The sequence below is a fragment of the Glycine soja genome, chromosome 8 (assembly GCF_004193775.1).
Source record: "Glycine soja cultivar W05 chromosome 8, ASM419377v2, whole genome shotgun sequence".
Lineage (NCBI taxonomy): Eukaryota > Viridiplantae > Streptophyta > Magnoliopsida > Fabales > Fabaceae > Glycine > Glycine soja.
The window spans coordinates 10106368-10244656 of record NC_041009.1 but is presented as its reverse complement, the minus strand read 5'-3'; the positions used below and the strand labels follow the sequence as shown (position 1 = coordinate 10244656).

Sequence of the window (138289 nt, the reverse complement as noted above, 5' to 3'; positions counted from 1 at the left end):
CAGGTGAGATCATGGAGGCTGCTACGTTCTCTCATGCAACTACTAATCCCCACATGCAACTGCGCCACCATTATAGAAGACGACCAAGATCTAACAACAACAACAAACGAGACCCTCCGAAACACAAGAAGCAAATATTATAATTATTATACACCATCGTCATCATCACTGATGAGCTCCACCACCAATATCACAGGCACGATCTTCGGATACCGCAGAGGAAAGGTGAGCTTCTGCATTCAGGCAAACGCCAACTCCAACAACCCAATTCTCCTCCTGGAGTTGGCAGTTCCAACAGCCATCTTGGCCAAGGAAATGAGAGGAGCAACCCTCAGAATCGCCCTAGAGAGCGGTCGTGGTGATGGTGACGACGACGGCAAAGCAGACACACTTTTGTCGACGCCTTTGTGGACCATGTACTGCAATGGGAGGAAAGTGCGGTATGCCGTTAAGCGGAGGCCCTCCAACACTGATTTCGAGGCGCTGAGGTTGATGGGTTCGGTAGTTGTCGGAACCGGGGTTATGAAGTGCAAGGAGTTGGTGAGTTGGAAGAAATTAGAAGAAGATGATCAACTAATGTACCTTAGAGCGAGCTTTAAGAGGGTTCGTGGCTCAGACAACTGTGAATCTTTCCACTTGATTGATCCAGAGGGAGACATCGATCAGGAGCTTAGTGTTTTCTTTTTTAGGTCCAGCTGACCTTTTGAGCTGTATGGTCAACCAGACCAGAGCTAGAATACAACATCCCTCCTAGTTGTGTAGGACATGGTGCCCAGATTCCGATGGTAACGCCATGCCTTTCCCTGAAATTATTAAACTACTAATTGGTTTTACTTTTGTTGATTCCTTTTTGCAGAATCAAAATGAATGACGGCTGTGTTTTGTCTCAAATCTGAACAATATGTCTATTTTACCATTTTGATTAGCCATATAATTATTACCCTTCTGGATATATATTGAAATAATTAATTTATTATTTTAAACAGTAATTGTTTTATTTATATTTAGTGATCAGTCAAAATTTAAAATATTAATGAAGCATAGACTTAACGAAAAATAGAAATAAAAAATGATCGAAGTAAAACTTTTAAAAACATAAATATGAACAAAATAAATCTTTTAAAATTTAATGTATAAAAATATAAAGAATCAAAATAAAAAATTTAAAATTTAACGTACACATAATATATCAAAATGAAAAAAATAATAAAATAAATAGATAAAAAATGAGATTAACTTGCTTTTGTATGCACAAAGAATCTGATCAAGAACTTGGTTCTTCGTGGAATCCATCTATCCCATCAAGATTCCATGATTTAATAAAATAATATTTTACTTTCTTAATTTTTTTTTTATTTTGTTTACTGTTAAAGTATAGATATTACATTGAACATTTAACTAATCTCTAGGTTGAGCTGAATGTGATTACTATAGGTGGAAAAGGAAAACTTGCCTTCTAAATTACTAATATAATGAATTCTTAGAGATTTAAATTTGAAATCCTTAATTAATTAAGACAACTCTGGCTAAGTACTTGTTGGTAATTTGACTTGGTTAGGGGAAACAACAAAGTTTCACATGCTTGTATCTCTATATTTTAATAATTTATATTTTTATTAAGAAAAATCTTTCGCCAATTGAGTTTAAAATTTTATGATTTTTAATTCATATTTAATATTTCATTTAATATATGTATAATGTAGAATATTTGGTAAAAAAAACTGTAAATATTGTGTCGACCTTTACATGCCCGGCAAATGTCTACTGATAATTAATCAACTTTAATTTAAAAGTTTATGCTGTAAAGTTATATAAAACTGGGACATCGTTTTAGGCTTTTAGCCCAATCGTCAGTGACAATAACATGTATGTAATCCATATAATCAAGGATCTTTTACACGTAATTGACATCTCATCATATTCTCCTCGTTACTTATATTTCGCAAAAGCAATCCTAGAGAAATTCTATCCATGTTTACAGCTTTAGCACTTCATAACAGGATCCAAAAGGCATGCATGGAGTAACCATGAGTTACTGATTTTGAAACGAGCAGAATCCATGAGTTTGAGACAAGTGGATTAATTATATAATACTACTAGTATTTCGTTTGCGACCATTAATTTTAGAAGGCCAACATCTATTTTGAATGGAGATATATATTGAGAGTAAGGACGTTTAAGAGTGGAACATTTACTAGAAGCCTATGTCGGGCAATTTCCTTCTTCAAAATGTGTATCTAATTGCATGAGTTGTTTCTGATTCATTATGTCGTTTGATTTGAAATTACTCAATTAGACACACTAGTCACACCACCAGGATCATAATTTCGAAACCATTGTCTCAACTTCGTAATATTCATAACTCAAGTAATGGCTTGTCACTTTATACTTTGATATTTTTATATTTACATACATTCGAAAATACCTTCAACTTCTTGTTCTCAATGCAAATCTTTCTTTTAGATGTATCGCCCTCAATCAAGCGCTTGCTTAATTTCATAAATTTTAGGTATGTTACCCCAACAATCTGTTCTGGACAATATAAAAAAATCCCTATGCGAGTGCAGGAAGCAAAAAAGATGGTGCAGAAAGAATTCTGATTCTGGCTTTTCTGTCTTTCAAATCACCCCCCCCGGCCCTTCACATTAGTGACATTACTAGATTAGTGCATGGGCTTCAATAGCTTGTATATACAGTGGATACACGGCAATTGCTTCTTGCACCTCCATTTGTTTCCTGTACCTTTTTAACCTTCTGGAAAGTCTAATTTGGAATGTAATTTTACATTCCAGATTAGCCTTTCCAAAATTTAATTCAAAATTCAAATATTTACATTCTAGAATGGATAATCTGGAATGTAAATTACATTTCAGAATGGGGTGCTGGAAGCAAAGCTAGAGGTGCAGGAAGCAATTGCCTAGATACACAAATTATATAAGAATCCAGGTGCCCTGCCCATTGTAACATGTATCCAAAGAAGGAGAAAAACGTTGATAAAAACCTTAGTCATTGTATGCTCTTGTACACCCATACTTGCTATCAATTACATTTCCACTTTCCACAACCGTATATGCTTGTTTTGGGGAGGGTCAAGGGCGGTGATAAGCATATGTTTTTTTTTTTTCCCTCTATCTTATGTCAATAAAATAAAATAAATCAAATGTTTGTGATGATGGTAATACGAAAAAAATACTAATAACACATTGTTTTTAATACATAGTCTGTTATATATGTCAAAAATCACAAACAAATGTCATCCTTAGAAGTATCTGGTTCTGATAAATTAATGTATCACAATTGGCAAGACTTTTGATAAGTCCCGCATCATGTCCCCTTAACTCAATCTCATATGTGCAAGTCCATGTTTCTTACTTTGTTGTCTAGAAGTCCTTAAAACAAATTGACATATAAAACATAAAAAAAGTATTAAACTAAGTAATATGGGATATGAGCCTTTTGAAATACTCCAAAAATCCCAACATAACACACTCTCTTGTTTTTAGTCTTTTATTTTTTTAAGGAATTAGTCTACAATTATTAGAGAATACAAAATCATGATTAATGAGATGCGATACCTACGAATTTTCGTGATTTTTAACTTCAATTGAATAAAATTACTAAAATTGAAAATCAAATTGATTCAATGATAAAATAAAATAATACCAATAAATTGAATTAAATTACTTCACTATTTCAACGTAATCCCATTGAATAGACGAACCTTTTAATTGGCACTCTCATGGACAATCAATCGTTATTCTTCTAATCCGTTTAAAAGTCTACGATTATTAGATTAGTTTTAGAAGAAAGTCAAGAAACTACTGGTCAACTGTTTCTCTTTCCTCGTTACATTTTTTTTAATTACTGTCCAATATAATATACATACCAAAGCAATACAATTACGTACTGTGACCTGTCAAAGCTTCATAATAAATGTTGTTAAAAAAATAATATTAGACTCGTCGCAAGTTTTTTTTTCCCACAGAAACTCATGACAAGTTATGAAACAATAGAAAATAAAATAAAAAGCAAATATAGCCGTTATGGACCTGTAAACTTTGGAAGAAGCTGGGAAGCAAGTTATTTAATTTGGGATGTTAATTTAGAAAGTACTATTATTGTAGAGTAATTATCAATTTAGTTTCAGAGATGTTAATGTTCATTAAATCGTTTCCTAAAAATTATAAAACGAGAAGATAACATCTAAAATTGTAAATACTAACTAATTTAATTCCTAAAATTATAACAATTTGTCAAATACTTACAAAATTAACCTTCACAATTATAATTCTTTAAAAGATCATTTACATTTTTAATAATTGTAAATATTAATTAATTGTTTTTAAATTTTTAATTTGATTGTTATTAACTAGTGTCATCCATAAAAAAAAAATTGGTTGAATTGACATGTAAAGTGTGTAGATGAACGTAACTAAACACGTATACTTAGTTAACCCATTACAAACATAAAAATGACTTAACATTAGTGAAATAATAATTAGTTTTTCACCTTTTACATTTTCAATATTTCTGCACATATTAATTTGAAGTATTTTTTTCTGTATTGGTTTTCTTGTTTAAACATTACTTTTATTCTTTTATATATATATATATATATATATATATATATATATATATATGTTATCTACTACTTCACTCACATATGACAAAATTAGATTATAGGTATCTCCTTCCTAAGAAAATACTAATAATTAAGTATCCCTATAAAAAAAAAAGAAGACGACTCTAGATATTAAAAGAAATATAATAAATTTAATTATAACAAAAAAAATTAAAAATCAATACAACACGTAAGTGTACAGCTTTCTAGAGCCATCAAGTCATCAACCACTGGATTGAACATGTGCAAATGTTAACTACGCATAAGAATAATATAAAAATCTGGGGGTCACCATTATAGCAGAGAAGGCAACATTTCATAATCATATATCCCACTAGGGACAGCTAACTACATTGCCTTTAATTCCATTTCGCATGCCCAACGCCAAACGCTCCCTTTTTTCAACTTTCCAGCATCAAATTTTTCAGACACCATGCGCGCGAGTAGTGACTAGTGACTGTGTCTATGTTTGAACTCGCGACAAAATCAAACATGACAAAACTCACGCATCTAATTGGGATAATCAAGGACAAAGCATCGCAGAGCAAGGCGGCGCTACTCTCCAAACGCACCACGCTCTTCCTTCTACGCGCCACGAGCCACGATTCCTCCACGCCCCCCACGCGCAAGCACCTAGCCACGCTCCTCTCCTCTGGCGACGGCTCACGCGCTACCGCCTCGGCCGCTGTGGAGGTCCTGATGGACCGCCTTCAGGGGACCAACAACGCCGCCGTGGCCCTGAAGTGCCTGATCGCCGTCCACCACATCATCCACCACGGCAGCTTCATCCTCCAGGACCAGCTCTCCGTGTACCCCTCCGCAGGCGGCAGAAACTACCTCAACCTCTCCAACTTCCGACACAACGCCGACCCCACATCATGGGAACTCTCGTCCTGGGTCCGATGGTTCGCGAAGCACATCGAGCAGCTCCTGTGCACTTCCAGGATCCTGGGATTCTTCCTCGGAACCCCGACCGACAGAGAAGACAGGGTGTCGGGTCTGGTCAACGCGGACTTGTTGACCGAGTTTGACTCCTTGGTGGCTCTGGTTGAAGGGATTTGCAAGAGGCCCGAGCCCAACAACGTCTACGGGAACAACGGGTTAGTGGAGGAGATTGTGAAGCTGGCGCGTGAGGATTGGGGTGACGTGGAAGTTGAGGTGCGCGTGAGGGTGAGTGAGTTTAAGGAGAGGTTGGGAGGGTTTAAGTTCGGGGAAGTGGTGGAGTTGGTTTGTTGTTTGAAGAGGTTGGAGCAGTGCCAAGAGATGATGGATGGAGCAAGAGAACTTGGATTGTGGGATTTGGTTGGAGAGGTTAAGGATAAAGCAGGGATTCAGGTTTATAGACAAGAGGGTAAGTTGCCAAAGGAAAGTAGAAAATTAAGGTTTAGTGAATCGGATCGGTTTTCTGCTCCGGTTCTCAATTCTCGTGATTTTCTCCACTTTCCCTCCGGGAGGTTCTTGTTGTAACATTTTTATGTTCATGTAAATACTATCACAAACTAAATTTTTATGATATATTATATGATTATGGGAATGGTGATTACGATTGCATGTCATTTGAATTATTGTAAGGAACAAAATTGTGGCCATGCGTTGAATCAAAAGAATATATAGAGAGAGATGGTAACTATTCGATTGCACTCTAGATAGCAGCTCTTTTTCTTTTTTTTTTAATTAAGCTTTTAGTCATCGGAAGGTTTTGAATTTTTTATCTTTAAATTATTTTAAAAAAAATTTGATCCCACCTGTCGTTATTAAAAATAGGCCTTTGTAGTTAATGTCTTTGTTAAGTGATAAAATATTATGAAACAAGACAAATTAAACATCACATGTATGTCTCATTCTTGTCATATAAATTTTATTATATTTAGATAAATTATTAGAATATCATGTTATTAAAATGTAAAATAAAAAAAGAAGAATCATTCCTAAATTCTAGCACTCAAAATATTCATAAACGTACAACAATCATCTATAAAAAGATTTGCGACAAGAAATAACAATTAATTCTCTTAATTTATAATTTATGGTAATATTCATTATCATTTAAATAGACAGTTTAACATTTAACAAAAATTATTAATAATATAGACTATTTATAATAATAGAAGATTATTTAAGAATCAACTATTTAAAAAAAAAAAAAAAAAAATTAAAAATTCTCATAATTTGAATACCAAAAATTTAATTAATCCTTTTTTTTTCAAAGACACTCACAAATATATCAGCTTGTTTTTAATTGATTACAAGGGCCATAACATTAGTTGGGACTACCAACTTGTTTATCAGTTGTAAAAAAATGAGTTGTAACTTCAGGATCCCCGCAATATGCAACAAACCAGTATAAATAAATAAACTATACATTCATGCATTTATTTATCAGTTGTATTCCCTACTTCTTTATTATTTTGTTTTTCCTTTTTATCTCTATCGTAGTATCACATCATTAATTATATTTTCATCTTTTTTCTTTCTCCCTTTATTCCATATGACTTGATGGTGAGGTTGTATACTTGTATATACAATTTTTTCATAAATAAATACGCTACCCCAGCTAAAAAAATAAAGACAATGGCACCACATTCAAATGGTTATGAAATAAATGGGCATATTATAAAATGCCACCTACCATAATTCCATGGACCATGGGCATGGTCGAAGTGTTTAAGATATAGGATTGGTCCGACTATGTTATACCAGAATTTGGCCGTTGAACACTATTGAGGCCTAAAAGAAGCTAGGGCGACCAAGAGGTTTGAACATCTGTTTAAAAAGCACAGCTGAAAGAGTATTTTGGCTTATTTTAGTCCTTCCAAAAAAATTTATCTGTAATTTAACTTTTTTTTTATTTTCATTTCTATAATTTTTCTTGTTTTATTTAGTTCTTGCAAAATATTTTTTTTCGTATTTAAAATCTTTTAGATGATATTTTTTCTATTTAAAGTGTTATCTAAAACTATTTAAGGATGAAAAAAAACCAAAAAAATTACAAAAACGAAAATGTAAAAAATACTAAATTGTTAGGACCGAAGAAGTATTTTAACCTTTTATTTACTAGGAGCCTGGTCAGAATTCAATTTCCATCTATGTAGTTATTTATTCGAAAGCATCCAGAGTTAACGGGGGCGGACCTACGGCAAGCTTAGGGGGAGGGGTGGCCTTGGTCCCCCTTATGTTTTTCAAATCAATTTTATAATTTAGGCAATTATTACCAAAAATATATTATTAGGTAACTATTTTGCTTAGCAAATTTACATATGTAAATAATATTCTTTAAGTATTATTTATCATTTTATTTTTAATAAAATATTATATTCTTTTATAATATTTATTGCAGAAATAATTATATTTTTTCTCTTTTTAGATAAACTATTTGAGTAACATTTTTAAAAGTTATAAATAAATGTAGTTTGCAATCAAATGCTTTTATTAATCTTTGTCAATGTGTCAAACTTTACAAACACCATACATATATTTTGAAACATGTCTACAAATATTTTATCTCTCTGTCACGATAACTTTATATTTTGTTGTCTTTTTTTTTTTTTTTTTTCTTAACTCTTACTGTTTGCGAGGTTTTGCTCTACAAATATTTTGATCTTAGTGCATATATCCATACTCGTGTTCTACGTCCATCATAAGAAAGCAAATTAGATATCAAGTTACACTAAATGTTTGTCATAACTTGCTTTTAAAGTTATTCTTCAATTTTCCAACTTTTTGAAACAGTGAAATATTCTTCAATGTTTGTTGGCTACTATTATCCTAAAAGATAATTTAATGAGTAACATAATTAATTCAAATTTAGTAAATTTTTTAAAAAAGATTAAAAGGAATTTTTGTAAGAAAGATATATAACTAACATAAATTCCAATTTTTATATAAATTATGAAATTGGTTATTGTCATTTGCAGTTTAGAGTTTTTAAAAATATATTTAATATCTTCTATATAAATGTATTCTCTTATATGTTTTTAAATCATTTTAGAAAATATACAAATCTTGAGTCCGCTCCTGGGAGTTAGGAATGTGACTTACTAAATAGCCAGTTCATTTATATATCATAAACTCATAGTTGCTCGGTAATTATTTAACACGCTTCATTATTTGCTTGGTACTTTCCAAGTGTATTATGGATTGGGCAATCCTTAATACAACTCTGTATTATGGATTATCAATGCATCTGGGATACACCAAGTAAATAATAGGGTGCGTTGAATAATTCTCCAGTTGTTTATGCAACTATAGGCCCATTCTATACAGTGAAATGGAGCTATCTGCAAACCATCAAAAGCATATCAATGGAGCCCATCTAGCTCCATGGTGCCTCTTGTACGTGATTGTCATAACCAGAGATACATCCGTTTACAATAAAATAATAATAATAATAATAATACGTTGTCCTTATATATATATATATATATATATATATATATATATATATATACTTCTTTATTCATCACATGGTTCTCATCCTAAAATAATCACATTAAGAGCCTAGTTCACACACTGCATTAGATATGATAAAATAAATTAATATAATACGCTACAACTTTATTATCCATGTTCAAATTATTTTACATAAGTTTATCAATCAAATGTCTCTTATACATTGAAATAATGGATAACATAATTTATCCTTAGTGTGTGAAATTAAACTTGATTGGAATTTGAAATATAAATTAATGCATGAATTTCCTATCATGATACTATAAATAACAAATAAAGATTAGGGAAGTAACTATTCTCACGTTTATTATTACTGTATTGTTTATTCTAGTTCCTATTGTTTTTTTTTTTTTACTTATCATTTACATAAAAAATGGTAAGTCAAAATGACTAATTTCACTTTAATCTGATTTAATTTTATTTCTCCCCTTTTCTACAGGTTTTGACCCATTTGATATAATAGAGATTTAGTTAGTATCCGGTGATGATTGACGAAAATGTCATCATGCTGCAACTTCTATTTATTTTTTGGTCTAATAGGTATATGTAAGTCATGATGGGCTCAATACAGATTTTAATGGTCCATAAAAAAGGTTTTGTTTAATGGGTATTGATAACTATACCCTCCTTCACTATTGATATATCCCTTTATATTTTTTTTTTGTCTCGAGCTTTTTAGTTAAATAGGTCATATCATAAACTGTCTATTAAGTTTGATAGATTAGACTTGATTAGCAACAACATTACTTTTAATAAAAATATTATTCTTATTATGATATATAATATTATAATTATTTTAATGAAATGAAAGTATTTTAGGGGTTTGATGCTTTAAATCCTTTTAATGTTTGGAATAGATCGACATTTTCCATCTCTCCAATTTAGCCCTTTTCATTTTTGTTTTCATAAATTTTTTTTCATTTTAATCGTGACAAGACGTGTTTGTTTTGTTTTTTGTTATTAAAACGTTTTAGATAATATTATATTTCCACTGTTCAATTTTTTTTTTTAACTGTCCGAAGCTTATCAACAAAGTTTTGATAGCATCAATAATTGTTATGTATAAGGATGAGTAACAAAAATAAAGACTATTTTCGGGACTTAAAAAGTTTTGGTGACATGTCACATGTAATAATTGTAGGCATTAGACAAGTTTTAACCACATCTCATAGTTTAAAATTATCTTATTATTTTTAATGAAAATCTTTGACTTTGTTAAATAAAACAATAAATAAATTGAAATAACATGTATGTTATTGGTTCACATGCTAATATTTAAACACGTAATAATTTTACTATACAATAATTTTTTACGATTGTTAATATGAAACATGCCTTTAAAGTCATGCCAAACTTACATAAAAGATTAGTCCCATATCAAAAAAATAGACTCTTAACAAATACCAGACTCAAGTGTAAAAATATAAAATAGGTTAGACTAAGTTTAAATAGAACCGCTTTAACTCAACTCATTTTCATCTTTAATCGTATCCCTGTAAATCGTAGAAAACAATAAAATCGTCACGTGAAAAACTATTCTTGAAAATAAAAATATATATATTTTGAGACAAAAAGTGAAATAAAACCCTAACGCTAATATAAAAAAAAAGACAGATTACGCACTCAAATATTTTTGATAGACAACTTTTAACCGTAGACAAGGAAGCTTGTAGCGATACAATTTAATAGTGAACTTTTACCTATGATTTTGATTGACGTTATCCTCACTCATAAATCAATTTCGAACCAACTCAACGATCATTTAAATAGTATAAATGGAGCGATTCAAATTAGTAAGTTGTTCTGGTCTTGATCCTGCTAGACTCGTCAATTGTCAATTTGCAAGGTGGAATCGTTCCACGGTTTCCCACATGTATAGTGTATAATTGTTATGCCATTTGCATTGTAGGATATCTGAAGGGAATCATATGGGAATATAATACGTAATCCGTTAATAGTAAAGTTGTTAATCCACTGGGTAAGCTATATGCTATTAATAAATAGTTGGGTTACAATTAATCAGTAAAAAAAAAAAAGAGAAGAGTGTATCCCAAATGATGTAATATTTTCCTCTATAAAACTTATATTTCTAACTCATTAATATCTTTTGCTTCCTTTAGCCTCGCATGCAAGTGGCTCATCATGTTAATTTCCTATATCTATATCATGGATGAGACAAACAATAACGTGCCAATGTGTTATAAGTTCAAGAATAAGTTTTTTGTATACAAGTTTGCCAAACAAACCCATTTAATTTTGTAAGTTGTTTCATCCTTACCCAAGTTGGAAGAATAAAAAGTAAAACACAGGGTGTAATTTAAAAAATAATTTAATTAAAATATATTGATTTTGTAAATATTTTTATACTTTTATTTAATGATAAATTTTCACAAGATTAAAAATTGTTAATTTTTGCAAAAAATAATTTAAAACTATTAAGGTGATTTCTTTTTGGATAAAAATATAAGGTGATTTCTAATATGTGACAAGTACAAAACTATTAAGTTTTGAGCCATAGTTTACAAGTAGCTTGTAATCTCCATTTTCTAAATTAAATATTTTTATTGACAATATTTTGTTGTTGAAATTTTTATAGAAAAATTTTAATTTATTTATTAACTAGACATTCAATAATTAACATAATATTTTTGTTTTAAAAAAAACCATGTGAATATTTACATTAAATATCCTATGTGAATTCAATGGATACCTCAAAATTATGCAACAAAAACAAGGAGAAGACCACTTCTTTTTTTATATATATAAAAAAAGACCAAATTACAAAACGACAATGAAAGAGAAAGGAAAAGTACAATTTGGGCAAAGAAACAATTTTAGTTGATTAAGATATTCCGCATCAATGATTCTTTTTTATTTTTGTGAATCACATTGGTAATTGTCGATGGTAATAATAATAAAGCATTGGGCCTTTTGCAAGAAGACGTTGGTTAAAGGGTGCGTGACTTGGTTGGCGAGGGTAGGCCCACCTCCGAACGTAGCGACCAAATGGTAAGCGACAAGCTCGTGGTGGGGGCCCACATCACAACCAGTTTCCACCTCATTGCTAAACGGGCCCCACTCCTGACGTGTTCCTCTTCAATTCCCTCATAAAATAGCATTTGCCATATTATATTATAATTAGCTTAACTTAATGTTCCCAAATAAAACCTCTTTAATATCATGGCAACCTTGGTGGTGGAACTGTTCCTTCCAGCGCACACATAAGACATAACATTAACATAAGCCAAAGTCGACCTTTGCCGCTTTCTTTTACAACCTCCTTTCCTCTAAACGAGGACTCCGCTTCCTTCCAAACTTACCCGCAAGTAACACTTTCTTCATTCTTTCGAAATTATTTCACATATATTAAAAATACGTATTAATTATTAGGGCTCGTTATCTCACAATTTTATTATTTTTTTTCTATCTAATTAATTAATGTCTATTAATAATTTATAGATTTATTTTTTTTATTGATTATGATAATTATAAAGTAATTAAAAGTAATGAAATAATTTGAAAAATAATCTTATAAAAAAATAATAAGAAAATTCCTATATACAAGGTTGATGGTATTAAAACTTACATAGTATATAGATTTATTTTTTTATAACATAAAAATTTAAGTAAATTGAGTGCTGTGAACTCATTAAGAAACGACCACCAACAAGGTCTTTAAGTCCGTAATGAGATTTTATGGGTGAGTTTCACTTTATGTTAAGAGTTGTGTGATTTTTTAAAAATTTAACCGATAGTAAGAATTGTAGTAACAAAAACAATGTATAAGGGAAAAGTGTTTGTTTGTGTTGAATATAAAAAAGCAAAACCGGACACGTGTAAAATTGTGAAAATGGCAAGCGAATAAATAGCCTATTGTTTCCGTAGATGAAATAATAACACGTATTAGCAGAGAGAACCGAAGCAGTTGTGGCGAGCGAGTCAATACTCTGAATAGACACACAACAACGCGTGGAGAAGAGAGACTCAGTAAAAAGTAGAGGTCAAGACTAAGTTTGTTGGATATTTATTATTAATAAGCAAAAACGGCACAGAGAATATAAAAAATTAGCATAGAGAAAGTGGAATCACCAATCTTGTAACGGAACTTTTTGATAACTAGCTGTGTGAAGACGACAACTGCCACCCATTCCAACACACAGAGAGGCTATTAGCAATTACCTTTCCTTGTTTGTTCCGTCTTATACTCTCTCTAGTCTCTTCGTGCGAACATCATATAAACCACCTCGGATTTTGCTTCCTCTGCTGCGTTTTAACGCCCATCACGCGTTTCTTTGCTTATACACTAACTAAGATTTCAAACCCCCCGCGGCCAACTAACTAAGATCTGGTTTTGTTCTGATTGATTCGTGCATTGGACTGTGAAACGCACGCCAAAATGTGGTGGATGATGAACGAGACTGGAGGCAATTACTGTTCTAAGAAGAGCGATGATTTGTGCAGCAATGTTTGTGATCAGGTATATATCATCCATAAATACTTTAGTATTATTTTTTATTTTTACCAAATGTTAATTTTCCGTTTATGTGGTGTCGATGTAAGTTAATCTTTCAGCTGTGGCTTCGATTCGCCTATTTAATTTATGGATTTCGTTATTTTGGAGAGAAAACAAAGCAAAAAGTCATTTTGAATGGTTTTTCCTTAGAAGGCTGTGGATGCGGATTGTCATGTAATCTGTCACTGGAATTTGATGAAAATTTTGTCCTAGATTTGCTCTTTTTAGGTGTTGTTTGTTGTGTGCTATTTTATATGATTTTGGTGTGTGCGCAAGATTTTCGTGATCTGAATTTAGGTATGGGATAAGGTAGCGCTTTTTATGTTTTGGCGGTTTTTTTTTTTTTTTTTTTTTTTCTAATTTTAGAAAATCTGGTGAGCTATTTTTTGTGGCTTGTAAGTGAACACAAACGAAGACACCCCTTTTTTCCTTCTTGTTCCTATTTTTTGGGGGATTCATTTGGGAGGGAAAGGGGTTTCGGTTCTGTTGTAGCCATAATTGGATTTGAACGGGTGCAATGTTTCTCGCATGAACAGCTTGCAATTTGGGGTTTTTTCGGGGCATGTTTCTTTTCTCTTCATGATACAACTTTTGGCTTTATGATTACAATTGGGGATTTAAGTTATATGATGCTTGGAAATTTTCACGAATAGAGAGAGAGGAGCATTGTGTTTTTGATAAGATTGTGTTTGATTTAATGAAGCTGCATTACATATTTATTTTATGATTTTTCATTCTTGAAGCTGGAGTTTTACTGTTTACTTACATGTTTGTTCCTTAATTATGCAGGAATCAAGTCAAGTATTGGGCATGTCACGAATTCGCTGTATTCTGCGTGGTTTGGATGTGAAAACCTATATATTCATGTTTGCTGTTATCCCAATGTGCGTCTTTGGATTCTATATACACGGGCAGAAGATCTCCTACTTTCTGCGACCGCTGTGGGAAAAAGCACCCAAGCCTTTCAATGTCATCCCTCATTACTATAACGAAAACATCACCATGGAGAATCTCTGCAGACTTCATGGCTGGGGAGTCCGGGAGTACCCTAGACGTGTTTATGATGCCGTGTTGTTTAGCAATGAGTTGGAAATACTAACTTTGCGCTGGAGAGAATTGTACCCTTACATAACTGAATTTGTTGTTCTTGAGTCAAATTCTACCTTCACTGGATTGCCTAAGCCTCTGGTTTTCAATAGCAATAGGGAGAAGTTCAAATTTGTTGAGCCGCGGTTAACTTATGGGACCATTGGTGGGAGATTTAAGAAAGGAGAAAACCCATTTGTTGAGGAGGCGTATCAGCGTGTAGCATTGGACCATCTCCTCAAGATAGCTGGTATTACTGATGATGACTTATTGATTATGTCTGATGTGGATGAGATACCAAGTGCTCACACTATTAACCTCCTGAGGTGGTGTGATGAAGTACCCTCAATCCTTCATCTGCAGCTGAAAAATTATCTCTATTCATTTGAATTTCGCGTGGATGATAAGAGCTGGAGGGCTTCAATTCACAGGTATCAGACTGGTAAGACGAGGTATGCACATTATCGCCAGTCTGATGACATATTGGCGGATGCTGGCTGGCATTGTAGCTTTTGCTTCCGTCGGATCAGCGATTTCATTTTCAAGATGAAAGCCTACAGCCATTATGATAGAGTCAGGTTCTCTCACTATTTAAATCCCGAAAGAATTCAGAAGGTAATCTGCAAAGGGACCGATTTATTTGACATGCTGCCGGAGGAGTACACTTTCAGGGATATCATTGGTAAAATGGGATCAATACCCCATTCCTATTCTGCAGTTCACCTTCCTGCTTTTCTTCTGGAAAATTCTGAGAAGTATAAATTTCTTTTGCCGGGAAATTGCAAGAGAGAGAGATGATATTGGGAAGTCATTTGAGATACTGGCTTGTTTCTAAGCTTTGTAGCTTGTACAGCTCAAGTGACTCTCCTCTCTCGGAGGTTTTTAACTGAGGTTGTGATGATTGTGTTTGTGTGTCACTCGTATGGCTGTATCATTGTCCAGTGAGATATTCTTTGGGAATTCATTAATTGCTGATAAATTCTTTGATCTAGGGGGGAGTTCTGTATATAATTTAGAGCTGGACTTTCATTCAAGGGGAGCAGCATCTCTATTGAAGAGGACTGGAATTAAAGTGCTGTTTTGAGAACTGGCTTGCCTTCATGAATTGTGTTTGTTTGGTATTAGTGTGATTGATCCCCGGATGTATGAGAGTAGTTTAAAATTCCCCACTTTTTCCTGTTTGGGAAGTTTTGTTCTGCAGACCAATTTATTTTCTTATTATTCTTTATTTATGCTAAATATCTAATCCGATTGGTTGGTCTATATTCATAACAATGCTGACTCAGTTCTTTGCATTATATATATATATGGTTTGGTTGCTTTCAATTAGATACCGTTCCAATATGTGATATTACTCGGTCGCAACTTATGTTGCTTTATTTTATGTTGTTTCCTTTTCCTTCTTTGGAATGGTAATTTCCTATTTGGAATCTGTTGGAATCTACCAACATAGATTTTGCTCTAAAAAAATTATTTGTCTGATTTAGACATATTATTCATTAAAGCGTGGGAATGGGCTATTTACTGAGGTCTTTCGTTCATCTTATATTCTAAAGTCTTCTATTAGACTAATTTTAGCCTGTTAGCAATAAGACATGCGCATGTACCATCAATGAAGTGCTTTTGTTGAAAACCAAAACGTGCCGGAGCTGATATTTGTTCAGCTTCCCTTTGGATTCTTTTCATTTTATATAGGGTCAATGCGTAAGGTGGTAGGTTTTCTATTAGAATTTTCTTTCCACCAGGATTTGTAAGAGTGATTAGAGACAGAGTGAATTTTATTGTGCGAGATAGTCTTTATCTGAAATATCATTAGTGAGTTTTATTGTGTGTATGATATCAATTATACATGTTAGACAAAGCTCACTAATGATAGATATCAAAAGTTTGCGGACTAATCAAAAACGAGTTTTAAAGATGAAAAAAGAGTTTTAATCCACCTGACTTTCTGAAAAAAGAGTATTAATGTTCTTATTAGTAAAATGATATGAGCTCTTTAACTCTTTTGCAGTAAAAAAAAATATATCTATTTATATTTTATACTGTATGATATCTATTTATGTTACAAATAGACTAATTTTAAGGAGAAAATTAGGAATAGAGATTACGGAATCATTCGTGTTCCATTCACGGTAATCTCACACAATTTGACAACGCATGTCACTTTGCTTTTCATTTATTAAATATTAGTATTATTAGTGTTTTAGTTTTTAACTTAGTGACATGTGCCAAACAATGAAAAATCTCGTGAGCCAAAATGAACATCATTAATGCAAAAATATTAACAGAAGAATCAATTTGGTTTAACATAGACACTTTATGTATTCAAAGTAAAACCTTTTAAACTTAGGGACAAAGTGAAAAAAATACAAATAAAAGATCAAAATTCTATTTTAATCTTAAGAAAAATAAGTATAGAAATTAAGAAAAGGAGAACGGTTTGAGGTAATTGAGATTTATTTTTCCAATTGTGAGAGTAGTGTGAAATTTGGAATGCATATATAAAGAAGGGAAAAAAGAGAATATTAAGGATGTTTGATTGAGAGAGTGGGGAGGGTGACAATTTCACTTTCTAAGATGAGTTCTTTAATTCATAATATAAGAGTAAATTATTTATATTTATATAATTAATATAATTTATAGTTAAGTAATGAGTTTGTTGTACCAAAAAGATAATAATTTGTTGTAAGAATAGAAGTTATAATTAATATGTTAACTATTGATTTAAGCCATGTTCTTAAAACTAGACTAGCTATTGAATTAGACAATTAGTGAAGGACTCAATAATGATCCAAGCATTGCCTCTTTTCCTGGGCTCCTTATTATGAAGCCCATATAGAGACTCCTAGAGCCATAAAAATGTAGGCGAATCTTACCACCTAAATCAATGTAATCTTGCCAGTTGCCACCGTTGGATCTAGGAAATTCGATCACTCTTAGATCTTGGGGACCATAAGCTCTACAACATTCACACACAACATGACTCAGTTACTTAAGTCTCCTTCATTGATTTCTTTGGTCAACATATGACTCATGTCACTGAGCCAACTTCCACTAGCATTTATCCTCCATTGTCCTATAAAGGAACCTAAAAGCATTGCCTCTATCAGAGTTTAGGAAAAGGTTTTACTTTGGATAGAAGAATAAAATCGATGAACCACCAGTTCTGGTCAATTTTCACAGCTATTGACTAGTTCAATGATTTTTTGGCTAGTTTTCATGAGGACTAGTTCCAAGGGTCATTCTTTCCGGATGAGAGACCAGTTATTAGAACAACTGGTGAAACCAACTAGTTTAATCTGGCTTTTACTAGTTCATTTAGGTACAACACTTAAATATTATAACGAAGGAGGGTTTAAGGCCGAAGACAAAAACTAACAATGCAAGGAAGATTAAATTAGTTTTTTTCCTCAATTTATTGTTTGGGTTTGATTTATTCTTCTGATTTTTCTGATTTACTTTGATCATCAAATTTTTAAAATTGATTCAATTTGATATTATCATCTAAGTTAAATTGATAATGTTAAGAAATGTGTGTTTTGTAACAATTTTAAATCATCACATAGTGCGATTTTTTAACATCGTTGATCCATTTTAGACGGTAGAATCAAATTAAATTGATTTTAAAAAATAAAGGATCAAATTGAATAAAAAAATTAAATAACTAAATTGAATCTAAAAAATAGATGAGAGGATAAAAAAATTATTTTAACTGAAAGAATATTAATAAACCATTTAATTTCCTCTGCAAATTAGGAATCAAATTTAATCAACTTTTTTTTCACTACACACATGTGATCTTTAGTAATATTTTTTGGCCTAAACATTTAGTAAAAATATTTCTAAAAGCTTTTGGAAATATTTAAAAAATATTATCAAATATGAATAAATATTATTAATATGTTTTCGTGACATTTTTATCAAATATTATGTATAACTCATGTCACTAAAGGTTTTAACTACATTAGCTATACACAACATTTGATAAAATATTAGTAACATTTATTCATATTTGACGATAATTTTTAAATATTGTCAAAAGTTTTTAATAATATTTTTACTAAATGTTAAGAAAAAATATTACAAAGATGATGTATGTATTAGTACCAATTGATGGTGAATATAAAAATGAAAATTAATAGTGACGTTCTAACATGACTTGAAAAGAAAATTACATGTCATCAATTTTGTTATACATAATAATGATGAGTTGGATTTTAAAAACTACATTATCATTTAAGAAAAACTCACTAATTAATGAAATACATGAAAGTGATCAAAGTTCCCCATTTTCAAAAACGCGAATGACTAAATATTAAACATTTTCTTTTATAAACTAAAATAAAATATGCACTTATATAAATTTACACCGTGTAAAAAATTATTTTATCATTTCATTAATTTTTTTAATTAACTCGTACCTTTTTTTTTAAAGATTATTAAGGCTATGATCGATAAAAATAATTAAAAAGTTAACTAGAAGTTTGAAAGCTAGCTAATTAAATTATATGTATTCGATAAAACTAGTTGTTGAAATAGATAAAAAGTATAAAATGATTAAAAAATAATAAAATCATGATTTATTGACAAAAGGTAAACAGGAAATTTAATACATATATTAAGGATAAAAAAAATTAGAAGTTAGAATTTAACTTTTAAAATATTAAAAAAGATTAAAAACTACTAAAAAAATTATAACTTTTAAAATATTAAAAAAGATTAAAAGCTACTAAAAAAATTATTAAAAAACTTATTTAATGAACAATCAAATGAAATATCTGGCACAATATAACCTAAATCTTTCTTTATAGATTAGGAGAATACCAATCATTTTAGTGATTTTACAATTGCATGAGATCTTATATCTACACGTTTTTATTATTGTTTTATATATACACTTTTTCTTTTCTTTACAGTTTTTTGAAGTAAAATATTGAGATTATAAAAACTCTTTTTCTTCTTTCTTTCTCCCACTCTATCTTTTCAACAAAAAAGTAAGGAATATAGCCAGAGAGATACATGACTATGGACATTGAATAACATTATTTTGTTTCAATCTATAACATAGTTTCTGAAGTGTTGTTGGCCCATGCCACTAAAACAAAATTCCAAATTGCACAAGAGAACGGGATATTTTTTTAAAAAAACTTTTGTACATGATCACCAACTTGTCAATTCGTGAGAAGCGAAGAGAATCGAATTTCATCCGAGATGTGCTGTCTTCGAACAAATTAAAGTTGGTTAAATGATCATGGTGGCGTTGGAATCTTTGAACAATAAAAAATACCGAATTGGATGCTTCATGCACAAATATGAAATATCTCCTCCTTCTCCGAATATACTTTTAATTTGCATGCCGTAAGAGAGAGAAAAGAATTAAATTCTCTCTTATCATCATGGAATAATAAAAACCAATAAATAGTAGCTGAAATTAAGATGAAGTTGCACCACAACCTCAACCACCATTTCTAGACACATTACCCTCACAAAGTAAGCAATGGCATACCAAAACTACAACAACTATGGGTGGCGATGCCCCTCTGACGAGTACCAAGTGTACGACCCCCCAGTAGAGGCAACATATCCTAGGCAAAATCATCACAAGAAGGGTCATGTGGCATTCAGAACCAACTATGAGGATTCTATAGCTGAAGTAGAATCCAACGTTGAGGCTCGAGAACATAACAGCAGGTTATGGAATCACAGTGCTTACAAAAGCGTGGACCAAGAGGCTGAGGCGTTTATTCAGTATGAGCATAAGAGGATGGAATTAGCCAGGCTTATGTCAACAAGGGCTGTCTGAGCCTCTCTTGAAATATATATATATATATTATCATAGGGGCTTCATGTGCATTGTTACATATTATTGTGTATGGTTAATTTGTTGTATCCTTAAATGGTTAAAAGATTTTGGGGTGAGACTTTTATGATAAAGTTTTACGAATAATTCATCCCTCAATTTTTTTAGCTCTCCTTTTAAGTTGGTATCAAATTGACTCGTAGCACTATTACGCCCACATCTCATATCATAATTAAATAGTCTACAACTGAAGTACTACTAGGGACTTTCCTTTTTTCTTCTTCCCTTTCCTCTATCTTTATTTCACCTAAATAAATGCACCAAGGCCTCACACTCATATGGCGTGTTGTAATTGTTTCAGTCCTCTCCTTTCAATTTTCTTAGAGTTATAATTGGTTGTTGGCTTGTTGCTATAGATAATTCCCCCAATTGCAGTATGTTATTTAGAATGCAAACAAGAAGCAATGATACGTTATATAAAATCGTGTGTTCTAAATAAATTGCAATTAAAATTTGTTATTTTATATAAAAAAGAGAGTACAATTTGTTCTAAATAATTAGGGCCTGTTTGATAATTTCAGCTCAGCAATGTATACATGTTCAGTGTTTAGAAATTAATTAGTTTATCATGTTTTGTATCTTTCGACCGAATACACCAATCTTCAGGTTTTTTTAGGTTACCAATCTTAAGATTTGAATTGGTAGAAATATATTTCCAAGTAAACAATCTTCTGTCTAACACATCATGCAATATGTTATGATGCCATCTACATTAATTATAGTAATTATGTATTGCATAATATATATTAAAATCTGAGCTTGCTGGCAAGAGTAATTTTTCAACCCAAGAACAAAGAAAGGAAGGAGAAAAGGAGTTTTGGAAAAGTGAACTGTTTTTAAGATGAAGATGTTCTATTTTATGCAAGGCATATTATTGCATTACATCAAGCATTCAAGCCCCCACAAGGCCCAAATTAATGAATGGGAGTCCCGTACTTTTGCTGGTCACTTTAAAATTCTTAAAAAAAAATTGATATATAAAGTATAAACAAATAAATAATTTATAACTAGATAATTTAGGACTCTTGTCTTGGGAATACCCACTGAATTACAACACTTGCTTGGATATATAGTTGAATTAAATATTTATTTAATAAAAATTGTTATATGAGTTCCTGTCCACAAACTTAAGATCGTGAAAAAATTGCTTTAATAATCTTTTCCATAAAACATATTAAAAATATATTTTAAATGACACTAAATTAATCCATGAGTTGTGCGAAAATTGATGCAGAATTAATGGTAGCATTGTTTAAATAAATATTGATTAAAAAAATTAGAAAAATATATAGAAGATTAGTTTTGACGCAAATCTAAGTCTTTATTTAGTATTTTTCTTTGTAGACTATATTGTATTCTCTTTTACCTATTACTTAAAATCGTTCAGAGCACTTAATAAATAAATAAAAAACGTTCAAAGCAAAGTGTTGATTAGATTGCGAACTTTCTGCGTCACCATTCTATTTAACAATCCATCTTCTTAATATGTTCAAAGATGGAGTATCATTGAAGGAAATAATTTTTTTTTATTCAAGGAATATGGTTGACTTGTTATCAAACATAAAGTTATAGTATTTGAACTTATTGTTAATAACGGTAGAAAGGATAATAAATAAATAAATAAATCAGTTGTCACAGCCCACAGCACCCATGGGAATTGGGAAATGAATCTAGAAATTTCGCCGGACATAAACATCATGAGTTGATGGTTTAAATGTAGCTACACGAATTCAATAGAAAAGTTCAGATAACCTACGCATAAGATTTTGTAATAGATAAGTTAAAGTTATTATTTTTTTTTCTTTTTGTTCCTTGAATAATTTATCCAAACTTGATCTTACAAGATTAAAACAATCGTATATCAAAATAATAATCTCGAAAACAAAAACAACGGTGGTGATCGATGTATGTGTAAGAATTTGGAGCTGTCCCCTAATTATGAACGAGCAAATTAGAAAAATCAATTCCCTTGGACTTGTAATAACCCTTTTCCGCGTTAGTCAACCTACCCTGGAACATCCTCCACTCCATGCCACACCTCTCCTTCACCTGTCACCAAATACCACATGGAATCAATCACATTATTTCGGAATCAAAGTTCATTTTTAAAAAAAGAGAACATTATTATAACATTGCTTCTTGATCAATTTAAGTAACAGTTCTAATGTGAGAAAAAGAAGCAAAAAACTATGTGGTCAGATTCTAAACAACTACTAATTATATGAAAAAAAATGTTATCAACCTAATCTTCTAAACATATGACTCAAATTTATTGGAAATTATAAATTTTTGTAGTTGTTATCTTCATTTAATGAATCTATTGATTTATTAAATTTTAACTAGAATATGTGTTAAAAAAAGTGTGTTAAAATGTACCGCTCGCCATGCAGGTTTTCCAGTTGTTTGTGTTTCTCCCTGCCAAGTGTGCAGGAAAACAAATAAGAATTATATATACATTTTCATTTGAGTGAAATAATTAACATTAAACATAATAGGAAAAATCATGGGAAAATAATTACCTGATTCCCTAGTGAGGGAATACCTTGGTGCACAATCCACTGAGTATCAACAACTCCAATCTTCTCATGGGCAGGCTATATATCATAGCAAGTATATGGATTTAATATTACATATAGCATATCAGTTTCATAGGAAGTAATCAGGTAATATAGGCTTACCTCAACACATTTTCTAAAAGCAAAATCAAGACCCCATCCATGGACAAATTCATTCTGCAATGAGCAGGGTGTTATTATCATAACTAATTGGAAACCATCAACAATTAAGTATAAGCGCGCAACTGGTTACTAGACAACCAAATCAAAATCTCAAAACACGTTAAATAACAATCTAAAATTATTTCAATGTCATGTTGATATTTTTATGGGTATGAAGTGCTCATGCATACAGGAATTGTTCTCAATAACTAATAGATATATTTGAAAAAAACTAAAATAAAGAACCTGAATCATATGCCACACACAGCGCCATGCATTTCGTGAAAACACTGGAGCCATAATCTCAACAAACCTGCATGTTACAGAATGGTGGAATCAGCTAACTAAAGATGGGAAAATATTGTAACCCCCCCAAAAAAAAATCTGTAACAGTTACTTACGCTGCACAAGGAGGCAGAAGAGGGTACTTACACTTTCCTGGTTCCACTGCTTCTCTAGTAGAAATCAAAGAAATACACAGTCAACACACTCACATTAAAACACAGCACAAGAAAAGTGGTTCTCTTACTTGTGAACTTCACTATGCTCTCTTCTCCTTGTCATATTCCAACACACCGCTTTGGTACTTTTACTAGGTTCCAAGGCAGGCTGTGATATCTCCAAGCCATGCTTCCTCACCAGTTTTAGGTATCTGCAATTGAAATTAGAAAGGAAGTAAAACTTCCTTAATTAACAAAGCCATAATTAAAACAAAATACACAATTACACATAATATCTAATACTTACTCTTCTGCATTGAAATTCTCAACCCCCAGGTCTTCATCCCACATGAAAATATAGTCATATGGTGCCACAATGTCTGGATGTAGAAACCTCTTGGCATACCACCTGAGAGGAAAAAGAAATAACAAACCATTTTAAGTTTGGCAAACAATATTAACTGGAAATGACACAATGAGAATTTAAGCAGAGAACTTTTTTACCATTTGGTTTGTTTGTGAACACTGACATGAATGGCCTGTTTTGACCACTCAAATTCATCCCATTCTGTTGTTCGGCCATCATAATGAAACAGAAGGATTGTGAAGTCCTTTGAAAACTGTTCAAGTGACATATCTAGTTTAGACATGCGTACACAAGCCTACGCAGAGAGAGAGGAAGAGAAAAGAGAGAAAACCTTTTTCACAGCTGCATCAATGTTCTTTTTCTGCTCATACCCAACAGTAAAAGTCACAAGGTACTTTGGCTTAAAGGTTAAATCCTGCAAGTGGAAATTTAATCAAACTCTCTGTATATGGAGAACCTCACTCAACAAAAATATCAGAGGGACCCCTAGTCCAAGTTAACAAATAATAAAGAACAGAATAAAGAAAAAACAGAATAATGCTAGAAAGAAAAATATCAAATGTGGCAAGCTAAGTTTTTGTCACTTTTAATAACCTTAGCACAATGTTTAACAGCACATTAATCTGTGTTTAGCTGCATTTTTCTTATTACAGTTGAAGGGTGTAGCTACATTGAGCACATAAATAAACTGTTGTAGTAGACTTCACCTCACTGGGAAGACCCCACAATCTGCGCAAAAATAAGTCTGATTCTGCATTGACAATCCCAGGAGGTAATCTTTCTGCACCTCTTGGATTTGTTGAAACCCATATCTGCAGACAATAATGAAAACTAGTAACAAATGTCTGATCATCATATATACAGACTTTAACATGTCATATTTTCAAATATTACATAATGTGAAATCATGGTTAAATCCTTTGGACAATTATATTTTAATTGATTAATAAATAAGAAGAGGATGGAGAGGAAAAGAAGAGACGAGGCTTTATGGATCTCACATTGCTATATTTCATTTTCCTTTTCACTCTTTGTCATATAACCGCATATAATTCTAATAATATCTTATTTTCTTCGATATATTCTGACAATCATTTCATTAGCCAACACTGTTTCTGTTCACAAGTCATTCTGCTTTTAATAACAGTGTTTAATGATCATACTTAAGCTCTATGGGAGTAAACATCTCTAATCTTTAATTCCTTCCAAATTAAAGCCAATCACTTTTGAAGCATGATGCTCAATTAATAAGGTGCTGAATCTTTCTTGACTTTATGGATTTCGTTCCAACTATATAATTGAATAAAATATATTTTCCCCCTAACTTTCTTGAATCACTGCCCACCCTACAATTTTCAAGTCCTTCACATGGATGACAAGAAAAGATACATACCTTTGTTGCATCACTTGGAAACTGATCTTGGGATGAGGTGCTGCTATCTATATATTTTTCCTGTACACAAGAGAGATGAAGCAGGCCGTATGGTAGATTCAACTGCAAATTGCTAAGCACCATCAGAGTTCCATTATCAAGTTAACTAACATCAACTATATGAATAAATATGAAATGTCCTATCAAGCATAAGGTACACCAGGAATAAGATATTCGATTTCTGCACCTTTGCTATTGACAGTGGTGGAAGTGATACTCCTACAATTAAGCCGAAAAATCCTCCAACAAAAAGTAACAGGATATGCCTCATACTTTCATTCGGTTTCCTAATAGTAAAACTGAAGGCAACACAATGCAAAATAATGTCAATTTAAGGGAATTGCCGACTTTAATCATAGCATATACAAAATTTCTTAAGAACAAGCATAATAATTAACCCAAAGTATTTATCTCCAAAGATTAGACCTGCGAGTAGCTTTCACCATTGTATCCAAGCTTTTCTGATTGTTTCCTCCATATAAGAAACTGAGACGCTAATTAAATGAATAGAAGCCCTGTCTAAGTGAAAAGAAGACAGCTAAATGGTTTAATAAATGGAACCAGATAACCATTCAGAAGAAAGAACAAAAGGAAAGCACACACATACGTGGTATAAGAGAAAGAGATCATGCCTTGGAAAATACCACCCCAAATATCTATCTAGTGGGATTAACAAATGAAATTAGTTATACTTCCACTATGTGTTCGTTCGACTTCCACAACCCAAGTGGAAAAGTAACATATCAGCAGATTTTTATAAAGTGACAATTGCGAAAGTCTGAACACCCAGAAAGCACACCTTATAAGTGTGACCCAAGAATTAGCACAAGGAACCAAATAAAAAAAGCAACCATTGTTGAAACAGATGAACCATAACTAAGTAACGCATGTGCTTTTCCCCCAAATAACCTCCGCAAGTAACTTATGCGGTTTCTTTGACAAAATGAGATGCACAACCACGTGATATCCCTAGCTTAGAGCTCAGCAATTAAAAAACTATGTCTATGTGCACTTTCTTTCTAATACAAGAAATATACTGAAACCTTGGTGGATCCTCTCCCTTTGTTGACCTAGCAATTTACAATTTTTTCTACACGATCTTTATTATCAAGTGAAATTTACGACAGTCTTCCTAAATAACGTGGATACATATTTAGCGAGTCTCACTCCTAAATTTGTGAGTTCTATATGAATTTCATCCAATATGAAAAATGTATTAAAAAGGTTGTATTACAGTCATATAAATAAGATATTGAAGGAGAGAGATTGTATTACATTTTATTGGATAAAACTGTTTAGTACCATCCACGAACAAACTCAACTGGTTAATCATGCCCATGCATTTTTTCAACCGGATTTCTAGTCTTTTTCAACTTTACAAAAGGTAACATTGTATTCGCACAACTTTGGATGGCGATTGCATCTGTTTATCTACTAATAATCTAATTTATTAATGTATAAATTCAACCAATCCATTTAACCATAAGAATAAAACTTAACGAATTGAATGAATTAGATCAACATTACAAGATTGTTAATTAATAAAACTTAACTAATCATCCATCATATTTCGTTACCACTAAAATAAGAGACAACATAATTTATGGCTTGTTGCATTTACGATATTCCTAATCTAAGGGCTTATTTTTCGAAGAAGAACAAAACAAAACATGTACTTACAGGAAAGCCACATTTGAAGGTCTCTGCAGTTTCTGATTTTCATGTCTGCTTATGACGTGTATATCTACGTCATTTCCAAGTGCTTGTTTGTAAAACAAAACAATGTTAAAACGTAGAAACAAACTACTTTTGAATGTTAGGAACATTATTTCACACTTTCTAAGACAATTATTTCTCACACTTTCCTAAGCAGCAAACGTAACTGGAAAAAATTGTTACTTTTCCGTTGAACGAGATGCAAAGTTTATACAAACACAACCGTCCCTTTGCAAATCGTTGACAACAATGCAACTTAAAATCATTCAACTAGGAAAGTAGGGTGTAATTACATTGCAAAGGCAGCCAAAATGTGTGCCAAACACGTGATTGAGAAATCTGCCTCCTTAATATTGGCAAACTTGGAGGACCATTGAAGCAAAGAAAAGTACGATTCAAGGAACCTCGTTGACCTGTCACCTACCATAATGTAAAAAGTTACAAGTTACTTGAATTGAGTAATAATAATGAATTAATGATTCAAAAAAGGCACACACCAGAAAATCACACCCACACGGCAAAAGAATAATACATGGCGACAACCATCACAAGAAAAGGTAGAATACTTGGCATTTTCTGTTCAAATTCCACACGAAATAGTGGAAAAGCACTTGGCCACTCATGACCCCCGAATGAAAAGAAAAAAATGGAGCAGAAATATCGATTTTTAATTATTTATTTGAGAAGATTGATTTTTTTTTTTACTCTCCTATATGAGGAAACTTCAAAATTGTCATGAAAGTATAGGAAAATAATTTTATTTTATTTTAACTGATATGCACTGGAAATAGAATTTTCACACTTTTATATAATTATAGATTACTACACGAGAAGAAAAAGTCATATTTATCGTACATTTTTATTAATTGAAAATATAAAAACGTTTACTCTATAAAAAAAACTTTTATACTAATAATACATAATAATTAGACTAATTTTTTACATTTACCTTTTTTTATTTTGGCTTTTTAAAAATGATTTTTATAACAAAAATAATAACTTTATGTTTAAAAAAGAATGATAAATAAAAAGTTTAATTTTTTAATTAATATAATTTTTATACATTTTATTTATTTTCACTCATCTAAATAAGAAAAGAAAATTTTCCACTTCTTTTTTTAATTCTATCCATTTAAACAACACATTTTTTCTATAATATTTTTTTATCTTTTCATTTTATTTTCTCCATTCTGTTTTACTTCTAATTTGATAATATACTTTTTCAACTTGATTTGTTAGAGGTTTAACGAAGATGTGAAGCCGTTCCAATTGGTAAATGGCTTCCTTTTCACACCCAAAATGTGTATACCTGACACTGCATTCAGTAAGTTTTCATGCAAGGTCCTAAAAGAATATTATAATCAAATAAACTACTTACACAGTAAGTTTTATTTACCTATATATTATCTAATTCTCTATCAGCACTGGAATCCCCCATTGAACTGTTGTTTGGTCCTTAGCTAGGACTCTCAATTATAGTGCCACAAACTTTGAAACCAAAAAAAAAAATTATATATCATGCAAAATCGAACTCAATAATGGTGATGGCTGTGTACAAATCAACTTCAGTGGTTGTCCTCACTAAGGAGTAGTCGAATTAAACATATCCCCTCCCACGGCCCTGTAATATGCGTCTTCTGCATTTGCCAACCGACTCTGGAACATTGTCCACTCCCTTTTACACCTCTCCCTCACCTGCCACCAACACCATGGTTCATCAACATGCATGCATATTTAGTAGTCAAAGTATTTGCAAAAAATAACAGCTCCATCCATTGTAATATAGCTTCTTGATTAATTAAATTAAGAGTTATAATGTTAAACAAGCATGCAAGCAAAATGTAATATATAGGCCTATTCATGGCGGTTTGGTTCAGCACAGAAAACTTGTATGTATGAATGGGAGAGACGAATAAAACTGTATGAAACATGCATAACATTAACATACCCCATGCCATGGCGCTTTCCCAGGTTGTGATTCTCCCTACAAAAGCAAAGAAAAACATACATATCTTACATCGGCTATATGAGTAAAACTATTGAATCTAACAGTAATAATCATGGAAAACAAATTACCTGATTCCCTAGTGAGGGAACACTTTGATGAATAATCCACTGAGAATCAACAACTCCAATTTTCTCGTGGGCAGGCTACATGATGGGGAGAGATATTAGTTTAATTTTAATGTTCTATAGCATAGCAATTGCAATTAAGAAAAATGAAGTTAGATGAATTTAAGTAATGAGACCACAAACTCACCTCAACACATTTTCTAAGAGCAAAATCAAGGCCCCAGCCATGGACCAAATCATTCTGAAATGCCCAGAATGGAACAATCATAATTAATTGTTAGACTTTAACGAGTGCGCTTAAACAGACATTAAACAACTAACCAATGGATATTTAAAAAGAATAAAGAGAAAACATTTAACCTGAATCATATGCCAGACACAACGCCATGCATCTCGTGAAAACACTGGAGCCATAATCTCAACAAATCTGCATGCATAACATAATTGGATACAGTTTGGTATGGGTGGATAATACAAAAATAATGCTTCAACTGATGCTTACGCTGCACAAGGAGGCAGATGGGGGTCAGCGCACCATCCTGGTTTCTCCTCTGTTTCTCTAATAGAAATCACAAAAATAAACAGTTAGTACACATTCTTTTACAAAACAAGTTCCAGAAGAAAACTAACACAGGATTCTTGTCTTACTTGTGAACTTCACGATCACCTCTTCTCTTTGTCATTTGCCATGTCAATCCTTTATTAGGTTCCAAACCAGGCTGTGAAATCTCCAACCCGTGCTTCTTCACCAGTTTTAAGTATCTGTGATTGAAATTAGAACATATCAAACTTCACAAGTAAAATTAAAAAAAAATCCTTATGTATATAAATATACATGTTTTTTTTTTGGATCCACTATCAATTCAGAAGTTTCTAGCACTATCATCTAATCACATCTAGTATTACCACATTTGACAAGTTAGACGATGACAAACTGACTTAGAACTCAAAATCTTTTAATGAACAATTAATAAATAATTGGATAATAGTGTAAAACTTTACACGGATATTGAAATTAAACTGTGTGTATTGTATCATATTAAATACTCACTCCTCTGCATTAAAATGTTCAACACCCAGGTCTTCATCCCATATAAAAATATAGTCATATGGTGCCACAATGTCAGGATGCAGAAACCGCTTGGCATACCACCTAGGAGGGAAAAAAATTAAATGCTTAATATCATAACATGATTGAATTAGCAGAACACTTTTGACTTTAGTTAGGCAAACAATAATGATGGTAAGAGTTGCAAGGAAAATATGTCATCCAATATTTATGATCGAGCGCAATGGATTCTTACCATTTGGTTTGTTTGCGAACACTCACATGAATTGCCCGCTTTGACCACTCAAACTCATCCCATTCAGTTGTGTGGCCATCATAATGAAATAGAACTATTGTAAAGTTCTCTGAGAACTGTTCCAAGTAATTGAGCTAGTTTAAAGACCCATACAGAAGTTTATACATCAGAAAGAAAAAGAAACTAACAGATGACCTTTTTCACATTTGCATCAATATTATATCTCTGATTATAACCAACAGTGAAAGTCACAAGGTACTTTGGCTTTGATGTTAAATCCTGCAAGCAGCAACTTAATCAAATACTCTGTATATAGATGATATACCACAATAAAAACATCAGAGGCCTCTCCAGTCCAAAAATTTACAGACTGGCCTAATAACAGAAACAGAAAGAAAAAAAATCAAGCTAGAAGAAAAATGCACTATTCTTTCCAAAAGTGCACTCCAGTCCAAAAGTTTTCTATGTCACTATTCTTTCCCAAATTGTCTCAATCTTGGATTTGGGGTGTCATATGAAGTTTCCTTCATCGAAACAAACAAAGAATCTGGTGAAAACATGTAAGTCTTCTTTAACAAGTTTATTAACAACAGTAGCAGGACCATAATTTGTGTTTAGATGTATTCTTTTATGCATGCAAAAAGAACATGTTTTCTATGTTTCAACCCCCAGATGCTCCCAAAAATAGAATGAAAAAAAAAAGAAATAAGAAAATTGTTTTAGGATACACACCTCACTGGGCTGACCCCACAATCTACGCAAATAAAAGTCTGTCTCAGCTTCAATAATCTCAGGAGGTAATCTTTCTGCACCTCTTGGATTTGATGGAACCCATATCTGCATTGCAGAGAATCATGAAAATAAGCAACAATCATTATTCAGACTTTAACGAACCATTTTCCCAATATTAAATAATACAAATCATACTCAAGCTGTTAACAAAAAGAAGCATGAGTCTTTTTGATTCTCATTGTTGCTATGTGCTTGATCTTATTTTATTTTTCCAATTTTGGAACATCACCCTACCAGTAATTTCTTACTTTCTTCCTTACATTTGAATCAATATTGTATCAATTAATAAAAGCACCCTGTTTCTGTTCATAACGAATTTTGCTTTCTACAATTTCAACTTCTCTAGATTGTTGATGGTGAAATAATTTGTGGGTGTGAAAGCAAGAGAGAGAGAAAGAGAGAGAGATTTATAATTTATGAATTTAATAAAATTACTCAATGCTTGATGGTAAATTTACGCTTAGCAGTCTGTTGCATGACTGAAACTGAAAGGAAGATCTAGATTAAAGAAAGCGAGCCAATTTTACTCTAGTTTGTTGCTAAGCAGTATTTCCTTTGGAATAAATAAAAGGGAAGCAGAAGACTAATAACAGAAATGAATAACTCCAGCAACTCATTTCCTCATAAACTCAAGTTTGCATCTACTTAATCTGAAGAGCCTATCCACTACAACCCATTAAATCATGGGTCTTAAAACCTTAAAGATTTAATATTGTAAACTAACATCAATTGATAAAATTTACTTCATTCATCTGGCCCACTATCTCATCTCACTTTCTTTACCATCCTTCATTCAACAAATAATGTGCATGAATCTTTGATGAGATTATGAAACCTCTTCCAACTATAGTATATTATTCAATTAAATCTTTTTCCTTCTCAATGAAAGAAGTTATAAAGATATTAACTTGAATCCAGCAACTTTAATATCGTTCACAAGGCTGACATGAGATGTGTACCTTGAATGTATCGTTTATTAACCGATGCTTTGATGAGATGCTGTTATTATTCTTCACAAAAGACGGTGCATTGCCACCAGCATATTTCTCTTGAATGTAAGAAATATCAATGGCAGGAAGCAGGCTGGATGGGAGATTCAACTGCAAATTGTTAAAGTACCATTAGAGTTCCATTATTAAGATCGACAACATTTTATCATCAATTGCCAAAGGACAAGATAAGTATTAACAAGAAGATGCTAAAAGTCTGCACCTTTGTAGTCAATGCTGGAAATGATACTCCTATAAAGAAGCCAAAAACTATTCCAACAAAAGTTGTCACAATAAGCCTCATACTATCACTTGGTTTTCTGTTGGAAGAACTGCAGCCAACAAGATTCAAATGTCAATCGGTCAGAGTTTCTGATGTTAACTAGAAGATACAAAATTTCTTAATAAAACAAACAGCATAAACAAAGTTAGTCATCACTGAAGATTCGACCTTCGAGAACTGATCCCCATAATATCCAAGCTTTTCTAATTGAATGCTCATAAACTATACACAAGAGCTGTTCTTCTTCACTAGTCAGCCAGTGGCATGTACGCTCCTTATTAGAAGCAAAGATACTTGTTATAAGAAAACAGTCCCTGTACAAAGTACAAAGAACAACTAAACATGTTAATAATGGAACAAGAAAAGGGTCAAAAAAAAAGGAGAGGAAGAAAATACACCATTATACGAGATAAAAATATTAGACTTCAGATACAATACCCCTCAAATATCATAATTTATGCCTTGATTTGATTTTGTAATAAATGTGTTTAGAATCAAATTTGAATAAAATCTGAATTATGATAAGATGATAGACTATTCATTGCTTCCTGATTTGTTTCCTCATAACAGCAGATTTCGATTCCTCTTTGTCTATCAGATTTGAATAAAATCTGAATTATGATAGATGATAGACTATTCGTTGCTTCCTGATTTGCTTCCTCATTACGGCAGATTTTGATTCCTCTTTGTCTATAATAAATCAGTAGCTGACTATTCAAACATCAGAGAAATAAAAATATTGTTGGACCAGAGCCTACCATAGATCTATTGCTGGGCCACTTGCATTTGCCACACTCCAGGCCGGTAGCCTTGAGCATGAGGAGTGTTGAAAGACTACCTTAATTGCAGTCATCTCTAGCCTGCCTTGGTTGTGGCCTCTTTGGGGCTGCCTTAAATGCAAACTTATTTCACCCCTGTTGGCTATGCTTCACTACAACTGGGGTGAAATAAGCTGTTTTCAATCACCTCTTTGGGACAAGCTGTTTTCAAGCCATATTTAGTATTCAAGGGTTTTGAATTTTATGCTCCGGAATTTCTTGAAGTTTGAAGCTTCCAAATGTTGTTTTTAATTAATTTGGAGAGTATGCCTTCAAGTGTATGATTGTTTTGTCAAGAAATTTATGCAGTACCTCTTTCCATCAGTTTCCCTTACTCCTTGGCCATGCAACATTCTGACCAGCTCTTCAGACTGTCAACCACCCCAGTCATCATGTTTTGTTGTTTCTCTAGCAGTTATTAAGTGTTTGCAATGTCTCATTTTGCTATGATGTCTTTCCTGCCTCTCTTCAGCACTATTCATGATGGAGAAAACATTAAATTTTTAGGATTGTCTTTCGGTGTGCTTAATTGTAACAGGCGAAGATCTTAGTGGACACTAACTTGAAGGGAAGCGTTAGAATGTCAAAACTATTACTGTTTTAGGAGTCATACTTATATTACTAATCTCATTGACTTCAGCAATCACCTTGTACAAGTCGTACTACACTGACCTACATTAATTGTGCAAGGATTTTACTCCTCGAATTAAGTTTACAACCAAAAGTAAGGAGTTATGCCCCTTAATGAGAAAATAAATTCAAAAAACTTCATAATTCGCTATAAATCATCTGGATACATTTTGTCACAATCTAAACACGTCAGCCACATCAATTATCCAGCTCAATTTTTCCTTTCCCATATAACCCCAGGATTTCAACAGTTAGTCAACTTGAACCCTCCTATTATAGAGGCATTTCATCCACACACCCCAGTAGTTGGAAAAATAAAATACAACTCAATTAATTAATTAATAAAAACACGTGTTTTTCCCCTAATAATCACCGCAAGCGACGTATAAGCAACCAGGGAGGGGATATCCCCAAAATGCTCCACAATTAAGAAAACATGTGTCATTTTCGTGAATTACGGAGAACACCAAATGACAAATAAATTAATGCAAATGGAAGAATAATATATAAAAATGAATTCTAAAAACTGTAAAAGACAATCGAGAGGGGAGAAAGAGGAGAGCACCTGGAACAACAGGAAGCAAGATCTGGCAGAGAGAGTGGGTTTTGAGAAGAGAAAGTGAAAAACAACACTCGGGGAAGTTGCTGGTGGTAGTGATCTGAGTTCTTCGAGGAGAAAAACAAAGGTGAAAAGAAGGAGATTTAGCAGCGGACACAAATTGTCCTATGGAATCTTCTATCTTAGGTTTCGGTTAGTAGCCAAAATACAGATTTGTTTTGCTTTTCGTACTTTGGTTTTGGTGCAACTTCCTTCTGGGAAAAAATATTATATATATATATATATAAAACGGACACGAAAATTTGAATTTGTTATTAGTACGTTGCAGTAATTTTTTTTTTTGGTCTGATTCTGTTCCACGATAAGATCTGTTCGGATAATTGTCGGACCCTTTTCAATTGCAGTGCAGGGTATGCAGTCGTCATCTAACGGACCAAAAACTTTCAGTTTATTTTTTGTTTTGATATTTAATGTATAATTTAATTTTAATGGCCATTAGTGGCCAGAATTTCATGCAGCCACAAAAATGTGACTGCAGAGAATTCCCATCTATAATTGTCAGTGCGGAAATTGAAGCGGAATAATGTTAGGTGACTTTTCACCTGATTTTCTTCAATGTGTGTCTTTTATTGGTTTACGGCTACTCATGTCTTGACAATTGATGCTCAGAGTTTCCGACAATTTTCTCTTCAAAAAAGAAAGAAAAAAAATTTAAGAAGATGTTTGTTAGGAAAAAGTTTTCTCATACTCGACAATTATGATTCTTGAAATTTAAGAATCATAAATTTGAGAAATTATATTTTGTAAGAATAAGTAAAGTTTATATAATTGATTATTAAAGATCTTTAGATAAAAAATTTTTTACATCACCAAAAGAAAAAAGTTCCAATGACAGTAAGTAAGTGACAATGATTGATAAACATATATACGTAAATAATTTTTAATTAACATAATTAAAAATTTGATTAAAATTATAAATTTTATGAAATATGAAGACTAAATATGGGCATAAAAAATATAGAGGAACCAACGTCACAAATTAGAAATTAAAAGAGACTATAAAATTGTAATTTAAAGGCAGAAACACTAGTATTTCATAATGAAGCACAAAGTATAATAAACAATATATTTGTCATTACAAGAAAGGAAATTACATGCAGTTATTATAGATTTCGAAGAGTGCATGCATGTAAAAGAGACTGATTAGGGTGGTGGTACTTGTGACTTACTGTCAGAATCTTTACCACATATTTTACACCATCACCAAAAGAAACACTTTGGAGTGATAATTAATGGATACTCCTAAATTATTATTAGAATTTTTATCACCTTTACACCATGACCAAGACAAACAATTAAGATGATGTTTTCAATGATGGAATAATAAGTCACATCTTAATTTGTTATTGAAAATCTTTATCACCTTATACCACCACCAAAAGAAAAAGTTCAAAATAACAAGGATAACATTAGTTTCATGATTCTGAAAAATGTTAATGGTATATTATTGTTAGATGTCATTAAATGCTTTTTGTGTCACTTTTATTATAAAATTAATATGACTAATATATAAGAAAAATAAAATGTTAACGATTTCTTTTAGGAATGTTAATAAAAAATTAAAAATAAAGTATTCATATATAAAAATTATAACGAATTTGATTCTTAAATGAAAATAATTCTTAGATGAGAATTTGCTTAAATTTTGATCAAATTTATTAATTTAAATTTCTTTTTTATGAACTGAATGATTAAGAAAAAAATATAAAAAATTATAAAATGTTATTTGATACTTATTTTTTGAAATAATACATGTATATTGCGAAATTTACACAAAATCCATCAAAGTTTCTACTTAGGTGGAAAAGAATCCCACGTAAAAATCACTAAAGATTGTAATATGCAATAAATTAATATTATTTTTCATGTATGTGAAACGAGAGACGTGTTAGGACACAGGAAGTACAAGTGCTCAGCCCCTCCCGCTTTTCTCAATTGCTTCAGGTTTAGTGGTTATAAAATAAAGGACAATTGTGCAACCTATTTATCTTACAATATCCATTTAAACGTTTTGTTCAGAGACGAAGTCTAGCGTGGGAAACCTTGCCAACTTTCCCACGGTGAGAAAGTTATTACCAACTATTGGATATATTATTTGTTTAATCAAAGGTCAAGTTTCTTTTTTCTTATTTTCTTCCCTTTCCCACTTTGTGCCTTTGTTCCCACCGACTAGCACAGTCAGCAACAACAACCATTCCACATCGTCACCACCAAGAGTCAACGGCAGCGACACCATCACAACAACCCAACGAGGAAAATACATCCACAACCACCACGGCGGCGATGGCAAACGGCAACGACAACACCTCCACCGCAATTACTCTCCTTTCCAAGCCGACGACGACAACGGACAACACCACACTCCCTTTCACGGATCTAGAAATCCCAAACCACCCTCCTTTCTCAAATAATAATAAAAAAAACCACCCCTTTATCAGATCTGCAAAAAAAAAAAACGCATTCAACAGAAGCCAAAGAACCTTCATTCCATTTGTTTTTCTCGTTCATTTGTTCACTCTTTTTCCGATTTTTCTTGTTTCTCATCGTGGCATGGGTGATTTTTGAGAATGGAGTGTCCATTTAGATGCTTGTTGACTTATATGCTCTCATTTTTCTTTTAATTAACAATGAGAAGAAAAAACAATTGAATCTTCAAATTTTTCATTCTGATAGGAAGTGGATTGTCAATAGTGGAAGAAGGATTTGAGCAAAATAAGGGAAGAAAAAAGGAAAAAGGAAATAGACCGGGGCAAATTGGTAAAAGAAGGGGAGAAAGAGAAAAGAAAATAAGAAAAAGAAGAAAAATTATCAACCATCCATTCAAAATCTAACAAATCTAACGGTCCTAAATTTTTTTCCCATGGGAATCTATCTTCTTCGAAAAACACAAATAAGTAAGGTTATCAAACTTGAGAATTTACACACATTCATGAGAGTTTTATAGACTCGACTCGTAAGAGTTTATTTCATATAAAAATAATAACAAAATATTTATAAATAACATACTAATTAAATATTTTAACAATATAATAAAATAAAACAGTAAATCATGAAGTTTGGAATATTTAAATAACCAAGTATAGTAATAGTACATCACTAGTAGACAATAACTTGTACAGGTTATAGTAGTGGTAGATTATTCGCATCGAAGGTTTGATGTTATCAGAGAACAAGACTTTGATATTATTAAATGTGAGAATTTTGTATTTGAGGATAACATGCTAAATGAAAATATGTTAAATGCTAAACACACAGAAAACAATAAAAATGACTTACATTTTGGTCTAATTTTTTTAACTTGATAACTCGTTGAATGATAAGTTCAAAAGTCTACCCAATTTACTTGAAATTTATAGAGTTTACCCAGAGTCTACTAAAAAAAAGTTTACTCAAGAGTCAACTCGTAGAGAACAAGTGGACTCGTAAACTCGTAAGAATTAGTCAATTAAATCGAGAGTTTGATAATAATCATGCACATATGTATACTTTCTTAAAATAAATAATTTTTTTGAGTGATAAACGGTAGGTTCCTATTTTAAAGTCATAAATTATATTAAAACAAAAAATTATTTACGACTTTAAAATTGTAAATTATTTAGACTTAAAAAAATTTAAAAAATACTCCCACAACTTGTATTAAAAATAAATAAAAAAACATAAAATAAGGCCGTGTTGGAAAAAAAATAAAAATTAAAGTTGTAATGTTTTTTTAAGACTTTAATGAAAAAGGAGAAAAAAAAAGAAGAAAATCATAACATAATTTATGATTTTCAATTAGAAGTTGTAGAATAACATATGACTTATTTCCTTTTGAATATTAATTTATATTTTATTTCCATTTGATAATTTTGAAAAAAAATTAGCCCTTTCCATCGTTTTGCCACTTTTTTGCTATTAATAAATTAAGATAAACCTTAGGCAGCATTCACCTGTTTATAGTTCCGTCATCTATATGATGCACCGATTATCTATTTATGCTTGGTGTGAATTTGTTCATGCGGATTATTTCCATTTAACCAATTTTGAGTTTGGGTTTTATATGTAGCAATTTTGAGTTTGAGTTTTACGTACGTAGCATTAAATATTTGCAGAAAAAAAAATTATTTTTGATATTCTGATAGCGATCTACAAGATTTAAGTAGGATTACTTTTAATATAAATATTCAAAAGAAAAAATTGTCATCCATAATGAAGAACATAATTTTCTCGTGTAAAAACAACATATTTTATGGCTTTTTTATAAACAAATGTAACTTTATTAATAATAATCTTAGTAACACAAGATGTGTTGCATGTTGAGTTAGAGGGAAGATGCGTGTAACTAACAATCAACAACAAACCGGTTGCACTGTTCGCATGAGCTCTCCATGCGCGTGTTTTCTTCACTATGCAACGTGTAAATCTCACTAATTTTGCTATTTAAATTTGTGAGCTTCAATCCCAATGTTGCTTGAACTAACCAAAAGGAAAATAAAACCAGTAATCCTCAAAAAGATAACCTGCAACTCATTTAATTAAGTAGCTTTTAAGCGTGTATCTCCACAAATCATAATTTTTTCCTCCAAGAAGCTGCGTGTCTCCCTTCTATTTTGTGGTCTGATTGAGATCCCCACCATTATAGTTTTAAAATCCATCCAGATCAAACCACATTGAGTTAATGGTCGAATTACTGGATCATTAATTGACTTACAGTGTGGACCAAAAGTAATTGTAATTTTAAGAGTATACAAATAACAAATGTTGATAACTTAGTCCACATCCTTTATATTTCTGTTATTATCTTAGGTACTTCAATAAACAGAAATACAATTAAAAATATGTTCAAATTACCATAAGAATGTTGGAACATATCTGAGTCCGAGTATATTTGAAAAAATAGATTGAAAACAAATCAATAAAAATGTTGTAGTAACTATACCGGTTTGATTTAGCTCGATTGTGTATAAGAGGTCCTCTTCACCCGGTTACTATACCTCTTAGTAAAACCAATGTAGAATATCCTTAACGTATAATTAACATCTTAACATCCGCATTAGCTTCAACTAAAGTTTGCCATTTTCGCACAAGGACCTCAACTTGTCAGTTGTGAAATCCATTCCCTACAAAGATACAATCTTAATTAGTTTAAAACCATGTGAGTCAATAACAGTGATCAAAATAAAATATGCCCAACCACCATCATACCTAGAAGTTTGTCAGAACATTCTTCCCTTGAACGCCCTCAGTTCTCAAACGAATCTTCTTGAAGAACTATTCTTCATCCCTTTGGAGATCAACCAATGATACTTCGAACACTCGATGTTTGAGTCCTTCAGAAGCAATATGTTATTTAGAATAGCCATCACATTACTATTTATATAAGCCCAAACTAACCTCACAATTTAAATCGCATGAACTAAATCACTAGTAGCAAGTAATATAAATTATAAAGAATGCATTCAAAACACTACACTCCATAATGAACAATGAACAATGTATATGAAAAAAAGTGCAACATAGCCCAACCTATAGTACTACAAGAAAATAATCAATTAGACAAAAAAAAAACTAAAACAATGTTGTCAAGATACAAAACAACCTAATACAACATCATAGTCTTCCTGAAGTCAATCCATACACAAAATTCTACTACGTGTTTTGGTGAATAGATGCAGATCCAACCCAACAATCATTCAATCATATGCCTAACTCCATATATAAAAATGAAATTATTGAGCTATATAGAAAAGGTTTTGAAATAAGAGAAGAAAAATAAAAAACGTTGGTCCCCTGGGTATGAGAGACGAGGGTTTTGTCAACAGGAATATGACGTCTCTTGACTCTCCGCTACGCTCACAGAAACCGACCCCTTTTCGCGCTAAGGCTCACATGTGCAAAAAAGGGTCCTTCATGAACCCTAGCATCACTGCGAGTAGCAAATTGTGTCGAACCTTGAACTTTGCACCAACACCGAAGCATAGTGACGTGAAGCACACGTTGTTGAGGTGGAGACTCGTGAGTGAGGTGGCAAGGCGCAACGAGGGCGGGAAGAAGGGAGGTGAAAGGGCGAGGTCTGGGCAGAGCACGACAACATCAGAGAAGAGCTTGAGCATGTGGTGAAAGGGGGAGCGGGCTAGGGTTTTGAGGATGTGTTAGGGAGGGAGGGCATGACAATGAGTGAGTGAGGGTTTGAATGCACGTACCTTTAATTTGTAAAAATAGTGTGCAAACCACGACGGTTTTTGTAAAATCATCCTTGTTGAACTCCTCCTATTTACAAAGTTGTCACCGCCATATATTCTAAGATGATTATTTGGAACTGACATCATTTTGACGTAGTAGAATGCACTCTTTTTAGTAGTGCAAATCAACAACCACATTACAACAACAAAACGAAATGTGTAACCGAAAAGAAAACGTAAAATGAAGAAAACATGGTTGACATATTAATAAGAGAATATCATAATTCAAAAGTTTTAAGGTGGTGGGAGGTAATGTTGTTGATGATGAAGAGTGAGGATAGGGGACCTTAAGGTTTTTAAAGGAGTGAGACAACCAAACACGAATATGCTCTTTTCTTTCTTTCTTTTTTTAGTCATTAATGTTAAAAGGCTACATATGGTTTGACTCGAGTCAACAAATCAGTGTTCAAGCTCACCAACTCAATAGGTCAAACTTAGTTGACTACATAACCTATTTAACTCAAATCAATCAAATAATCAATTCACAATCAAATCAGACAAACTATCCGGGTCAATCTAGGTTTTAAAATTACGACCACAAGAGTATTAATAACTTATGCTCGCCTTCCTAGTCCCTAGCCCACCAACTAGTTGTTTGATGGATTTTGTTGATAAATGTTCACCTATTGATTAAGAAATTAAATATATATATATATATATATATATATATATATATATATATATATATTATGAATATCATAAAAAATATAAAAAAAATCATAGACAGTATAATTTTATGCATTGATTAACATTTGTTTTGTTTAATTAATGATTTCTTATTTATAGCTTGTGCAAAAGGAAACTTAAATGTGCCTCAATTTAACTTACACATGATATTCCCATTATTCAAATTGATCATAACCAACGAAGTCAATCAGTAACGTTATATGACAACTAAACCTTTTTTTAAAAAAAGCATATGACCGTCAAACTTTAAAATATTTGGTAGAATAGAAAATATGACAAAGATAAAATACATAAGTGCACCAAGATATTTTGTTTTATAAATAAAAAAAATAAACAATGTGACACAAAATATGAAAGGTGAAGAAAGATGGTTTCATTTTAGAAAAAAGGACGTGACGAAAGGAATAAAATAATTACCTAAATCTATATTAAGTTACCCTTTTAAAGTTATTATTTGAGTAAATTAATCCCTCTTCTTGGTTTAAAGTTATAAAAGTATTTTACAAATTTTAGTATAAAATTGTATATTATAATGCATGGATTGAAAGAAAAAAAATTGTTACTTACGAAATAAAAATATTTTTCAACTATCCCAATTTTAATCCACACAAACATGCACTACACTGGTAAAAAATTCATTCCAAGTTAATCCGCAACATATTCACAAATTACACCTACCACATTGCTTACATGACTAAATGGGGGTTTTAATATTATGTATATATTTGATAAACCACCGAAGATTGATGACCTTGACAGAAAAACTTTCCCTTGTCTCTCCCTATAAATAGTTTCTCGTTGTTATCACTATTCATCACCACAAGCTGAGACATGACATTTGTACACTCACTTGTCTTGCTCCTGCTGCTTCGAGTGGTGGTTCTCACCACTCCAGTGCTGGCTAATTTCAAGCCATGATTTTTTGAGCCTGCCCCAGATGATGATCTTGAGAAACCACTCACCACCATTCCATTCATGCCATCATCCAGAGTACCCCCAAAATCCACCACTAAATTCATGTCTTCATCCAGAGCACTCCCAAAATTCACCATTGAATTCATGCCCTTATCCAGAGCACCCCCAAAAGTCACCACTGAATTCATGCCTTCCTCCCCTAATCCATAATCATTCACATATGAACCTACATATGAGCGCTTACGAATGCCACCACAGCCATTTCATAATATATAAGCCCCCACCATCCTTCATACGAGAAGCTACCGATTTAAGATGGAAAGTACAATTTGTCCTTTCTGCATGCAATAATTATTCAATAAAGGCTCTATATATGCCTCTCTGTAATAACTTTGATTTCCCTTTCAGCAACTATGTAATGTCAATAATATATTAATGGCTTTACAAATAGTCCAAGATGTCTTTGAAAAAGAACCAAAACTTTCATATCTAACATATTTTTTTTAAAAGGGTATTGAATTGTTTTCTTATAATAGGTTTCTAGAAAGAAGGAATTTTTTTAACCCCTATAATAGGTTCCTAGATCTATTCTTGAGTGGAGTATTTTAAAATAAAAAAGTTTTCAAGTATCGTTACTCATAAATCTATTACTTCCCTCATTTTATTTGTTCTTCTCTAAATGTTGATGGGCATTTGGGTGTCCACTAACATTATCCAAACATAGTTATCTATTATATATAATTATCATACATAATAATATAGGCATAAAAGGTGATATGCCATGCGTTGAAATATATAATAAAAAGAAAATTTTAATTCACAGAAGAAATATTATGTATATAAGAATCATGTGGATGAGTGCTCTCTCTAGGTGTTGATGGGCATTTGCGTGTCCACTAACATCATCCAACCATAGTTATGTATTATAATTATCATACTATATAGGCATAAAAGGTGATATGTCATGCGTTGAAATATATATATATATATATATATATATATATATATATATAATCAAAAGGATTTTTAATTCATAGAAGAAAGATTATTCGACTAACATAAGAATTTACGTTTAAAAAAAGAAAAATAATTTTTTTTTTACAAATTTCAAAACTAAAGAAAGATAGAATTATGTGAGTGCAATAACGATGGAGATTATAACTTTTGGATAAGGATAAACCCTAACTAAGAACACTTGTATTGGAAAAAAGGAATCATCTAATGCTTTTATATAATTAAAACTTTTTTTCTTGGCTGGAAAAGTTAGATTCTAAACTCTTTACATGAAAATGCTTTTGTGGCAAAGGGAATAAAATCGATTCCCAAGAAATATTATTTTATGTGAATATTTTTTCTTAATATACTTATCAAACATGAAAATTAAGTTTTACAAATCAAATCATGATTTTAGAAAAGAAAAATATTTCGTCAACACCCATTAAGATCATTATGCTATAAGACATTTAGAGACAAAAAAAAAAGTATTATAAAATTTATGATGGAGTAAAAAGAGAGATAAAAAGAAAAATAAAATATTTAAAATAAGTGAGCATTTGTATATGATTGTTATTAAAAAAGTAAACTTCTTCCCAGCCTCTTTAAATATATGCACTCTTTTAAATATCTGGCTTGAAGAAAAATTCTGATGATATATATGCACTCTTTTATAAACACTTTGTTTCTTTTTTCTTATCTGATTTTTGTATCAAAATCAAATCATATAAAAGATTAGATGAATATTTGTGAAATATCACTGCCCAAAGATGATATAAGCATTGGCGGTAAAGGAATGAATATTTGAAGCACGCGACAGTTAATTAGGATAATGCATGTGGACTGTGGAGATATATTATCATAACTAACTTATCTATTGACTGTGCTTTGAGAACCAATCTGGACGTTGAGGTGGCCATGAGGGGCGAGAGGAAGTTGTTCCACTGCCGTATTGCGAGGAGCAGTGCATGATGGTGCCGTCGCCGAGCATGGCAGTGAAGCTGATGCACCCCACCGCCATGTTTTCTTGGTTTGAAAGTTCGATGGTTTCAAAGAATTCAAGGTTAATGGGATTATTAGGAATAAAAGGTGAACATTTAAAGAATAAGATTTTGTTCTAAAAGAATACCAGTAACAAAAAAACATTGAAGAATAAAATTAAATGTGTTAGTTTCAAGAATATAATGTTTAAATTAATATAAGAAAGTAAGGGAAGCGAAAAAAATTTCCAAGTTATATTTGTTTATATCTTCTACTACAAAACAAAGTTATATTTGTTAAAATTTGATTTGTATATATCTTCTACTACTTTCAAAAATAAAATCTTCTACTACTTCTATTGACTCAACAGTTTAAATGTAATTAAATATTAGAAACTAATTTTAAATTTAAAGGATTTTGAATTTGAAGAATAATTTTTTTATTAGTTACATGAAAAAAAAACATATTTAAGAATTTTAAACTTGAAGCTAGAATATTTTTTTATTAGTTACACGAATAATGTTTAAATTATATAACATCTAATATAGTAAAAGAGAAAAAAAATGAAAATGTCAATATAGGAAAGTAAAAGTTTTAATTTCAAATTTATATATATTCTAATTTATAATATATTTATAATTAAAATTTAAAACTAGTATAAATAATTTTGTGAGTATATATTTAATAAACTTGATTTTAGTAAAATATTATGTTTACAGTGTGGAAAAAAAATTAAAGATCAAGATTTTTTTCTCAGAAAAATAATAGTTACAAAACATTGAAAATTTTAATAATTATTAAATATATAATAATTAACCAAATTCATAAAATACAAAGAATTAAAAAAATAAGAATGAATTTCAAAATTGTGGATTTTTTTATCACTTTCTTGATTTATTGTCGTATGGTATTGCTCGTTGTTATTATGTTAATTAGTAATTGACACACCCTTGTTTTTTTTTCTTCTTTAAATTAATTTTTTGTTAATATTTTTTTTTAAAATATTTTTTAAAATTATCATTAAATTTTAAAATAAAAATATAGTAATATAGCTTGATGATGATATCAACAAAGGGGGTGTTTGTGAGTTGAGTTGAATTAAATTTCGCTAAATCCGTTATCCAACCAATCATAACGGATTAAATTGGGTTTTGTGCATACACAACCAAATTCAAACCTCTTGGCCACTTGTATATAATTCTGAACAATCTTTATGTGATATATTTAAAATTTATTTATTTACAAGAAAAAACTAATGAGACTTAATTACATATTATTAAAAATCGGTCAAAATCGTTAACTAAATATGTTAGTTCTACATTAATGTCAAATATAGACTTGCATGAAACGACCATATATTATTAACAAAGATATATAAACATTTGTATAGAGCTTATTTTAAACCGATTAACCCCTCAACGGCAACATAATATCACTACGTATTGCATAGTTATATAATTCTTTATACTATTTAATTAATAATTGGTCTATTATGATAGGTTTAGTCTCCCAAGTTGAATAAACAAGGTACAAGAGAGTATTTCTCATTGACAGGTTTAGAGATATGTGTATTTAAACATATATATAGACCAAGCAACTTTACACATTATCATTGCTTTACCGGTAATTATGAAGTTCATAAAATAAAACATGTACGAACAGAATTATATATGTTTTTGCCAATTTTTAGCATGCAATTAAAAACAAAGACTCATAAGTAAACACAAAGAAAAACTTATTATAGCCATAGATAAACCCACACTAGTAGTTGACATTACAATATCGATGCTGAAAGGAGAATTAAAGTAGAGTATTATACATAGGCATAAAGCCTTTATTTTGAAGAAGTAGTGCATGCAGAAGGGACATATTGTACTTGAGATCTTAAACAGAAACAAAAAGCTTTATATGACAAAGGGCAGGTCTAAGTTTGAGTAGACCAAAACATGTGACGCAGGCAAGTGGTTATTAGTTTTTCTTGGATGGTGGATAGCGGCCATAAGGTGGGGGATTGTAGACCGGTGGCTTCTCCAATGGCGGTGGCTCATAAATGGGTGGTTTCTCATGAGGAGGTGGATACACTACTGGGGGTGGCTTCTCATAAGGGGGTTCATACACTGGTGGTGGTTTCTCATAAGGGGGTGGGTACACTGGTGGTGGCTTTTCATGGGGAGGTTGGTGTTCTGGTGGTGGCTTTTCATGAGGAGGTTGGTATTCTGGCGGTGGTTTTTCATGTGGTGGCTTTTCTTGAGGAGGTTGGTATTCTGGTGGTGGTTTCTCATGAGGTGGTTGATACTCTGGTGGTGGCTTCTCATGAGGTGGCTGGTGCTCTGGTGGCTTCTCATGAGGTGGTTGGTGCTCTGGTGGTGGCTTCTCATGAGGTGGTTGGTATTCTGGTGGTGGTTTCTCATGAGGTGGTTGGTATTCTGGTGGTGGCTTCTCATGAGGTGGTTGGTATTCTGGTGGTGGTTTCTCATGAGGTGGTTCATACTCTGGTGGTGGCTTCTCATGAGGTGGTTGGTGCTCTGGTGGCTTCTCATGAGGTGGTTGGTGCTCCGGTGGTGGATTCTCATGGGGTGGTTTCTCATGAGGAGGTTGGTATTCTGGTGGCGGTTTCTCATGAGGAGGTAGGTATTCTGGTGGTGGTTTCTCATGAGGAGGAGGTAGATACTCAGGTGGTGTTTTTTCATGGGGTGGTTGGTACTCTGGTGGAGGGTGGTGCACTGGTGGTGGGTAGTATGGGGGCTTATAAAATGGTGGAGGTTCATAGGTGGGGGGTTTCTCAATTGGAGGAGGCTCATAGAAGAAGCGTGGCTTCAAATTAGCTAGCACTGGAGTGGTGAGAATCACCACTCCAAGCAGGAGCAGCAGGAGTGAGTAGTGTAGTACAGAAGTCATGTCTTAGCTTGTGCTGATGAAAAGTGATAACAATGGGAAACTACTTATAGGGAGAGGAGACATGAGAAGCTTTTCTATCAAGGTTATCAATCTTTAGTTATTTTATCATAATATATGTTAATCCTAAGTCATGTCAAAATGTGTTGTAGTCATAAACATATTACTCCAGTTTTAGAGTGAAAATAACAGAGAAACAAGAGAAAAAAATAGTGAGAAAATAACAAGTGTGATAGAGAAAGTAAAAAACACATTAGAAAATACTTAACATACATCTACATACCTATTATTTCTATCGTCACATAGTGTATAGTCCTTTTTAAAAATATATACCCGGCCTAATTTTCTTAAAAATAATATGTACCCTTAATTTGGCTTAATTTATCGATTAGTTCTTATACTTACACTGGTATTTCAGTTTAGTTCTTATATATGAATGAAAGCTATATGCTTTATTTTTTATACAATTTTTTTTTTTATGTTTTAGTCGTTATACTTCTATTTTATATCAGTTTTAGATTGCTAGAAAACTAAGGCGTAAAAATAATAAAACAGAATTTTTAAGTATAGAAACTAAAACAAAAAAAAAATACAAGTATAAAGATCAAATAATTAATTAAGCCTTTAAATATTATCTCTATTAGACCTTAAACCCTTTATCTTTTTTTACAAATATATTCAATGAACTTTAACTTCATTAAACTTGACCCCCCCCCCCCCCCCCCCCAAATATAGCTTAATTTTTCTATCAATTTAATACTAAAAAAGTTGTTGGCTAAATTACTTATCTATAAGGTCAATCATTAATTTGTTACAATTCATTTTATCTTATATTAAAATATGATTAAAAATTAGAATTTAGATAAATAAAAAACAATTAAAAAATCTTCATTCATTTTTTAATTCGAAAATTAATTATGTTTTATTGTTTATAAAAGTAAAACTAATAAATGATTGGAATTATGTTAAAAAGATGACTGGAATTTAAAACAAATAAATGTATAAAAAGACATTAAACTTAACAATTAATAATTAAATATATTTTCTTTTAAGAAAAAGTTATTTAATCTTATTTCTTTTTAAAGTAAATTTAGCTGCCAAAGAAGATAAAGTTTAGGACTTAGGAGCATTGATATATATTATTTCCCTTAAAAAAATATCAAGTTTCTTTCAGCACATGAAGTACGAGTTCCACCGCCACAGGTTCAAATTATAGAGACCTAAGATTCTGTCACTTGCATTAGCTTAAAAAAAAAAATTGCTAATAGTTAGCAAATGCGATTCTAATTACTTTCACGTAACTAACATCATATAAGGTCATAAATCATAATCGTCTGGAGCTTCTGTTGTGGCGAAAAAATTCCAAGAATTGCTGTCAAACTTGAGCACAGTATTTCCAACGCATCAAAGTTGATGTATCCAGATCAATGCTTATGAAAAAGATTTTACTGATTATATCTTCTTTGATACTCTTTTCATTTCAGAAGGAATTAATTTTTTTTACATTGGGCTGAAACTTCAAATCTTTATTTCATATTTTACTATAGCCTCACCAAAACTTTAGCATGCTGCCACATTTAGATGCATGTATGTTTTGTCGGAGAAAGTGATATGTTAACTAATCTTTTGAAAATAAATGGAGCAATCCTCAAAAAAGAAAATAATTGGAGCTTGTATAGGTAGGCTTGCTTGTTAGCGAAAGGTCAAGAAACTGTTCTTAGCCATCACTATTCACTGGAATCTTTGGAATCTAACAGAACACAGATTAACGTTGAATAAGATATTAATATGTGAATGGGATGGTCTTTTAGAGCCTATCATGCGCAGCAATAGTCGGATATAGATTTAATTTGATTTTTTAAAATGTAAAATTGATTTAAAGGAAAAAATTGTAATATTATTATAATTTATGTTAGATGCAAAGATTTTATATATTATTATTGAATCATATATTATTAATAAGTTTGTTGATTTTTATAATAATTATCTTAAAAAATATTTTAATGATAGTTTTTTATAGGTTAAAGGAATAGTTTTCTTATACATGGAGGCTAACAATGTATGACAATAAAACTTTAATTATTAATTAAAAATAATAACATTAATTGCTTGAAATTGTCACAATTACGCATATAATAAATTATTAAGTTGTTAAGATGTATTTTAATATTTTAATTAATATTATATATGTGAATGAATTTATTATATTTTAAATTATTAATTTTCTGATTAACATATATTATGCATTCTATCATCTAAACTCTAAAGTCCGTAATGCATGTCATTTTGATTGAAATGAAAAGTTGAAATTTAAACAACTTAATAATTTTATATATATATATATATATATATATATATATATATATATATATATATATATATGTATGTATTACTATTAATTTTATTTAATGACGATTATTCTGTATTTTAAGGTGGTTGAATTACTCTTTTTAGTCTTTTGCCTAAATTTTGTTGTTTTAACAAAGGAAAAATTGTCCTACTAACGGAAGTTTAGTTTAATAAAAAAGGCTAATATTTTATAATGTGATTAACCAAAGTTAAAATTTTGGATGAAAAAAATATTCGCACTCAATGTATGGAGTGCCTCGAATAATTTGTCTCTAAAAGAAAATACATATAAATAAAAAAAAATGTAAATTTATCCCATTTGGTTTGTTATGTCCCATAAGAGACTTTTTAAGACAAAAAAGTGCTCAACCACTTTGAACTTTACCCCTTTTTACAAATATACACACTAAATAAATATTCTGACCACCAAACTTAAACGTCAATCATTTATTAATCTTTTGTTACAAATCAGTTTTTGTCTATTAAAACATAAGTAAAAGAATATGAATTTAGAAAAAAAAAACAAAAATAAATACCAATAAAAAATAATTTATTTATTTTAGTTATTAATTTTATTATGTTTTTAGAAGAGTTTTATTATATTTTAATATTTAGAAAAGTGATTTATAAAAATTAAACTAATAAATGATTGAAATTTAAAATAAATAAGTAGTTGAGATTTCTTCTTTAATAATTCAACCCCAATTCAATGTAAGAGACTATTTACAAATGGGGTGAACTTAAGGATTTTTTGTTCTTTTCGAAAAAGCAAAACATTTCATTAATCATAACACAGAGGACAGTCACTAGGAGTGACCACCCCATTACATAAATTACATAAACCATTGCTGCATAAAGACAGCTACGCCACCCCACAAAGCATTTATCTTTTGTCAAGCTTGTTACACATGGAAAACCCACCTCCACAAAAGACTACGCACAGGAACGAGGGTGAACTTAAGGATTAATTGTGACAAATTGAAATTGGGATGCCTATGTACAAAAAGAGATTTAGCTTAAGAAATTATTAGGACAAAATTAAAGTTATTGATATTTTAACAAGTACACTTCCGTGTACTGCTTCTTAGACAAATCAATACATAAGGGTAATAATTATGAGTCATTTCCGAAAACTGTTGGTATTTTGGTTTATTTATATTGGATTAAGGGATTCACATGGTACAAATGCTGAAGCTTCAGATACGTGGTCTCTTGTAAAAACCCAACAAGTTTTCCTGTCATGTAATATGCATACACTGTTTATTATGCTATTGTTTACATGGTGACACAGCAAAGTCATATAATTAACTCTACCAAAGAAATCTTTTCGAGCTATATACAGAACCGGATACTTATTTTTAGCAACAATGAAAAAAGAACTAGTAATATTTACCACTCCTTAATTTCACAATCTTATATACTGGCCAAGTGCTACAGTGTAGAATTGTATGACAATGAATCTATTTATCTGCAATGGAACTTCAAACTCATGCTATACCTCTTGGACGTGGCTGCTCAAATCAGACTGTACAATTGATGAAGGAAGCCAGAGTTCCACACGAGTTCCCCCAGCTCCAAGAGGAGCATCTTTAATCCAAGGCAAAACAATGCGGACGACAAAGCCATAACTCTAGTATCTCACAAGCAACAGTCAACCCAGCAACAAACTTCCAAGTCATACTGTCTTCAATCATATTATCAGACAACAGTTCTCGTCCATGAGGTGTGAGTGAGTGCATCCGAGTCTGCAGGCAAGTTCATAACCAACAATTAATTTCCATTTTCACAAAATTCAATTCCCTTGGGCCAAAACACTCATTTGAAGATTGTTTGAATAGAAGCAACAGGTGCTTGAAAGATGTCATAGTATCAAGTGCTATGTGTACCACAAAGAAGTGTTCAAATATCAACAATATAACGGTAATTTTATGGATGGTTCCACATCTCCATAGACTTACAGACATGTTACTATGGTTATGAATCATGCAAATTATACGCTGGGAAAAGCTGCAAAATTTTCTCACATTAACATCCTTAAACTAAGCACTAATTCCCTCACAAAAGGCATCAATATGCTGTTTACCAAGTCCAAGACATTAAGAGTGTGTTTGGATAATAGAATTTAAATTTATGAGAAATTTTAAATTTTAAGAATTTCAAATACTTCAATTGAAATTCTTTTATTTTCAAAATTTTGTGTTTGGATAAAAGAAAATTAAAATTGTGAGGGTGAAAGAAATGAATGTAAAGAGAAGAGGAGATATGGTTGGTGTGCTTCCAAAGAGAATAATACTCATGCGGGATAGAGAGTCGCAGGGAAGCAGGATATGGCAACGTACACCACCACACCTGACCACAACATTCAGTCAAAGACGCAAGGCATGGCCTAAGCCCTCTGCGCCGACGAGCACCTCCACCGCGTGATAGGCAGCGATGGCTGCTCTCCTAACTGGCGGGTGCAGTTCCATGTGTCCCCTTACGCCCGTACCTGATCGACGCTCCGTGAGCTTGGACGGTGTTATTCGAAGAAGAGGATCATCGACTTGAGGGAAGAGTTGCGGGTTCGAGAACATGATTTTGAGAACTTTCAGGTGGAAGAAAGAATGGAGGTGATAAAGGAAACACACGAACATTTTGAAAGATTCTTTTATCAAGAAGAGAATTTCAATTTCTCACCTTTTAGAAGAAAATTAAAATTCCACATTTTTAGTTATTTAAAATTCTGTTTTAAAATTTTAAAAATTTAAATTCTTCATAAAAGACATCCAAATACTGAATTTTAGATTAAAGAAATTTAAATTCTCTGATAAATTACTTTTCTCAGTTAAAATTCTCTATCCAAACACACTCTAAATGTCCCTAAGTTTCCCATGGAGATGTTTCAAATTTGCAAAACACATGAATAAAACAATTTCCAGCTTGTTCAAAAGAAAAGTGAGCAAGCACAGCAGGGAGTAGGAGTGGGAGTGGACTGAAGTTACCATATAGTGCATACCAGGTCCATCATCATCAATAAGTACAAGGGTACCACCAGCTGGTGCTGCCTTAGATACAATTTCAACCTTTCCTCCAACATGTGTGATTAGTAAAGCACCTTCAATAAGATTGCTGAAAGCCTGGTGCAATGCAGGTTCTTCTACAGCAGCTAGCAAAGGTGATGATGAGAGTTCACTTAGTTCTACTACACGTTTTTTACCCTGGGCAAGTGGTCTCACTGAATCCACCAAGTCTTCCAATACTTGAGAAACATTGCATGATCTTCCTGACATTAATGAAAAGCATAAGCAAAATAAATGCAGAAAAAATTTAACTGTTGAAAGAAAAAGAAATAAATATCTAAAAGCTAATGAAAGAAACTAACTATATAAGACATGGGCGGTTTCAAGGCCCGGCTACCCTGGGCAATTGCCCAGGCTCTGGCCCAAATTCATTTGATAAAAAAAAAAAAAACTGTTCAAGATCGCCGCATCCGTACGTATATATCTAAAACTAAAAGGACTGGACCCCAAATGCCATGCACAACAACACGTATTCACCAATGTGTCCACCTTGCCGCTCAAATCGCTCATAACCTCATCCCACGAGTCCAATGCGAACCAACCCTAAATAAATAACTAAAATAAGACCCGTATTCTTTTCAACCACCCCAATTTTGTTCAACAATTCAACACACGTCACTCTGCATGCCCATCCTGTGGCCAAATTTTCATGCAAGTTAACCAAAGTCGCTTTTTCTCTTCTGTAACTATATATATATATATATATATATATATAGCTCTAATCTCACACCGTGTTTTCATCATCACACAAGAGCGAGCGCAACATTATTCGAGTACGTAGCTTAACAATATTTTAAGCAATTGCTGCTACAATGATAGCGCGGTTTCCTTTGTTGCCGTTGCTGTTGCTGGGAATTGTTTTTCTAGCATCAGTTTCTGTCTCATTACAGGTGAAGCCGCCGAGTCACCACGAGTGCCTCCAGAGTTGCGAGAGTGAAACGGATCCATACAAGCGGAAAGCATGCAAGCTTAGTTGCGAGAGTGAAACGGATCCACTCTCTCTGGCCCAAATATCTTTAAATTTTTGCCCAGGCTTTATAATTTTTCTGGCTCCGCCACTGATATAAGATATTATTGATTATTGATGCAACAAAAAGTGCAAGTTAGGAGTTTATGGGATATCACAGAATCGAGAGAATATATTATATAGAAGATATCGGGATAAGTCATGACTCCATGAAAAGAAGCATAAGCATTAACCAACCAATGAAACCTACCTGATTCCATGTTGCAATGGAGCAAGGGCCAAAGGTGGCAGTGGCATCTCTATATCCTGGACAGCAGCACTTAGAGAAAGTGACTCACTAGATTTTTTCATTTTATTTGCAGAGACATCCCCTGGAGAGCAAGTATGTGAGTAAAACCATGATTTCCTCAAAATTAATCCCAACCAAACATGCATTCAGCAAGTATGTGAGTAAAACCATTCATTTTCTTGATTGCTTCTTCATTGTAGCGCACTATATTTGTCTACATATTGGACAAAAACTGAACATCAGTGGTAATGGTTTCTATCAGTGTTTGCTTGCCTTTTCTGTTTATTTTTTAAATGTTTTCACTTTAGGAACCCGTGTTTTATGAATTCTTGCTTTATTTAGTATATCTTTTGAACACGAGTAACTAAACCCATAACGGGGAGTTACTTAATATTAATATAATTTGTATTTTTCCTTTTCCAATTGGGTTTAAGTTATTGTACTTGTTGCATGTTGGGAATTGGTCGTTAGTAATATGACTTGAGTTAATTACTAGATTGATGACAATGCACAGTTAATTAACAGATTTTTAGGATAAATTAGGTTAAATGCATGTTTGGTTGGGATTAATTTTGAGGAAATCATTGTTTTTTTCCAAAAGTTCTCAACCTGGCAAAAATAAACAGTTATTTCTCCAAAATATGTTGAATCAAACATGCACTTAGAATTGTAGCATGACCAAACCTCAATTCTTGAATTCCAATTGGTTATTATATTATTAAAGTAACAAGTCACTTGGTTCATTATGCTTTTCTTGTTTTGTGCCTTACATGACCAAACTTGGTATTTTGACAAGGGAAAGAATATAGTTATAAAAATTCATGACCACAGATTCTTCTTTGGATAGAAGAGGTGATTCGCAAATTGATAAGAGAATACATAAAGTATAGAGAAATAGGAAATCCCACAATTGAATGCAAGTGAGGCCAAAGCCCTAGCCAATTTTATAACTGAAACTCTTCATGTTCTTTTGGAATTAAATTCCTAATTCATCTTCCTCTTTTAATTCTTTTGCAATCGTCACTTCTTGATACTTTGGATAGCATTTAAAAGAATTCACTAATTCAGTAATCATGAATTAATCCCTTGAATATGATACTTAGGACTCAAATCCCTTTATTACTTTTGTGACAAGGCACACTTGCCCAAGTGTATTTTTTGGATGCAACAACCATATAGAACAAGAGACAATAAGTGATGAAGATTCAAGATCTTCCAATGTACACAATAAGTCATTAATTGATTATAGGTATACCAAAAGTATTTGCATGATTATAAGTACAAGAGAAAGAAGTACCTTTGTCAAATAAACGGTATCCTGTAGTTGATGGAGAACATCCCTCAGACGATCACCTTGCACCAAGAGGTCTTCAACAATGTCATATGAAATCTGTGTAATTACCGATTATAAGACATTGTTGACATTCAATAACCATAAGTTATGAATAACTATAGTTTAGATTCAACATCCTTTGAGATTGAACTCTTTATTTCCTTTTGCAGCATGTTCACTCTAATTTTCTGGATAGATGATAATTGTTGTGCATACGTTCATCTAAATTACAAACAACACAACAATTATCTGGTTTTCCTGAATTTCTTGCTTTAGTTTAGCCTCAATTTGGCAAGGAAATAGATTTTTATAGAATCCTAGGCTGTAACTAACATTTAATTTTTTCTACTAGTTTCTACTCTTTTGTCAAGGATTTTATAGCACCAAATGCAGTTGTCATCCATGATGACTCGCCTAGCGAGCGCAAGTGCATAGACAAGGCCACATGGCAGTTCAAGAGAGAAAGAAAAGTGTCAAGTCATCTGAAGAACTCGCCTAGCGAGTACAAACTCGACTAGTGAGTAAAGGACACTGAAGTAGGAAAAGAATTGTAGAAATTCAATTATTGAAGAACTCGCCTAGCGAGGAGAAACTCGACCAACGAGTAAATGCCACTAAGTGAAGAAAAGACATTCAGAATTCTAATTGTCAAAGAATTCGCCTAGCGAGTTGAAGCTTGCCAAGTGAGTAGACCACACTTTGAAGTGACGAGAGAAAGGCCTTGGGCTCGATATAAAAGGACATTCTCTTAGGATTGCAAGGGAGGGCATAAACCTAGGGTTGTGCGCGGCAATTGGAGCTCCCATCTACCTCTATCTTCCATTTTCATCCATTTTCCTTCATTTTGTAATTTTGAGGTCTCTCATGACAATGAGAGGCTAGTTCATCCGTTGCTGGGGGATTGGTGTACTGAGCTACTCTCATGTAATTAATCTTTCTATTTATTCAGTATCATTTCCTATGTTATTGCTTCTTTCCATTTTGCTTGTTTGTTTTATGGCTTGATTACCTTAGCTTCAATTCTTTGTTTTTATTGTCATTGGGAAATGCTTGAAAATTGAATTTTGAACAAAACATCTAATGAATGTCTCATCTAGGGATGGAGAGATGTTTGATAGTATCATTAGTGATCAACCATATGAACATGTTTCATAGTTAAACTGTCATTGGAAAATGCATTTTGACTAAGATTTGAAAGTGGTATATAATGGGTGTTATGTCTAGGGATGGAGTAGCATTTGTTAGCCTTGATAAACCTTTGTTCTTGAATCCAAGTAGTTTAGCTTGACATGCTAAGGATTAGTAGTTGAGTTAAGCAACTTAGGCTTTCTCACATGAGAGATCATGGTTAGAGCATTATAGTAGGTTAAGGTAGCATTAGAGTGAACATTGGATAAAGAAAACATTTATAACTACTGAGATTGTTAGCTTAGTGTAGTCGAATCCCCAACACTTCATTTAATTTGTATTTGGCTCCTTTTGTCCACCAATTGTTTGTGTTTTTCCTCACCTTTTAATTGTTCTGCTTTTATTGTTTTTATTATCATCTTATCTTAAAAACACAAATTATCCTTTGCCTAGTTATTGAATTTGCACAAATAGCTTGATACAAGCATGTCTCTATAGATACGATACTCGGAATTTTTGTTTTATACTATTTGCACGATACTTTGGTATACTTGCCATGGATTCAACAATAGATGTATATTTATTTAGTAATTGTTTTACCAAACATCTCCTATATACTTGCATTTAAAACTATGACAGAACTCAATTCAAAGCATCATGAATAAGATAGCCACCAATCACCAACTCACTAAAGTTAGCAAACTCAGTACACATAAAGTGCATGCTGAAACAAAGGCTTTTCAGAATATTAAATCCACCTAAAAAAGTAATTTAATGATACTTTAAAAACATGCACTTGTAGAGTCATAGACTAGACATGATCATGTGTCAGTTCAACTCATGGGCTAACCTGGTTTAATTAAACAGTTAATTATAAGACTAACATGAATATGTAGTTAGTTTTAGAAAAGTGATTTATAACTAACATAAAATGATAAACTAACTATCATAGTATACATTTTACAACCACACCCCCCTTTTTTATTGTTACACTAAAATAACTATCATTCCCCCTCCCCCCAACACACACACACAAAAAAAAATATTAATTATGTTCCCCCACCAGACCAGGATTTTATCCATGACCCATACCATTGGCCTAAACTTGATTCAGATTGGACTTTGTCCAACCCATCTATTGGGTTCCCCAATTACAGAAATGTAAGTGCACGTGAATATACATTTAATGAGATACAATTTAGACAATTTTCAAACCTGAGTCCTCTTTGTCTCTGTAGATAGGATTTTACTTAAGGTTTAAATACTTGAAAGTGGACCACGGATCTGTATAAATTTTAAAAAAAAATAGAATAGGATGAAAATGAGAGATTAAAGGAATGCAACAACAGTCAATAACTCATACTTGCTCAACCAGATTAGCCATCCTGACATTATTTTGCCATGCTGATTGCTGAATTAACATTGCTTTCCGTAAATGTAGCATAACCATGAGCTAGAAATTTAGGCCCATACAAGCTGTCAAAATTATTCTTATAACAGTTGTGAAACCATACAACAAAGTAGCAAAAAAATAACAGTTAGTCAGTCTTACTTGAGTGATGGCTTAAATAATTCTGAATTTCAATGCAACAACTTGCAAAACACACACTCAAGTAGCAAACGTTATGAAATGCAAATTTCAAGGCAACTCCCACAAAATTCGAGCAACGTCAAACTTTCTAGCATTTCATATTTTAATAGTAACGCGTTAATGTCATGGTTTTATTCTCTCTTTCTTTTTCTGGGGGAAAAAGATGCAGTATATAAACCTGATCCATGACATATGCCATAGCTAGAGACTGAAATGTTGACAGTATTTGATCTTTGCTCAGAAGTGAAATTATGCATACCAACTGCCTCATCCTTGACCTGAAGATTCTGAATTTCCCTTGACTTCTTGTCTAAATCCAAAAAGGGAGGAAATGAATAAGGTTCCTCAACAGTCATGAGATTTTCTGGCCCATCACTTTTAGATTTCTGGCACTTTTCCTCCACCAATGGAAGCTCAGCAACCAAGAAACCAACAACAAATGGGTGTTTCACCATCGGAAGAACCACAGCCTTACATTCAGGGACAACATTAACCTACAATTAACATTCAAACCTATATCAACATTCATCCTACCCAACAAGAATAATCAAGCACAGTGGAACAAAAGCAGAAGCACATTGCATGCTTAAGGTACTCAACACACTTGCGAATTGGAAAGCGTGGCCTTGGCAGCACGCAAGCCTGCAGGAATATTAAAATGACCCACAAGAATGACAATGCCCTCTGCCTCTGCCTCTCCAGGGTACAGTGCAACCCACCACAGCTCCAACCCATCACATAACTACCAGCAGGTCTAACATACACCTGAACAACACAAACAACATAGCTCCTTACCCACATCACTCAGTTCAAATTTAAGAAATGCCAATTTAATCCCTAAAATGGGTAAACATCAATTTAGTTTATAAATATGTCAATAACATCCAACTTGGTCATAAATATTACAAAAAAAGCAAATTTAGTCCCTATCTCTAGTAACAATCTGTCGATCAATTTGATCCATGAAATTGTATCACTAGCCAATTGGGTCCCTAACATTACCAAATTAGCCAATCTAGTCCCTAACATCTGCTAGTTAATTTGGTTACAGACGTTGAGGGACCCAATTGACTGGCTAATGTGCACTTACACGAAGAACCAACAAAATTCGCCAATTTCAAGACTAAATTGATGACAAGGTTTTATAAAACACTCTGCAACCGCGATTTCAACCACCACGTCAAGGTTTTTGGGACTAAAATTGCAGTTACATTCAGCCGCATTTTCCCTCCAATATAAAAGTATTACAACAAAACCTCAACGGGGATGGCAACTTAAAACCCTGATCGATGGGTGATACTAATTTAATGAAGCAGAATAGAGTTTGTTTGACTTATATCGAATGAATCATCAATTCGGTTCCTCCCCCCCCCCCAAGTATTATTCTCTCTCCAAAGTAATGGCTCCTCAAGAATTGAACATCCATTAGCTTGATCTCTAGAAAATTGATATATTTTACTAATAGTCCGGGATCAATTTGAAGAGTTTTTCAATATTAGAAAGAGTATCTAATATTGGGGGATTAGTTATATACTTATTTATTTTACTTTAGGGACCATTTAGTAGAGATGAAATTGAAGGTTTATTTAAGCGACTTGAATTGAAGGTAGACAAGGATGCATGCACGTGAGATAATTTAAAAAGAGGAAGGAAGGAAAAGAGAATCGGAACCGAGAGGAGGGCTTCGGGAACGATTCTGCGAAAGAGGTGGAGGCAGAGTCGGTGGAAGTCGGTGCTGGGAAGCATGAAGGGGTGTGTGTGTGAGGGAGCCTCAGCGAATTTGAGAAAAGTCTGTGGTGGGATTTGGAGTTGAAGGGGGAAAAAGTAAGAGTGTGAGTGGCACCTGAGCTCTTTGTTTCAAAATTTTGCGTTTGTTTGTCATTATTGTCTTAATTTCTTTTTTTTTTATACCTAAACTTTAATTTTATATATATTTTATTCTTGTTTTCTGAATAACTTATGTGCGCGGTTAAAACTTATTTTTTATTCTTTTTCTCTTGCTAACATAAAAAGAAAAAGGACAAGTAAATACAATGAAGGGGAAAACTTTAATTTCTCTTTTTAGTACAAAATGAAAGGATCAAGAGAGGAAAAAGGTCAAACCGAGTGTTAACATTTTTTTTTATATTTTTGGTTATTAACTAGGTGTTTACATAAAGATTAATCATAAATAGAGTGACCAAAAAATTAATTAAATAAAATTATAAAATGTTACATGGTTGCGATGAACTGAAGAAGTGATTCGTTAATCACATCATCAGGAAACAATCATGGGTCGCCCAAAATACTTTTTTTATAGTATTGATTTTATTTCTCTTTTTGTTAGTATCTCTTTTTCTCATAAGGTCTATGAATTCTTTTCTTTGCAAGGTGTATACATTCAAATCTTAACCTAGCAAGTTAATAAGCGTCTGTTTAACACGTAATAATCATAATTAACATGGGGTAAAATCTCGTAAATTTTTTTACTTAATATCTCATATAAAATACACATCAATGATAAATAAAATTTGCCAAACATAATTCATTAAACACTAAATAAGACCTGCTAGTTTAAGCACATGGATCCAAATTCTCTCTTACAATAACTGGAATTTATGTCTCCTAATGGATTTACCATAACAAGCCCTTTTTAAAGAGTGAGGTGGATCTGAAAAGGAACCATTGACTATTTGTTGGAAGATCCATTTATTAGCAGCTTCGGTGTAATGGATTCCGTCCCAAATAATCCTCACACTTGGATCTTTGCATGAATTGGCTATCACAATCTCTGTTCCATTCACCCTCTTGGTTGCTCCACATCTCTCTGTATTATTGAAGTTGTATTTCCCACCGTGTCCACAGCATGCTATCACCCCCTGCTCAAAACCTTTCCATTCCAAACATTGCATATTGAGTATTTCATTACAATTTCCACGAATAAATATGCAACAACAACAAAAGAAAATTCCTAAACCCTCTGCATTTGGTGTTTTTTTATTGCTTACCATATTTTTGGGCATGGCTGATGAGGGTGTACTTGACCGTATACACATCAACATAGGTGATTGCAGCTCCTGGCAATTCTTTCCGCAGTTGCTCAACAACTTCTTTTAATTTACGGTTAAAATATTGGGCAACCTCGTTGAATGGTTTGGCACACCCAAACTCATCCATTTGAGTTGGTTTCATGGGATAGCGATCCAGCATGTATGGCAGGCACCCCAATGGTCCTGTGTTGTGTATCCAAAACGACCTTCCACCTTCCCCATACACACCCTACTTCATATGATTAATGACAACACCATGCTTCAGTAAATTCCATACACCAAATCATATTATCAAAGTTAGATAACCCAGAAAAAAGAGAGGTTAAATAAATGAGTGACCTTTATGACATTGGAGAACTGGCCCAATACATCTGGTATATATGCCTTGACTTGTTCTGTGGTGAAGTTGAGTTTGTAGCCAGCAGTGAGATCATTTTGGCCAATATCAAAGGTATATAAAGCCTGAGAAAAATACTCCTCCTTTGGCAACAATTCCTTAAAAACCCCTCCTGTAGCACATTAAAAATTAAAAATAATATATCATTTAGCACCTTTTTTTAGTTTGTTCAATTTTAATTAATAAATCATTTATTTTCTTTCTTTAGTTGAATAAAGCTAAGGAGAGGTTACTCCATACAAGAAGTAGAAATCCAATCTAAGCCTTTCATAGGAGACATTATTCTTATTAGAAAAATGTTACTAACACACTATTTAACACTCTTGCAACACACTATCTAATTTTCATATTAGATAAAATTTATGTGAATTTTACAGAATACATGGATTTAATATCTAAATTAGTAAGACTTATAAAATAATTGACAACAACTACAAATTGTTCATTGTTAGACCAACCTATTAAGATAATTCACATGAGTTTTAACCAATAAAAGAAATCTGTTAAAAAAAATCAGAGACAGACTGTCAGAGGAGCACTTGTCTTTATATTAAACTAATAATCAGGATCCTCGGTAAGTATGCTAATTGTCTTACAATCAAAATAATAATACAAAAAAAAGAAAGTAATATCTTTAGCTAATAGTACTAAAAATTAACATTAGTTTAAGTGAATAAGGTTTGCAATTGCACAAGAAATAAGTAGGAAATGAGTGGTGTGTGGACTGGACCTTGTTGGCGAACGAGTTTGGATCTGGTTTTGAAATCAGAGAACTGCACGAACTGAACGTCTAGGGAAATGGGACTGTATCCGCTCTGAGATATGGTTGTGTTCTGAGGTCTGACAGTAGATCCGGCCGTTGCGAAATTGGCTCCATGAGTGAAGTTGGAGGCCACCGAGTCCAAGTAAGCCCTCAGATATGCCAACCCGGAGCTCTCGGCTATAAAATCGATTATGAGACGACCATCGGAGAAGCGTCCGTTAGGGGAGTGGAAATAAGTGATTCCGTTGGGGGGAGGAGCTTGTCCGAACGCTGCTGAGAGACCGCCAGTGTCTGAATTCGAGTCTCCCAAGTTGAATATCGCTGGGAAAATGCACTCGCTTTCACTTCCACTTACACTCCGCATTAATGTTGTTGAAATTACCAAACACGTCACAATTTCTATCCATTTCTCTCCCACCAACTCCATAGCTTTCATCTGATGCAACAAAATTTTCAACTACTACGTTACATTTGTATTGTATCCCCGAATTCCGTCCAAAGAAAAATCAACAAACACGGGATCATTTTAATATACAAGGGGTGTCCAGTTCACATTTGAAAAATAAACTACATTATTTGTTTGCGTCGTGTTTACGTGTTTTTTAATTATTAATATATAAAAAAATTGTATTGATATATTATAACTTGTCAAAACTTAAAAGGGTTGATGCGGACGTAAAATTCTATTTACATTAATGAGAATGATTTATTTAACACAAAAATTTATGTTTAATTCTCACAATAATAAAAAAAATTTGAAATAACAATAGTCATCTATCACGAGCGAAATTAATATTTGATCATATAAGTTGAAAGATTTAAGATAAAAAAAGAATGTGTCAAAATTAAATAGTTTTAAAAAATAATAAAGTTTACTATTTTTATACTATTAGTTAATTAAAAATTATCATGAATAACAAATCATTAATTAATAATTACTTTAAAAATTATATTCATATACTTAATATTAGCATTCACACTATATAAAATCAATCTCTTTTTCAGAAAGAATTTTTGTTTTAAAAAAAAATCATTATGATAATTACACCGTGAACAGATATTTTTCCCCCAAATATATTAAAGTTAACATTTTTAAGAGTATTTAGAGTTAATTATTCCAACGTAAAAAAAAAAGTTAATTATTCTTTCCTTCATTTTCCTTCCACTAGGGATGTTCATGACCCATCTCATTCCACCAATTAGGCCCGGCTTGAAGGGACTTTTGACATATTTTTCAAAAGTCATTTTTATTCCAAAATTTTACAACGAAAGTAAACCAAAAATCTTGCATTTCATCAAAATATAATTTGAAGAGAATAAGAATATTTTAAAACTTTATTCGTGGTACTAATAAGTTTTAAAATTTTAATTGCTTGAGCTTATGATTTTATTTGTCTACCATTAAAACATTAATAAGCTAAATTTTAAATTCTCCTATTTTTTAAAAATTAAACAAGCGCTAGTCTTAAATAAAATCTATCTCCTATCTGGAGTCCCATCCCCTTTGAACCACAGGCAGTTACAAACCATCATGCGGGCTGAACGACGTTAAGCTTCAATTTTTTACCACCGTTAATGAAAAGAACCACTACTACCTCAACTTTTCAAGCAGGCATTAAGATAGCAAATATCACTCTTTCAAACTTTTTCCCAAGGTTGGTGATATCAAATTCAGGACTCAGGAGACAAAAATTCTTAGGGATTTTTTTATCCAGTAACAAAATCCTAACCTGTCCCCTTTAGCAGTTAGCATGCACTTTCCATCCCTTTCTCCACACTATAGTCAAGGACCTTTGGGAGTAAGAGATACTTTCTAGTATTAAGGATAGCACGGGGGTAATACATAAATACTGGGATGGCATCAATTTTACTAAAACTGGCCAACGTTACAGGAAGAGGATAGCGGCTTTAAGCAACCAATGTTACAAACACTAAACTGGCCAATACCGTGCATACGCAAAATTGAAGAAAAATAATTTTATATCAGAATTCAGAACAATATCACATTAACATTAACTAGGAAGTTCCATGATTCTCAATAACAATTTAGTCCTAATAAAATTACAAGGCTTTCTGCCTTCATCCAGACACCCAAAAAATTACCAGAAGGGGAAAAACAAATTTACAATGTTTCGAGATGCAATAACAGATTAGGCAAAAGTTTTAGTGCCAGTACTCAATGATTGTTGCTCCAATTGCCTGGAGTAAAATGAACAAAACGATTAGAAAAGACAAGTAATAAAATAGTAGTATTAGGTTCTGGTCATCAAAAGTTGAAGATAACTCTTAATCCACACAAAACTGCTGTTCACCATCTCTCTCTTGACGTTGACCTGTAAGACAACAAATATCAGCATTCTCAATCACTTCTTCCGATAATGTAAAAGCTATATCTGTCAAATAATACAAGAGAAGAAACAAAATTGAATTCAAAGCCACTGTCAATTTTGTACCTTAACCAGTTGCCATAAATAATGTATGAATAACACATTTCTCACCTATTTCTGCTGCCAGAAGAAAACCATCCCCTTTCCCTGCTACCACCTTGAAACTGTCTTCTGTCATCACTAGGACGCATCCACATATCTCCTGTACCACGAGATCGAGGTCTGTCTGTAAAATCCACACTTCTAGAATCCTCAAAGGAACCAGATCTAGAAGGTGGCCGATCAGAAAAAGTAGAAGACTTCCCTGCCGATGAACCTGGCCTTTCAACGGCTTTCTGCCCAAAACGAACTTTGCCGTCCAAATCATGGATAAGAAGTTCCAGCTCCTTTTCTTTCTGTTGTAATATTGCATGTCTACTGGTTTGGTCTCCACCAGCCTCATCCACAGATTCCTTATTTGAATTTATTGTAGACTCTTTCTCAAGTTCCTTCTTTAAATTATCAATTTCTTCTTTTAATAATTTTTCCTCCATTGTCTCAGGCCTGAAATAATTCAGGAGTCAACAAGGTAACTTGTACATTTGAAAGAGAACAATTCACAATTAATTACACAAAATTATGTAGCAATGTTGCGCATAATCTGGCAAGGTGAACAAAATCAACAAGGAGATGATGGAGATTTATGAAAGCAAGTCCTGATTAATGCCAAACTATTAGGAGTAAATGATATAGAACAATGATTAAACTATTAGCAATTCATCGTTTGGAAATATAAGGTTCAGGTAAGGAAGAAGAAAAAGATAGAAAGATAACTAATATACTGAAATTGATATATAGCTGCCATACAATACCACAATCCAATACTTCTATTTATACTAGAAATTGTGTCTAGTACTGGTAAAACTACTACAAGCCCAGGCAAATAACACTGAAACTTAGTAATCCTAATACTCTGACACTCTCCCTCAAGCTTAAGCACTTAAGCTTGTTACAAATAGCAAAATAATGGGCATTAGACGAATAACACAACCCATCTCAAGCATTTAGGCTACTAGTCCTGAATATCAAAATATTGACCTCCAAGGTAGACAGCTGCTAGAAGCTTTTGACCTTTCTCCTTAAGGATACCCCTTGACATCTAGACTGATATCTAAACACCGGATTGGTTTCATACCACCCAGTAACCCAAATTCTTGATAGCCAAAAAAACAGCAAATTCCAATCTCCAGGTAAAAGAAAAAACCCACACAAAAAATACTCCAAAGCCCCAAACAGCATCTATGTTCAACATCAAACAAGCCATGCCAAGGCATAACAAACACCACAGAGAACAAAAAGAGGTGACATCAGCAACCAAGCATGCCAAACACAGGAATAAAACAATCAAAGACACAAACAAGGCATATCTAACCAGAAACAAGAAACAAAAGCTAGAAAGAAAGAGAGAGAAATGCCACCCATAAGCAGAACAGAGGTGAAAGAAGCATAATCCAAAATGGAATAAAACACAGTTTGAAACAAACTCAGGAAGAAAACAAGCTGGAGAGGCAAACTGGTGCCTTTCACCATCAACATCAACTCCCCAAGGGACTCCAGTTCCAGTGGTACTCTAACATTTCGTCTCTGGCTACTTCCAACCTTAAATAAGGCTGAAACAGAAATCACTAGCCAGAGTTCAATAACAGTGCAGCCAGAAAACAGCCAGCTAGCCATAGCCAGCAGGTCATCTCATACAGGCTGACCAAAAGTGACTTGCAAACTCCAGCAACCACCCCTTGGCCACCTTGAAGAGCTCAGCAAAGCACCACTTTGAAGAGCGCTCAGCAAAGCAATAAAGACAGATCCTTATCAAGAAGGAAGATACAGATCTAATACCATGTTGGAATCAGTGTTGTTAAATGGCGGCCATGGCGGCGCCATGGCGGAGTTGCGTAGCGGTTTTCTGAAAAAACGCCACCGAATAGCGGTGGCGTGACGGGTTAAAGATGGCGGCGCCATGGCGGCCGCCATAGCCATGGCGGCCATGGCGGATGTGGCGGGGAGGCGGAAAATGGCGGAATTTTTTTTTTTTGTCCGCGGTAGGAGTTGGGCTGACCCGACCCAACCCTACCCGGAAACTTAATGAAAACCATGACCCCCCCCCCCCTACCTTTCAGAACGCTGCTGCAACCCTCGAAGCTTCAACACAGCGCGACCTCGGAACCAGCCACGACCCCTGCAACCAGCCTCGGAACCAGCCGCGCGTGACCCGCTGCACACAGCAGCCAGCAGCGACGACCCATGGCGTGAACGGCGGCGACGAGCACGGCAGCGACGAGCACGGCGTGAACGACGGCGACGCGAACGGAGAAGACGACCCAGAACCGCGACCTCGACTTATACTGGTGGGTGGGCCAAAGCCTTTTTTTGGTTTTTGCTGCTTGACACCCCTTTTTTATGTCTGCAGCTTTTTTTTCCGATTTTCTATTTGACACCCCCCTTTTACTTTCGACAGTCCCATTTTTAATTTTTTTTTCTATTTGACACCACAATTTTTTTTTTTTCTGTTCAGTCCTCTTTTAAATGGCTGAACCATCATCCTCTTTAATAAGTTTATTTGGTGTTGGTACTTGATTATTGTATGAACTCATGAAACTTTTTTAGTTTATTTGAATGTAATCCTTTGTTTTTTTCAATTTCAATGAGTTTATATATATGTTTTTTTTTTTTTTTGGTCCGCCATGACTTCCGCCATTTTCCGCTACGCCATCCGCCATATTTTTATGGCGGATTTTTTACTTTCCGCCATGAACCGCCATCCGCCATTAACAACATTGGTTGGAATTATAGGTTAAGAATTAGAAGAGAAAGAATGGGGAAAAAAATAGTGAACAGTAGTAACCAGCCAAAAATTAGTGTGATACAATATTTATGCCAATAACTTGCAGAAGTACTATTACTGCAAGTACTATCTCAACTTGGCAACACAAGAACTTAATAAAACACCAACCAAGCCTTTTTCCCACTAATCAGCTACATGGATCAAATGACAACACAATTTTCTAGTAAATCATGTCTCTATAGACAAACCATTAACCTCTAAATCCTTCTTAATGATTTCTCGTATAGTTTTCTCAGTTTCCTTTTGTCTCTACTGACTAGTGATAAGGATCCCCTCATCTAATCTGCTCTCCTAATAGGATCTTCTATAAGTCTTCTCCACATATGCCCAAATAAACAACCCAAGGCAAGATTCTCCCAGTAGGTACTTCTATTTAAACAAGAGCAATGTGAGTCCAAAGCTTGTCTCAACATCCCAAACTTCTATTTATTTCCTCTCAACTCTTCAATTATGATTATAACATTTGCAAAAAGTGTTCATCATGGCACCCGCTGTTAGATATGCTTGGTAAGCACCTTCAAGACCAAGGAAAAAAATAGGGGCTCAAAACTGAACCTTGGAGCAGTCCTATAGCTATAGGAAAGAGATCTCTGGCCCAAAGTTGACCCTGTTGAACACTAGGACTTGATGCCCCTAATATTCCAACAACAACAAATATTTATTTTTCAACTCAATTCGGTTTTGAAAAAATATCAATGGATCTAATAAACTATTTGCTTCATTCTGCAATCCAAGATATAGAAGGTGGGGCCAGGTATCGCTCCCTCGGATGACCTAGTATTCACTACAAATAAACCCCAGAATTTATACCAGAAGCCAACTATAAAAACCTTTCAATGATAAATTGATAATCAATACATATACCAGCATAAAAGCCCCAGCATAATTTTCACGTGGGTTCCACACATGGTTGCTGAGGTGCATCTACCATGGGCATTGTCCTCATTCAAGAAATTTTCAACAACTGAAGAAATGAGGCAATAATTATTTTACAGATAGCAAGTCTTTTACAGGCATAATAAAACTTGACTGGGGAAGTCATAAGTCTTCTATGACATCCATAATAGATTTGATTTCTTTCATAAGATTTAACTGAAATAACAACAAATAGCTCTACAAACCTGATAGTTCTGAATTTAACAGTGAAAATTAGAAGGAAGCCTCATTTTTGTAGCAATTTATTACATGGATAACTTTCTTATTTTTCATAACCACTACATGACATCCACAATTAGCTCTTGATCTAGGATTAGAATATATATTATAAAGTAACCATAAAAAATAATGATGTTCACGCTCTTTTGTTACTCCCATTAAAATCTTACAAAGTAGTGTAGTAAAAAAACGACCACCCTCTAATCAGTTCAATGTCACCAACCATTTATTGACCAGTCTAATGAAATGCCATTGCTTTAATCCAATCCCAATGTACACTCTTGATTAAATTTTACCTACAAATCATGCCAGCATGATTTGCCTAATCTGTAAATGCTGCCATAAATCAAACTAATTCGACACACCACAACAATCCACCATTAAAGCAGTTTTATGGTCCTTGTTGCATAATGGGGACGAAAGCTCTTTTGGTAATTACTTGCAAGTTGCAACTATTGAATAATGGGAGCAAATCCGGTATGACCAGACACAAATTCTAGTTCAAACAAAAGCCTAGAGACCAATCTAAGACCATTACCAATCTTCCACTACAAACAAGGCAACATTTGCAAGTTCAAACAAATAAAATCATAAATTGACCAAACAAACAAAACCTGGCAACAGAGCGACGCTCCAATTCAAGATCAATTTTCCTCCAATCCATGCCTCGCTCGCCCAGCACAGCCTCCCTAGGCTTGGCATCCCCAAAGGGGTTCACCTTGGGCCTGGATTTAACCACAGCATCGGTCCCCTGCAACCCGGGACCCTCAGAACGATTGGACTGAGCACTGGAAGGCCTGCTAGAGTGCGAACTCGTGGGACGGCTCGTCTTCTTAGTCTCAATCTCCGAATCCAGCTTTTTCCAATCCAAACCCTTCTCAGCCAACACCTCCTCCCGCGGCCTCGCCGCCCCAAACGGATTCGCCTTATTCATCGCCTTCACCGGAGACTCATTCACCAAACCATCGCCTCGAGGCGGATCCAACACCAGCCTTGGCCTCTCCGTCCGCTGCTCAACCTCACGCGGCGGATCCCCTCTCGTCCAACGATCAGGCTCCACGCCGGAATCGCGAAAACTGGAACCGAAATTGGAAGATCTAACAGGAGCAGGCTTCTTACCAACCGCCCAATTGTCCACATCATCAGCCCTAGACGCGCCTCCAAATCCGCCCCCACCACCACCACCACCAAAACCGCCGCCACCACCAAAACCACCACCACCAGAACTACCACCAAAACCGCCGCCTCCGCCACCACCATAGCGATTCTGGCGACCGGAATCGTAGGCAGGGAGAGATTTCTTCACGGACGCCCAATTATCAACCTCATCAGCCCTGGACGGCTGATCGAGTTCCGAAACCCTAGGATTCGGACCCCTGCGCTCCTCGTCGAATCCACCGTAGGATCTTCTGCCTCCTCCGCCCCACGAACCTTCGTTGTTGCCACCGTCGCGGTCGCGCGAGCGACCGCCGGAGCGGTCGTAGGAGGAGAAACCGCCGCCGAGGCGGTTGAACTGCATTTCCTCGGCGGAACGCTCCTTGGGCCCGGTCGGAAGGGTGAGCATCTCGTCGCGCGTAAGGCCCTGGTCGAAACCGCCACGGTTGAACTCGGAAAGCGTGATGGTGGTTCCCTTCTTCTTCTTGGGCTTGGAGTTCACGGCCTCCTTGAGGCTGGGAAAGCTTTGGGGCTCAACCGCCGCGGCCGCAGCCTGGGCCTCGGCCTCTTCGGCTTCGGCCCGCTCGGAATCGGCGGCCCAGGCTCCGATGTTGCCCCAGGGTTTGGACATTTTCGAGATCTCGAAAGGGAAGAGAGAAAATGGAGTTAGGTTTTTTTTGTTGTGTTGGAAAATGGGTTTGAACTGAGCCGGGGCTCCGCTAGTGGAGCCGGAGCTCCGAGAACATGAAGAGGAAGAGGAAGAGGATTACGAGAGGCGTGCGTTAGTGCGAAATGAGAATGAAGGGCAAAGGAGCATTAGCGTTTGATTTGGGAGCGTGGGCGCGTGGCTTTGGCGAATTTCTCACGCGCGGATGAGGGGTGCACGGTATTCATGGCCCTGGAGCAATGCGTCGTCGTGCTACCCACCTTCTTTTTCGTTAACGTTTTATTTTAGCCTATTTTTTTGTGCAAAAGACCATACATATTTTTAGTGCTATTTTTTTAAATTCATAAATTAATTTTGTAGTAGAAGATACGCATACGCTAGAAGCACTTCCAAGTACTATTACTCACACTTTAATTTATTTTTTCGTTTTGACTTTTTTTTCGTGGTACTTTACTACCTTACCAGTTAAGTTTTGACCTCTTTTTCATTCGATGATTGTTATTTATAGAGTAAAATTTCACAGCTATTATTATGTAGATGAAAGAATGAAAATATAAAAAATAAATAAATACTACGGTAGAAAATTAATATTATAAATAATATTACTCTTTTTATTATATTCTTCCATTTCAATTTTTTGCGTGCATAATTTCAATTTACTTTACATCTTCTTTTAGTTGAAAAATAATTAATAGTTTTTTCGTCTAAAATCGTGCTTTTTTAATGTCAGCCTTTTAAAATTCAAATCAATCATTAAGGTGATGAAAGTATTAACTCAAACGTTATTATTGATGAAAGTAATAATAGAGACCCTTAACTAATATTTAATTTTAAAAAGCATTTGTTTATTTCAAATAATAGCATAAAGATTAAGAAAAAAATAATATTTTTATTTATATAAAAACACTCTTAACATTATAATGAATATTTCACTATTATTGTATTTGTCTTTAAATTACCATAAACGTATAAAACATAAAGAACAATATTACAATCATTTAAGGAAAGAACCAAAGTGCTTAAAAAAAAAAAAAGAGGAGAGAATCAAAAGTAGAGTTTGTATTTATTTTTTTATGAAGAAAAAAACTAAGCTACTAGCAAGTGATTGCAATAATCCCAACTAGATTAACAGCACAATAATAACAGGCCTAAACAGCAAAGCCAGAATCCATTAATTAATTTAACAAAAAAAAAAAAGACAAGATAAATTTGGGGACATGAAGCCTGACCAAAGCAAAGGTCTAACAGAACCAAGAACCTATAACAGGAAAGATGTTGTCTATCCTGCACACAAAAAATTGTAATAAAAGTTGGGATATAATTCTACCTGGAAAATTCATCTTTAAAATTCATCTATACTAGTATCGGCAAAATGCACCGTCCCTATGTCAGGTTAACGTGAAAAATGGTCTGAATTGTGTTAACCCAAATTTTATGTGGACCTTATTTTAACAAAAGTTGTAAATTAAGTCTTATTGAATTCAGACTTATGATCCTTGAATCCAACTTGGTTGATGGGCCCACCGGCTAGCCCAAATTAACCTCCCTTAAAAGGTGTCTGTTGCTTTGGTCTCTCTATGTCTAATTTATTTTTCAATGTCAAAACTAAATCATTATTTTTTTTACTGAAAAACTAAATCATTATTGATTGCTTAATTCTTGTTAATCGAATTAGCGAATGATTAGCATAACGCATCATAAACTATGATTTTCTACATTGCTGCCACTCAACTAGCTTATTAGTACTTGTTTCTAAATATCTACGTGTTTGGGATTGGTTGCGAAGACTCTGTCAAGTAATTGCCATGTTATGCTTCACGGGCAAATAAACATCTAACTTTTCACCAAGAAAGGACATCCGAATATTACTATAAATAAATAACGTTAATAATATTTCTTAAGTACTCGTTATTTTTTTTTATCAGAGTTTATGTCTAATCTAAGTACACACTACTCTCAATCAAATGTTAGAACGAGTTTAAATTTGAATAATAATTACATTGTTAAGGTAATTTTGTTTTCTTTTATAAGTTTAATTTCGATGCATTATTAGTGTAATTCAATTTTTATTTACAAAATCAATCAAATTGACTAATACTCTATGTTTGTTTTTTAAAGGAGTAATCACAAATGTTAATGATTTTTAATTTTTAATAATATAACAATTCTTGATTACTTGAACACGTGTATTCTATTTTTCACACTACAATTGCATTTCAATTATATTCTTCTTTCACACTAAAAAAAATAGATCCTTCTCTTTTTTTAAAAAAAAACTATGTTTGTTTAACATTTTTTTCACAATGTTATGTTTGTTTTTTTTTTTAAATCTTAATTATAGTTTTTACCCAAACTTTTTAATTTTTGATGAATTTTATCTCCAATTTTTTAATCAAACATATTTTACCTCAATTTTTAAGAAAATTTTGTCACAATCATTTATTAATTAATAAACATAAAAATTGTAAAAGAACATAAAAAAGTTGAAATAAAAAGTGTAATCATGTTAAAAGGAAAATAATAGAAAATAAAACATTTTCCTTTGACATTGATTTCCATCTAACTCTAAGGGAAAGGAATATTTTTTTTTATTCCATTAATTGTATCTAGGATTCGTGCCTCGACAATTTCAGCCATTGAAAGTGCATGGAAAATGTAACCGAGTCTGTGGAGTTGAACCATGTCAAGAATTTATTAGTTTTGACCCCTTTTTTTTCTTACAAGTATTTGACCTACAGACGTGTTGTGTGCCCATGTATATACATATATATTATGATTCTCGTGAGAATATTTATTTTATATAATAATAATCATTAGATCATAATTAAAAATAATAAATGATTGAGATTAAAATATTTAAAAATTTAAATTTAAATATAATAATTAAATATTTAAATGATTCATCAAATAAATTATGTCTTAAATCATTTCAATTATCATCATTATCATTGTGATCTTGACTACCTATCTTCGTCTTTAAAATTATAACGGTTGTCGTTGTAGTTATCTCCACCATCAAAATAGACTAAAAAATTAAAAATTAGTTAGATTAGTTGATTTCCTAGCTAAGTTATGGGTATCCATGTATGCCTCCTAATACATCCAACTTTGATAATTAGAAAAGACTATAAATGAGTGATTGCAACCAACAAGAATGGAGCCAAAGATGAATCTCTTACTTCTCAAGATATAAAATGAGTTAGATGGTTAAGGAAGGAAAAAATGAGAGAAATATCGTGGATTCAATCTCCTCTGCTAACATAACATTGTCCATAAAAACAGGTGTAATCCAAGCTATCAGTCTTGAAGATAACTTGCTGCACACACACGCCTCTCAGCACACCATTTACTTGCACACAACTGAGCTAGTGCTTCCCCTTCTCTAGGCTGCAAAACAGGTGTAATCCAAGCTGTCTCCGCTGCAACAAAAACTCCAACTTCGTCCCTTAGGCTGAGACCCAGTCCAGTCTTATTATCCTCTTTCGAAAATGGCTGTATCCTCATAGCAATTGAGAAAACCATGGGAATTCAATTGCGGGTTTATGTTTACCTCCGAACTCTCCATCTTCCCTTCCTAGAGCTTAGTATTCCTCAGACACCAAATACTCCATAGGGACATTGTCACCTTATGCATATATCTTAACAACTAAAAGTCATTTCCTGTCTATTATATTTTAGTGTTTTTCAATTTGATGCATTAAATTTTAAAAAGTTTATTTTAGACCATTATATTTTCAAAATTTTTATTTTAATACATTAATTTTTAAAAATTTCATCTAAAATATCTTAATCATATAACTGTATCAAAATATCAAAGTTATTTTAATTAATTTTAATTTTAACCATTCATTTAAACTATACATTTGGATTTGCCTTCTCACCTAATTTTCCTTTTATATATGTTAAAAAAATGTATGTTATCAAATTCATCTTCCCTTCCAAGTGCTCATTTATGGTTAGATAAAGTAGAAAAAATAGAATTAAGATAAAAAAATTTAGAAATAATTCTAAATCATCCCATTACCTTTTATTATAAGTTTTAAATATGTTTTATACTTTTAAGATAATAAATATTTTTACTTTACATTTAATATTTACTCGGTAGTATGAGAATTTATAGGAAGATATAATAGAAAATTTTAGCATTACTCAAATCTTAAAATAAAAATAGAATATAAAAGCATAACATCCATATCAAATTTTGAAACTATTACAACGGAACACTACCTTAACTTGTGCTTATAAGTAAGAATTTCAATCAAGTTCCTAGTATCAAATTAAATATGTTTTAGTTTGATTCTTGATAAAGTATTGGACCAACAAATCATAATTGAATGATAATTAACTTTATCTTCTTACACAAAATTTTATATTTGAATCTCATAGATGAAAAAAAAATCAGATTCCCTTACCAATGAATATTTCATACTAATAACATAATAATAAAATAATAAAATAATGATGTTAAATTTAATTTCAACGTCTTAATTAATTGATAAACATCAAAGTACTAATTTACCTTTTTATAATTTAAAATATTAAAATAAACATTAGTTATACTTTCAAACACCAATTTGGGGTATCACTCAATTTTAATGCATTGGATGCTGCTTGCAAACCCAATTCCTTTGATCCAAATATGCCAAGCAATTATATTTAGAAGAGTCCTAGTAGCACTCTTACCCCCACCCTACCGATAAATGAGAAAAGAAAAAAAAAAACAATTTTAAGAAAACGTGAATTTTAACGAATGTATCAAAAGTGTTAGGAAATATAGTATTTGTTAATACTATTTCTCATACATGTATGGTTGTTTGTTCAGTAACATGTAGGAAGAAAATCGTATTAACAGCAAAAACCGCTTGAAGGTATCATCAGCACAATCTATCCGCCAGTGATAAAAGAAGAGAGAGACATTTGTTTAAAAAAGAAAATAATTACTAAAACCCAATACAGAAGAACCATTTGGGTCACAGAACATAACTCTATCCGACGAAGTTCAATGTACCATTAACTGGTGCAAATCAATAAACAAACAATTTATAGGATTAAACACTAAAAACACTTTTCCATCAAAACTCAATAAAAAGCAGAAAAAACTCTAATCAAACAGTCCCAATCCCATATCATCATCGGACTCTTCCTCCACCTTTTCTTCCTTTTTCTCAGCAGCTGGGGCAGCATCAGCTGCGGCAGCACCACCTGCAGGTGCAGCTGCAACAGCACCACCACCACCTCCAACGAATACTGCACCACCCACTATCACCTGAACAAAATAATCAACAAAGGATAAATAACCTCATCAGTGTGACCCACTTTATGATTGAATCCAACAATTAAACCAGCCAGGCAGAAATGCCACCATCAATCATCAATAACACAGTAATTCATTGAGTCGGACATGTGTATTTAGTATTTTTCTCCAATTAAAATTAGGTTCATTTCGATAATCGTCTGTCTAAGCAATGTTAAAACTTAAACTACGGAAAATAGGAGTCAGTTTTCTATGATGGACAGAAGCTGAACTTTATAAGTAGCCGCGTCCCAAGTCTAAATAAAAATACATACTTAAAATTAATACCCATTAAATCGTCTATCAGCAAATGTTACCAGTGTAAAACTTCAATTCTTCAGAATTGCACTAAAAGCTCTTGAGTAACTAGATCTAAATTTGTAATCCTTTTTTGTGTGCACAAATTATATACTTTTAGGTAATGAACAATGATTAAGCTTTACAGCTCATAGCACTTAAACCATTAATTCTCCTCAAGTCAGCGCACATTCTCAGAATAATCAGAATGAAAAACCAAAAATACAATAGAAAAAATAATAAAGTCAAAGTATTAATTCCACAGCAGAATCTTGTAAATGAAAAATAAGCATAACTAAAGCCTAAGCAACACTCGAAAAGGCACAGTGCAATGACGCATAGAAAATGTAACATTCTATAGAATCCAAATAATACAAATAAAAAGGATCAGGGATAAACGCAGGGTAAAAATAAACCGTGAAGTTTTATTTCCGAATCAAGAAACCGAAATCGTTAGGGATGTGAAATACCTGGAACACAGCGGAGGTAGGAGACACGGGAGAGAAAGAGGACTGAACTCCACCGGAGGAATCAACGGCGAGAGCGGCTTGCACGAGCTTCCGTTGAAGATCGAAGGTGGAATCGGCGGAGGCCTCGATGTCGCCGGAATGTTGCTTGGCGCTCCATTCGCTGCCGGATTTGCGGACGACAAAGGTGAAGACTCCCATGGTTATTGGTTACTCTAAGCGAAACCCTAATTAGAAATTGAAGCCTCACAGAGAGCAAAGTTGCAGTGCGGCAATTTGAGTTGAGCGAATCGTTTATGTACCAGTGAGGTTTTGCAACCCTAATGCTGTGTACGTGAAAAGTCCATTTAGTCCATCCGAATATGATACTTATTTTAATGATATTTGAAAAACTTATACTAGCGCGAATATCTGTGTAAATAGGAAAAAAAATAGAATTTAATCAAATACACTGTTTATTATTTACTCTTATATTATTATTTTAATTAAAAATATGATATATATTAAGATTATTAATTTTTATAAAAATTATTTTAAAAATATTTAACTAAGTTTTTATCTTCTAAACTTTTCAAAATTCAATAGTTCCTAATAAAAGTTTGATTAATCAAGGTCCTTTAATTTTTTTCTCATAAAATGTTTTAGTCCTTGAACAAAAATTTAAAAAAATTTTAACTTGATCAAAAATTTTAAAAAATCAAATTTTGGTCCATGAATAAAATTCTGAAGTGCACTATTTTAATTTATTTAATGACATTTTAGGAATTAAAAATCACACTTTTAAAAAATTTAAGGATATTGACTGGTCAAAATTTTAATAGAGACTTAAAATTGAATTCCAAAAATGTTTAGTACTAAAAAATTAGTTAATTCTTTTAAAATTGGATAGATAATTTTTTATTAGTTAACCGTTCAAATCTTATATTGATGGTACATAAAATTATACCAAAAAACATTTTTATTTTGTTTCTTTTTTATTTGTGTTGTTTTCTTTTTATTTATATTTTATATTTTATTGACCGTCCATGCCTATAAAAAAAAAAACTCATCAACAAATTTTCCTGTGAAAACTCCTAGTTGATTTTTTCACTCTCACAAGTATTACGATATCATAAAAGGCCGTGAATATCACAATCCGATTTGGTTATTTTTGAGAATATGCCAGCCTTTGTTTCCTTGATGGTGCTGGCTGATTTTTGTAATGTTGGTTACCCTCGTGGGTTTTAATTCAAGTTCGCTCTTTGGGGCCTAGGCCCCGTTTTTGCCACCAAATAAAAATCCAATTGCTTTTCGGTGGTGCAGTTTTCTTCTTTTATCGGAAAAGACAGAAATACCTCTTACGAATCAATTTGATCCGTAAGTTAATTTTTAAGACTTACGGATCAATTTGATCCATAAGTCTTTTACGGATCAAGTTGATCCGTAAGTTGATTTTTAAGATTTACGGATCAAGTTGATCCGACGGATCAAATTGATCCATAAGGGGAGAAATTAACAGGGACAATTTTGTCATTTTAAAAAATACTAGGTGCACCTAGCAATACTCATTCTTTTTTTCTTTATGTGGGCCACAACCAAAGTCACAAAAAGAAAAATCGTTTTCTAACAGACAAACAAATTTTCTTTTTTGGTTAAAAAAATATGCAAGTTTCATGTGGCACTGAACTGTAAGAGGTAGTGGCAACTGGCAAGTAGACTTTTGACCTTTTACTCCGTTCTGTTGTTACTTTTGCTTAATTCACTATGAGCATTTTTAATTTCCTAACTACATGTAGTTTCCTGTTTAGATATTTCGATTTGGTTTTCACTACAGTACAGACCATCATGTTCTTAAGTCCTTCTACATTCATGATAGTGGTCAGTGAATCAGTGATATATGGAGCCCTAACAACACCACTACATAGGTACATTACCCTATTAGGCCACGATTTTATTTTAAAAAAACAAAATGTGTTCTTCCAAAGTAACCATCGCGTACTTGGAAAAGCATGAGGCTGACTAACATACAACTAATAATCTCCTATGTAGTTTGTTTAAACACGGTGCGGTCCAACTGTTACGTACCGCACTACACTGCATTAACATATACAAATTTCACCTAACCCCACCAGAGGAAGAGTAATAATTAAATATGGGGGGAAAAAAGTCTCAACACAATGGGATGCTATTTTCTTTTCCTTTTCTTTTTTAAATATTAATTGGAAGCCATGCCAAACTAGTTGCAATTTAGAACAAATAGTGCACATCCATGAATTTCCACGTTCATTGATATCGTCCCTTGCGTTGTTATTACATCTGTTCCACTCCACACTTCCTCGCCCTTGCATGAAGTGATGCTTTTGTCAGGAAGAACCTTAGCCAGATATGATGTCTTTGCATATATCTCCGTCTTCTGTTCGCTTAGATTGAAGAAAGCAAGATAGATTTCCCCTGAATACAGATATAAGATTAATATAGGATTTGACTTTGACTCCTATTAGAGGGTGAAGTGGGTAAAATTATAGTAGTTGATTGGGCCTTTATTTAAGAGTCAGATGGTACTCATGCTTATTTAAGCAAATTCTACAATGTGTGTGTGTGTGTATTTTATTTAAGTTCTTAAAAGGTATTCATGATTATTTAAGCAATTAGCATTTTTCCAATTTTGATGCTTTGCAGTGGCAGAAAAGAAGAAAATTCTTGACATCCATCCAAGTGTTTGTTAGAAAGTAGAGAGAGACCTGTTCTTCCTGTTGCGATCCAAGAGCGAATCCCACCAGAATTAACATTAGCTGCATGAGTGACCAATTTGCTTTATGAGTGACAAATACAAGGAAAGGGGGAAAAAGAAAAGAATAAATGTTTACAAAATTTTACCTTCAATATACTCTACAGTTGCACAAAGACCGGAGTAACTATTTACCATGGTCCCATTGGAGTTCAGTTCCCAGATCTGTAGAAGAAGATATAGATCAGCTTCCAACAGAACCAATAAAATACAAATTGACCAAGGCATATGATACTCAATAAGGGCAAATATAATAGTATGCACATAACGACGTTGTTTCAATGAATCACACACAGGACTCCGTTCCTAAAGATTAAGAGCCACATGCTACTCTTGTACATGAAATATGGACTGCAACATACCTGATTTGAATCCCATCTGCATGGAGAAAATGTACCTCTCTTGAACTCTTTAGAAGTAACCTTTCGTCTTGGAGAAGCGTCCAAGCAAAATTTCATTCTGTCAGTTGCAACTAATTGATGTTTCCCTCGATAGTCCTCTTGATACATACTCACCCCGTCTCTATAACAATACCAATGTAACAATTTCTGTTGTTAACTGCAACACAAATATTTAAATGGAAGTTGGATAAATGGAAAATAGAAAGATAAAGCAGGATTACAATCTGAATTGAAGTTCTCTTTTGTGTACGCAGAAAGGGGCCTGATGCTTGTTTTCTAAACCCTTTTTCCAACAGATTCTTTCAAGATCTTGGTTAAGACTTTCAATAGACCAACCCCTCGCCTTTGATTCACTGCAGCTAGTCAAACCCAATGAATGTATTCCTTTCTTAAGTCTTCTTTCTTTCCCTCCAGGGTGCTTCAAGTTAATTGAGCTTGTGATGTAAGGAAACTGTCATTGAAGTAAAGTGAAATGATTCATGATAAGTTCTATGCTTCACGTGCCTATAATTCCCTAAAAAATTAGATGGCTCACATGCCTCCATATTGTTTGAGCTAAAGTAATTAATCTCTAGCAGGGTAGGATTTGTGATAAGTTCGTATGTGGTTGGATCGATCCTCCGCACATCCCCCCCATACATAAGGGGAGACTTTGCCAAAGACCACAAAGTCATCTGTCAGATAAGAATTGATTCACTAAGTCTATCATAATGCATGTACGAAGTTCAAAATAGATACATGAATATATAGGAAAGCAATTCAGTTATGCATTTTTTATCAATACCTGTGTCCTTTTTTCTTCTAGAGTGAGTTTACTAAATCTGTGTGGACCTTCATTTGATCCTACAGATAGAACAGGGGGATAAGAAATAATTCCATAATCCATATTCCAATAACATGAAGATTCTAGTTCACACAAATGAATAATAGATAAAAGCAGTTACTGGATCAATACATACATATAAGTAATAACCAACTCATGCTCAGTATGAGGATTATGACATTCAAAATGGGCAAATAAAAAAGTAGCAGCCCAGTCTCATTACCTGGATCAGTTAGCCATCCAAATGGTAGCATGTCCAAATCAGGCCAGGAATTTCCCTTCAAACCTTTCCCTCCTATCATATTAGCTGTAGAAAAATCCCTGGTTCAGAATTAAATGAACTAAAGTTATGTAATATGGTGATAATATGTATACGGAGAAGTAGCATGATTGCAACATACTGCAAAGACTGATAAAAAATCTTAAACAGAAATATAGACAGCTTAATCACCTTGTTACATCAAAATGAGCCTTGACGTCCTCCCATTTATCCCAGTCATCTCCTGTTATTCGATACATGTTGACTAGTCCACTGACATCCTTGGCCATGGCTGGTGTCACACTGGTTCCGGGAGACAGAGAATACACAATAGGGCGATTAAGCACACTGAGAACCTGTCATGACATGTCATATGATAAGTTAGCCAATAAATCATTGGCAAAATATTACCAATCTCAGTGTTTATGTGAGAATGAGAGGTAGAGACGAGGGTAAGAGGGAGAGGGAACTGTAGAATACCTCCGACACATAGCTTATTTCATTTAAATCCAAGTCATCTCCAAACACACAGTCATGTTTCACTGCAGGGACAGCAGAAAATCTATCAACATAGCTGCCAAAGCATAGGCATAATGATGATATATGTATTCTCATAGATCATAATGAAAATCCAGTTAAGAGTCTACTAAGTAATTTCTATTGCATTTTTTTTCCATGTAAATCCTGAATTAGCGCATAAGTGAATAATCCATCAATGCTTCAAAGACTGACACAATTTTAGAGGTTTAGAATGCATGAAAAAGGAAACTGTAGTAAACTAAGTTTTACAAGTGTGGCCCAAGGAAGTGGGCTGTGTTGATTTTATCTTTAGTGAAAAATAGAAGTTCCTTGATATGATAACAATTACTTGAAGTCTATTGGACCACTAAAATATCAATACTGTCCTGCTTAGTCTTTTGATGAAAGATGAAAAAAGCAGTACCACTGTTTCACTTACTAAACTTAGATTAAGATAGTGCAAAAAAAAATATTTAAATTCATCATGATTGTCGTCTGTGACATGATGCAAGTCCTGATAGTGCATAATAAGCAGAATACAAAATTAGTTGTACTAGTACCGAGATCAACACCCCATGCAGCATACTGCTCATAAAGGGATTTCAAAAAAGCTCTCCCAGCTCCCAACTTCGTATTTACACTCATGAAACCGTGAGGCATCCATGCACAAGCCCTTTCTGGCATTGCTATGTCTTTTGCATGCCACACTCGACCAGATTCTTGATAAGCACCTCCCTAGGAAATTGCAAGAGGAGGAAATCAAGGTCAACAAGAACTTCCAATTAAGATAAAACAATATTATCATATTCTGCCTGCCATTTTGTACATTTTTAGAAAGAAAAAAAAAGGTATTATGTAAGGCATCCATCACTTCAAATTTCTAATACAAAAGTATACAAAAAAAATCAAGTCATAGCAGAAATGCAAAGAACACCTTTGTTATATCTAGGATAGGGGTGTTTGCATTGACAGCTTGCGTGCTTATCCCTCTCATAACGTGAATCCCAAACTTCAAACCTAAACTATGTACTTTATTAGCTACTTCACTGAATCCCTTCCCACCTATGGAAGAAGGCCACCTTCCTGGGTCAGGGATCATCCTTCCCCATTCATCGATCACGTCAAATCCAAGAGAATCAGGGTAAGCACCCTTGACTTTCTTCCTATACCAGAGGTAATCCACCACGACAAACTACAAGAGTTGATGGAAAGAAATCAGTCCATATCTAACCAAAGCACTGCTAACACAGATAAATCATCCATAAGTTATTGTTCTTTGCAGTATCTATACCTGATATCCGTGAGCCTTGAGACGTTGAGAAACCATTTCAGCACTTTGTAAAAATTCGTCTTCAGAAATTGTCCAGCAAAAGGAATCATAGGAATTCCAACCTCTTGGTGGGAGGCTAGCTTGCTGTAGCCCACTCTCAGATATATTTTGAGATGACACACTGAAATGACACACTCAGATGTATATTATTATGTTATATTTTTCAATTTAATATACTTTCAATTTATATTTTCTGCAATTAATTTGGACAAAATTGAAGCTTGCTTGTAAGGTTTACAAGTCATTCCACACACACTGCTCTAATTGAAGCTAGTTTATATTCTATATTAATTCAAAATCACATTTGCAATAGTAAACATTAATGTTAAAACCTATGCTGAGTTTCAAGTCTACTTCTCCAAATTAACCAGACTTGGGCTTCCAGCATTTGACATCGAGGACCCAAGTCAACAGTGACATTATTATGTTACTGATTTTAAAGGTTGCATGGGTATATGATTACCATAAATGATATTTAATGCAAGTTTTGTAAACAGCTTTTGACATTTAGCTACCAATACTATATCTAAAGCAATACATAAAACCTGCTTCTGAAAATCACCCAGCAATACCAAATCCACCCCAAATGTGAGTGAGCTCTATACCTTTTTGTACTCATATAATTTCAGGAAATAATGACAACAGTGCTCCAAATGCACTATAAATTTTTCCTTTATTAATAATAATAATAAAATTATTTTCTGTTCGAGAACAAATATTTAAGTAGATTTTTCCTTTTTGAGTAAGAATTTACACATGCAAACTGACAATGACTAAAAATGCAAAAATCTGAGTTGAATTATCTGAGTACCTTTAGACTAATTAGACTAATCGACAACAGCAGCAGCACTACAACTATATGTCCGACTTGATAATTCCAAAAAGCAGTGGAAAGTTTGAATACTCGGTAAATCACTATTTCTGTGCACAGATCCACCAGAGTAACCAGTGTGAATCAGTCCATTTGATAAGCTCAAACAGCAAGCAATGGCAATGTGAATTAATAAAAAAAGCAGAACACTTTATTTATAGGATCTGGATTCAAGCCTCCAAATAAGCAGAAATTACCAATCAAGCATATCCTAACAATGTCCAAAGTGTAGCATAAAGGACTACACAAGTGAAACTCAGAATCAACAAAACAATAGCAAGGGAAGCAGAAGATTCATTCCATGGTTGCATACCTCAGAGAAAAGAGAGCAAGGAGAACCCATAAAGAGGCTAAGGACACCGAGAAACACTTCATCATTGCGGGCAGGTCTGTTCCACCAAACAACAGTTCCCACTCAGTTAAATACTGATAAAATCTCCAACTTCATAGTACATTATTTATAATTTCTAATAAATTAAATTTGAAATAACAAATATAATATAATAATATAACGATGATGCGTTGTGAACCATATATATAAGCTTACATGATGCCAATGCATAATCATGTCACATGACATTGAAAGCAACGTAATAACGGTGACGTTTATCTGTTTTACACTTTTACTTGAATACAGTCGTGGCTTTCTTGGAAGGGATGCGCATTTTTGGTTTTGTCGCGACCTTGTTTAACCCCTGACACTTGTTTACGTTACGCTACGCGCATGATCCCAATTGCAGAGGAGCAAACGTATCTACCACCTCCAAAATTGTGGCAATTCATTCCAAAATTCGGATTTGTATGCATGTCAGCGACGATCAACGAAGAACGGTTTGGGTGATTAAAAAGTGCACGAAAGTTGTAGTTTGAAGAGGGAGAGAGAAAAGAAAATAAGGTAATAAAAATTGACGAGAATTGAAGAGGGGTCAGTTTCACACATGCGGTGTGAGAGAACATGATATCATGTGTGGTTTGATGTCGGGCATGTGTCTAGAAATTTGCGGGGTGGAGCGCGTGAGCTTAGATTCCTCCGCACAAGACAAAGATACAGCTCTAGTAAAAGACCTTTCCTTTGGTTTTGCCTCTTAATCTTAATCTTTGTCTATTCTTGATAATTGATAATTTCATAACTCATTAAATGCTAACATTCTACTATAAATTATACTTATGCTTACATGATACCCAAGTCATAGTTAATCCGTGTTATAACAGTCAAAGAAATTAAAAACTTCCTTTTCATGTTTTTTCCTTTTTAGATGTTCGCATGCAAATATCCTTCTTGAGAAATAAAAAAGCGTCTCTTAATATTTGAATCCTGATTTATATCACTTTGCATGGAATTAGTCTCGGACATAATTAATTAGAAAAATTACTCTATATAGTGTCCTAATTAAGGACCATTTACTGTTTATAGGAAGTCACTGAGACAGTAGGACTTTGTCTTTGATAATGTTTTTCTCAAGATTATTTTATTTTTCATCTATATTACTCTCATATAATTTATTATCTTGGTAGGGTGAGGTGCGTTGGGTGTTTTTTGTTTTTTTGCATTTTAACCAAAACTTTCCATCTATATATATAAATACATGAGATTCTATATATAGGTGATGTTTTATTATGTTAATGATATATGTCAACAAAATTTAATCACGACCTATGCACGATAGAATCTCATCCAACCACCGTTCCACCGTTTCATTCTACTCGTTGGAATTTATCTTGGTGGATTCTTGAGAAAGATAGGAACGGAATCAATCACGGACCTAACATAAAAAATAAAAAAATATCCATGTAGTAAGCGGGGAAAGGAACAGACCAATGCTATTTATAGCTTGAGTTAGTTTTGGCACGAAATGGTTCATTCATATGCTCACCTAATCAAGAGGGGGCCGTTCTGCATTTTCACCCAAGATATCACGAACAATGTGCTCCAACATGAGAGCGTTGCGTTCACTCTAAGAATTACTTAATAAGTTGCTTATAAAAAATATTATTTTAGTGTTATATATGATTTTAAGTTATTTTAAATTAGAGAAAATTACTTATATAAATAATTAGTGTTGGTAAGTTGTTAAACTTTTTTCTAATAAAAAAAAAGTATATACTATTGTGTAAGGCACAATGGGTGTCCAAAGCCATTTACACAAATATCATAAGTTGTTTAACTTTATAATAAATATAAGATAGAAAAATGATCAGTTAAACAATTTGTTAATAAAAATTCTCATTAGAAAAAAAAAAAAATTGAATTGTTTAAAATTAGAGTTACATAAATTGGGTTGCGTATACCACGACCACTAAATATTTGTGGGGATTTTTTTCTATAACTTCTTAGGATCAACTTTAATATTCAAAATACAAATTTAGAAGTATGACATCTTATACCACCCACTTTGGGCAATTGCTTCCTACACTTTTCGAATTGTTTCCTCCACTTCTAATGTTGCTTTTGGAAAGAAAAAAACATTCTATAAGCAATATGAGAATAGAAAAAAATCATAATTATTAAACTCGACTTAAATCAATCGGGTCGATCCGTTGGTCTAGGAATCGAACACTCAACCAATTCGAGTCACCTGTTGGATCGATTTCACATATAACCTGGTGCAATCCGATTCAACTCAGCATGACTCAATCTTGAATAGCAACTCGGTGACTCGGTTGACATGGTGCATCATACATTTTTAGTTTATTTATTTATTTTACAGTTGAACAACATCACTCATATTAAAAAAATAAATTTATACCTTACACTTATACTTTTATAGATTTGCTTATATTTTTTACCAACCATAATCGCATCTTGAAATTTGAGATGATAAAGGTGTTATCATTTTCAATTTTTCCTTGAATAATTTGTGTGTATTAGACTATGTTTGTAATTGTACGAAAATAATATATATTTTAAATTCTAACTTAAGATTGTTTATATATATTGAATTCTAAAAAAATATATTTCATGCTTAAAATTTTAAACAAATTCATAACCATTGTTGAATTTTATTAAACTTTCAATCTTAAGTATATAAATTTATATGTAATGAAACTATTTTTTTAATATAGATAGGGTTATGTGTATTAACTTATAGTGCATGTTAAAAAAGAAAAACCGTAGCTTATGATGTGTTTGGTTAATTGGTTGAACTTTTATTTTCGGATAAACAACCCTTCTAGGAGGATATTTTTATTTTCTAAATTATTAAATAAGGATAAATTTTAAATAAATACAAAAAGGGATATGTCATAGGATTTCTCATTACTTCTAAGTTCAAAATTATAAATCATTTTATGTTTTTTAATTTTTTCTATGGGAGTTGTAAAAAAATTTATGACTTTTATTTTATGAATTTGACTTTGAAGTTGTCAATTATTTATGATTTTAAAGTTATAAATTATTTCATTTAAATTAATATTTTTATTTAATATTTGTATATATTATTTTATTTCATATTTCCTATTTTTATATTATTTTAATATTGTATTTGATAAAAATATTAATTAAAAATATATTAAATAAAATAATATATAAAATATTAAATATTAAATATTAAATATTAAATAAAATTAAAAATAAAAATATTAATTTAAATAAAATTATTTATGACATTTAAAGTCATAAATAATTTATGAGCCATAAATAATTATTTATAACTTTAAAGTCAAATTTTAAAAGAAAATCAGAATTTTTTTACAAACTTTAGTAGAAAAGGAAAAAAATCATAAAATAATATACGATTTTGAACTCATATGTCATGTAATATCCTACAACTTATCTCTTGTTGGGTATTTATTTAAAAGTTACCTTAATTTGATAATTTAGAAAACAAAATTACCCTTTTAGATTGTTTCATCCTTTATTGTCATTGCATTCACACGAACTTAAAATAATAATATTTATGTGTTATCTTCATATTTTGATGAATTAAATAATTTATACATAGCTGATGAAAAGAAATTGTGCATATAATATTAACAATTATTTATTTATTTATTTCGATAATAGAACAACTATTTTATTAGCAACCAAAATTATTTATTTTATCTTTTAAAAGGAGATGCTCTCATTAAACAAATCGATTTTTTCTAAGGTGTATTTTTGTAACAAAAGAGGGAAGGATTGTGATCTTGAAATTACATGGAGAGAAGTTACTCTTATGAAAATAAAATACAATTTTTTAAAGTATGTTTAGGATCATTTTCTAGTCAAAATTTAAGTGATATTTTTTGCCACGTGTAAAATGTCAATCTTAATTGGAAAATAATAGGCAAGTAAATTTTTGTTGTATTGTAGACTAAAAATAAAAAGAAGGATTTGGAAGGAAAGTTGTACTCACTTATTCTATATCAATATAGATTAATGTTGTTGCAATGGCGCCATTCACCACCGTCACACCGCCCACCGTCACCTGCTACCTCTCTCCTACATGATGTCTTTCATTTCACTCACCTCTCTCACTCTCTAATTCATTCTCTTTCTTTTCTCCCATTTTCATCAATTCTCCAACAAAAATGAGAAAATGCACTGTGCAGGCGTTGGGACTCGCTATTGCCTTCTTCCTTTTACTCATCCTCCTAACCCCATCCATTCCTCAGCCTCAGCGATACCATGACTTCGCTGACAAGCGCGAATTCTTTGGTACTTCCTTATGAAAACTATTCTTACCCTTTCATTTCCAGTAAATTTTCCTTAAAAATGTGAACTTGGTTATGTAGAGGAGTTTATGTCAACTGGGCAGAGGAGGGTCTTTCTCTCTTTCATTTCCGTTCAGTTTCTTTTGTTGGAAAATTTTGAAAGTAAAAGGGTTTCTTTTCCGAATTTAACTAGAATACATTACACTAAGTGAACAAATTTATAAGGATTTCTAATAATAAATTGTATAATGTAATATTGTTAAAATTGAAGAGTTCAATTTCTATATATATTTAGTTCGCCAACTATTAAAAATTATGGTTAGTACGAACTTTAAGATAATTATTATTGTAAAAAATGTACAACCTTATCATATAAATATTGTTTGTGATTAATTCACAATGTAAAAATTATTTTCTGTGAAAAACTTTACGGTAATAGTATCTTAAAATTAAAGTTTTTTTTCTTCTTTTTGATCGTTCTTCAGGCATTCCCAATGCACTTAACGTGATATCAAATTTCCTATTCATGGTTATTGGTCTCATTGGCCTTGTGCTTTGCCACCGTATGAACTATTTTAACATCAGGTATTTTCATTTTGTCACCATCAATTTCTTTAGCTTACGTGATTGTTGTTGTAAATTATATAATTAAGATATGTAGCATCAGTTTGCAAGGTGAACTATGGGGTTGGACATGCTTCTATGTTGCTGTGACTTCAGTTGCTTTTGGGTCTTCATACTATCATTTTGGCCCAAATGATGCAGGACTTGTGTGGGACAGGTTGCCGGTGAGTTTCTCCTATAGAAGTTGAATTCAATTCAGCCATTGTTGCAGTAGAAATCTATATTCTTCCATTTCATAATTCTGATTTCTTGATTATTGTCTGTTATTGGAGATGTCTGTTGCTTTCGCGTCTCTGTTGGCAATCCTTGTCATTGAAAGGATTGATGCAAAGAAGGGAACAATTTCAATTGTCTCTCTAATTATGGCGGGCATAATGAGCAATGTGTATTGGAGGCAAGCCTACTTCTTCATTCCTTCCATTTGCATGAGTTTTTTTCCTTACCCTATTGCATTAGTTGGACATTTACTCATTGATACAGTACTTCTAGAAGTGAACAAAATTGCTCTTCAGACGGATAAAAAGTTGGACAAAACTTAGTTCCAGTTCTTTAGATGCTTTTAGGGCTGTTCTTTAGTCAAAGTTGAAGTTTCATCACGTCATTCAATGCCAACTTTAAATGTCAACATTTGTTGTGTAAGTTATGAAGGTGAAACTCTAATTTTAGTTGGAAAATAACACTAAAAGCACCAAACTGCATCTAACTACTGTCCTAAAAAATTGCCAATTCTGAAAATGTAGTTATCATAAAGATATAGGATTTATTGTGAGTGGCAAGATAATGTCAAAATTAGGCTAGTTCTTAACTGAGGCCTGAAGTAACTGAGAATCCAGTTTACTGAACTTTAGCTCTTGAGAATAGTTGATACTTTTCTCACTTATTCTTTTATAATGAAGGTTCTTTGGTGACATCCGTTTATATGTTCTGGCCCAAGGTGCATCATGCATTGCCATACCTCTCATGGCTACTTTATTGCCTCCAATGTACACGCATTCAGCATATTGGCTCTGGGCTTCAGGTTTGCACTTTTGGTATTGTATAATAGCTGTTTCGATGTAATGCAGATACTCTTTTCAATTACCTTCAATTTCAAATTTCAAATCTTGGCAGGATTTTATGTTCTAGCTATGCTGCAAGAGGCCGCCGATAGAGTGATTTATTTACTGACGTTTCACATTGTCAGTGGTCACACACTTAAGCATTTGTCTGCTGCAATGGTTCCTATCATCCTAACAGTCATGCTTGCAAAGAGAAGTGTTTACTCGGAGAAGCTTTTGCATGTACGCAACACTCAGCTCCATCCAATACAAATGTGAATTATAATGAAAGATTTTGGACTAAAATTTCAGTGAAAAGAGTGTTGACATTGTCAACACAAAATGAGTCAGCATTACCGTCCAGGTTATGGATATGCTATGAATGATTCCCCTTTCGCATCAAAACTCTTTGCTGTCATTTCTATATGGATCCCAAACCATTAAAAAAGGAATTTGGGAATATTTTTTATATTTATTACCAGATTTTCTAAAACTATCTTGGCAGTTTTCTGCACTTGAAATAATTTCAATCCAATTTTCTTGAGGCAATATGCTACATTCCTAAAATTTTTGTTGGTAAAGCATTCTGCATTTGTTTCCTTTACCCAACCAAAATTTAGCACTTTTTTGGATATTATAATATCATTTGAGTTATTACTTAATAATGGAAACTACGTATTTCTTAGTTCCTTCCTTTATTGTCGTTGTTATCTCCATCTCCCCTCCTTTTGCAAAGGATGATTTTCAATTACGTCTTCCTATAATGGCTAGAATCTTAAACTCACGTGGTTGATGTGGTCTGTATGCAGGCAAAGTCTGCTTAACACGTAAAGCATTTCCCTGATTATGATCAAAGAAGGCATTTGAGTTGTGGAATGATCTCAGCAATGTCATCCTTTCTCTCCCACTGAAGAGAAAATAGAAAGCTTAAGCTGCTTAGTGGTGCATGGAGCATAAGTAGTTTGTTAAATATTTATGTTTATAAACTTTTGTGCTTTAAGTTGTACTAAAAAAAAAAAGAAGGTACGTGGATGGAACTAATCACACCCTATCAATTGTTATACAGTAACATTCACCTTAATTAGCTTCTTGTTTATACAGTCCTGTCCCGATCTTCAATTTATAGCCAGTATTAAAATAGAAGAGGTAGTCCAAGTAGATGAAGAATGGAATCTTGACTCATTCAGTCACTGTTCTCTGATTTGTATGGAAGAACCTTTCTCTGATTTGTATGGAAGAACCTTTGTCTGGCAAATATTTAAGGTAAAATGTGATTTTTGTTTTTTATTTTGTTAAATATGTAATTTTAGTTTTTTTTTTATTTTTTAATTGAGATATTTTCTCTTTGACTTTTAAAAAATCTATAATTTAAATTCCTTTATTTTTAATTGAGATATGTTATTCCTCATTTTTTAAAATTTATAATTTTATGGTCAATTTCAAACAGTATATTTTTTTAATTTTTTTAATAAATTAAATTGGTTAGTGATTAAATAATTTTAAAAAAATATTTTTCATAATAAATTATCGGTCAATATTTACATAGATCAATTTTTAAAATTGACTAAAGACAAAAATTGTTGACTTTTTTAAGTGGTGGGCGAAATATCAATTAAAAAATAAGAAGCAGATTTTAAAAAAATAGAGAGACAAATATTATATTTTAGCCAAATATTTAAGAATAGAAATTAAAACTAAATTATTTAAAACTAGTGATACAGTGACTAATATCAGCAAGACTAACGGTAGGTCGGTGCCATTTCTCTCCCATTAGCCCACAAAATAACATCTAGGATCCTCACACTCGAGTGTAAAATGCTCTCTATTTTTGGTTGGTAATAAATATTTGCACTGATTTTTTTTAGCTTCGCACCTACAAACTAAACGAACATAGTATTTGTATTTTTAAGAGAAGAAAAATGAAATAATTTTTTTCTGTAAGATTTTTTTCATATAAATTTTTCTAAATGCTTATTTTTTAAGTTGTGTTAATTTTAGTCTAGGAAGATGCTTATTTTATTATTTTCTTCTAAAAATGTTGATGAAAAAGTTTATCCAAGCATGCCCTAAGCTATTAACCACCACTCTTGCCAATAAAGACAAGTCTCCAATAAGCACACTTGCTTAACCATAAACAGAGTAAGGATTTCAAGGGAACCATGTGTGATGAAACAAGGTGCGCATTTGTTACATTTTGTGTGTATAATGCTTAACTTGTGCGTTACAGGTTGACTATAAGCACTGCAATCAAGATTGGTCTTGCATTCAGAATGCTGAAGAGAAGCATGCTAGCCATTTAGACCTTGATAAGCTTATCGAATAGAAGCTCGTTCTTGTGGCATGTCTTAGAGTGTGTTTTGTTTTCGTTAGAAAGCTTGAAAACGGATGTTGAGTCCAATGAGGATTGAGTTGAACGTGCTTTTCTCCCCAAGCCTGCCTCGGACTATAGTACAAAAAATTCCGCATAAGTTTGCTACCATGTAGCTATTGACTAACTAACTACATATTTCTAAGGATTAAAACCACACCTGTTTAAATTAAAGAAACAAAAATTATACAAAAAGCAAAAACCTACAAACAAAAGTACTTCTTTTTTTTTTAAACCAAAAAACAAAAGTACTTAGAAACGGCCAAATTAGTCGCTTTCATTTTTTATTATTGATGCAACAAAAGCAACCAGCGGTGGCATTGATGAACAACTTGTGGGTAATCAAACTGCTGAAGGAAGTTGCATTCAACGATATCTCAAGTAAAAGGTCACATGTCTAGAAGTACAAATACGTCACGTCGTGTGACTCTCTTCGAATGAAACGGTCCCATGATGCCATTTTCAAAGGCTATGTCTGCTCTGTTTGTTCCTTTTGCACAGATTATACATATGTTTCAACGTAAGGACAAATTATCCACATTACCCTTTACCGTGCATGCTTCATCTCATTATCAGATTCTGATATCAGTATATATTTTTGGAAACAAATTTGGAGTCTTATAATACATCTTTCGAATTTCCATAGGTGCAGTGCCCCATAAAACTAAATAGGAAATCGAATCCACTGCTAGACAAAGCCTCCCAGTGTATCCTAAATAAGTAAAGAATAATTGTGTGTATAGATTAAATGCTTCACTTTGAGATGACTGGTTCACATACATTTACTGGTAAGATTATATCCAGTAAGTTGGAGACTACTATTGGAGTTTAGACGTACAGTAGTAGTTGATGCCATTCATATAAACCACGAAATGCGAATAAACAATTTGGCACCATCAAGTAAATGAAATATTGTTTCTGAAACTTGGTTTTAGTTTTTTAGTGGAAACAGTAACTACTAAAGGGTGATGATAACATCTCAAGCAATGTCCATCTGCTACATGATTCCCCCTACAAAGGTGATCTTTTTGCACTAATTTTATATCAATTTTGCTAACCATTGCCCTTTACAAAGGATAATGATTTTGAAATTATAAATGATTTTTTTTATTAAAAAATTTAGCGTTTAATATTATATCATTCATACTGGCAAGTAGCTGGAACAACCGAACAAAGAAGAACAAGAACAGCCAAAGAGAAAAATAGACTTTATATTCACTTAAATTTGATAATTGTTATGTACTCGAGATGCTATCAGTGCATTGCCTACATGTCTTGTGTGGTTTTTATTGCTCAGCCTACACTACAAACCTTTCAGGCATGCACCAATATTCAAACAGGAGTGAAAGTTTACCTCCAAAAATAGATCATTTGAGCCAACTATGGCTATACGATATATCTATACAGGAAGAGACTGAACCACTGTAATAAAGTTAACTTTCTCTTAGAAGTCTTCTACTTCAAGCATAACAACCTACCTTAACATGAAACAGTACCATATTGCAATGATCCTCAGCCATTAACCTTATTCTCAACAGCTATACTAATGATATCAACATCTCATAATATTAGCCATTTCCCACTGTTGTCATGGTCAGATTTGCTTGCAACTAACATCCTTCATCTAAGTATCATCCAAGGCAGGCAATGAGAAAGACCTGGATCTTACCCGGACCTTGCTGACACGGGATGATTCACTGGCCAAGGGGTAGCATCATGCGAGGTGGCGGGTTACTCCCTCTGCGCTCTGCAATGGAGAGGGAAGATCCTTTGCGCGGCAAACTGGACTTTGCCCCTACCAAGGTGTGATTAGCCAGAAATGCCTCACCTTCTTTCTGAACTAAAGAGCGACTCTCTGAGGAAGATGCATCTTTCACATGATTGGGTTCAGCTGATTCCAGACCGGAAGGCGATGACTGCCGAGAAGACACGATTGACAAATCAGTCGATGAAGGCGAAAATGTAAAGGAACTTGCATAATCCGAACTGGCGGGTGAAAGTGGTGGAGATTTGGAACTGAATTTGGAGCTGTTACTTAGAAAACAAGCAAAAGAATCCGATGCTGCTCGACTATGAGGCGATGGTGGCGGCATTGATGACCCAACGCTAGGAACAACAAACTGATCCCTGACTTGTTGAACACTATCCTTTCCCCTCTCTAAGCCATTATCTACAAAACACTCAAAGGAACTCCACGAACCACCCACATTGTTAGAAGATGGTGGCAAAGGAGGATCAACATTCTTATGTTGATTTCCCTCTTCAATGATGTTCACACTAGACTCACAGCACTTAGAGGATGTGAACAACCCTTTCATGATACCACTAGCAAGCTTCCTTGTCAATCTCCCCCACCCATTTTCCCTGGCAGGAAGGCAATTTTCCGATCCAGCATTAGACAAAGAAAAAGGTGGAACAACCCCACCAGCAAGCGCCTTATGAAAAATCCCAAAATCCAAATCATACTCCTCAACTCTCCTGGGACGAATCCCCACATCAATCTCAATTCTCTCCACCACATTCTTCACCTCTCCATTCTCCACCACCACCACTTCCTTGGTAGAAAGAGCAATCCAAAACTCCTTAGGCTCTTCATCCTCAAACACACTAACAATCTTCTCCGTTGCCCTCTCATACCGAACAACCTGAGCAGCCGCTGATCTTGCATTGCAACACATCACCGACCCACACTCCTTCCCAATCCACACGTATATAGCATTAGGCACATGCACAACAAATGCGCCACGCGAGTCAAGAGCGCGTGAGGAAGGATGATCAATCAACTTAGGCACAAGATGAAGAGGGTCATAAGGAGAATGAGGAGCCATCCTATACATCCTGAGAACAGAACTAGGACTCGCGGGCATGGCGTGCACGCGCTTCTGACACTGCAACAGCTGGCACGCGAAGCCCATGTTGGGGTTCGTTACGCCACGCGCGATCTTGACATAGTGAAAGGCGTCCTCGAAGCTCTGGCCTTCCCTCCACATGAGATACGCGATGACGAGCGAGGTAGAGCGCGACACGCCCTGGCAGCAGTGGACGAACACGCGCCCACCCTGGTTCCGGACATCCTCGAAGTAATCGAAGACGTCGTAGAGAATGCTGGTGATGTCCTCCGAGGGTGAGTCACGCAGCCAGAGGGTCTTGTAGACGAAGTCGGTTTTGAAATACTCGGGGCACACGAACCCGACGCAATTGAGCACGTGCGTGATCCCGTGCCGCCGCAGAAGCTCGACGCTCTTCGCCACCGTGTCACTCCCCAGGTACACGTGCTCCGCGATTCTCGAACATTCCTTGTCGTAGAACGCGTAATAGTCTTTCTTGAACTGGAAAACTTGACCCGAACCCGAATCTGGTGTTTTGGTGGACCCTCTAGGGGTCGGTGGAAGAGACCAATCACCGAGATCGTCGCAGCCGGCGCTGGGCCACTCCAAAACGCTGCGTTTGTGGATGGCGAGAGGCTGAAGCGGACGCGGCGGTTTCCGGGTAACCGGAGACCGGTCGGTCCAGGAAACTGACCGGGAATGTGTTGTTCTCCGGTGACCGCCGGCGCGGTCGTTGTTGTTGTTACTCTCTTCTCCTAACATGGGTAGAAAGCAAAACTCACAAGACGCGAACCTTTTCAATTGGGTTTTAAACCCATTAACAGAAGTAATAATGGGTTGAAAGCAAAAGCTTAGAAAGGTAAAATGGTGATGGTTATGGTAGGTGCGGTGTTGTGTTGCGGCTAGTTTCGAGTTTTCTCACCTAAAACCATTGACCGTGACCCACTCTGACTCTTTCTTGTTATAAAGAGAGGAAAATTCAAACAGAGAGGGGTGGATCTTGCAGGGAGAAGAGAGAAAGCGGTGTAAAACAGAAGAGGCAGAGGGACGTGAAGAGTTTGGAGTTTGCTGAGAAATGGAAATAAAAGTGGGGCTGGGTGGTCATGGTCTTTCAGTTTGACCGAGACATAATATGCTTATATGCGTCAAAGTGCCACCTTAGTTTTGGAACACTTTTTTCTTAAATATAATACTCCAATAAATACACTGCCTCTTTAAATCTGCATTTATTGTTTCACATTTTCAATTTACTTTTATTTGACTTTCTTTCTACCCCTATTAATTATATCATCTGTTTTGATAATATTTATATTTATATAATAAGGTCCAATAGTAATGTGCATTTAAAAACCCAGTGAAGGAAGTCCTACGGAATTTAATTCTTGTTCTATTTCTATTCATATATATGTGTGGTCATTGCTGTGTTTTTGAAACGGTTTTAATATTTTGGATTTTTTTTCATCTGGTAGTCAAACGGTTATTACAGTTCTTTAATGGTAGATGTTACAATGAAAAAATGTTTGACCAGAGAAATAAATGTTTGTTCTAGAATATGTATTTGAATTGATTTTATTTATCATCTGGAAAATTCTCTTTATACTAACAACATTAAAGCATCATTAAAAGAGTTGACACTTCTACCGTCAATTTTTTTGGAATATTTCAATATATATAATGGAAGAATAATTTTTTTATAATCAAATTTGGTCAACGGATTTCTTTTGTGATTTCTTAAAGTTTTTTTTGTTTGACCGAGAGTTTCTTAATGTTATGCAACATTGTTTAACTGAAATGTATGGTAAGACCAAATAAAGTGCATTCTTTATACAAATATGTTGTTTGTATAAAAAAATGTTCCTTGAGAATTTTTTAATAAATAAAAATCTTTTGCACTTAAAATCAACAAACAGGAGAGGAAAATTAGCAAAAACATAAAAATCAGAGTCAAACCATTTTCTAAAATAAAATTAAAACATGATAAACTCATAATTAAAAAATACAAAAAAAAAATCACAATCATATTTGTAATCCCCGTTCATCGTAAGGTCACAAAAACAAATTTATTCTCATTGCAATGATGAACTTGGTGATGATCTATGCTAAAAAAGTTTGAATGTTGGAGGGACTCAAACACACTAATGACACATCAAACTCAACATATACTAATAAAATCACAACAACAAAAAAATACAAAATCAAACTCATTTTCCATTGCATGATAAAATTGGTAATGACCTATGCTCAAGAATCTTAAACTAGCAAAGAGATGTTGGAGAGACTCAAACACACAAATGACACATCAAACCTGCTTTACATTAGAAGCTCGAACTCATTGGAAAAAGGATAAAGATAGATACTCATGCGTGTTAAAGACAATTTGAACCCTATCTCGGTCAAAGATGTCACATAGAGAAATGTCTAAGCTCAAGGGCCTTTTTAGAGAAACAAATGCATTGAAGCAAAAACGTATTGGAGAGAAGCAACTGTGCCTAGTAGCATTTTGAGTGAAAATAGGTAGGAAAGTGTTTTGAAAAAGAGCTTAAAGTGAATATGAAAAGAAAGTAAGAGAACATTATGATTAAAATGAACATGAATATGAAAAATTGATGGAAAAGTTGCGAAAATTACCATTGCGTACAATTTAACCAAATTTAGGGAAAAGTTGTTGAAACTCCTAGTTAAAAATCATATGAATACTTTTCGCAACAAAATTACCATTGCTATTCAACTTATGAGTTATGGTGTTGTCATTCTTCTCGAGTTATATTTTTTGGTTCCTCTCAAGTTAATTTTATTTCTTGCTATTGTTGTTCTCAAATCACAACTTTTTTTTTTTTACTAAAGGGATGCTACATACAAGTTGTAAGCAAAAAAAGAAAAGCATAAGCTTATAGAACAATTTCATTGCTATATGTTATTTAAGCATGCATGACAATTATTGAAAGATGAATTGAAGAAGGCATTTGAAATAACAAAAAGTTCTTCTAAAAGAACAATGATTCTTTTTTATAGGACATACACATTGTCTTATAGCCTAAAGACACCAACAAAATTTGAATACAATCCAATATCGCCATTGGTTCACCAATGGTTGTCAAAATTGAGTGTTAACTTGTAAACTCATCCAAGTTGACAAGCAGACATATGCAAATCAAGTTAAATAGGTAGAATTGCTCAAAATTGTTCAAAATCATGAGTTCACGTCCAAGTTTGCAAGTCCACTTTTGCGCTTCATTTTAGAGTGGCTATGTACTTCGTCTCTTTGAAGAATCATTCAGTCACAACAAAAAACACACATTGCGACAAAAAATGCAGTAAAATTGCAAGTGACATTTTATTGATTGTAAACATTGTAACATATCACATGCCTTCATTTAGGTTTTTTGGATCCATTGATGTTATTTTCTCGGGCCCTTGTTCCTTTGTCGTGCAATTTGTAACTTATCGCATCTATACTTTCTTAAATTTCAGTTGACACATTGATAAATGTTTATGAAATTTTAAAGTGTTTGAATAATTTGTTATATAAGCATTTATAAGATCAACAACGATCGATAAAAGTGATAGCGACTTGTGTTTCCTAAACAAGTGGTACAAGATTTAAATTCTGGTTGTTTCTAAGATATGGAAGAAACGCTCTAACTTAAACAACAAATACTTATATATAAAAAAGGATTTACATTAGTGGCTTCTTGAGTTGTGGAAAGAAACACTCTAACTCAAATAAATACCTATAAATTCTGAAAAACTCTACCTCAATTAGTTGAACATAATACATGAGTGGTTAAACATAATGTCTAACGTTACATGTTCCAGTATAAAATCTCTAAGTTTAAATATGTATTTCAATTATTTTACATAGTTCAAAAATAATTTTATCAACATCAAAATTTCTAAACTTTATTACAAGTAAACAACCTCACCACAAATTGACAGATTGTATTGATCACTTCAAGAGACAATTTTTTTTTTTTAATTTTGAAGTTGATGCAACTATACTAACCCAACCAACCAGCCCCAGCCCAATCAGGCGTTGAATGCTTTCACAATCACATCCTGGTATAAATTAATTAGTCATAAAATAAAACGGAAGAGAAAAAAGAAAAAGAAAGAAATAGAGCTTGTCTTCCCTCTCCTTCTCGAATCGAGAAGAGAAAAAGTACCAGTGTCACCAAGCGTAAGAAAAACACACTCAACGCAGTAGGTGTTCCTCTCAATAACTTTAGTTGCTGCGTTGATAACTCATGACGCGGAACGAATGAACAAATTGAATACATTGTTAAGATTTAAGAGAGCAATGGGATAGGCAGCAGTGGAGGGAGGGAGATGAATGAATCAGGATTTGGAAACCCCTGATTGATATGTATCAGAGCAGCATTGGCGCACACCGCCTCGCATACCGCTCTCAAATATCAAAACTGGTCAAAGCCGGTCTCATCAACCAAGCCATCTACCTGTTCGACCAAATGACCGAATCAAATTGCCGCGTCTTCAGCGTCGACTACAACCGCTTCATTGGCGTCCTCCTCCGCCACTCCCGCCTCCATCTCGCCCACCACTACTACCGCCGCCACGTCATCCCCCGCGGCTTTTCCCTCCTCCCCTTCACCTACTCCCGCTTCATCTCCGCCCTCTGCTCCGCCCCCAACAACATTAACCTCCCCCTCATCCACAGCCTCCTCCTCGACATGGACTCCCTCGGTTTCGTCCCCGACATTTGGGCCTTCAACACTTACCTCAACCTCTTATGCCGCCAAAATCGCTTAGAAACCGCCCTCGAACTCTTCCACTCCATGCCCTCCAAGGGAAGAGACCCCGACGTCGTTTCCTACACCATCATCATTGACGCGCTGTGCAATGCTAAACGCTTTGACGAGGCTGCTAAGGTTTGGCGTCGTTTGATTGACAAAGGGTTAAGCCCTGATTATAAAGCCTGTGTTGCTCTTGTTGTTGGGTTGTGCAGTGGAGGGCGCGTTGATTTGGCTTATGAGCTTGTTGTTGGTGTGATCAAGGGTGGGGTGAAGGTTAATAGCTTAGTTTATAATGCTTTGATTGATGGGTTTTGTAGGATGGGGAGGGTTGACAAGGCCATGAAGATTAAGGCGTTTATGAGCCGCACCGGGTGTGTGCCGGATTTGGTTACTTATAACATACTCTTGAATTACTGTTGTGAGGAAGGGATGGTGGATGAGGCCGTGAGGTTGGTGGAGACCATGGAGAGGAGCGGGGTGGAGCCGGATTTGTATAGCTATAATGAGCTCTTGAAGGGTTTTTGCAAGGCGAATATGGTGGACAGGGCTCATTTGATGATGGTGGAGAGGATGCAGACAAAAGGGATGTGTGATGTTGTTTCGTATAATACCGTTATTACGGCGTTCTGTAAGGCGCGCCGGACTAGGAAGGGTTATGAGTTGTTTGAGGAGATGTGTGGGAAGGGGATTAGGCCAGACATGGTGACATTTAATATACTTATAGATGCGTTTCTGAGGGAAGGAAGTACCCATGTGGTGAAGAAGCTGCTTGATGAAATGACAAAGATGCGTGTTCTTCCCGATTGTATATTCTATACAGCAGTAGTTGATCATCTGTGTAAGAATGGGAAGGTTGATGTGGCTCATAGTGTTTTTCGTGACATGGTGGAGAATGGGGTTAATCCAGATGTTATCTCTTACAATGCACTTCTAAATGGGTTTTGTAAGACTTCTAGAGTTATGGATGCCATGCATCTATTTGATGAAATGCAGAGCAAAGGTTTGTACCCTGATGAGGTAACTTACAAGTTGATAGTTGGAGGGCTTATAAGGGGAAAAAAGATTTCACTGGCCTGTAGGGTATGGGATCAGATGATGGAGAGAGGCTTTACACTTAACAGACATCTCTCTGAGACTCTAGTCAATGCCATTCAATCAAGTGATGGCACAACATGACACTAGTTTGTATTTTGATCCTCTCAAATTCATCACACCCTTCTTTCAAATGGGAAAGCCAACTTAAAACGTTTTCTCTTGATATAGTTACACAAAGGCTTAGCAAACCTGACCAGAAACGTTATCTGCAGGTAATGACGCCTGTAAATCAAGTTATCCTATTTTTATGACGCTCGTGGTGCAATCCCATACCTTTTATGTGTCTCTGTGCTCCTATATACTTATATGCTGTATAACATACTATTAATTCACAGGCCAGCTTCTTGTAAAGGATCCATACAGAGGGAAGTGCTGTAATGATTTCTTGCTACCAATGGAAGTAATGGTATCCAAGTTTTGTTTCATATTGTCAACAGACTATTCACTTGGCAGATTGTATTTGTCAATATAATAGAGCATTCATTTACACTTGGCAATTGTTATACATTGAGAGCTATGGATTTGTTTCTCACCCAGCACAACTAATATCAGTAATTGATGATTTGTTTGGAATCCCTCCAGCTGCCTATTCAAATCCCAATTGTTGTTTATTCAGAGTTCATATTGAGGGTGGCTTTGAGTCAGTTTTATGCTATCTGGATACTATTTGAGTAAATCTTTCATCAGTGGCAGCTCAATTCAGATTGACTCATGTCCAGCCTTGCATAGCAGAAATCTTGGTTATGAACATGTTATGTCATTTATGGTTCTAACTATTAATAATAGTATAGCACCCTTATTGGGATAACTCCTTGATGTTGGTAAAAATTTGTCTTGTTTCCTCAAGATGAAGTTTGTGGTTGCAGAGCATAGTTTGAACTATGAAGATACGCTTTCATTGGTGATCTCACCTTGGTGTGGCTTATGCCTAGTTTGTTGCTACTTTGCTGCCTCTCCTTAGCATCCTAGCAAATTGTTGAACAATAAACTCGGGTTTAATACAAGCATTCTGGAACCTTTATTAACAGATCATCGGTTTACTATTTGTGTCTATGTCTAGACATATGTAACTCCGGAGAATTGTGGATGTGGAAAAAAGATTCACTAGGTTGCCTTGTTAGGTTTCAAGATTCAAATTTATTAGTTTCTGAAAAACCGTGATGCTATCACAAATTATGTTTGGCTTCTGAGATTTGGATTAGCATACAGGAATACATATTTGTAGGATTATACTGTTACAAAATTCAACTTGTCTGACCTTTATTAGCATTATTTTCTGGTTAACTATGATGCTTCTGCCTGTATCTGCGGCATGGAACTTCAAACTTTTCCAAAGAAATGTCACTGTGATCATTTATCCAAAGTATGTTTCTACTCCTTTAATTTCAGCACATTCTTTTATTAGAGAACCATAACATTCTATATGCATGATACTAATGTACCCTGGTTTATTGCATGCTGGTATTTCCTTGCCAATAGATTCTACCCCAGACAATGTTGCACCTTGGAACAGGAGCAGCCGAAGGACAACCACAACCAGCACAAGAAGCAATTTGCAGATTGGTTTGATGGAAAATTGGAGAAGAAACAGAAAGAAAGGAGGGAACAAAGAAAGTACGGATGCAGGACATGTCTGGATTCTTGATGATTTCCAAATAGAAATAAATCATCTAGGGTCCACCATCCAAACTTCTGGAGTATGAAAGAAAAATTGGAAATAGTTAAGAAAATGCCATGGTGGGGGCTAAATGTCAGAAAATGCTTTGTATTAGGAAATTAGTTTCAAAACTGCTACATCTTAGAATTAGTTTGGAAAAGTGCAGTATTGAAACTGGGTTGACAAATCCTTTCTTCATTCATTCACTGTGTATTTCTCAAAGATTTTCATTTCAGTAATAAATCTTTCTCCTACATGTGGTATCTCAAGCTCTTCATTCACACATATTAAACCAATTTTAGAAACTCTCATCCCAGCTGTATTGAGAATCCATCCACTTCTAATATAATCCCAGGTTATCAAAATGAAATTGGACTTCAACTTGCCTGAATATAGAATTTCAGAAGAAGAAATAAATTTTCCCATCCAGTATTGAACATAATTAGACCAGGAACAATCAAAGGCTTGGTTATCTAAATTTATGATTTCAAGCCGATAATTCTAATTCCTGAATCTTGCCATTGAATATGAAAGCAACTTTAAAATATTTACTTTTTACATTCGTCTCTGCTTAATTATGAAATGTAGTTTATCGGGCAAGATGACTTTTATATGATTTATCCCGTCACAGTTCAATGTCAGAATGGAGGAGTTAGAATGTTAAATATTGAGGTGGAGTATTTATGCGTGCATATCACAATACTTACATCTGTTTTGGGGTGAGGGGGAGTAAATGGAAGAAATATTGAAAAGTAACAATGGAGAAAAGCTCTTGCTAAACCGTTGCCTTATCTGCATCTAGGAACTGTTAACAACACATCTGACCAGATATTGGAAAATATAGAAAATTGAAGGCAACAAAAAACCCTAGTTCTAGTTCCTCCATTTGACTTGAGGCATTTTGAAGAGAAAATTCTTTCCAACTATTGAATTGAGGCATTTACTACAGTGACATGAACCTGAGGAATTGATGTTAGTCACAGGATTCACAAACTTTTGTGTAGTTGTTTTGTAGCTATTGCATTATTTTGCCTTTGAACTTTGGTTCTTTCTATTATTGAGAGTGCGGTGGGGGTGCTGTTTGGTCGATCTGTTGAAAATTATAGCCTCCTTCAGTTGCTGGAAAAGTTTAAAAAAATGCCCAAGCGCCTGAAGTTCATCAATAAATTGAGTTTGTTATATTATGGGCATATACCTTTCATTTTTGCCAAATTTGAATCCTTTTTATGAAACGTGTATGTTAAGGTTGTTCTTATATTTAACATATTGCTTTATTTATTTAAGCTGAAAATATTGATTTCTTTTTAAATTGATTTAATGTTGACTCATAAGTCATAACGAGTTCCTCTCTTTAATCGGCTGTTCTGTGCTAGAATTCGCAGTCTGTGTCTGGGGTGGGGTCCACGTATTTTGGACCAAAGTAGGGGAAAGGTATCTTCCGCAGTCTTGTTTGTGGTACAAGAAACAGAAAGTACTTGAGAGTTAGAATGTATGATCAGGTCTTTTCCGTAACCTTTACAATTTGAAGGGGGCTTTATGATAAATTTTGAAACCTTCATAGTCCAAGAATCCATGCCATCTGTAAATTCACACAAGGTCTTGTTCTCTAATGTGGATTCAAATTCTCTATATTATAGGAGAATAATAAGCTCGGCAACTCATGTCTAAATTTCACACATCCACTCAAGGCTTGAGCTAAGCATAGCATCCATAAGTGATACATGATATCACTTTCGGGTGTTAAATATTTAAAATAAAGAATTGAAACATTTTGCCCCACATAAGTGGCTTATGTTTGATTCTTTGCCTTTACATGAATCATCCTTGAAGTTCCCATGAAGTCATTCTCTTTCCCTTTATATGCTTTAATTTTTGTTTTAGGCTTGATTTGTCCTCGTTTCCATTAGCTTAATAACAATCTCTTAGCATTGTCTTTCTGTTTCTCTTCATTTTCCTCATACATTTTTGCACAACCACACCATGTCTCGTCGAGAAACCAACCCTCATTTTTCTAGATCATCACAGCCTGAATATGTAGATGATCATGATACCGAACCTTATCCACTTGTGCCACGACGAAAACGCCATGGCAAACCATCCACACAAGTAGCTGCACCTATACCAGTTGCATTACCACCTGAGCATGAAGACCGTGTTCCATTACGAACACGACCTCAGCACGAAGATCATGTTCCATTGCAACCTGCCACCAAACCTATTCCCCAAGATCATCCACACCCACCACCACCTATTCCCCAAGAGCCACGCCATGGCAAGCAAAGAAGTCCACGTAGACAGCCAACAAACCAAGGCTTCCGGCCGGTTAAGCCAAAGGTAAATTTTCAAGAACCTCCTCCCTCGGCCGATGTCCCTCCCGAGCCTCGACAGCAGCCTCACCGCGATCCCCGCCTCAGCGGTATAAAGTTGCCTAAGGAACAGAAGTCTCAACCCTTGACATGGTTAGGTGCTTGCTTGTGTGTAATATTTTGGCTCATCATAATCATAGGAGGCTTAATAGTCCTTATAGTGTACTTGGTTTTTCGCCCCCAAAGTCCTCATTTTGATGTGTCTAGTGTGACCTTAAATGCTGCATACCTTGACCTTGGATATCTACTCAATGCTGATCTAACAATGCTGGCTAACTTCACAAATCCAAACAAGAAGGTGCATGTGGACTTCAGCTCAGTGATCATTTATCTCTACTATGGAAGTACCCTTATTGCGACTCAATATGTTGAGCCTTTCAATGCTGCAAGGCTTCAATCAAGGTTTGCATATATTCATTTGGTATCTAGTCAAGTTCAGCTTCCATTAAGAGAGAGCCAGAGGCTTGTGAAACAAATGGAAGGCAATGGGGTTATACTTGAAGTGAGGGGAGTTTTCAGGGCACGGTCCAAATTGGGAAGCATCTTAAGGTATTCATATAATCTTTATGGCCGTTGCAGTGTCATGCTAACACGCCCTCCTGATGGCATTTTGCTCAAAAAGAAATGCAGAACAAAGCGCTGAAGCAATAATTTAGCACCACAGATGATGATTCTATGTCATTGGTATTCTTTTTTTTAGTCCTTGAAAATTGGGGGGTTTTGGTCTTTCTTAATTTGCCTATTCTTCCTGAAAATAACATCTTTGAAGGTTAGCCTTTTTGTTTTTCCCTCCCAACTACATGTAGTTTTGTTAAACCACAAATTTGTATCTTATTTTTCTTCTTCTCGAGAATTATTCGAGATTATTTATTATAAACTAGTAACAACTTCTTTAACATTAGTTCATACTATTAAGTAGTAGTAGTAGTAGTTTCTTAAGGATATGTGGTTTTTTAAGTTTTCACATCAAGTATGATCAATCATGTTCAATGGCCAATAAATATCAAATCCACAATTTTAGGGGACTTTAATTTAATGTGACATGTGTAGCTAATGGCCAGAGAGTGATTACTAATTTTTCTTATCTTATATATCCCACAAGGCACAGACCAGCTGGTCTAAGATTTGTCCTAAAAGGTGAAATGCTTATACATTATCGTACCAAATTAGACAACGAAAAATAGGGTGCGTATATATAGAAATAAAAAAAAAAATAGGGTGCGTATAACATGCTCCAAGTTTAATTAATGTTCCACCACCGTTGCAAAGTTCACTGCATGATTTAGCATTTTTGGTTTCACGTTATTAAAGATATAATTTTTAAAAATTAACAATTATATCTTTCACATCTCAAATGTGATTCTTTAATTCTTAACACGTTTTCAAAATATTAATCTATACATACATGAACAACATCTTTGGTGTTGCACTTGGACTTGAGACGGGTCATCAAATATGTTTAGAACATTACTACCTGTTAAAAAATTGTTCCAACTAATATAACATAGTAGTTGTTATGATTTGTTGATAATTTTTTTTTATTCCAACAAGAATTTGTCTACACCTACGAAGCGAATGAAAACATGTCTTGCCATTAAACCAACATATGCCGACTAGATTACAATACATCATTTTTCTTAGTCACATAATACATCATTTTTCTTAGTCACATCATTCATGGTTTTGTTTAATTCGCGCCACTAATTTAGTCTTGTCCTACTTAGGTCCAATTTTAGTTAAACCCATATATTCCTTACTTCTTAAAATCTAATGTCATCATAGTTTCAAGACTGAGTGAAGATCTAACCCGGTTGAGGAACACCCCTAAATGCAGTCTCTTTTTAAATTAAAGAAAACCCTTCTGCAAAATTAAATGTCTGGATCTCTTGGTACCAAAAGTAAAATAAAGCTAAAAAAAATAATTAATTTTATTAATAAAATTGTATTGGATATACTAGAGATTTGTCAGGTTGAGTGGTTGACCGATCCACTTGTTCCACCTGTTCCAAATATAGACTTGCTAGGGACAAGGGAGAGACTGACGAATCCATAGATCCCTCAAAAGCCAATTTGCTCAATGAAAGAATTGACCATACAGAAGCTGAAAATGTTGTAACTCAATTGACACAATTAGGCACCCACCCAAAAAAATTGTAATATATTGAGCATATACAGAAGTCAGGCTTACGCACCTTCCCGTGGACACGTCTAGACTTTTGAGTGTAATGTAATGACAGGGTATTTGTTTATTGCTTTCTTGACATGTTCGTTCAAAACAACCAAAGTACAATAGCAAGCTACCCAAGCCAGAAGCAGCTGCAACATGATAATGCAGGGAAACAGCTCATCTGAAGTGAGAAAACCTCTAAAAGTGAATAAGTGAAGATGCATTTTATGTTAATTAATATTAAAGTGTATGATGAACTTAACCTACTTTAATTCAAGCGTGTGAACACACCCTCACTTGTATACTTCAGACTTCAGAGACTTTCTCACTTTTACAGGAGTCTAATGCTCAACCAATAAACACCATGGCTGCATTTTAAGAGATGGTGGAACATGTTGATGGTATAAACTACAACTTTGTAATATTAATTTGAAGAAATCAACATAAATACACAAAGGAAAATAAAAAAGAAGAGAAAAGAAAAGGCCCAATTATAATAGAGGTTCAGAAAGTTCCATTTCGTTAGAAGCCTCCTGTTGTGTATCGGGTCGCTGCTGAAATCCAACAAAATCCATGCCGAGCCACTGCCATGGCCAACACACATATCTAGGCCGATTACGGCTCCTTGAATCTTCCCTGTTCTCAAACTCTTCGAGCTGATGAGTAAGCTCTTCTACTCTGTCTCTTAGTCTAGATGACCTCAAGTCTGCTAACTTAAGAGACTTTTCTGCAGCATCTCTGGCTGCCATGGCAGCAGCAGCTGTTTCTTCTTTGAATTTTAGTTTCTTCTCTGATTCTAACATGGATTGCTTTGCCTCTTCAAGTTCCTGCTTAAGTGCTGACAACTGCAGATTTGCAGACAGCAATTATGACTAGGAATATTCGATGAAAACATACAATAGCAGTGAAAAAAAATCTACCAACAGGTGGCTTTCTATTGATCTCAACTTAAAGTATCAACTTGCAGTAGTTACAGCAATAAATTTTTCAGTGAGAAGATAATGCTAGAGAGCCAAAGGAGCACCAGACAATGAATGCACAAAAAAAGATTGAAGCAATGGAATTCATGGAAAAAAGAGGTCATTAGTAGAAGATATAAAATCAGCCTTCAACTAAAAGCTTAGAAGCTGTTTGGTTTGAGAAATCAGAAAACAAAGTGAAAATAAGGTAACATTTTCCCAAACCAATTACTTAAATTCTTGGGATAATTAGTTCATGACATGGTGTACTAAAGTATTTACGGCATTAGGGTCTAGAGTTTGTTTTTCATAGTCCCCTTTCTTCTATATAAAAGTGAAAATTTTAAATTTCAGCTCAAGGTAGGACGAGTGGCAGCTCTTAGGTATCAAAGACATGCCATGCAGAAAAGGGACAATGAATGGAAGAATAGGAGAATTTAGAGGACTTTCACTCCAGCCACGGTCTCATGAACTATTCTTATTGGTCATTATGAAAAGCATGCATTAGCTTGCCTTGTGCTTATTTATACACAAGAACTTAACAACTCAGTGGGTAGCATTTGCAACCATTCTAACCATCCAAACTAACTACTACTATTCACGCAAACGCAATCATTCCACTCTTCTCCCTGAGATTCCTATCAGTGAGCCTGCACGTTATCCACACTATAGGCCCAAAGGGTTTTTTAATGCGGGGACACATTAGATATATAAAATCATTCATTTGCTTCCACCCAATATCTAAAGCCTTTGAGATAGTTGGTTCATGCCACTAGCAACCAGCTAATGTATTTAGGGCCCATTGTTTTAATTTTGAGTAGAATTGATCCTGATAAAATTAATTTTGAACCAATGAACATAGTTAGGATGTGTGTCCAAATTAATCTGTCATAAATTTACATTGGAACATGTGTTTTTCATTGGAAAGTGCAAGAATTGATTTTTCACACCAAAACAAATAGGCTTAACTAAAAGCAAATTTTGAACTCCACAATTCACCATTGCACAATCAAAGTTGGACATAAAAAAATCATAAATTAAATTTTAAATGCATTAAACTCTAAGATTACTTGGGCACCGCACAACTGAAATTTTCTTTTGGTCACATTCTCCAAATATAGCAAACAAGTCAACAAATATTGGTAATAGATAGCATACCTGTGCCACAAATTCCTGTTCGACGCCTCTGCCTGCGGCAGCTTCTTGCTCTGCTGCCACTTTCCATCTGTTAATTTCTTCTTCAGCAGCAGCAATGTCCATCATCAGTCCCTCAATCTACATTATAAATAGACCAACTTGTTACTTAGAGAAGAACATACAATCACATGTCCAGTAAAAAATTCCACAGCCTAGGATACACAACAAAATTCTATGTTCTACAATATACAAATGTGAAAGATAAACTGTCCATGGTTAAGGAACTAGATCAAATTAAACTCATAAAACAAATTTGAGCTTACATTTTCGTTTGCCACTCTCTCCTTCTCTTCAAGTTCCTCTATCCGATGCATTCTATGGTCAAGCTCCTTGACCTGAGCTTCTATATGCTGCTTAAGTAAGCTCAACTCTGCCCTTAATGCAGTTAAGCAATATGCAAAGAAAAAAAGTAATGATGTCAACACAACTGGAAATTGCAAATATGCAAGTTCTTCAGTATCGCGGGGTATGACTTTCATTTATCAAACTTAAAAGTACAAACAACTGTGCATTTAATTTTGATGTTAAGTACCTTAATTCACCCACAGTATGCTTAAGCTCAATGATCTCAAGCTGAGATGCCCTAACAACATCCTCCAAAGCACCGGCCTGCATGCATGCACAAAGAATTCGTTAACGGGTCTTCAAAATGCTAAGTAAGACGAGAACAAGTTTCATTAAAAACTAGAAACAGGAATGAATGCTTAACCAAGGAATATATTTCATCCTCTTGTTTTTCCGTTGTATCTGACTTGTCATTTGAAGCTGCAACCTTCCCATCTCCAAGAAGCTTACTAAATTTGAAATCTATCCCAGCCTCCCTCAACCCATTCTCTGCAGCTTGAAACAGCTCACTCTTTCTAGAAGATGGATCAACTGCCATCCTCTTAGACAAAGCGCTCCTAAGCAAAGAACCAATTTGATCCTTCTCCCTAACTAACTGAGCCACCGTCTCATCTAAACTCTTAATCTCACGATCCTTCTCCTCAAGCACATCCTTAGCTTTCTGAACAACAATCTTGGTCAACTCATATATGGACTCCATCCCAGCCAAAGAGGCACGAATATTCTCCTCAACGTCTGTTTCTTGCGGGACAAACAACGATTCAGACAGCTCCGAGGTGCCACCGTCATCAAGTATCTTAACAACATTGCATATCTGGTTATGAATTTTGGAAACAAAACTCAACTGATCAATCAACAAAGGCCTTTGCGATTCCATCCGAGATTCCAAGTTACTCAACTTCTCCTCACACTCAGCAACGAACTCCTTCAACTGCAAAGCCTCGCTTTGCTCCTTACTCAAATTCTCCGAAACCTCGTTCAGCCTCTGATCCCTAACAGCTAAGTCCCTCTCCAAATCCTCAACAATCGAAGCGTTCTTTGCAACATCATCCCTCAAGCCACTGATCGTGGCCTCAAGCTGAGAAACCTCAATGGCAATCTCGTAATTCCGCTGCTCCATCTGCTCCCGAGCCTCGTTCCTCGCCTTCGCGGTCGCCTCGTTCTGCTTCAAAAGCTCCTCCACGATCTCGTTCGCGCGCTTGATTACGCCGTACGCCACCGCCGCCATGCCTGTGTATTTCTGTGACCGCGGCAGCGGCAGCGCGTTGCCGGCGAAGCTGCTGACCTTCGCCGAGATTTTCTCCATACCCGTGACCAGCATGTGGCTCGAATTCCCAATCTCCGATCGCAGCGCGTCGCGTTCCTTCGCGGTTTCTTCTAATTGCTTCGCCGTCTCCTCCTTCTCCCGAACGGCGTCGTCTCGCTGGCGACCGAACTCATCGCGCTTCTTTATTGCCTCGTGTGCTAGCGCCTTCAATCTGTTGAACGAAACCTGCAATTCCGACTTCGTATTCTCCGCGGCGATGCGCGCTTGCCGCTCCCTATCGAGTTCGGCGAGAACATCCCGGAGTTTCTCGACGGAGACGTCTTCCGGCGAGGGAGCCTTCGTCTCGAGCGGAATCGGATCGCCGCCGTCGTCCTCGACGTCGCTGAGTACCGCATCGGCATCAAGGTCGCCGGTGCCGGCCATTTAATTTAATAGCATAAATATGAATACGTGACAAACCCTAGAAAGTAGGAAGTCTAATGAAATGTGAATTTGTCTTAGGTGGCTGATGATAATAGATTGATGAAGAAACACCACCACACCGTACCTACCAGACAGCCTCTGAAGAATTTCAGATTATTGAGAATTGATAATTAAAAATTTGTCTAGTTCTTGGAATTTCAATTCAAAAAATAGTGCTGTTGTGGTGTTAAAAAAAAAGATTGAATGATTGATTGTTTATCTCGTTTTTAATTGAAGAATGTGAAAGTGAAGGAAATAAATAAAAAAAAGTAGAAAAGAAAGGAATAAGGGTAGTGGAAGTGTGTTTCACGGCACGGCGATGTGATTGGACGGGGCTGATTTAGGATTGGGGAAGTGAAGATGGCAATGGTAGGCGTGAGCCCAGGGGATTATTGGAGTGATGGTAGGAAACTTCGTTTGCAAGGGATGACAAGTGGCGACATGGAGACAGACAGAGACTCGGTAAGGCGAAAACGAGCGTGGGCTGAGAGTGTTCCCTGATGCCACAGATCCCTTTAGTATTCTTTTCTTTTCTTTTTTTTAATAATCTTTTGTCACTGTAAAATAGGATTTTAGTCCTTTATAGATTTTTTTTTAGTTCTATTACTACTTAGTAATATTAAATAATAATGTAAGTATTATTAACAACCCATTCACTTATCACTAGAGTTTAACCTGTCTAGTCACATGTATATTTTTTTTATAAATTATATTTTAAAATTTTTATTTATTTAGAATAGTAATGAAACTAGCATAGTTACTTAACAAAAGAGGTTTTGTTAGGATTTGTTTGGGGTGATTTTTTTAAGTTTTAAAATAAGAATTAGTTTTTAGTTTTAATTTTAATTTTTTTTTAAATTCAGTTTTAAATAAATTTATTTTAAAGGTTTTATATTATATTAAAATTAGTTTAAAGATATTTTATATATGATGACAATAATAATAATAATGATATTAGTTACTATATGACAGGAGTGAGATATCATTGTCAAATATAAAAAATATGTATTATTTTAACTAAAAATTAAATTTAAAAAATATTTTTTTTGGTTTTAAAAATAATTGAAAAAGTAATTTCAATTTTATTTTTATCAAACATGTTTTATTTAAAAATTATATTTGAAATCCAAAAAAAAAAACTCATAATCACCGATCCTTATGCTTTTTATAATTGGATTTTATGAATGTGTATTTTTGTGTTGGTTTTGAAGGACTTTCAGTGGGCCTTTGTGGTTGGCTTTTAAAATTTTGTTCGTTGGAATATTTATACGAGTTGTAAAAGACTTTTGGTCTAATGAATTGAGATTAACTTTAATTTCTCTTTGGTTTTTGCATGTAACCTTGTATTCTTATAGAGGAATTTTTATTTATCAGAGAATTTTTGTTATTTTTAACAAATCATTCTTGACTTATCAATTTTTAGAGTATGTTACATTATTCTTTTCATTTTTTCTTAAATTATCATTCATTTAAATTTAGTTTTAGTTTTAATGTATCTCTTTTATTCATGATATCAAGTTTCAATAAAGAATAATTTATATTTTTTTTTATAAATGAGAAAGATATAATTAAATAATGCTAAATTTTTTCATATGCATCTCCAATGAAAATCATTGTTTTTATCTACTAAGAGCATTTCCAATAAAATTGCTTAATTTGATTCTTAAAGTTAAGTAACTTGAAAACACAATTAGAGTATACGGGTTGTTACAGAGTTCTTATAGAAATTGTTTATACAAGCAACTATCACCAAGGGTGCTTAACTATTTGAAAATATCGTTTTAAGTTAAAATAAAAATTATTGTGCGAGTAGAGAGATAAAATGAGACCTGTTAAAATTAAATAAAAATCTTAAGTTCTATCATTAGAAATATCTCAAAAAAAAAAAAAAGTTCCATCATTAGAATAAAAATTAATGATTATTCTTAAATCCTATGTAGCAATAATAGATCCATTAAAATAGAGTTACTAACTCAAATTAAGTTGTTTCTTAAAGCCCTTAATAGCCTAATTGATTTAAGTAGTTTAGTTGACGAGGTATTTCTTGGAAGTTTCGGTCCTTTTGAACAGTGGGACTCGTCGACATAGCAAAATGTATATTGACATTTCTTAATTCTTATCAGCGTGAAAATATTTACGTGATTACGCCAACTTTACGGAGAAGGATCGAGGAAAAAACAGAAGTGACTTCCACGTCCTATTGAATGAATGAATGAATAAATAAAAAGACAACTTCTTGTCTCAATTTGCTAACATCATTTAAAATTGACAAATACTATATAATTGCTTACTTGTAAACAGAACATTCATTTACTTATTGAATGCCGATGTAAACAAAGCTTCTTGACTAAACTGTTAATTAATTTGTCCTGGAGTATGATTTTAAGGCTTTCACATATTTAAATATAGATAGATAGATGTTTGAATAGGAAGAAAAGATTAAACAGTTGTTGTTGACTTGACCTTGCTAGCTAGTTTCCTTCCAACAGGAGCTTTCTTAATTCGTTGTCCTCTTCCTTCTATTTAGTTCAACAAGGAGAAGCTATTCTACTTGACGTGATTAGCGTGAGACATTAATTAACATCCTGCGTGTTGTTAATTCCCTCACAATTCATTTGCAATTCTTGTGTGGAAACAATGCTTCTAGAGGTATGTAAAATTTTTTTCCTGAGTTCTAAGTTTCATTGTAGCATGTGTGGAAATTAAGGTTGATACAGGGTCGGTGTCATTTGTTTCAGTCATGATTGTTCCATTGTTCGCGCCTGAGTTTTTTTTTCTTGGTCTTCTCTTTCATATTTGCCAGTGTTTTTAAATTTCGTGAACCAATTTTCGGATGCATCACTGTGTTTTAGTTTCCCAGAAAATTTGTACGTTGCATAAATCTCCTCCATATATCCCCTTCGGTTTCCCAACATTAATGTAGCATGTTTCCAATTGCAGCTAGAGACTTGGACAGCTTTGGTTTTTTTGTTTTTGCTTGTGTTGATTCTAAAGGAGTCGATCATGGGAGGTAAGAGTTCAAAAGGGTCTGAAAGAAGGCATGTTTCATCATATGGATCTGCTGGTTCTTCATCTTCATGGGATGACTACGAATACCCTCAATCACCAAATGCATACCCACAACAAAATCCTTATCATACGCCTCTTCACCACCGTGCACCGGCTCCATTCCACGACTATTCACAGCCAAAAAGGAAATTGGATAGGAGATATTCAAGAATAGCTGATGATTACCATTCCCTGGATGAGGTAATTGTTGTGATTTGCTTAGGTATAATTGTGTTTTTTGTGTATGAATATATGAGCATTTTTTCATCATTTTTGGTTTGGTTTGTTTACATCATTGACTTTTGTGCTTGGTAAGCAAGGGGGATAGGGGACCTTGGGATTAGGGACATAATGGCATTGACTTGAACTAGTCTATGTCTATCTACTTCCTACCTTAATGGCATCGATATAAAAGTCTCAGCAGTCAGCACAAAAGGGAGGAGAAGAAAGAAAGAAAGGGAATCAGTTATGTTCTTTCTGAAATCAGACTTCAAACTTCTGCTTCTGCCTATGATGGTCCACGTTGAAAATCGAAGTATTTAGGTTCTTAAGTCTTGATAAGGATTCAGTGTAACAACAAACTTGTGAACTACCTCTTTTTGTTATATGTTATGTTTTCCCAACAGAAAAGAGTGTCAAAATCAGTGCCAGAGCTGGACCACCAAAAGGATCTTGTTTGGACCAATGGGGACCATGTTCTAAAAGGAAAAAAATGTATAAAAATACTGAATTTTGAAAGAGAAAAAATTGCGAGACCCTTGCTTAGAATTGCTACATTTTTACTATGAGTGCGAGTAAAACCTTTATTTGTACTTCTACCTTCTTTTTTTAAAACAAGACCTTTATACTTCAGCTGATCTTGAAGCTTGGCATGAGCTTTAAATTCAAGTCATTGAATATAGTTAAACAAGTTCAGCTGAAATGAAGTTGCTTAAGAAAAGCTGCTATGTAAAGAGACTACTGTTTCTCATTTTTATTGTTCTTCCTGAGCATGCAAGAATCAGCAGAGCATCCCTTTATTCATTTTATAATATGAGTAGCAGTAAAGATGTTATCAACGTCTGATATGGCCAAACATAAGAGAAAACTTGATCAGTAGCTAGTACTTTTTCCCGGAACAAACTTGTCCAAGAGTGCAATGCAACAAGGTTGATATGAGAAAATATTTGGATGAAGCTTAATGTAGCTTGCTTTATTTTACTTTTCTCATGGTGCAACGAGACCAGCATGAGAAAATTCTTATTGGTTGTTTCACTCCCCAAAATTTCCATTCTTACGGTTATTACTCACAGAAAAACACCTTATTTTGTCAAATAATGAAATAATTTTGCACAGGTTACCACTGCTCTTTCACATGCTGGCCTGGAATCTTCCAATCTCATTGTTGGAATTGATTTTACAAAGAGCAACGAGTGGACAGGTTTTATCTCTTACTCATACCTTGATGTTTGGATTTCTTGTAGTGAGTTGTGCTATTAATTAAATTTGCATAAATCACTTTGAAATCAGGGAAGAGGTCATTCAACCGAAAAAGTTTACATCATATAGGAAGTGGTCAGAATCCTTATGAACAAGCAATCTCGATCATTGGGAAAACATTAAGTGTTTTTGACGAGGATAACTTGATTCCTTGTTTTGGATTTGGAGATGGTAATTCTATATAGAAATCTTCATGCTTTCAGATTGCTAATGTTTCCAAATTGCAAACTTGATTGTGTTTCTTTCTCTTTTTTTTTTTTTTTTACCTGTCAGCATCAACACATGATCAAGATGTCTTTAGTTTCCATTCAGATGAGAGGTTCTGCAATGGATTTGAGGAAGTTTTGTCAAGATATAGAGATATTGTTCCTCGCCTGCGTCTAGCAGGTGTTGCCTTCACCAATAATCTTACATTGCATTTTTTAAATAGGCTCAGCATGACTCATTGCATTTATGTGACAGGACCCACTTCATTTGCCCCTATTATTGAGATGGCCATGACTATAGTTGAGCAAAGTGGTGGCCAATATCATGTCCTGCTAATAATTGCTGATGGACAGGTATTTTTAATACATATTTCACAAAGTTGAAAAGATGATTTTTTAAACTAGTGTAAATGTACACCAGTCATCAAATCTTTCATTGGCAGTTTTCACACTAACTGTATGATTATGACTCTAAACTCAAAGGCGTAGATTTATTTATAAAAAAAAAAAAAACTAAAATGCTCTAGTAGTTTCACGAAAGCAATTTCTTTTTGGTTTCTGTTGTTATTGATAATAATAATATCTACCTTAACACATAAACATCTTGACATTGATAGCCGCAGAAGAAAACTGATAATTGTTAGATTAGCATAATGTGTCTGAATTCTGAAATACGTCTGTCCCCTACTTCCCTACAATATTTTGCAATGATTAATTGAATACATGAATGCATCTGAACAAAAGATGAACTTAAAATGCCCTTAATTTTGTCAGTGCTTCAACAATGACTAATCTTTTACTGTAGAAATCCCTTTTTTTCTTCTATGTGTAAGATCTAAAAACATTGATACTTAAAATTTTGCAACAGGTGACCAGAAGTGTTGACACACAACATGGCCAGCTAAGTCCACAGGAAGAGAAGACAATTGGTGCAATTGTAAAAGCCAGGTAAATTTTGTAGTTTTCTCTTTTCTGGATTGCCACCCTGCATTCTCATACTCTCTTTAAATTGCAGCGGGTATCCACTTTCAATAGTTTTGGTAGGGGTTGGAGATGGACCGTGGGATATGATGAGGGAATTTGATGATAACATCCCAGCTCGAGCATTTGACAATTTTCAGGTTTGGTGTAATTCACTTAGTCCAATTGACTTGCCACATTTACTTCTTCATACTCCTTCAAATTAAGCTGAAATGTGAATATTTTATTTTCGGTCCCATGTAGTTTGTGAATTTTACGGAAATAATGTCAAAGGGTATAGACTCAAGCAGAAAAGAGACAGAGTTTGCGCTATCAGCTTTGATGGAGATACCTTCTCAATATAAGGCAACCATAGATCTTGGCATATTGGGGTAATAAATGAATGTTATATAGAAAAATATGGTACTCATAGCCTATTATACAAGATTTTAATAAACTGAGTTTGCTTTGTGTCTTCATTGATGAAAGTAGTGCACGGAGAGGACATTCACCAGACAGGGTTCCTCTACCTCCACCTCATTATGAGAGGGCTTCTAGCAGCAGCACAACATCTTTTCGATCAAACAGTTTTCAGCATAGCACACCAACATATGATAATGTAAACGCAGAATCGTCTTCAAGAAGCTCATATGATAATAAGGTATTTAGACCATTCTTTTTTCAACTTAAGATGCGACTTTCATTTCATCCCGAGACATATGCCGTGATCATCGTGATTCATGATGTTTCTGTGTCACTTACAACAAATCAGTAATGGTTTACATATGACACGGTTAACTGCAGGTTTGCCCGATTTGTCTTACTAATGGGAAGGATATGGCATTTGGTTGCGGGCATCAGGTAACATGTTCAATTATATGCTACCGATTCATCTTGAATCTAAGACTATATATATATATATATATATATATATATATATATACATATATATAAATGTTAGTTTTTGTTAGAATGTTAATGAGAGGGATTCATCTTGAACTTAAGACTATATGAATAGGACATTATATTAACTTTTCTCCCACTGTTGTTATTTTCTCACATTTGGCAGACTTGTTGTGACTGTGGAGAAAACCTCGAATGCTGCCCCATTTGCCGAAGCACAATCACTACCAGAATAAAGCTTTACTAGTTAACCTTGCAATGCAGAAAAAAGGTTAGTTATGTTTTAACATTGTTATAAACTCAGTGCTTAATTGATTCAATAAGTCAAAAACTAACGTGATATATCATAGGCAGGGTAGCAAAGAGAGGAGCAGGGTTAGCCAAGATCATGGTGGATAGTTTTTTTTGCCTTTCCAAAACTGCATTTTGCAATTTTGAATAAAAATAAATTAATATGCCAGGGTAGGAAGAGTTGTGGATGCGCGTTGCCTCATTGTACATAAGAAGTTTTTGCTTCCCAAAGGTTTCATGTTTTGATGTAAGCTGCTTGTAAAAAAAAATTAGGTTTTTTTAAGTGTACTACTATTTGTTTTAGTTTTCTTGTTGAAGGTAAATGATACACATCTTAGGTCTCATCGAAAATAAGAGCATCTATAATGTATAATTACTTAAATGAGATATTTATTTTAAATTTATAAGTCTTATAATATCACATAAATTTAAAAATTTTACAAAAAAATTACTAGAGTAATTACTTAAGTTGAGACACATTTCTAAAAAAAACTTGAAACACATTCAACTTTGGATTGGAAAAAATATTCTTTTTTACATAATAATCAATTACACCATAATTACTTATATAAACAATCCACTTAAGTAATAAATTGTCAAATCATCAGTTTTAATAAAAAAAAATTGGTAAACAACTCATTTAAAATGAGGGTTGAAAATGATCTAAGAAACTCAAAAAGTTAGGAAGAAAGAGATGTGCAATTATACAAAGACAAGGAAAACGGCAAAAACGAGCACAGCACAGATTGTACTAAGCAATAGCCATAGGTACCAAAATAAGAAGCAATGGGCAGTTTTTTCCGCTGCCTTGCATTGCAAGTGTTGCAGTATTCAATCACCGTAATTAAAGTATGAACTTTGGTAGCAGTTACTTTCTTTTTCTCTCGAAGGCGCGAAACTATGGAGTGCACGCACGATATATACAAATTAATAAGTTATCATTTTGTGCAGAAAATGCAGAAAGAAAGAATGTCGCCAAAGGTTTCGTGATATCACCTACCCAATTACAGTATTACTTAGCACCACTTTTAAGTTCAAGTGTTTATTAACCTTCAAACTAGCAAACTAGATGGAGTCACGCTACGTCTATAGTACTACTATGCAATCACATAATGCATTTAGGATATAAAAACTATATTTTTTATATTATTTTTTTTCAACTTTTCTATTACATCACTTAGGTATACATTTTTTTCATGCATTAATTTATGTTGCTAATAATGCAGCACAATACTTAGGTGTCACTCAATCTACCCAAACTAGTTTCTTTAACGGCGAAAATCACAACAGATGGTTTGATTTTACAAGTAACAAGTTAAATTAATAAACAATTATTTTGCTTTTGCTTTTACGTCGTAATAATATTAAGATGCAGCACTTTGCAAAAAAAAAGTATATAACAAGCAATCAACGACATTTTTTTGCTGAAAATTAATAAGATGTTAAACATAAAGTTTATGGAAGAAAAACATGTGTCATTGTTGGAGTAAAAAAAAAAAATCTATAACACATGATTGTTTAAATGGATTATTTATTTTAAATTTGAGTTTTATAATGTCACATAAATTTAAAAATTTTACACAAAAATTTAATTTAATACTAAAGTTGTAAGAGTAAATGCTTAACCTGAGTTATATTAAATTTGATTAAAAATATTACTTTTTTTAGTAATAATCAATTAAATGATGATTGTTTATATAAGCAACAAATTGTTAAATCATTTGTTCAACAAGTTAAATTAAGAAAATTAAGAAAAATATAAGTAACAAATTAAGACTCACACATAATATCTTAAAGATTTTTTATTGAAGAATTGATATTAAGTTCACTTGTAGTTCATTAATGACTTGTTTGATGGAGATGTGAAATGAAAGTTAGTCTCTTGAAGTTAGAGGTATTCATTAAAAAGAAAAAATCAATTGAGTTCCTTAACCAATCAACTCAAATTTCTTATTATTTTTTGTTTATTTATATGTATAATACAATGCCATTTAAGTTGGTCAAAAGAATAATTATATATGATCCGAATCAAGTAATGCAAATTTCTTCTCTAATTTTAAAAATAAATATAACAAATATAATAAATAAATCAATACCAACACCCATTTTTGAATGATTTAATTTGGTTTTAATTTATTAAAAAATACAAAATTAAACTAATCTATTTTAATTTGTTTGATTTTTGTTTTTTAAACGTAAATCAAACCCATTTTATGAAGCCTAAGTGAGGTTTAGTAACCATCAAAGAAAGAAAAATAAGAAACAACTCGCAGGAAAAAAGTCTAATTAAAGCAATCTAACTATTTATATAGGGAGTCAAGATTTTCAAATGGACCAATTCAATATAATTGATGAAGGATCAAATCAAAATTATCGGCATGTTAAGTTTTAATGAGTTTCAACCGAGTTGTCTAATTTTCTTTTTTTCAGTGAAATCTTTGATCTTCAGTATTGAAGATGAGAAAAATACCTAAAAAAGAGGTTTTGAGGTATTTATGTGTATTTCTGAGATTAGTAAAATGTAATTGGAGTTATCTCCTCTGAGTTTATATATGCACATCTAATGTTGAGAAAATTAAGTTATACTCGGAATAATGTTGGTCAACCATCCCTCTATGTGTCATGCTGAATTTGTAGGAGACCATTAGGGTTCATCATGTGCTATGTGCTGTGTACGTGCCGATTTCATGGGCCATATGCTACTTTGGGTTACAGGAAATGGCAAAGATCTCACATGCCAAGTTTATGAGTCCTACGATGCAATATCAAAATGGGTTAAAAAATCTAATTAGTCGTGCAGGTTGCATCATCTCAATAATCAAATAACCACATATTTTTACCTTATTTTTAAATTAACATTGCAGACGAATAAAAAAAAATACAACATGACTTGTAGGATGAAATGTGTTGTGACTTATAGTTCTTTTTTTCGCTTGAACTTAAAATAAAAGTGTCATTTTGTCTGCACCAGTGTATTTTTCAGGAGTGGAATAAAATTGAGAAAATTTCAAACAGGATATCATTATTTACACTGACTCATAATAATATATAGCAATTAAACTTAGTCGTAGATTTTAAATAAAATATCTCATTGTCATAAAAATATAAAAATTAATAAATATGCAAGTAACCCTCACCTTAAACAAGTCACCTTATTCACTTGGTGAGACATAGAAATTGAATTCATTCTCTTATTGAGTAACATGATATAATTATGTGCATGGGAAAAAAATGACAAATTTTTATCTATCAAATAGAACCTATCATGGTAGATTGTAGGATTCATATATGTTATAAATAAAAAAAGTCTTATAATTAATGAGGGAGGAAATAATACTTTTGAAAGAAAAAAAAATGACACTAAATCAAATCAACAAGTTGCTTAAACTTAAAAATTCATTTTGTTGACACGTGTAGAATCCCACATCCTGAAGATATATATATTGGCTTGTTCCCGCCGTGCAGAGAATTTGACAAGTGCGGAATATCATGGCATAAGCCCACAGTTAAACGATCTTTTCAGAACCTTGAATCCATTGCTGGTGTCCAAACCAACAACCCCTCCATCATCGATCTTCCCCTCACTCAAGCTTTTCAGGTTAATTGTTTTTATTATCATATTCAATTATTTCCTTAGCCTAATTAACCAGTTTGAATCACTTCATCATCCTTATCTTCTTTGCTAATAATTTATATCACTGATGCGTTGCCGCATATTTGGTGGCGATTGACTTTTGGTGGTTATTGATAATTAAGTAGCTCCAACCAACTTCCTTGGTAATTGCCATTTATGTTGCACATATTGAATTCAATATGTTTTTGTTATTTGTCCTTACAAACAAATTAATTCTCATTTTATACTTTCCTAGTCCGATCAACATTGAGCATTATAAAATATTTACTAAAAATTAATAAATTAATTTTTAAAATTTTAAATAACCATATTTTATAAGAAAAAATATTATAAAATAAAACATATGTTTATTATATAGATGCATTCATAATATAAAATAATTTTATAATATCATTTAATCTCATGATTGATAACTTGGTATGGATTTTATGATAATTTTACAAAAATCAACAAACTTACATAATAATGTATGATTAGATGGCATTGTTATTGCATAATTTTTTTTCATAAATTTGATTAATTAAATTAATTTCCCTCTTGATTTTCTAATTTACTATTTTTATATTTTACGGTTTCTTGGTGGGTATTTTTTAAGGGTAACATTTCTTAAGAGTACGAACCACCCTCTCAACTAACTTACGTATAGAATGAGTTTGTTCAAGTCTGAGTTGAATTTTTGTGATGACTATAGGCAGTGGTGAAAAGTCTTGGGGACAACGATGTGATGGTGATATTGGACAACCACATAACCCAGCCAGGGTGGTGCTGTAGTAACTCCGACGGCAATGGATTCTTCGGTGACAAATTTTTCAACCCAGACCAGTGGATATTGGGCCTCACCAAGATGGCCACCCTTTTCAATGGTGTCACTAATGTGGTGGGCATGAACTTGAGGAATGAGCTCCGAGGGCCCAAACAGAATGTCAACGATTGGTACAAGTAAGTGGTAACAGACAAAGTTTATATAATATTTTTTATATGAATTAATTAAGTTTATATAATATTTTTTAATCCTTCAACTCCTTTAAATTTTAATTTTTGTCTAAAAAAATTGACAAGTCTTTCATTAATTTTGCATTTAACATTTCTAGTCCCTCTAAAAAAATTTACTCATTTTTAGTTCATCATTTATTTTTATTATTTAAAATTACTCATCATTTCGCTTATTTTTATTTTTTGTTTTTTTTTTGTATTTGATACTAATTATGAGCTATAAAAATAAATAAGAGACAAAGGATGAATAAAAGTAATTTAGAGAGACTAAAAATGCCTATTAAAATTTAATGAAGATTAAAAAGTTGCCAAATTTTGTTTTTAAATGAATCTGAAAAGATTCAGGACTAAAATTTTAATTAAGTATTTCTCTATTTCTATAATCCGAATGGAATTATATTAATATTGCAATTGTGGGTTGAATAGTATGTGACTATCAAGATTGAAGTAAAATATTCTTTTTACATGTTAATAGTTTTCTCTCTCTCAATTAGGAAAAAAAACGAAACAAAGAGAAATCTCATGTGATTGATAAGTTGTTGTTCTGAACTAAAGGTACATGGTGAAAGGAGCAGAAGCGATTCATGCAGCAAATCCAGATGTTCTTGTCATTCTATCTGGCCTAAATTATGACAAAGACTTGTCTTTCATTCAAAAACGGCCAGTGAGCCTCACATTTAAGGGGAAATTAGTATATGAGGCACACTGGTATGCCTTCACTGATGGTCAAGCTTGGGTTAATGGTAATCCAAACCAGGTATGTGGACAAGTGGCAGGAAATATGATGAGAACCTCAGGCTTCTTGGTGAACCAAGGATGGCCATTGTTTATTAGTGAGTTTGGTGGAGACTTGAGAGGTACCAACGTGAACCACAATCGCTACCTTAATTGCTTCTTAGCACTGGCAGCTGAGCTTGACTTAGATTGGGCACTGTGGACACTCGTTGGTAGCTACTACTTTAGACAAGGAGTTATAGGAATGGAAGAGTTTTATGGGATTCTTAGTTGGGACTGGATCCAAGTTAGAAATACTACTTTCTTAAACAGAATCTCTGCCCTCCAACTTCCATTTCGAGGTATGTAATTTGTGCAAATATTCTTTTCCTAACTCTACACTATTAGTTGGTGAATCATAATTCGAAGTTAGAAACTAACCACTTGAAATATTGAGATCTATTTAAAAGATCAATTATACAAACCTGGAGATCGAATCCTTAATTATATACTTAAGGATCTGTCAACCATATTACAAATTAACCTTGATAAAGATACGATATAAAAATGTTCTTGTTTCTACCAAAAGTATTGAGTTTGCCACCATCGATGTATATGTTATTTAACAGAAATTAAATTGCCAATATAGTATAGGGTTAAACTACCAATTTAGCACTTCATGAAAACTTGAACCACATTTCTCTTTGACAACCTGCAGGTCCAGGCATAACAAGAGGCAATCCATACAAATTGATATTCCATCCTTTGACTGGTTTGTGTGTCATAAGAAAGTCATTACTAGATCGATTGACATTGGGTCCTTGCTATTTATCTGATGGTTGGAAATACACACCCCAGAAAATTCTATCAATAAAGGGTACTTACTTCTGCATGCAAGCGGAGAGTGAAGGGATGCCTGCGACACTTGGGATAATGTGCTCAGATCCTAACTCTAGATGGGAAATGATCTCAGATTCGAAGTTGCACCTTTCATCAAAACTCAGCGATGATTCTAATGTATGCCTAGATGTGGATGACAACAATAACATCGTGACCAATGCTTGCAAATGCTTAAGCAAAGATCGTACATGTGACCCTAGTAGCCAATGGTTCAAACTTATTGACAGCGGAAGCAGGTCAATGTTGACAACCTCAACATCATCCATGCTATATAAATTCATCGGACCTTTTATGGAAGCCGTTTAGCTCAGCATAAGTTGTTTTATGAATATTACTGTAAATTTCTCTAACCATGTACTTATGTTTTAAAATCGCAGGAAAGTGATGCATTAAGCATATCCATATATATGAATACATATTGTCACTATTAAAAAATGTACAGAATTTACTAACGTTGTTTGGCTGGGATTTTTGGCTCAAGACCAGGGCATCATTGCTACACAAAACCAAAATCAACATAGTACATTGTGTCATAGACAATCTTTTTTTTTAAAAAAAAATGTTAATATATAAAAGCAGGGATGGTCAATTATGTAAAAAAAATAAAAATTAATATATTTGAAAAGGATAATTAAAAAAAAACTAAATGTTAATATATAAGATTAAGATGAGATACGAAATGTAACACAATCAAAATGGAAATAACTCCAAAAAAAAGTTATCAATAAATAATACTGTATGTTCTAAAAATATTTTTATTCAATAATTATTCTTAAAAAACATTACATCATCCGGTTTCGAATATAAATAATAAAACTCTCTTATATTTTTATCTCAATATAAAAAATCTCAATTATTTATACATTATTTAATGATATTATCTCTAGAATATTTTTAATTTAATAAAATTAATTTTTTTTATATTTAATATCAAGTTTTAATGAATACTAATTTAAGAAAAATTCATTTTAATTGAAAATAACACATTTAATAAAGTTAACTAGTTTTTTTTAATAATTATGAAGCGTGTTTTTTTTCTTATAAGAGAGACATAAGTGAATACCAATAAAAAAAGTTGATAACATAAAAATAAATATTATTAAAAAAAATGTCTGATGAGAAAGACTTGGCAGGTAACGCTCTGAAAGGAAATACTTTAATAAACACGACGACAAAAGAACAGTACACAGAAACACAAATTCCCCGCATGTATATATAGACATATTGGTGTGTTTTGCCGTGCCGAATGTGTAGTATGAAATAGAAATGGGTAGGTGGAGGCCGAGCACGTTGGTTTTCACTATTCTCTCTGCGCCAATAATAATAATAATAGCATTGCTCTCCTCCGGAGGAACCACCACGGTGGAAGACGTCGACAATGATCACACAATGGCTGTGACGGGTCTGCTTCACACGGATTCCCGATGGATCCTCAACCAAGATGGGCAAAGGGTGAAGCTTGCATGTGTGAATTGGGTATCCCATTTGGAAGTTGCGGTGGCCGAAGGGCTCAGCAAAAAGCCCGTAGATGCGATTTCAAAGGGAATAAAGTCCATGGGCTTCAACTGTGTCAGGCTCACTTGGCCCACACTTTTGGCCACCAACGACTCTCTCGCTTCTCTCAGCGTTAGACGTTCTTTTCAGAGCCTTGGCCTCCTTGAATCCGTTGCTGGTGTCCAAACCAACAACCCCTCCATCATCGACCTTCCCCTCATCCAAGCTTTTCAGGTAAGTACGTAGTTTAACCCGATTCGTTGACTAATTTCATTTACCTCATCGTACGTGTATTTTTAGTTATTAAATCTTGTCACTGATCATTCATTTCATCGGTGACGCTTATCCGATGGTCATTGACTTATTGTGCTCATTGATAATAGATTGCTTCAACTAGCTTGCCATGTAAATGTCGCATTAATCCTTATTAAATTCATCATTGTTATTGTTGACGTGAGCAGTGGGCTAACCTATTTCTTTGTTCTTCCTTAGTTTCTAATTATTACGTCATGCATGCATAATTAAACTACTATTTTTTTATTGAATTTTCAAAATGAAGAATATTCGCTGTAAAAATATTCTTTGACTTAATTACATTTGGTGTTCGTTTAATTTGAAATGTGTATAATTTTGGTTTGAGCTAAATTAATTTTTGTTTGTAAGTTGAAAAAATTTGTTTCTTCTACTTAAAATTTTAATTGTTATTTTTTATTTAAATGTTTGAGAGGTTAATGATTTAGTGAAAATTTAATAAAATTGTAAGATGATGGTTAAGGTTAAAGAGGACAGAAATTGATTTTTATTTATTTATTTCCAACAAAATTTGATATTTTAGTGAGGGAGCTTTGAGTAAAAGAATATTTATATCAATTTAATCATTCAATTTCTAAAGATTTAAGACTAAAGAGACTTAATTATTTCAAAACAATTGTGAGGAACTAAAATCTCACACAATTCAAACTACAAAGATTAAAAAGGTAACAAAAGTACTATAGCCTTGTGCTTTAAGTATAAAGTTTAGAGATTAATCTCTATGCCGTGTATATGAAAATTATGTGTTAAAAAGGCCAATCTTTCAACTGAATCTTATTAGTTAGCAGTTGAGAAATTAATCTTTAATTTTGGACCCAAAAGAATTGTTAATATCTCAAAAAAAAAATGTTTATTATGTAATAGAAAAAAAAAATGAAAAGTGTTGGTTGGATGTTTGAAATAAGGAAATATTTGTGTATTATTGTTATGTTGCTCGTATCGAGGAGTTTCTGTAGCCGTGAGTTGAGTGTGGGGGCAACATTTTGTGATGTGTCCAGGCAGTGGTGAAGAGTCTCGGGGACAACGATGTGATGGTGATTTTGGACAACCACCTGACCAACCCAGGATGGTGCTGTGGTTACTCCGACGGCAATGGCTTCTTCGGTGACAAATTTTTCAACCCAGACCAGTGGATATTCGGCCTCACCAAGATGGCCACCCTTTTCAATGGTGTCACTAATGTCGTGGGCATGAGCTTGAGGAATGAGCTCCGGGGGCCCAAACAGAATGTCAACGATTGGTACAAGTAAGTTAGTGCTAACAAGTAATAACTACAATTCTAATTTTTGTTATACGTGGAAATCAAAGGGATGGATCATATTTAAACAATTAAATTAAACCGTTTAGTTATAATACTCGTCTCATATTAGCTTAAAAAATATCTAAATATCCAAAATCATTGATACAATTGTAGGTTGAACAATTTATGCATAGCAAAATCAGAAGAAAAAAAATATTGATTTCATATCTAATATATACATTTCACTTTTTTTTATTTGATGGTTTACAGATGCGTTTGAGTAAATACAATTTAAGTTCCTTGTATGTATTATGTAATGGACTATCTAGTAAAAAAAAAAAAAAAAGACAAGAAAGAGAGAAAAATCCTGTGTAGATGATAATTAAGTTGCTATTCTGAATTGAAGGTACATGGTGAAGGGAGCAGAAGCTGTTCATGCAGCAAATCCAGATGTTCTAGTCATTCTATCTGGGATAAATTTTGACACAAGCTTGTCATTCATTCGGGACAGACCAGTGAGCCTCACGTTCAAAGGGAAGCTAGTATTTGAGGTGCACAGGTATGGCTTCACTGATGGTGGAGCTTGGGCTGATGGGAACCTAAACCAAGTATGTGGAAAAGTGACTGCAGATATAAAGCAAACATCTACCTTATTAGTGGACCAAGGATGGCCATTGTTTGTGAGTGAATTTGGTGGAGACTTGAGAGGTACCAATGTGAATGACAATCGATACCTTAACTGTTTTCTGGCACTGGTAGCTGAGCTTGACTTGGATTGGGCCTATTGGACTCTTGTTGGTAGTTACTACTTTAGAGAAGGGGTTATAGGAATGGAAGAGTTTTATGGCCTTCTCACTTGGGATTGGACTCAGGTTAGGAGTACCAGTTTCTTAAATAGAATCTCTGCCCTCCAAATTCCATTTCGAGGTATGACTGCCACCATAACCTCTAACTAGGGCTTTTTTGTGCTTCCTTGATTCATGTTTCTGTCTTAAGTGTGTTTAGGGTTTATTAAAGAAATTTATTGGTTAAAATTTATTAAAAATTATAAAATTAAAAGAAAAATTCATTGAATAAGTCGTGAAATTTACAAATTTATATTTTCTAATACATTTACACTAAAAATGATTATGTTCAAAAGAATATATCACATAGTGCATTCTTAGCATGTACATTTTCTATTAATTAAAGCTATATTTGAATGATCCAATATTACGCATACTTCACATGATTTGTGCAAATATTCTTTCCAAACTCTGCACTATCAGTTGGTTACAAAATACCATTGTTACTAATGTGTCACTTCATTGTTTTGTCATTGTGCAGGACCAGGCATCATAGAAGGCAGTGCATACAAACTGATATTCCACCCTTTGACAGGTCTCTGTGTCATAAGTAAATCACAGCTAACATCACTAACGTTGGGTCCTTGCTCTTCTTCTGATGCCTGGACATACACACCTCAAAAGACCCTATTGATAAACAATACAAATTTCTGCATACATGCAGAGCAAGAAGGAAAGCCTGCAACACTTAGCATAACATGCTCAGATGCTAACTCTAAATGGGAAATGATCTCAGATTCGAACATGCACCTTTCATCTAAACTAAGCGACGGTTCTAATTTATGTCTAGACGTAGATGATAACAACATCATTGTGACCACTGCTTGTAAATGCTTGAACCAAGATAAGACATGTGACCCTGCAAGCCAATGGTTCAAACTTATTGATAGCGGAAGGAGGTCAATCTCGACAACCTCAACATTATCCATGCTGAATTCACCGGACATTTTGTGGCAACCATTGAGCTCTATATAAGTTGCTTTTAAGAATTTGTGTGTCGATATGATGTTGTACTCATTAAAGGTATCCCTTGCTTATGTTTTGATTGCATGAAAATGATGCAGTAAATAAGCACATCCGTGTGAATATTCAGTGCATATTATGGTTATAGTGAAAAATGTACAAATTTATTAATGGTAAGTAGGATTTATGGTTTAAGGAGCTTGAATGTTACCCAAAGCAGAAGTTTCCCATATGTACAAATGGATGGGCTTTTTTTGATTTTGCTGAATATTTGGATGGGTTGTTTGAGACATGATAATGAAAAAGACTATCAATTAAAAACAACTCAACGAGAGTTTGCATATGAACAATATTTATGGGTTATGTTCGATCAAATTAATTGAAAAATAAGTTGAAGGCTGAAAAGATAACTAATAGTTGAAAGTTAAAAAAATCAACTTATTAAATTAGAAATATGTAAAAGTAGTTGTTAAACTAATTGAAAAATATAAAATGACAAAAAAATAATAAAATTATCTATTTTTAAAAAGATAATAAGGAAAATGAATAAATATATTAAAAATAAAAGTAGAAAAAATATAGACAATTATAAGTTAGTATTTTTAAAAATATTACTTTAAGTAATATTTCAAAAAATCATAGAGGTTAAAACACCTGTTTATCAAATCGTCAATTAAGTTTTTCAACTAATTAAAAACTAATTGAAATGTCTTAGATTGAAGAGGTAACATACTAGAATTTGTTTGTCTAATAATGGGGAAAAAACATAAATATATATCTTATTTACAATCTAAAATTAATCTCCATTTTGCATCTATAAAAGTTTTTTTCCTACCTTCCTAGTTGTGCTTTGACATATAAAAAAAAAACACTAAACCTTTGTTGGAAATTAATAGACCAAATTTTCTCTTGTGTGAATGCAAAATTGACACTATCCAAAAGTAAATTTAAGTATATTGAATACATACATATTAAAAATATTCAATGCTCAATTTGTAAGTATGTACATGTATTTAATTTAACTTACGTACTAGTCATTCCATATGCGCAGATACCAAATCTTGCGTGTTAAATTATTTGGTTTGGTGTTAAATGAAACAATTTTCTTTTCCAATTATGTTTCCTTTTCTAGAAAATACTTCTTTTAACTTCATATGTTTTATTTATAGAGTTTTGTTGAAACATCCATATTGCAAAATTATAAAACTATATTTATCTTGTAATTTAAGTACTTTTTTCATATTTCTTTATAGATGCTATTTTCGTACTTGTATCTTAATTTTTAAAAATTGTCATACCATACCCGCATATATTCTAATATTACAAACATTCATGCAACTTACATTGTGGACCCAACCTAAAACTTAATCTTATAAAATTGAACAAAGTTTTTTTTTTCGCAAATCCTTTACATGCTCCCATTATTTAAGTTATTGAACAGAGATTTAGTTCATTAAATCCAGCAAGTCTCGAACGATCAATGTCATCGTAAAGTGACAGCAATACTTGCAACTACTTTCACACTTTAATAAACAATGGTTCTTTCTTTCGCATCATAGAAGTTGCGAAAGATTTATACCTTTCTTGCAATAACTCGTAGCTTGTGAATTGTGATTCGTCTTTGTGAATTTTTTATATTCTTGCGTTGGTAATTTTTGCAACGTGTTAGCTAGGTAAAAAGTGCATGTGATATAAAACTACTGTTAGACTAACAGGTTGCCAATATATGAAAGTTACTAATGAAATACCATATAAAAGTTTACAGCACCCGTGTGATAATTTTATTACTATTTGACAGAAGATGCCAATTCAAAAAGAAAGCCATGAACGATGCAGGTATAAATTCCACAAATCCTTTATCCGATATTCCAATTTCCTTTCTTACTTTATACGTGACTTGAACCCAAATACAAGTAAGGTAGAGATTCAACAAAATTTGTCATCAATAACTATATAAGAAGCCACTGGCACTAACTAGCAGTCTAGCAATAACCAAACCCAACAGTGATCCTAAACATTATCTATTAATTGATCCTCAATTCCTTTCTTGCATCCTTAATTTCCGTTATGGCAATGGTGCCCCGGAAGATGCAATCGAGGCCTAGCCGCCATATTTTTTCAGCATCAGATGACACTACAATGACCAAAAATATTCGTGCCACTCATGCTCCCGTTGATGGACACATTGGCGTTAGACCTCTTCTTCATGTTGTTCAAGACATTTTTCACCGTGCTGCCTCTCTCATCCCTGGCATTGTTCAGGTATATATATTTGTGTTCCCTCTCCCTCTCTCCAGAAATTATATTATATATGGTCTCAACCAATGCGATACACAGTCAAAATTTTCAATTTACTAGAAAGAATTAAAGAAAAATTGGCTATGTATTAAGTGGAGATTAATGGATATATAGTGGTGCTGGATCATGCAACGATTTCTCTCCTTTCTCACTTTGCATTTTGGTTCTTAATCATCTTGGTTTCTGAGTGTGGTTGTTTTCGAAAATTTACACAGGGAAAACAAGTGCAGATGGATGCCATGAAGGACAGTGCATACCAATCTGATTTAGCTAACGTGATAGATATTTCGTACCACACAATCAACAAAATTTCCTGCGAGGTTTTCTTATTCCTAACAATAAATCTTCTCTTACAATTCTAATACCATATCTCCCCTCTGTATAAATATTGATAATAGTCACACCTATTTAAACGCCTACAACAATATTACCTCTGGTTCTTTTTATAAGAACAAGTTTCGTTGTAAAATACACTAAAACTTGTTCTTTATAAAAAAAGACCGGAGGGAGTACTATTACTTTATCTCTTGGTTTAACTTATTCATGTACTCATGCTTGTGTCATAGATATGTTGCAAGTGTTCAAGCGGTGGAGATGTACATGCCACAACCATGGGAATACTGGGCATGCTCTCAAGCTATTCATGGGATGCCAAGGTGGTGATAGCATTGGCAGCATTTGCAGCCAACTTTGGGGAGTTTTGGCTGGTGGCTCAGCTTTATGCCACCAACCGTCTTGCTAAGTCTGTTGCAAAGTTGAAGCACATCCATGAAACACTGGAACAAGTGGATGATTTGGGACCAAAGTTTCAAACAGTCAACAACCTTCTCAAGGCAATGTTGGATGTAACCAATAACATTGTCCAATTCCATGAGCTTCCCTCTCAATACATTGACCCTGAGGCACCAGAGATGTTGACTGCCTCCAATCTTATTCCTGGTGCTGTCTATTGGACCATTCGGAGTATTGTGTCCTGTGCATCGCATATTTTAGGCATAACTGGCTTGGGTCAAGGGTATGCCTCCATTGTTTAATGTCACATTATAATCATCACAACTTTAACTCCTGTTAATTTCTCTATTTTTTTTTTTTTACCAAAAAATCTTTAATCGAATTCTTAATTGAACTTGTCTGTTTTGTTATCATTATTATTAACATTCCTGGGTTGATTTTAGATATATGACATCAACAACAGAGACTTGGGAGCTTTCCAGTTTGGCCCATAAGCTTGATAACATAAATAGTCACCTTCGAAAGCAACTCACCGTTTGTCGTCAGCATTTAGGTAAGCCAATCAAATTACTGGATTACTTCATATACGCAAATGGGGAATCATCGTCTGGCTTTTCTTTTCTTACTATAAAATATCTGTATCCTATTTTGCTTGGTAACATCATGTTATATATGATGCAGATGATAACAGACAGAGAGAAGCATTTGCAACACTTCGGCTCCTTTTTGAGACACCCCATCAAGATAATTCGAAGGTTCTCAAAGCTATGTTTTGCAGCAAGGATGATCCGTTGCCACTGTTTGATGGTTCTTCCAAACAAAGGGTTAACCCTGAAACCGTTCTCTCTTCCTCTCATTCTCACTCTTAATCTTTAATGTAGACTTATTAGGAATGATATGAATGCAACACACTGTAACAATTTGAATTGATTATAGTTAATTCAAATGTTTGTTTGGATGAATGAATTGCAAAATTTATTTTGTTTAAAATTATTTTGAAGTGAAATGATTTGTGTCTAGATGTTTTTATTCAAAGAAAATTTCTTTATCTAACACAATTGTTTTAACTCAATCAATTTTACTTAGAATTAACTCCTTTGGGATCAAACAAGCTGTGATTTTAGATTATTTAAGGTGAATCCAAACATGTGCTCAAAACTTTTGGTAAAATTGAGACAAATCATCTAGACACATGGTGGTCCTGTTCCAACCTTCTAGGTATTTATCTTCAGGTTAGCATTGAGGTGCTGAGGAGGAAAATTGTGCTGCTCTATATAACAGACGTACATAATGTCCCCGATCAAGAGCTTGTGATTTTTGAACAAATGTACCAAGAGTCACGTCAAGATTCAACCAGATTAGAGAGTCAATACGAACTCGTTTGGATTCCAGTTGTGGACAAAGCAATCCCGTGGAATGACGTGAAACCGAAGTTTGAGAAGCTGCAATCAATGATGTCTTGTTACTCTCTTTATGACCCTTCTCTATTGGAGCCCGCAACCATCAGGTACATTAAAGAGGTATGGCTTTTCAAAACGAAGCCTATTCTTGTAGTGTTGGATCCCCAAGGGAAGGTTGTGAATCTGAATGCAATACCCATGATGTGGATTTGGGGAAGCTTGGCTTATCCTTTCTCTAGCTCAAGGGAGGAAGCACTGTGGAATGCAGAAACATGGGGACTTGTACTATTGGCAGATTCAATTGATCCATCGCTTTTGGAATGGGTAAGTCATTACATTATTTTCTCTAGTATAGCGTAGTCCAGCTTGAGAAATGAAAAGATCACATAAAAAGCTACATGAATAATCTGATTATGACAGACCTAAGGTGTGATTTCTTTGACTTCGAGTATAGAGAGCTAATTTAGGTGCTTGACTTCCAGAGTAGCAGTTTTTGGCTTATATAGAAATCATACTTAAAATTTCTTACACGAAATGAACATAATAGTAACACAGTTAAAAGTTAACATTTTCTTCATTTGATTTGATGATTTTTTTAGATATATTGAATGGCGTCAAGCTATATTATGCGTCGTGCAAGAACTGAAAATTGTATGTTCATGCATGCATAGTATTCAGCAGTTTTTACATTGGTCAATATTTATACAACCACCAATTTTAAATTATATAAAGAAATTCTGTATTTATGCAACTTTAATTCTTTTACAAATTAATATTCCTTAAACCATGATGGAATGTACAATGATCTAATGCGTACTTGGTTTTAGATATCGGAAGGCAAATATATATGCTTGTACGGAGGTGACGATATTGAGTGGATCCGTAAATTCACAAACACTGCATATTCCCTCGCAAGAACTCTGCAACTACCACTAGAGATGATTTATGTGGGGAAAAGCAATCCAGGAAAGAAAGTTCAAGAAATCAACAATGCCGTACAAACAGAAAAATTGAGCAACGTACTTCCTGACCTTGCCATAAGTTGGTTCTTCTGGGTTAGGCTAGAGAGCATGTGGCACTCTAAATCACAGCAGAGCAAAACAGTAGAGAACGACCACATAATGCATGAAGTAATGAGAATCCTAACCTATGATAGCGGTGACCCGGGATGGGCCGTGATTAGTCAAGGCACGGGAAAGATGGCACAGGGCAAAGGAGACACATTTCTAAAGTGCCTGAATGAACATGAACAATGGAAAGACGCAGCAAAAGATAAAGGACTTTTGCCAGCAATGGATGATTATATAAAAGAACTCCAAACCCCTCACCACTGCAATCGCTTGATACTCCCCGGAACCAGTGGCGGGATACCAGACAAAGTGTCATGTGCTGAATGTGGCCAAACAATGGAAAAATTCTACATGTATCGCTGCTGCAATGAGTAAACTCCTAACATTGCAAACATCACCTAATGTGTAATGTTCAATAAGTATATTTGGAAGTGTGTTAACAGGAAATCTAGCGCACTCATGCCAATTGAAACTATTGGATGAAGATACAGCTTATATGTTAACTGGTAAATTAGACATAAAAGATTGACTTAAAATAAATTCAATATTTGAACCCCCAAATCTTCATCCAACAATTTCAATTCACTGACTGCATGAATGTGTTGAATTCCTGTAGGAATTGCTTAATCTAGGTTTTCAATTCAGATAGCACGGCATCTATTGTTTATGTTTTGATTGGAAAGGCTTGTATTTGTAATGTTAAACTTGTTTAGTCATTTCTTTACTAGATTCTGTAAACTCCTCTATGTTGACTTTCGGAAATGACATAAAAATTGGTGGCATGGTCATTTCATTAAAAAAATATTTCTACAAACTAACTAGTAATTACAAAGTTCAATATCATTGGGGGGAAGATTTAGTGGCAGTGAAAACAGAGTTCCATATCTGGAAAAGAGGGGCAATAATATGAGGCACAATTGCACCAATCCCTTTCAGGGCAGCTCCCGAGGCAAGCCCAATTGCAAAAGTCTCAACATAACCAGGTTTGGAATCAAGCTTCATGTCAAGAACAGTGAGTCGATTGCTAATTGCATCAATCTTCCTAGAAGACTCAGTCAATAGCTTGTCATGTTTACCTTTGCCAGAGGATATTACTCCAAACAGCGCCTTCTGAAGATCCTCGATGACCTTCAAGGACGCATCTTGCGAGTCCATACCCTGAGACTCATAGTGTGATATCAGCTCCTTTGGTGTGGGAAGCTTCAATTTCTTTGACGGTTTTGGTCCAATTTTAGGTATCGTTACAGTTGGCGTTTCCATTTCTACAATTTTGATAGCCAAGCATTAGTGTTTATTACTTCAATCGTTCGAAATTTCATTTTTCAGATTCTGAAATTTAAAAATTAGATTCATTGACACTGCTCTTAATTGTGGAGAATGAGTATATAGTAATGAATTGTATGTACCAGAAGACAGGTAGCATAGTGTAGCTTAAGGAAGATTACACCACGCTGTTTAAAACTGGTTATTCGAGACGAATTAATTAATATATGCTTCGGAAACTAGAACAACCCCCACTGAAAATAAGGGAGAGTTCACCAAAAGAAGCAACCATTAATAAATAAATAAAAAATGAATTAAAGGAATGGCACAACGAGACCGTAGAACAGACTACGACGGAAATAATACGTAGCTGTTCAAGTCACGAAAGTGACAAAAGAGGTCAACATTGCAATTCGTATACGCTTTCGTTGACACGTCCTTCGGCATTAGTAACTGACAAAGAACGCAACGCCTATCAAAAGCGAAAATTGCAGAAGAAAAACAAGTTCAGGAAATGAAGAACTAGTTTAAGAGAGAACATACTTGAGAGTTCAGAAATTCAGATGAGTGTTGCCTTGGCCTCGCGGCGCTAGGGTTTATCCCTTCATCGAAGAAAACAGTGGGTTCTGCCTCTGCTTTTATAAAGAAGAAACAGAGCGAAACCTACGATCTAAACTAGCCTAATTGGGCTCAAGACCCGTTGAGATCCAAAAAACATGCTAGCCGAATGGGGTTTGTTAGGCAGTTGCTATATCCAGTCCCTATATATACTAATACACTCTCTCTTCTTAATTGTTTTAGGTAGTTTGAAAATAAAAAATGAGAAAGGGGATTGGGTTAGTATACGGATATAGCAATTGCTTTTTTTATAATAAAAAACCAACTTATTTTGGGACTCTAGGCTATTGATATTTACACCTCCTTATTACCACAAATACCTATTTTTCTTTTCTTTTGATTTTTTATGGCTAAAAATACTTTTTTAGGCTTAAATATATTTTTTATGTCTAATAAATATTTGATTTTTTTTATTTATTTCCTAATAAATTTTTATTTTACATTGAGTTTCTTATAAAGTAATAATTTTTTATTTTATCCTTGACACCTTTTTAGTCCTTAACAAATTAACAAATTTTGTATTTATTTTTTAATAAAAAAATTCATTTATAACTAGTTGGGACCAAAATAAAATTCTTTAATTTATTAGGGAATAATCACAAAATTTGTTAATTTATCAGAGACTAAAACAAAATATCAAATACTAAAAATAAAATTATTTTTTTATTAGGAACTTAATGTAAAACAAAAATTTATTAGATAATAAGTGGAAAAAATATTTATTATAGATAAAAATATATTTAAATATAAGTTTTATATAAACAATATATGCTATATTTTTTCACCTCATCTTCAATAATTTTTTAACACTATTTTTTAAAAACCCATCTTTGTTGTTCTTTAATCTATTCTTTTTTCCATATGCTATTCATTCTTTATCTATTGTATGTAATATAATAAAATATTTCATTTATTTCTATATATATATATATATATATATATATATATATATATATATATATATATATATATATATATGTTAGAGATGCGAAAATTTACTTACTTTTTAACATTTGCCCACCCTCCACCCCCCTTAAAGTAAAAAATCCCTTCCGGACACGGAGGCAAAAGAGGAGAATGGGAAGATAACCATACTTGTCCTCACTGGACCCGAGAAGAACAATGTTAGCTATAGGAACAAAGAAACATTGTTAAAAAAAATTGAGTAATGCAAAGAAATTGAAAACAAAAAGGAACCATAAGAATAAAAACGAGTTCACAAGATTAACCAATAGCAAGTGTCTAAAAGAAATGGGTTTTTATTTTATTTCATTGATTAACATTAATTGTTAGTTCATTTGTTTTTGTTAGTAAGAGAGATTTGAACTCGCAATCTTTTCTTTTTAACCACCAAGTTAATCTTAAAAGAAATGATGATGAAGGAAGAAAGATGTGTTTAGGTGTCAAAAGAGAATGACTTAAATAATTGTTTAGTACATATGATGTAAAGTTGTTTTTGTTTTGATCTTTTTAATTTTGACTTAAACAAAGGGTCAACTTGCCTCACCTCACCTTCAATTGATCAACTTAAGCGAGTTAATGAATTGAAACACCTAACTTGTCCTAACATTTTTTATGAATTTGGTAGATTGA

At 33.6% G+C, this 138289-nt stretch overlaps 21 protein-coding genes, 1 long non-coding RNA gene, 1 other non-coding gene and 1 pseudogene across 32 annotated transcripts in view; 12 read left to right on the top strand and 12 right to left on the bottom strand.

The window, feature by feature from the left end:
- The window catches only part of LOC114422973 (protein MIZU-KUSSEI 1-like), a 755-nt gene extending 52 nt beyond the window's left edge, over positions 1 to 703 (top strand). Inside the window, exon 1 of the mRNA XM_028389551.1 lies at positions 1 to 703. This exon is cut by the window's left edge and continues 52 nt beyond it. Coding sequence (XP_028245352.1) covers positions 1 to 699 — 699 coding nt within the window. The 3' untranslated portion in view covers positions 700 to 703.
- A 4102-nt stretch (positions 704 to 4805) lies between these two features.
- Positions 4806 to 6251, top strand: LOC114421840 (putative clathrin assembly protein At4g40080). Its single transcript, XM_028387929.1, has one exon. It carries the CDS (start codon positions 5087 to 5089, stop codon positions 6086 to 6088), a length of 1002 nt encoding a protein of 333 aa, XP_028243730.1. The 5' UTR covers positions 4806 to 5086; the 3' UTR covers positions 6089 to 6251.
- Positions 6252 to 13099: 6848 nt separating this feature from the next.
- Positions 13100 to 15944, top strand: LOC114421839. The gene is made up of 2 exons (XM_028387927.1): positions 13100 to 13547; positions 14373 to 15944. Exons 1-2 carry the CDS (start codon positions 13467 to 13469, stop codon positions 15465 to 15467), a joined length of 1176 nt encoding a protein of 391 aa, XP_028243728.1. The 5' UTR covers positions 13100 to 13466; the 3' UTR covers positions 15468 to 15944.
- A 4153-nt stretch (positions 15945 to 20097) lies between these two features.
- Positions 20098 to 20858, top strand: LOC114422431. Its single transcript, XM_028388772.1, has one exon. It carries the CDS (start codon positions 20167 to 20169, stop codon positions 20470 to 20472), a length of 306 nt encoding a protein of 101 aa, XP_028244573.1. The 5' UTR covers positions 20098 to 20166; the 3' UTR covers positions 20473 to 20858.
- A 1348-nt stretch (positions 20859 to 22206) lies between these two features.
- LOC114421837 lies at positions 22207 to 27621 on the bottom strand. 4 transcript variants are annotated; one of them, XM_028387926.1, is made up of 16 exons: positions 27495 to 27621; positions 27166 to 27247; positions 25912 to 26004; positions 25673 to 25784; positions 25447 to 25548; positions 24761 to 24865; positions 24385 to 24468; positions 24191 to 24306; positions 23994 to 24095; positions 23776 to 23898; positions 23648 to 23701; positions 23493 to 23559; positions 23208 to 23261; positions 23049 to 23123; positions 22906 to 22944; positions 22207 to 22578 (listed from the first exon to the last, which is right to left on the bottom strand). In XM_028387926.1, the coding sequence occupies exons 3-16, from the start codon at positions 25929 to 25931 to the stop codon at positions 22462 to 22464; spliced, it is 1170 nt and encodes a 389-aa protein (XP_028243727.1). In that variant the 5' UTR covers positions 25932 to 26004; positions 27166 to 27247; positions 27495 to 27621; the 3' UTR covers positions 22207 to 22461. The 4 variants fall into 4 exon arrangements, with proteins under 4 accessions (XP_028243727.1, XP_028243726.1, XP_028243725.1 ...); XM_028387925.1 differs by having other exon boundaries at positions 27166 to 27615; XM_028387924.1 differs by lacking the exons at positions 27166 to 27247; positions 27495 to 27621 and adding an exon at positions 26093 to 26478.
- Positions 27622 to 28486: 865 nt separating this feature from the next.
- On the bottom strand, positions 28487 to 34958 carry LOC114421836. The gene is made up of 15 exons (XM_028387922.1): positions 34656 to 34958; positions 32811 to 32956; positions 32583 to 32691; positions 32330 to 32470; positions 31311 to 31415; positions 30774 to 30857; positions 30579 to 30694; positions 30326 to 30427; positions 29923 to 30036; positions 29777 to 29833; positions 29635 to 29701; positions 29462 to 29515; positions 29278 to 29352; positions 29150 to 29185; positions 28487 to 28896 (listed from the first exon to the last, which is right to left on the bottom strand). The coding sequence occupies exons 2-15, from the start codon at positions 32828 to 32830 to the stop codon at positions 28783 to 28785; spliced, it is 1194 nt and encodes a 397-aa protein (XP_028243723.1). The 5' UTR covers positions 32831 to 32956; positions 34656 to 34958; the 3' UTR covers positions 28487 to 28782.
- An 11283-nt stretch (positions 34959 to 46241) lies between these two features.
- LOC114423852 (early nodulin-75) lies at positions 46242 to 47434 on the bottom strand. Its single transcript, XM_028390755.1, has one exon. The coding sequence runs from the start codon at positions 47402 to 47404 to the stop codon at positions 46475 to 46477; it is 930 nt and encodes a 309-aa protein (XP_028246556.1). The 5' UTR covers positions 47405 to 47434; the 3' UTR covers positions 46242 to 46474.
- A 3526-nt stretch (positions 47435 to 50960) lies between these two features.
- Positions 50961 to 60012, bottom strand: LOC114421833 (annotated as a pseudogene).
- On the top strand, positions 54124 to 56364 carry LOC114421834. Its single transcript, XR_003668582.1, has 2 exons — positions 54124 to 54222; positions 55751 to 56364. It is a non-coding gene; the product is annotated as an uncharacterized LOC114421834 (long non-coding RNA).
- A 534-nt stretch (positions 60013 to 60546) lies between the features above and the next one.
- LOC114422059 (GDSL esterase/lipase At3g26430-like) lies at positions 60547 to 62840 on the bottom strand. The gene is made up of 4 exons (XM_028388245.1): positions 62274 to 62840; positions 61486 to 61655; positions 61105 to 61375; positions 60547 to 60986 (listed from the first exon to the last, which is right to left on the bottom strand). The coding sequence occupies exons 1-4, from the start codon at positions 62740 to 62742 to the stop codon at positions 60697 to 60699; spliced, it is 1200 nt and encodes a 399-aa protein (XP_028244046.1). The 5' UTR covers positions 62743 to 62840; the 3' UTR covers positions 60547 to 60696.
- Positions 62841 to 64268: 1428 nt separating this feature from the next.
- Positions 64269 to 70834, bottom strand: LOC114421831 (eukaryotic translation initiation factor 4B2-like). Its single transcript, XM_028387919.1, has 3 exons — positions 69344 to 70834; positions 64805 to 65236; positions 64269 to 64639 (listed from the first exon to the last, which is right to left on the bottom strand). Exons 1-3 carry the CDS (start codon positions 70513 to 70515, stop codon positions 64615 to 64617), a joined length of 1629 nt encoding a protein of 542 aa, XP_028243720.1. The 5' UTR covers positions 70516 to 70834; the 3' UTR covers positions 64269 to 64614.
- A 4612-nt stretch (positions 70835 to 75446) lies between these two features.
- On the bottom strand, positions 75447 to 76899 carry LOC114421832 (60S acidic ribosomal protein P3-like). The gene is made up of 2 exons (XM_028387920.1): positions 76612 to 76899; positions 75447 to 75817 (listed from the first exon to the last, which is right to left on the bottom strand). Exons 1-2 carry the CDS (start codon positions 76807 to 76809, stop codon positions 75653 to 75655), a joined length of 363 nt encoding a protein of 120 aa, XP_028243721.1. The 5' UTR covers positions 76810 to 76899; the 3' UTR covers positions 75447 to 75652.
- Positions 76900 to 78509: 1610 nt separating this feature from the next.
- Positions 78510 to 84144, bottom strand: LOC114421830. Its single transcript, XM_028387917.1, has 15 exons — positions 84126 to 84144; positions 83892 to 83967; positions 82669 to 82828; positions 82312 to 82569; positions 81938 to 82112; positions 81339 to 81400; positions 81051 to 81214; positions 80823 to 80920; positions 80561 to 80619; positions 80316 to 80450; positions 79998 to 80227; positions 79738 to 79897; positions 79465 to 79540; positions 79329 to 79379; positions 78510 to 79038 (listed from the first exon to the last, which is right to left on the bottom strand). The coding sequence occupies exons 2-15, from the start codon at positions 83954 to 83956 to the stop codon at positions 78824 to 78826; spliced, it is 1908 nt and encodes a 635-aa protein (XP_028243718.1). The 5' UTR covers positions 83957 to 83967; positions 84126 to 84144; the 3' UTR covers positions 78510 to 78823.
- A 3775-nt stretch (positions 84145 to 87919) lies between these two features.
- Positions 87920 to 91156, top strand: LOC114424468. 2 transcript variants are annotated; one of them, XM_028391323.1, is made up of 7 exons: positions 87920 to 88214; positions 88696 to 88795; positions 88872 to 88998; positions 89107 to 89228; positions 89731 to 89852; positions 89945 to 90114; positions 90681 to 91156. In XM_028391323.1, exons 1-7 carry the CDS (start codon positions 88088 to 88090, stop codon positions 90693 to 90695), a joined length of 783 nt encoding a protein of 260 aa, XP_028247124.1. In that variant the 5' UTR covers positions 87920 to 88087; the 3' UTR covers positions 90696 to 91156. The 2 variants fall into 2 exon arrangements, with proteins under 2 accessions (XP_028247124.1, XP_028247125.1); XM_028391324.1 differs by having other exon boundaries at positions 87922 to 88214; positions 88878 to 88998; positions 90681 to 91140.
- A 2271-nt stretch (positions 91157 to 93427) lies between these two features.
- Positions 93428 to 96216, bottom strand: LOC114422831 (protein-tyrosine-phosphatase MKP1-like). Its single transcript, XM_028389370.1, has one exon. It carries the CDS (start codon positions 95827 to 95829, stop codon positions 93934 to 93936), a length of 1896 nt encoding a protein of 631 aa, XP_028245171.1. The 5' UTR covers positions 95830 to 96216; the 3' UTR covers positions 93428 to 93933.
- A 2925-nt stretch (positions 96217 to 99141) lies between these two features.
- Positions 99142 to 102833, top strand: LOC114421826 (pentatricopeptide repeat-containing protein At1g13040, mitochondrial-like). 2 transcript variants are annotated; one of them, XM_028387914.1, is made up of 3 exons: positions 99142 to 101125; positions 101249 to 102276; positions 102393 to 102833. In XM_028387914.1, exon 1 carries the CDS (start codon positions 99429 to 99431, stop codon positions 100992 to 100994), a length of 1566 nt encoding a protein of 521 aa, XP_028243715.1. In that variant the 5' UTR covers positions 99142 to 99428; the 3' UTR covers positions 100995 to 101125; positions 101249 to 102276; positions 102393 to 102833. The 2 variants fall into 2 exon arrangements, with proteins under 2 accessions (XP_028243715.1, XP_028243714.1); XM_028387913.1 differs by having other exon boundaries at positions 99142 to 102276.
- Positions 102834 to 104480: 1647 nt separating this feature from the next.
- On the top strand, positions 104481 to 105825 carry LOC114421825 (NDR1/HIN1-like protein 13). Its single transcript, XM_028387912.1, has one exon. The coding sequence runs from the start codon at positions 104551 to 104553 to the stop codon at positions 105577 to 105579; it is 1029 nt and encodes a 342-aa protein (XP_028243713.1). The 5' UTR covers positions 104481 to 104550; the 3' UTR covers positions 105580 to 105825.
- A 1015-nt stretch (positions 105826 to 106840) lies between these two features.
- LOC114421824 (golgin subfamily A member 4-like) lies at positions 106841 to 111294 on the bottom strand. Of its 2 annotated transcripts, none has more exons than XM_028387910.1 (7): positions 109969 to 111294; positions 109792 to 109868; positions 109523 to 109634; positions 109221 to 109337; positions 107371 to 107948; positions 107129 to 107284; positions 106841 to 107037 (listed from the first exon to the last, which is right to left on the bottom strand). In XM_028387910.1, exons 1-5 carry the CDS (start codon positions 111292 to 111294, stop codon positions 107595 to 107597), a joined length of 1986 nt encoding a protein of 661 aa, XP_028243711.1. In that variant the 3' UTR covers positions 106841 to 107037; positions 107129 to 107284; positions 107371 to 107594. The 2 variants fall into 2 exon arrangements, with proteins under 2 accessions (XP_028243711.1, XP_028243712.1); XM_028387911.1 differs by having other exon boundaries at positions 107129 to 107252.
- Positions 111295 to 113738: 2444 nt separating this feature from the next.
- LOC114421842 (E3 ubiquitin-protein ligase RGLG5-like) lies at positions 113739 to 118564 on the top strand. 3 transcript variants are annotated; one of them, XM_028387932.1, is made up of 13 exons: positions 113739 to 113982; positions 114274 to 114582; positions 115717 to 115801; positions 115891 to 116031; positions 116134 to 116247; positions 116323 to 116420; positions 116935 to 117014; positions 117082 to 117187; positions 117291 to 117418; positions 117516 to 117687; positions 117831 to 117887; positions 118096 to 118200; positions 118284 to 118564. In XM_028387932.1, exons 1-12 carry the CDS (start codon positions 113971 to 113973, stop codon positions 118174 to 118176), a joined length of 1383 nt encoding a protein of 460 aa, XP_028243733.1. In that variant the 5' UTR covers positions 113739 to 113970; the 3' UTR covers positions 118177 to 118200; positions 118284 to 118564. The 3 variants fall into 3 exon arrangements, with proteins under 3 accessions (XP_028243733.1, XP_028243732.1, XP_028243734.1); XM_028387931.1 differs by having other exon boundaries at positions 113740 to 113982; positions 118280 to 118564; XM_028387933.1 differs by having other exon boundaries at positions 113756 to 113982; positions 117519 to 117687; positions 118280 to 118564.
- A 3143-nt stretch (positions 118565 to 121707) lies between these two features.
- On the top strand, positions 121708 to 124905 carry LOC114421193 (glycosyl hydrolase 5 family protein-like). Its single transcript, XM_028387027.1, has 4 exons — positions 121708 to 121818; positions 122546 to 122793; positions 123403 to 123923; positions 124280 to 124905. The coding sequence occupies exons 2-4, from the start codon at positions 122579 to 122581 to the stop codon at positions 124765 to 124767; spliced, it is 1224 nt and encodes a 407-aa protein (XP_028242828.1). The 5' UTR covers positions 121708 to 121818; positions 122546 to 122578; the 3' UTR covers positions 124768 to 124905.
- Positions 124906 to 125651: 746 nt separating this feature from the next.
- On the top strand, positions 125652 to 129607 carry LOC114422917 (glycosyl hydrolase 5 family protein-like). Its single transcript, XM_028389477.1, has 4 exons — positions 125652 to 126189; positions 127266 to 127513; positions 127914 to 128434; positions 128834 to 129607. The coding sequence occupies exons 1-4, from the start codon at positions 125728 to 125730 to the stop codon at positions 129325 to 129327; spliced, it is 1725 nt and encodes a 574-aa protein (XP_028245278.1). The 5' UTR covers positions 125652 to 125727; the 3' UTR covers positions 129328 to 129607.
- Positions 129608 to 131312: 1705 nt separating this feature from the next.
- LOC114421821 (protein SIEVE ELEMENT OCCLUSION B-like) lies at positions 131313 to 135544 on the top strand. The gene is made up of 7 exons (XM_028387906.1): positions 131313 to 131577; positions 131829 to 131933; positions 132180 to 132628; positions 132789 to 132898; positions 133027 to 133169; positions 133578 to 134069; positions 134573 to 135544. Exons 1-7 carry the CDS (start codon positions 131383 to 131385, stop codon positions 135188 to 135190), a joined length of 2112 nt encoding a protein of 703 aa, XP_028243707.1. The 5' UTR covers positions 131313 to 131382; the 3' UTR covers positions 135191 to 135544.
- Positions 135545 to 135577: 33 nt separating this feature from the next.
- On the bottom strand, positions 135578 to 136779 carry LOC114421822. Of its 2 annotated transcripts, XM_028387908.1 has the most exons (3): positions 136622 to 136764; positions 136222 to 136332; positions 135578 to 136077 (listed from the first exon to the last, which is right to left on the bottom strand). In XM_028387908.1, exon 3 carries the CDS (start codon positions 136073 to 136075, stop codon positions 135656 to 135658), a length of 420 nt encoding a protein of 139 aa, XP_028243709.1. In that variant the 5' UTR covers positions 136076 to 136077; positions 136222 to 136332; positions 136622 to 136764; the 3' UTR covers positions 135578 to 135655. The 2 variants fall into 2 exon arrangements, with proteins under 2 accessions (XP_028243709.1, XP_028243708.1); XM_028387907.1 differs by lacking the exon at positions 136222 to 136332 and having other exon boundaries at positions 136622 to 136779.
- On the bottom strand, positions 136214 to 136367 carry LOC114424833. Its single transcript, XR_003669128.1, has one exon. It is a non-coding gene; the product is annotated as a small nucleolar RNA snoR137 (small nucleolar RNA).
- Positions 136780 to 138289: the final 1510 nt, after the last annotated feature.

What these genes read in the sequence shown, in the direction of transcription:
- LOC114421840 (XM_028387929.1), top strand. Translation starts at nt 5,087, where the DNA reads ATGTTTGAACTCGCGACAAAATCAAACATGACAAAACTCACGCATCTA.
- LOC114421839 (XM_028387927.1), top strand. Translation starts at nt 13,467, where the DNA reads ATGTGGTGGATGATGAACGAGACTGGAGGCAATTACTGTTCTAAGAAG. An exon ending in GCAGCAATGTTTGTGATCAG is followed by an intron (nt 13,548 to 14,372) that starts GTATATATCATC and finishes TTAATTATGCAG; the next exon opens with GAATCAAGTCAAGTATTGGG.
- LOC114422431 (XM_028388772.1), top strand. Translation starts at nt 20,167, where the DNA reads ATGGCATACCAAAACTACAACAACTATGGGTGGCGATGCCCCTCTGAC.
- LOC114421837 (XM_028387926.1), bottom strand. Translation starts at nt 25,931, where the DNA reads ATGGTGAAAGCTACTCGCAG. An exon ending in GAGAATTTCAATGCAGAAGA is followed by an intron (nt 23,899 to 23,993) that starts GTAAGTATTAGA and finishes TTTCAATTGCAG; the next exon opens with ATACCTAAAACTGGTGAGGA. An exon ending in TTCCCTCACTAGGGAATCAG is followed by an intron (nt 22,945 to 23,048) that starts GTAATTATTTTC and finishes CACACTTGGCAG; the next exon opens with GGAGAAACACAAACAACTGG.
- LOC114421836 (XM_028387922.1), bottom strand. Translation starts at nt 32,830, where the DNA reads ATGGGGATCAGTTCTCGAAG. An exon ending in GTGTCTGGCATATGATTCAG is followed by an intron (nt 29,516 to 29,634) that starts GTTAAATGTTTT and finishes TGGGCATTTCAG; the next exon opens with AATGATTTGGTCCATGGCTG. An exon ending in GGAAAGCGCCATGGCATGGG is followed by an intron (nt 28,897 to 29,149) that starts GTATGTTAATGT and finishes TGTTGGTGGCAG; the next exon opens with GTGAGGGAGAGGTGTAAAAG.
- LOC114423852 (XM_028390755.1), bottom strand. Translation starts at nt 47,404, where the DNA reads ATGACTTCTGTACTACACTACTCACTCCTGCTGCTCCTGCTTGGAGTG.
- LOC114422059 (XM_028388245.1), bottom strand. Translation starts at nt 62,742, where the DNA reads ATGAAAGCTATGGAGTTGGTGGGAGAGAAATGGATAGAAATTGTGACG. An exon ending in CAAACTCGTTCGCCAACAAG is followed by an intron (nt 61,656 to 62,273) that starts GTCCAGTCCACA and finishes AATGTGCTACAG; the next exon opens with GAGGGGTTTTTAAGGAATTG. An exon ending in CAGCCATGCCCAAAAATATG is followed by an intron (nt 60,987 to 61,104) that starts GTAAGCAATAAA and finishes TGGAATGGAAAG; the next exon opens with GTTTTGAGCAGGGGGTGATA.
- LOC114421831 (XM_028387919.1), bottom strand. Translation starts at nt 70,515, where the DNA reads ATGTCCAAACCCTGGGGCAACATCGGAGCCTGGGCCGCCGATTCCGAG. An exon ending in GAGCGTCGCTCTGTTGCCAG is followed by an intron (nt 65,237 to 69,343) that starts GTTTTGTTTGTT and finishes GAATTATTTCAG; the next exon opens with GCCTGAGACAATGGAGGAAA. An exon ending in TCTTCTGGCAGCAGAAATAG is followed by an intron (nt 64,640 to 64,804) that starts GTGAGAAATGTG and finishes GTTGTCTTACAG; the next exon opens with GTCAACGTCAAGAGAGAGAT.
- LOC114421832 (XM_028387920.1), bottom strand. Translation starts at nt 76,809, where the DNA reads ATGGGAGTCTTCACCTTTGTCGTCCGCAAATCCGGCAGCGAATGGAGC. An exon ending in CTACCTCCGCTGTGTTCCAG is followed by an intron (nt 75,818 to 76,611) that starts GTATTTCACATC and finishes TATTTTGTTCAG; the next exon opens with GTGATAGTGGGTGGTGCAGT.
- LOC114421830 (XM_028387917.1), bottom strand. Translation starts at nt 83,956, where the DNA reads ATGATGAAGTGTTTCTCGGTGTCCTTAGCCTCTTTATGGGTTCTCCTT. An exon ending in TTAGCTCAAACAATATGGAG is followed by an intron (nt 80,228 to 80,315) that starts GCATGTGAGCCA and finishes CTTCAATGACAG; the next exon opens with TTTCCTTACATCACAAGCTC. An exon ending in GATCGCAACAGGAAGAACAG is followed by an intron (nt 79,039 to 79,328) that starts GTCTCTCTCTAC and finishes ATCTGTATTCAG; the next exon opens with GGGAAATCTATCTTGCTTTC.
- LOC114424468 (XM_028391323.1), top strand. Translation starts at nt 88,088, where the DNA reads ATGAGAAAATGCACTGTGCAGGCGTTGGGACTCGCTATTGCCTTCTTC. An exon ending in TGACAAGCGCGAATTCTTTG is followed by an intron (nt 88,215 to 88,695) that starts GTACTTCCTTAT and finishes ATCGTTCTTCAG; the next exon opens with GCATTCCCAATGCACTTAAC. An exon ending in ATGAACTATTTTAACATCAG is followed by an intron (nt 88,796 to 88,871) that starts GTATTTTCATTT and finishes TAAGATATGTAG; the next exon opens with CATCAGTTTGCAAGGTGAAC.
- LOC114422831 (XM_028389370.1), bottom strand. Translation starts at nt 95,829, where the DNA reads ATGTTAGGAGAAGAGAGTAACAACAACAACGACCGCGCCGGCGGTCAC.
- LOC114421826 (XM_028387914.1), top strand. Translation starts at nt 99,429, where the DNA reads ATGTATCAGAGCAGCATTGGCGCACACCGCCTCGCATACCGCTCTCAA.
- LOC114421825 (XM_028387912.1), top strand. Translation starts at nt 104,551, where the DNA reads ATGTCTCGTCGAGAAACCAACCCTCATTTTTCTAGATCATCACAGCCT.
- LOC114421824 (XM_028387910.1), bottom strand. Translation starts at nt 111,294, where the DNA reads ATGGCCGGCACCGGCGACCTTGATGCCGATGCGGTACTCAGCGACGTC. An exon ending in CATACTGTGGGTGAATTAAG is followed by an intron (nt 109,635 to 109,791) that starts GTACTTAACATC and finishes AACTGCATTAAG; the next exon opens with GGCAGAGTTGAGCTTACTTA. An exon ending in AACAGGAATTTGTGGCACAG is followed by an intron (nt 107,949 to 109,220) that starts GTATGCTATCTA and finishes GCAAATCTGCAG; the next exon opens with TTGTCAGCACTTAAGCAGGA.
- LOC114421842 (XM_028387932.1), top strand. An exon ending in ATAGATCTTGGCATATTGGG is followed by an intron (nt 117,419 to 117,515) that starts GTAATAAATGAA and finishes CATTGATGAAAG; the next exon opens with TAGTGCACGGAGAGGACATT. An exon ending in GAAGCTCATATGATAATAAG is followed by an intron (nt 117,688 to 117,830) that starts GTATTTAGACCA and finishes GGTTAACTGCAG; the next exon opens with GTTTGCCCGATTTGTCTTAC.
- LOC114421193 (XM_028387027.1), top strand. Translation starts at nt 122,579, where the DNA reads ATGGTGATATTGGACAACCACATAACCCAGCCAGGGTGGTGCTGTAGT. An exon ending in AATGTCAACGATTGGTACAA is followed by an intron (nt 122,794 to 123,402) that starts GTAAGTGGTAAC and finishes TCTGAACTAAAG; the next exon opens with GTACATGGTGAAAGGAGCAG. An exon ending in CCTCCAACTTCCATTTCGAG is followed by an intron (nt 123,924 to 124,279) that starts GTATGTAATTTG and finishes GACAACCTGCAG; the next exon opens with GTCCAGGCATAACAAGAGGC.
- LOC114422917 (XM_028389477.1), top strand. Translation starts at nt 125,728, where the DNA reads ATGGGTAGGTGGAGGCCGAGCACGTTGGTTTTCACTATTCTCTCTGCG. An exon ending in CCCTCATCCAAGCTTTTCAG is followed by an intron (nt 126,190 to 127,265) that starts GTAAGTACGTAG and finishes TGATGTGTCCAG; the next exon opens with GCAGTGGTGAAGAGTCTCGG. An exon ending in CCTCCAAATTCCATTTCGAG is followed by an intron (nt 128,435 to 128,833) that starts GTATGACTGCCA and finishes GTCATTGTGCAG; the next exon opens with GACCAGGCATCATAGAAGGC.
- LOC114421821 (XM_028387906.1), top strand. Translation starts at nt 131,383, where the DNA reads ATGGCAATGGTGCCCCGGAAGATGCAATCGAGGCCTAGCCGCCATATT. An exon ending in ATAACTGGCTTGGGTCAAGG is followed by an intron (nt 132,629 to 132,788) that starts GTATGCCTCCAT and finishes GGTTGATTTTAG; the next exon opens with ATATATGACATCAACAACAG. An exon ending in ATCCATCGCTTTTGGAATGG is followed by an intron (nt 134,070 to 134,572) that starts GTAAGTCATTAC and finishes ACTTGGTTTTAG; the next exon opens with ATATCGGAAGGCAAATATAT.
- LOC114421822 (XM_028387907.1), bottom strand. Translation starts at nt 136,075, where the DNA reads ATGGAAACGCCAACTGTAACGATACCTAAAATTGGACCAAAACCGTCA.